At 38.4% G+C, this 115828-nt stretch overlaps 1 protein-coding gene across 3 annotated transcripts; it reads left to right on the top strand.

Annotated features, from left to right (window-relative positions):
• The first annotated feature begins 12562 nt into the window (after positions 1–12562).
• Positions 12563–111462, top strand: mast4 (microtubule associated serine/threonine kinase family member 4). 3 transcript variants are annotated; one of them, XM_014985724.2, is made up of 30 exons: positions 12563–13200; positions 33725–33878; positions 39188–39321; positions 63466–63497; positions 71590–71670; positions 82914–83002; positions 85644–85713; positions 86329–86407; positions 88773–88927; positions 89014–89089; positions 89178–89387; positions 90168–90269; positions 91334–91466; positions 92279–92340; positions 92442–92533; positions 92661–92869; positions 92963–93101; positions 93720–93852; positions 93951–94116; positions 98188–98289; positions 98821–98943; positions 100095–100204; positions 100787–100908; positions 101446–101660; positions 102390–102590; positions 102972–103198; positions 103309–103431; positions 104059–104195; positions 105679–105863; positions 105981–111462. In XM_014985724.2, the coding sequence occupies exons 1-30, from the start codon at positions 12934–12936 to the stop codon at positions 109427–109429; spliced, it is 7377 nt and encodes a 2458-aa protein (XP_014841210.2). In that variant the 5' UTR covers positions 12563–12933; the 3' UTR covers positions 109430–111462. The 3 variants fall into 3 exon arrangements, with proteins under 3 accessions (XP_014841210.2, XP_087866924.1, XP_014841213.2); XM_088010798.1 differs by lacking the exon at positions 71590–71670 and having other exon boundaries at positions 88791–88927; XM_014985727.2 differs by lacking the exon at positions 71590–71670.
• The last annotated feature ends 4366 nt before the right edge of the window (positions 111463–115828 follow it).

Raw genomic sequence — 115828 nt, 5'->3', positions numbered from 1 at the left:
TTTTTTTCTTTCTTGCTTTGATCACGCCCCGTTTTGTGCTGCTGCAGTTTGACTTTGAGGATACCTTCAGGAGTACAACTAATGTAGGTCACGGCTGCCGCTGGCATTTGTGTGTGATTCATAAATTGGTCTGCTTTAAAAGGCACCTGAATAATTTCCAGTAGTTCCATGTTTTCTCACAACATAAAAAAAAAACATTAAAAAACAAAACAAAAACAAAAACAAAACAGAAACAACCAAAAATTGGATTGAGAATTAACAGATTAACCAATCAAATGTTTGGATATTTTAAACATGAACGAATAGAAAAATACTTAAAGGTGATTATCTATAATTTAAACTTAGATTTCATTTTATTCACTTTTGTGAATATATTTGCAAATGTGGCTAAATATATGTAAAATTAATATATAAAATATTTTAATTGAATTTCTTTGTTTTAAATCATTTGGATGACATAAAATGTGTGGCTATTTTATAGTTATTCCATTTAAGGAATGACATGGATAAATAACTAGGTAATTATATAATATACAGTCATACTTCTTGTCATTGTACAATTTTCTTACTGCATTTATTATTATTATTATTATTATTATTATTATTATTATTATTATTATTATTATTACCTCAGAGTTTATGGTATTATAATTTCTATTTTTTATTTTATTTTACTATACTAAAATGGTATGGTTCCATTAACGTAAAAAAAAAAAAAAACAGGCCCACAGCATCACAGATTTTCCACCATCTCCTGAGTTACGTTTTCGCAAAAATGTAAAGCTGAACTAAAACTTAAATATTGTCATGAAATAAACTTTTTTTTATTTTTCTATCTATAATCTTCATCCAAACAGGGGACAGCACAGCAAAACATACAAAACAAGCTGCCTTCGTTTTATTTGTAAGTGCACCATCTAGTGGTGAGAAGAAGTAATGCAAAGAAATTTAGCGTTTGAAAAGTTTTTATGGAGTTTTCAGACCCAAAAGAGAGAGAGAGAGAGAGAGAGAGAGAGAGAGAGAGAGAGAGAGAGAGAGAGAGAGAGAGAGAGAGAGAGAGAGAGAGAGAGAGAGAGAGACCACTGTTTTTGGGTGTCTACTTCTTAAAATATGTGTTGATGATCACTGTATCAACAGAGGCTCAGTAGTCACTGTTGTCCCCCAAACAACTTATAAAGTTGCACATTAAATTCATTTTTTTGATGGTAAACTATCAGTCTATTCAGAAATCATCTGTTCTGTGATTGTGCTGTTGTTGGTAACAGAGCTTCACATTAATGTTTTTTAAAGCAAAACAAATTATCTTGGTTCCTTGACGGGTTTGGAAACAGAGTGGCAGAAGAAGCTGACATCACGAGAAGCAATCCATGGAATCTGAGTCACAGAGCCAAAGATCCGAGTGACATGTTTCACATTCACTGTTTAGTTTGCGAGCCTTCATCGAGCGAATAGCTTTTTTAGCCTCATAGCTCGAAGAAATCAAACCTGGGGAATATTTTAACGAGCAGGTTAGGATAGAGAAGTAGACCATGTCTGAACACATCAGGTCAGTATTCACAGGGAGAGGGAGAGAGATTTTTGTTTGTTTGTTTGTTTTTTAGGGCTCTGAAACATCTAAAACAACCAGTGGTGGAGAAAGTACTCAAAAAATTTACTTAAGTAAAAGTAAAAGTACCACATTAACATTGGTACTTAAGTGAAAGTAAAAAAGTACTGGCTTTTAAAAAATACTTAAGTATTAAAACTAAAAGTACTTGTCAAATCCATTACAATATCATTAAGTGTACCGATCGTATTTAATTTTAATAAATCAGAAATGTGCCATTTTAATGAACAATACCACAGATAAAGCATGCTTTCATTGTGCCTAGTCTCCGTACCATCGTTTAGACTAGTGATATATATATATATATATATATATATATATATATATATATATATATATATATATATATATATATATATATATATATATATATATATACATTATATATATACATATATATATATATATATACATTATATATATACATATATATATATATACACACTGCTCAAAAAAATAAAGGGAACACTCAAATAACACATCCTAGATCTGAATGAATGAAATATTCTCATTGAATACTTTGTTCTGTACAAAGTTGAATGTGCTGACAACAAAATCACACAAAAATCATCAATGGAAATCAAATTTCTTAACCAATGGAGGCCTGGATTTGGAGCCACACACAAAATTAAAGTGAAATGTTTCCTTTATTTTTTTGAGCAGTATATATATATATATATATATATATATATATATATATATATATATATATATATATATATATATCACATTTATATGTGATATATATATGTGATATATATATATAATATATATATATATCACATTTATATATATATATATATATATATATATATATATAAATGTGAACTTCACATTTTAATGGAAATAAAGCACAATGCGACTTGGATGTAACAAGTAACGCAACAGTTTTGTAGAAATGTAGTGAAGTATAAGTAAATATACTTACTGTGAAATGTAGTGGAGTAAAAGTAGAAAGTATCCATTATTAAATCTACTTAAGTAAAGTACAGATACACGAAAATTGTGCTTAAGTACAGTAACGAAGTACTTGTACATCGTTACTTCCCACCACTGAAAACAACCTACTGAACTCAGTATAACAGCAAACTGAAGAGTCTGTTTAGTCTTATTAATGGTGCAAAAAATGAACTCAATAGTGTAATAAACCTCCAATCGTACTAAAGTTAAACGCAGTTTCCTTCACTGAATTAAGGAGCTGGGCCTCCACCCAGGAGCTCATCGAGGAATTCGACCACATCCTGACAGAGAACAGGTGGATGCTCGACAGCCTTGCCAATGTTGATGGGGACTTAGTAGAAGAGTTCCTCAAGGAGGAGTTCTTCCCCTCTACTCCTCTGTTTCCGAAGCCTTCCCTTTCTCCTGTTATCCCTGCTCCTCCACAGATGGGACAATCTAACGAAGGTCCAGGGAGCTGGACCAGTGCAGTGAATAAGGAGGATTCAGAGAGCTCTGTGTCTGACAGCACGCACAAGGGAGAATCTGACGGAATCCTAGCAACAAAGAAGGAAGTGCTGGTTACCCTTGATTGGGACTCTGTAGATGACCTGCTTAGGGAGACTTCAGGCAAAGATGAAGATTCAGAGAGTTCTGACTCCATCAAGAAGTTCTTGGAAGAATTTAACGTGACCCTGCAAGAGGAGTTTGAAAACAAGGTCTGGACTTACGGGGACAATATGGAAGACCTTCCTAGGAAGGAAGTGCTCCTCCCTCCTCCTCCATCACTACTCCTTCATCTTCATCCTCCTGCTCTACCTCCAAACGTGAGCTCTGCTTTACCAGAGTTCAGTGTCGACGCTACTGTTCCGGTCAGATACAACAATGATCAAGATAATGTCTTTGGACCTTCTCCTCTGACATTTCTACCTCCAGCTCCGTCTGCCCCTCCTCCACCCTCCATCCAGGAGATGATGGAGGACGTCGACCACATCCTGGCAGAGAATGTCGGCAACGTGGTTCCCGCTGACTGGAACGTCAAGGAGGAATTTCTTCCGGGAAATGTGCTCCTTCTTCTTCCTCCTCCTCCTTCTCCTCTCATCTTTCTTGGTCCACCACAGTTCCACACTGATACTTTGGTCAGTCCGGGTGGAGCTCGAGATAACAAGCACAAACCTTCACCTCCATTATTTATGTTTTTTTTTTTTAAATCCCAATGTTTACCAAATAGTAATTAATAGTTAGTTTTTAGTTTAGTGTGAAAAATGATGACATTAAATAAAAATAACAATTCTAACACAAGGTGTGTGATCTTTGCTTGGTGCAGGAAGCTGGGTCACAGTCTGGTGGTTCTGCTTTTGGTTGTGTGGTACCAGTAGCTGCGTTTCCATTACAAATTTAGGCAAATCCTTCTCCATATTCTGCTAATGTCGAAAATAAACAATTTCGCAATTGCTGTATTTCCATGAACTGAGAAATACAATCTTATGCATGGGGTGTGCATAAGACTGATATAACACTGTCATGAAGATGAAGAAGTCTTTATGAATGTCTATGACTGTTGTCATGAAGTGTCACTTGGAAAATTATGACACTTTTAATGCAAAGTTGCTTTAAAAGTTGCATTACAAGTCCATTAAAAGTGCCAACTTTGCATTAAAAGCGTCATTATTTACCAAATAATTAAAAGAGATGCTATGTCATGTTTATGACAGTGTCATCATGTCAGTCTTATGCGCACCCTATCAAGTGTTACCAAATAAGATATTACATTAAATTCACACGTGAATGCGCTTGTTCACGCGGTAAGTCGTTAATAATCATAGTGGCGACGGATGTGAGCAGATACATGATGTATCAGGCATCAGCGGAGATGACGTCACCCCTTATAATTGGGAGCTCCGTTTTAGGGAAATTGTAGTTGGAGAGTTCATAGAGGAACTACGGATTCAACACATTCAAATGACACAATTTTTAATGAATTGTGTGATACGGGGGTGGTGGAGCTAGCAGCGCACTGTCTGAAAAAAGTTAAAATAAATAAACCATCTCATAAGCTCCTCCCACTTCCTGATGTCTTCTTCGTGGTTTTTGCCAATCGTAACATCCGGTTGTGACTCGTGTGGTATGAAAAAGTATTTCCTTTGCAGTTTTATGAAATACATCTATTTCAATACAGCAAACAAACAAAAAAAAAAAACTTATACTAGTACATTTTTTAAAAATGGAAAACATACGTTTTTTGTTTTTTTTTTTTTTCCAAATTGTCGTGTTTACATTACGATTTTTTTCTTTTCTTTTCGGAATTTCAGTTTGCGCATCTTTATGGTCAATAGAAACGTAGCTATTGTTTCTCTGATCATTCCAGAAAGTTAATCTAGAACCTGGGGGTAAAACTGAAGTCAAAACCGTCCGCAGTTATGGCCGACCGAACCGCCATAACTGCCACTTAAATATACATTCAAGATTTACAGCTGTGTGCTTAAATATGTCATCAGTAAATCAAATGAGCATTCATTTGTATAGAGCCAAATTAAATAGCAGAAAAACTAGTTTGAGTAAAAAACAAACAAACTAAAAACTGAACCTTGCTGGTTCTTCCTAATGGGGGAACCTTAAGGGCCAATTAAACCTCAGCAGCTGCATCTGTTTTCTCCCCCCTCAGATTCTGCACAGTTTACCCATAGTCCACGTACCTGAAGGTTTCAAGCTAGAACCAATTGGAGTCCTGTAAGTAATACACACATCAAGATCAACAAAACTCTGAACCTGTGGAGCTTTTGTTTTTCACACAGTCATGTTACTGTGATTCTGTGCAGGAATGGAGAAACCTTGTACGGCGTCGTTCCTCCTCCTCCTCCACTGAATGTTGGTCGAAGAAAGTCGAGCTTCAGCACACCGTCGTAACTATATATATAAATGGATTCCTTCAAGTTGTTTTCTTATCTCTTGTTGTGTCTCAGCTCATCAGGTTTCTGCGTTCTTACTTGTTTTGTTTTTTTTCTCTGCTGTATCTCACCACAGACGAGTTAGAGACCAGCGGGATGATGGCCGACCGTACGTTAAAAAGCCACCAAACGCCTTCATGCTTTTCCTGAAGGAGATTAGACCAAAGGTGGTGTCTGAGCTCAACATCAACAGAAGTGTCATGGTGAATAGATTTGTGGGAGAAATGGTGAGTCAGGCTGATCTTGAGCTTTCGGGAAATCTTTGTCCAGTTGGATAATTTAAGATCATGTTGATGTGGTTTTGTTCAGTCTTCACTGAAAAAAAAGAGAAAGGAGCTCCGACTTAAAAAAAAGTTGAGATAATTTGCATGTAATCAAATTAGACTTAATTTATTTACATTTATTTAATATGACAACTTAATAAACATAATTGCATAAATTTTATTTGATTATTTGTAGCAAATTAATTGTAATTTCTTTCCTATTGGATCTTCTGTTTTCCTTATCCAGTGCAAATTCACAACTTAACAAACAAAAATAGGAAAGTAAAACTGCCAGAAGTAATAATAATAATAATAATAATAATAATAATAATAATAATAATAATCAATCTATTGATGAAGGTGAGGAAATTCAACTTCATCCCTCATGAGCAGAGCAGAGTCTGAAACTAAATCAAATGCAGTAAAAAAATTTTGGGGAAAAACTCAAGAAACAAATACTTTAATATTCCTGGTTGTGTGTGTTGCATGAGCTGGACTGGTCAGTGTCAGTACTGACATGGTTCCGTCGTGTTTCCACAGTGGAATTCTTTGGCAGTCGAGGTGAAGGCCAGATATTTCGAGAAGGCCAGACTGGAACAAAGGCTCCACCAGCAGCAACACCCTGGTTGGTCCACCAATGATAACTATGTATGTGGAGTCTGTTCAAACATGGTCACATCACCAGCTTAATGCTGATAAAACACTGAGACCAGAATTAGATCCTTCCAACTGAAGTCTTTTACTTGTAGGGCAAGAAGAGGAAGAGGGTGAAAAATAAGACCTCAGAGCAGCAGCAGCAGCAGCAGCAGCAGTACGGCCTGTAAGCTGATTTCTGTTCATCCCTGCATGTGTTCATGCATAAAATTGTCCCACTTCTCTCACAAAAACAAATGTTTAATTCTTTTTGTTGTGATTTGAGCTTAAGACAAAAGTGCCCTTCTTTAGTTTAACTCTTCTACTCCGATACACCTAAATAAAACCCAATGCCTAGTTAGCAAGCAGGATGGTTGTTGAGTTATTGCAATAAATCTCAATCGAATAAAGTGACGTTTGCGATGTCGAAAGTGTGGAAACACTGAAACACATTTGCAAAGCAGAATGAGTAAAATATTTAAATAATCAATATTAATTATTTTAATCTTTTTTATGTAGAGAAAAAAGTTTGAAAAGTACAAAGTGCAAAAATTCTACATCTTACCAAATACTTTCTGTCTAGTTTCCAATGCAACTATCTTAGTAAAATTAGGCAAAAGTAACTAAGAAATAATTTTTATATGAGTTTCTTTTAGGTCAATAATTCCTTAATATTGATGATAAAGTACTAGTTCCACTTTTTGGCAGATCATTTCACGTATAATTAGAACTTTTTTTCATCAATATTAAGAAATTATTGACTATCACTTGTGAGTGAGTTTTGTATTATTTTAAGTAGAAAGATATTTGCAGTAGAAACTAGACCAAAAATACTTGGTGAGACTTTGTGTTTTTGCAGTGCAGATTGATTTGACTTGAATCCTTTACAGTTCAGAAAAAAAAAACTAAACTAAGTAACATTTAAAGAGTTTCACTGCTTTTTATCCATTTACACTTTTTTTTTTCAGGCCATCAGTTTGGACTGAACTAGTTGATGTTCATTTACAGGGCCGGCCCAAGGCAAATGTGGGCTGCTTGGGGCCCCCCCAAGCCACCAGGGGTCCCCCAAGAGCACCAAACCAACATGATAGACAAATATATATATATTTTAAATAACATTGAATTTTATTCATGTGTAATCATACTATTACACATGATGATGTTATTTTCAAATAGTTAAAATAAAATGGCACACGTACATTACCATGTGTCAATCTGCATTTCAAAATCCAAATGATTTATTTATTTATTTTACTTTGCTACTCCTGGAAGGTTAAAATCAAATTCCTCTAAATGTTTGAATTGGAGGTCGAGAGACAGGGATGTGTTGGGTTCTGCTCCCGACAGCACATTTCATACATGAACACCTAAAACATTTTAACACAGTTTTATTGCCAGTGTTATCTCTCTCGAACCTTATGCTCTCTCTGTCTTTAATATCCCAGACTCTCCACAAAGCCCGGTCCATTTCTCTGCTTAATCCCTCACTCCACCTCAGAGATGGCCCAAGACCATCAAGGGCCCAAAGCAGAGACTGATTCAGGGGGCCCCTCTTCTATTTAGAACAAATAAACTGTTTTGTTTCGCATTAAAAAAATAAAAAATAAAAGCCCAGTTTCATGATTTATTAAGTCAACGAAGAAGGTGAACTTGTCATAAAAGTTATTTCCCCTGCACTAGTTTGTAACAAATTGCAATTTTTCTTTTACAACTGAACCATTTTTCATTTTAAATATACAGTTCTTCATGTACAATAAAAAGTGAAATAGGATTACTGAATTTCTTTAGATTTGATATTCAGAAACCATAGGGACAAATCTTAAAGCAGGCAAATGTAACCACAAAATAAAATGAGACATGTTGCTTTTGAGACATTAAGCAGGCTTTCCATTTAATTAGGACGTTTTACCCTCCTTGTCAAAGATTTTTGTGTTTGTTTGTCTCTATTTTTTTTTTGTTTTTAAAAAAGAAGAAATTACAAAAAAGAGGGACCAGATGTTCAATGAAGACATTTTATTCATAAGAATAGTTTTAAAAATCAGACACTGATATGTTTTTCTTTGTCCAAACAAATACATATCCAAAAGGTTGCACTAGCTTAATATCAGATATGTCTGTAGCCTAGCTACTGCTTTTTTGGTGCTCAAAACTCCAACATCACTACTTTCCTACACAGGACGAATTAAGTTTGCAAAAAACAAAGAATGCAAGGCTACAGTTTGTCATCCCGTCATGTTTTGTGCAGTCATGTCCTCTAGTGGTCACTTAGTGTCTTGCTTTGTAATCAGCACCTTCAAAACACGAGGTAGTATAGATACTCTTAACTGCGATGGTGTTAAGGCCATTGTACATAGAAAAAGAATTCTGCCAAAAAAGTTAATAAATTTTTTAAATTAATGTCAGAAATAAAAAAATAAAAAAAACACAAAAAAATTTCAAAGTTTGAAAAGTCCAAAATTTGTTAGAAAAAAATCTGAAATTTTGGGATTAATCTCTGAAATTTAAAAGAAAAAAGTGAAAATTTCTGATTTTTTTTCTAGCAAATTTTGGACTTTTCAAACTCAGAAAATTCCTTGTCTTTTCTAAAAAATGTCTGAGTTTTTTGGCGGGAATTTTCTGCTCCCTTTTTTTCTATCTACAATAACCCTAGTAAGCTGTCTTAGCAAACATTGCAGAAATTCTCATTGCAGAAATTGGAACTAACAAAGTGTAAAAGTTGACATTGTACCACCTTGAATCTCTGCGTAAACCCTTGGTATTGATGGGGACTTCTTTCTTCGTTTTCAATATTCAAGGAAAACAACTTTATCGAGAAACATGACCACAGAGAGCTTCATCAACATGTCGGGCATGTTTGAACAAACCGACGCAAACACGTCATAACGGGCAAAACCAGGGACACAACCGTGTGTTTCAGAGCGGGTAAAGACAAATCTGTGGTATTACCGGTACGTCATGTTTTCTGCACCATGTCCAGGCGTTATGAGAGAAATTCTCCCTCAAGAGGCTTGTAACTTTGAGAACTGCGTTGCTTACAGTGCAACTAAAAATGTCTGAATGGCAACATTTCTGAAGGTTAGAGCCGTGAACAGGCAGACGCTTGAGAAAAACAAAGAAAACATATTGTCTTCTGAATGTAAAAGTTCAACACAAACCACATGGAGCTCTGGATGAACTCGAGCTCCAACCAATAGCTTAACGTAGAGAAATTAGCATTGCATGCGGTTCCCTCCGTGATAAAAGCACTTCTTCCTTGTGTTAGATGATGTGTCATTTTTTTTTTTTTTTTTTTTTTTGATGTAGGAAACAAAGGACTCTTTGCAAGTCGTATTTCTCTCAGAACAATGAAGTTTACTTCCAGACTCTTCCATGGAGGCCTCGGCTCTTGCAGAGAAGGTCTCTGCAGTGCATCCTGCTACTCTTAACATTTATTTTTAGCTGTGTTTTCCCTCAACCTTTGGATGAGTCGTTCGAGGCCAGGGAGCAGCGATCGATGCTCAGGGCGTAAAGTTCAATCGGGGAAATTTTGTGATGCTCAGCTCCATGAACAAGTATTTACCAGAGTACGGTTTTTATCTGGCTTTGCCTCAGATAACCTAAGTCAATAGAAAACGCAGACTTCCAATGGTGACTTCATTTATTAGTAGTAAGAAAAAAAAAACATTTGAACCAACTGATTCTGGGTGAAAACACAGACGCCCAACAGCTGTTAAATTGAGAATTTAAGTGGAATTGTGCTTTTTTTTTTTTTTTTGGTTTAGTTTCATTGGCTATATTAAAGGCTAATTACTGTCAGACTGTTTTAAAAAAAATCACTATAAACAATCATTCTGAAGTAGTCTAAAAGTCTAATAAAGGGAAAATGTAGCTTCTTTTCTTAAACTTTTGTCCATGTTTAACTCTAAAAGTCTCTAAGTTGATCATTTTATTTCTTTGAGATTTAAGTACAGAGCACTTTCATTACCTCTTACTTTGTCTTATATACTGTCCCTTCATGTTTTCCCAACTGCAGCATACTTGGATGCAATACATTTTATTGTCTTACTAATTAACTTTTTTGCGTGTCTAGTGTTGACCACATTAGTCATATTTCAATTTAAGAGAGCATTCCTACATCTGAAGTGTTTGTGCATGTGTGTGTGTGTGTGTGTGTGTTTATGTACATATGTAAATGATTTTTCAGTGAATGAGCGCTATTGTCTTTAATCTTGTATTGTCCTTGGTTTCTTTGAAACTATGTTGCATGAAAATCGCCTTAGTTGTTGCTTTGCCTGATTGAAACATTTTACTTTGAAAAAACAAAGTGAAAAACAGACAATGGCATTTGAAAGCAATACAGTTTACTTTGTAAGTAAGACAATAAATCTACTCAACTCTTGTTTTAGTTTACATTTAGCTTTACAAGCTTTCTCAAAGTTGCATAACAGAGCCTAATCCGCATCTTTAGAATTGATTTTAACACACTCTGCTTTGCATAGAAACATCTTTCACCGCTATTAAAAATGCAAACTTATTGAGATTCAGTCTCTTGTACATCAAGAAACTGAAATTCATGCCAGCCCTTCTTCACAAAGCAGCTCAAGCTCAGTGCATGTGGATTAAAGACAAATATACTCACAGATTCTCATATCTGAACTTTGACTGGGTCATTCATGTGCGTTGTTGATCAGATTGTTTTTCCTAACATTATCCAGCTTCTATTTTTTTTCTGCAGAAGAAAAAGAATCCCTACAGCATGATGTTGCTATCACATCTTAATGTGGAGGTGGTGTTGACAGAATGATTTGCAACGATAATTTTCTGTCGTACATAATTGCATCTTACATGTACGCCAAAACAACAGCAGCATCATGTTGGTCTCATCTCACCCAAACACCCACTGTGGCTGCAGGAATGGTTCAAGGGGAGTGGACAGTTTTACTATAATATTAAATTCAATTAAAACATATACAACTTGCTTTATGAAACATCAATTACAGCAGGGATCGGAAAGCATCTAACACTCCCTTAATTTGTTAAATTGTACATTATGGTAAAAGCTCATCGCCATGTTTTCCTTTACTGGTAATAAGCTTTTCATCTTCGCTTGTTTAGATAAGATAAATGAAAGGCTCTGTTGAATGTGGGCGTGTCGCCTTTAAGAGGTGAGAGGTGCAGGTCGGCATAAAGTAGCAAAGTTGACTAAATGAAAATAAATAAATATGTAAAAATTAATTTTTGACATAAATAAAAAAAATTATCTTATGATAAACAAATCAATCAAACAGCGTCTAACGGCAGTAGCAGTGTGGGATGTGGGTATAATGGTGGGTCTGCTCGTTTTCCATATCACCGCTGCGTGACTTGACTTGCAACTGTGACAGAAAGAAAGGGTACGCTGCTGTTAGGGAGGACAATAGGTGTGAAACAATGTTTTGTTGGATGCGTTGAAGTTACCCTGAACTGACAATTTTCAAGGCTGGATATAATAGATATTCATATAGTTTTCAATATTATTCATTGATATGAGCTGCATTTTAGCGGTTGTATGCAGCAATACGAGGAAAAGTAACTTTTTACTTGTCCCTAAGAAGAAATTTTCTAAGGTGATTCACGCAAATGCACTGTGGGAAAGTGTTGCTGCATTAGTGGCCGGAAGTTTGTGTCTGATTAGCTTCTGATAAGGTGCAATGGCTGCTTAGTGGCGCAGCTGGTAGCAAGGAAGTCCTGCGTTTGAATCGCTTTCTGTATGGAGTTTGGATATTCTCCCTGTCATGTGAGCATCTTTTTGTCTTGTGAAGAGCCGGCTTCCTGTCCTAGGAATACCCGAGAATATGTTTTTAAGGATTCTACAGGGCAGTTCAAAGAGGTTTTTAACAATTAAGCTACATAAATGTAAAAAGAAAATAAAAACCATTCTAAAAATTCATTTGAAACATCATTATACTCTGCCAGTGTATGTTTTCAAGAAAAAAAATAGTATGTTTCTGAAAAACTGTATTCTAAAAAGCATTCAGCTGATTCGGTTTTTCTTTGTTTCAAGGCATAAGAAAGGTCTAAGCCCTCTAAGTCATGCAAAATCCGCACGTCGCTCTCAACATCGCGTCTGCACGATACACCGGCGTGTAAATAGTGCGGACCAGTAGCATTTGGCAGGTTCGTCAGTCTCTGTGATCTGATTGGTCCACACCCGCACGCTGTGGGCATGGTTTCGTTTGAGGCAGCAGGCTGTATGTAGTTGTGAGATATGAAGGTGACAGAATGGTCTCGCGGTGCTGGGAACGTCATGAGCGTCAAAATCCAAAAGGAGGCGACCGCAACAGAGGAGGGGAGCCCAGCTGTTTGACAAGCTTTGGGGTTTGGACTGGACTGTCGTTACGTTTAATGAGCAGCACTTGAGTTACAATGTTTGCGTCGTGGCTCTGTCTTCAAGCTGAAGGAGAGAAAAGAAGTAGACTTCTCTAGCTCCTTAAAATGAACCGGACAGGTGAGCTGGGAAGTTAATTTAAAAAAAAAAGCCGCGTTTGTTGTGGCGTCACATTAGAAAAAACAACAACAACTTGACACAATGGAGCAACAGCAGCATTTCTCGGTGTCTGGAAGCGGTAGAAGTCTGTCTTCGTCTTCCTCCAGTTCAAACGTCGTGTCCGAGGGAGAAGAGACGACGCCTGGTGTGGAGATGAAAGTTTATGGCGATAATGTTGATAACGCACAAGACCCGGACCGTGGGAGCAGCAAAGCAGCTGAAGACGGTGGGAACGCAGACCGCGACAAGGAGACATCGGAGAATGATGATGATGATGATGATGATGAGCAGGAGGAGGAAGACGACATGGTAAACACACGAACTACAAGAACACGTTTTTGGGTATTTGTTTGAGTCACCCCCTTCACCCCCTAAAACAGTGACATCATCTGTTTTTTTTTCATATTTGACAGTTTTAGCCTTTTAAATACAGCAAATGTTTTTTCTTTTTCCTCGTAATGTAAATAAATGTTATAAGAGTCAGTCAACACAAGGCATAAGCAAACCATGCAGCTGCTCATCTGGTCCTCCACACCAGCAGAGGGCGCCATTTATTTTCCTTGGTGCTGATTGGCTGTAGCTCCAAGAGTGGAAATAAAAAATACTGTAGATATTAGCTTCTACAACAGTGTGTATTCGTGCATATTTTGATGTTTGGACTATTAAAATAGGTAGTTATTAGGGTTTTTAGAGGTATTTGTGGATTAACTCGTGGGTGACTGTAGACTGTAACCCTCATGAGTATCGGGGGTTTGTTGTATTGTAAACAAGAAACATTTGAACCTGCAGACTTGCTGATGTAAACATAATTTTTCTCTGAAATCAAAATATTTTCCACCTTTTTTAAATATGTTATTCCTAATGCTATCAGTGATGAAGCACCACAAATTCAGCTCCACCCATATTTTATTTATGCATGCTGTAATATTTGTAATCTTAGATTCCTAATATGCGAACATTCAAACGTGAGTGATATGCCAGCGATATTAGCCAAGTTTTGATGAATTGATTGCAGAGGCAGCAGACGCCAAACACAACCTAGCTTTTTTTTTTGTGTGTGTGTGTGTGTGTGTGTGTGTGTGTGTGTGTGTGTGTGTGTGTGTGTGTGTGTGTGTGTGTGTGTGTGTGTGTGTGTGGGTCCACTTCTGTTGGTTTTAGAAAGTCCAAATATTTGAGTGGATATTAATTATAAACCTCTTTGCGTTTAGGTTAGTCTTTCAACCCCTTTTATACACACAGAAGTAAAGTGGAGAACATCAGAGCTCGCAGAAGTCGTTAGTTTTCGCCCTGTTGTCAAAATATTTGTAAGTGTGCACCTTGCCTCTGCTGAGCTCAGACTTATCGAATTACTCTTGAAGTTGGTGAAGAACTTTAAGCTCCGATTACAATTCATCAAGTGTGCTCTTTTGCCTTCGACTGTTCTGTTATGGTGTTACTGTTCATTTCTGCTATGCAATCAGTCTGACGCTTAACAACTTAGTTCAAAATTGTGAGGTGAAAGGAAAGTGGACTGGGTTTTGAAATGTGACACAGAATCAAAGTCTGAGGGTTGTAGCTTCTGCCTGTTTCACCCTGAAGCCCCTAAATGAAATGCAGTTGAAAAGACACTGAAAATACAAAATCTTACTAAGTATTTTTGGTCTAGTTTCTAGTGCATAATGTCTTAGTACACTTGAAATAAGGCAAAACTAGATTACAAGGACCTTTTTAGCAAGATATAGGAGCTTATATTAAGTCAATAATTGACTTAAAACAAGATGGGGAAAAAATACTTGATCCTCTGGTAGATTATTTGACTTTAAACAAGACATTTCTCCCATGTTGTAAGTTAAATAAACAAATACTTTTTCATCAATGGTAAGAAATTATTGAGTCAAAACAAGCTCCCATATCAAACTGAAAAGTTAATTTTGTCTTATTTCAAGTGATCTAAGATATTTGCACTAGAAACTAGACCAAAGGTTCTTGGCAAGATTGTGTTTTTTGCACTTAGTGTAATTCAATCTCAATATACGTTCAGCTGTTCTGTGAAGGCCTCAGAGGCTTGATGAACATGAAAGGCAAAATAACACCGTGAAGACCAATCGACGCAGCGGACAGCTCAGGCTATAAAGTTGTGCCAGTAAAGCCGGTTTATGAGCACTGTTTAATCATTCAAAAAAAACAAGGTGTATGATACAGCTCAGGTGAGAAAATCTCCATAGCAATTAGTCATGCTCTTGACAAATCATATGGAGGAGTGACTAAGAGAGAGAGAAAAAGATTGCTTAAAACAATCCAGGTTAGAGTTTTGCCACAAGCCATTTAGACACGGCAAACACGTGAAAGAAGATGAGACTGATTCAAAGCCTTTTGGCCTGCATGCAAAACACTCATTTGAAAGTCAAGGCAAGTCTTGAGAATTGACGTTCACAGGAGCGGTCCACCCTTTGCTACTGAGGCATGTTGTAAATAAAAATTGTTCTGAATTTCTGCATTTAGATGAGAGAATCTGGTGGAGACGTACCAAAAAAGTACTACTTGTGGCTACAGCTGGTCATGTTTCCATAAAGTACTTCCATAGAGAGATTGATTACAAATGCACACCACGCTTACCATATTGTCTTGCACAGAAAACAAAATGTTACTTTTCTTCTACTTTGTATTGGTTTTTCACATCAACTCCTAATGAATCACATTGAAATTTTGTGGTTTTAAATATGAAGCATGTTCAGGACACAAGCAGCCCTGCCAGCGGCTGGAGTGCTAAATGTGTACCTTACACTCCCTCGCTTGCTCAAAGAATGTTAGATTATCTGAGAATAACGTGGTTAGTTAAAAAAACCCAGAGGTTATGTAACAGGAAAAGCCACAGTTCAGAAAAAAGCATGCTAAGAAGTATAGATTATTTGAAGCATGAGAGAGGAAAACAAAAAGCTGTTCCGTAGCTTTCCTGTCTTGATAAACGAAGTATCAAAAATATGAAGCATAAAATAAAGATAATCAGTGAGTTATTGAATGACAGCATGTAGCACCATTAGCAATTGTTGACCCCATTGATAAAGACGTAGGATTAGGTGAATTTTTTTATAGGTGTACCGTAATATCGTATCAAAAAATGTAAAAATCTCAACCTTTGATTTGAAGACATTTTTTTATTTGGTTATTTAATATGGATTGTTTCTGTCTATATAGATGAAAAGAATCATTTTTTGATAAAGTCTCTGATTTTGGGTTGATGTCTATAAAAAATTGTTTTCAAAACTCAATGCATGCTTTTTAAATAAAATATTCAAGATCAAGTTTCATAATCATTGACTTCCTGTTTTGTGCGATTTAAATATAGCATTACCCAGGTCTCTCTTTTGATTAGTTACACGTCAAAATGTGAAAGATAAGAGAAGGGAATGTGTGTCAGTCATGCCAGTGCAGAACCTGGGAATCCGTGGTATTGTTTGGTTGTGTTTTTCTTTTTTAACCTTTTTTTTTATTGGAACTGGACCAGTAAATAATGTAGTGATTTCTATTAGCTATTTATATACAGGCAGGTTTTTGCCTCTATAAAAGGTAAAACCTTTTACACCTTTCACATTTGATGGATATTTTTATTTGGACTACATAAAACAAACATAATACAAGATAAATATTGTTTGATTCTTTAGGAAATTTAATTGAATCATCTTGGGTTTTTTTTTTTTTGTTTTCTTCAGACATCCCAAAGAAAGATGAAAATAGCCGTCAGACAAAATCTAACCAATATTGACATCTACATTGATAATAATTGGGAATTTTTGGAGAAACCATGTGGTTCTAGTCTAGTTTTTAAAGAGAAAAGCACAGTTGTAGTAGTGCTTTCACAGGAAACAGAAAGGAGAACATGAGGAAGCTCAAATGTGAGCCTCAGCTTTTTAACTCTCCTTCCTGGATGTTTCTGCAGACTGGTCCCTCTGGCTCTAGTTTGATTCCAGGGTGTCTTTTGAAATGTCAAGCATTAGTCTGCTCTTAAAATCATACTAGCTGAAGATGATGTGACTTTGGAGTGTAGGTGTGGAGCACCATTCTACCCCCCAGCTCTTCCTTGGTGTAGTAATTGTGGATGGGAAATACAAAGTGTTGTGCAATGTGCTGTTGCTTTCGCCACACAGTTTTTGCCTCATTTTGGTTGGGTTGTCTGAAGACTCTGCAGGATTAAACAAAACGCCGTATTAAGTGTTTTAACTCAAAATGGAAAGGAATTAGCCTCTGTTTTTAGGTCTAGTGATGCTGTGTTTATGCATAATCAACTTGGCAACACCATCTTAACATTTGTTGGGTGACAGCCCTAAGTTGGTGTCATGTTTGCGAACCGTGTGTTGCCTTACTAATTTGATCCGACTGAATGACAGGTCATTATCCTAATTGGGCTGAGATATAAAAAGTCAAGAGTAAAGACGGAGTCTGATCTCATTACATTTTCCGTCAATGCGTACTAATTGGCGGAATTAAAATGTGAAATGCATGACACCAAATGTTTTCTCCACCTTCATTACGAGACACGCGTAGCTGGAGCAGAATTCCCTGAGTGCAGAGACAGATTTTACTTCTCTCTCTCTCTCTCTCTCAGCCCTTTTTGTTCAGCAAGTAGAGTTAAAAACATACAAGAATCTGTCCCAACACTGAACCCTACCCCTGTGAACTCTGTCCTTTTTCCTTTCGGCCTTTGGAGCTCCAGCTTCATCTAAAGCCAGTGACCTCACTTGTGCCGAGCTCTGAAGATGAGACGTAATTTGACCTGTCAAACTGAAGTAAGTAGCCACGCCGCGGGCTAGAACGCTGCCAGGCAGGCTGGTATTACCGCGTTAAACACCGCGTTAAACAGGGAATCCTGACCTCTGACTTTCTGAGAGCAGATGACATCACTTCTTCTTTCCGATCGGCTCGGCAGCGACTCCTTCTCCAAACTTAGAAGTGTGCAGCTCTGGCGGTTCACGGTTTTCCTCCTGCTGTGTTTGATGCCTATATTTACAGGTCTGTATGATTGCAGCTTTAGAGTTGGGTATATAAATCTGTCTGGAGTTGCGGGCAGTGAGTAAAAAAAAACCCCATCTACAGATAAACTTTGGTTTAGTTCTTTTTCAAACAAAGACGATGCAAGTTTAATTAAATGTTGCGTTTCAGTCAGAAAGCTGTCACAGAGTTGTAGGTAGTCTTGATTTTAACAGTCTATATATTTGAAAATAGGACTGTGGAAAAATAATAATTTCTCTAACAAAAATATTAACTATCTCCAAATTCTTACAGTTTATTTATTCATTTATTTGCTGGTAATTGCACAGAAAATGCACATTATACAAAAGATGATCCAAAGAGAAATATTTTCATATGGGTGCTTCAGCAGTGTGCAATGTGCAACCAGCATGTTGTATCTGTCGGTATCAACCAGAACGAGAACTGATACCAAATTTACCAAGTATTTATTCAAAACTTTAGTTTATTTAACAATAAAAATCAGTTGTATATAAAACTAGAAAAGTTGTTTTTGGCAGCAGTTGCGTTGTGTTTATATAAAAGCCTTTGAGTCATGTGTTATTTTATTTTTGCTGTATAATTTTGTGTAACATGAGACTGTGATATGTGTATATAAGATTACCATGCCTAGACCTAAAAAGAAAGTCTTTTATAATTTAAAATTCAGTTGTTGGAAATAGAAAAAGGAGCATTTCTAAGCCACAGTGAAGATGAAATACAGTTAAAAATCGGAAAGCAAACTATCATAAATAACATGAAAACAGCTTCCCCTTCTCTGTTAATCTGTAAATCATCAGATTGAGTTTATTTTGATGACAGAATGAGGTTTAGGGCTGTTTTTTGAAATACATTTATTGCCAAAGCTGTATAGGAAATCTCTAGCAGTGAGGCGTCACCTTTCTATTTATAAAACTCTAATTGGAAATGCTCCATCTTGTTTCACTTCCTGGTCAAACCAGTCCAATAACCTCTTATTGACTTTACTATAATTACACTTGGAGTCAACATATAATCTATTCTTTTTAACATGTTTACAGCATTCCTTGAGGTTTTGAGAAAATATCCCTTAGATGCCTTTGTGCAACACTTCAACTCTCTGCTAAGATCTCTCATGCCAGGCAGTCTGACTGGAAAGGAGCGCCGTGCGACTCCACCCCACTGGAGAATCCATGCTAGAATGGTCCTTCAGCTTTTAATATTGGGTTAATACCGGGCTTAACTTTTGATCCGGGAAGTGTTATGTTTGTCAGCATTACAGCCTCTTGCTTCACACCTTTATTTATGGTGGGTTTTACAGACTGCTGTATAAACAAATTTTCTTTGTCCACCTTTGATATGCTTCGTAATAACACTGCACTTCTCTGGACTTGACCAATTTGCACAGCCGCTATAAATCTGAGATATCTCGCACACCAGTCTTGACTTACCGCTTTACTAGTTACACAAGCAGCCAGTATGTTAATCATTAATTCAGCGGTCTTTTATGTCTGCTATAGATTTTATATCCCCTCATAATCAAACCACCTGTTTTCCAAACTCTCCTACTTCTCCTTGTCACGTTGGGAAGACACCTTTGGATATTTACGGTTGTTTTGTTTCATATGGATATTGCAGGAAGTTTCCCGTCACTGTGGCAAAATTATATTTCACTTTCAGAAAATCATCGAATCTCTTCGTCTATACCTGTTTTGTTTTAAAACTGGTGTATGCAAAATATGGCTCCAGAGCCAAAAAGAAGCCCAGTCTCTTTAATCCAGTCAGAAAATCTGAAGCAGAAACAAATGAACCTTAAAAATGTCATTTAATCTGCATATTGAGGGTGAATATTTAGATAAGTACGATTTACTAGGATGAGTCATCGTATTAGATTACTGTATGGTAATTTATTGAAAAGCCTTTGTGTTCAAGGAGCAGATTAAATGTTTACTAAACAATAAAGTTACTATACTAACATGTCATTGAGGAATAAGAGGGAAAAAAGCTTTTATGTTCATAAAAACTACTCACTCATCCTCTTGTACTTTGTATTCTTTCTGTCCTGAAAAGGTTTATGCAGCAGTACCCAGGTGGATTACCTCAACACAAACTGAGGAGCTTTTTCTGCACACAGGTCACATTAGTCATAAACATCTATTCCACCTTTTTAAAGAACACAGTGGAGGTGAAGTCATTGTGAAGTAGCTTTAATTGCAGACATTGTTGAAGATCGTCTTTTCAGGGAAGCTCAAAATGTTTACCTCGACTGCAACTCACAGTAGCAACCCGGAGAGAAATGATCATTTTCAGGTTATTGTTTAACTTTTGGACTTTTAGCTTCAGTTTTGTAGTTTCATTCTCCTCGGATTCTCTGTAGATTTGCTTACCTCCATAACCTCTTGTAGCGTTCACAAATGTTTACAGATAAGGATCAAAATCCATTATTGATTAGGATTTTGGAACGTATTAAATGCCTTGAAAGAAGAGTACAAGCAATACTGGTCAGTGTTCAAGCCAATGGCGAAGTTAATTTGAACTTACTAAGTATTTCTAAGTTGCATCCAATCAGCTACCATAATTTTTGTTGGCCACCAATATCGGCATCACTTGTGGATAGTTATTGTGCTGAAGTCACACCTCCATTCACCAAACTCAACTCTTTATTCTTGTGATTTATTTTTAGCTGGTTGAACGATGGATATTATTAAAATATGTCTTAGAATGCTATCGTCATTTGTAATCAGTAAGTGATTGGGTGGTAAATGTAAATATTTGTGTATTTGGTTGGACACCTTGCTGTATTCATGTCTTAAAATGTTTATTTTGTAGTAGAAAATGAAGCATTTCTTGAGTTGCCCTGTTGTTGACTGTCTGGGACTTGCTAACGCAAACATTGACACTGTCACCACCAATTTTAAATTATTTCTAAAGCTCTGAAAACATTGTGACTTACTGTTAGTTTCTAAAAGCACATAGTTTAAGATCTGCACTGCTTGTACTATTTAAAATACTATTTGTGATTTATGAAATCACTATAAAAAAAAGAGGTTTCATATTTTTATTATGTACCCAATATTCATTGGACTCATGAGCTGAATGTTTATTTTTCCAGGTTTGAATATTTGAGTTTCACTCCACAGTGACGATGAGCTCCAGCAGGTAACATAATGTCCTGGAACATTTTGGTCCTTGACATCTTAACTTTAGGTGAAGTTAAAGCCAAGGTCCCATCTGTTTACAATCTAGAAATTCATAGACGCTTACAGTTTATAATAACTAACTGAGCTGACTGTCATGATAACTAATACAATTATAAACAAATGTCAACATATCAATTTTTACCATTACTTACCATGATCTGTAGTTGATATTGACTCCAACTTAGAAAATGGCCCAATCAAGTTTCTTTCCTTTCTTTCCCTACCCCCATAACTAAATCTAAGTTGATGGTTTTCAATCCTTTTCTTTGTCTTTTTAATGTGTTTCGTCTCCAGCACCTCATATTCAAATGATTGCATTAACTCCTGGCCACCTATTCTGTTTATTACTTAATTTATTTAAGTCATGTGTGGTAGACGGATTACGCCTAAAACATGTAGGAACATGGTTCTTGAAGACCACGATGGAGAGAACCACTGGATCCTATGTGGGTCTAAACATGAGGAAATGAAGGCGAACTTGTGCAAAACCAACTGAATAGTGCAGATATATTAAGACCAAGGCAGTGAAATTCAGAAAAGATGGCATTACATTTGTTGCAAAATCATCAATCAATTTTGCTTTACTTTACATATCAGTTTACTATCTCATAATTACAATTCAGTGCTCCATGTGCTGTTGTGGTTGGGCAATTATTTGCCTATTACTCAGAAAGAAGGCTTGTTTCACTTTCAGATCCATGTGTTTAGTATATTCAGCAGAATGAGTCTCAGCGGTGCAGGCAGCCCAGCGAGACGGTGAATGTTGTTGTTGGGTCAGTACTGATATTTGAGTTGTTCTCGCATCAGTTGTGTTGCGATGATGCACATGTGCAGGACGGAGCAGTGCACTCCAGCTATGGAGATTTTCAACATGTCCAGAAATCTGTGGCAGGCTGGCGTAGTTGTTTGTTCTAGCGTTGAATGCACAGTAAGGCAATGCTGGAGTGATATTTCCCCCTAAAACTGCATATAATGAACTTACTGAAACTATGCAGCTTTATGATGGAAATAATAGTCACTGAGCAGATTGCTAACTCCTTTTTTCCTTATTATACTATTGAAAACTGACATAAATATACACAGAGCTGCTTCTTTCATGGAGTCTTGTCTTGGCTTTTGTGCATGCTCTTTGAGTGGCAATCCTCTGAGAGAGGAAAAGAGAGAGTAAAAAATGCCAAGACAGCTTTTGTTTCATTTCCTGTAGTGGATTTAACAATGACTTTGCATAACTAAACAGCCAGATGATGTTAGAATCATATGAGTAAACGGAGGCCATATTTAGTTGTACAGCGAGTTCTTTTGTGTGCTTTTTGTAAGGTAAATAAAAAGCAGCACAAGAGTGTGGGAGTTGGCTGAAAGGTCAGGGCAACTTGATGAAAGAAGGTAAAGCAGAAGTAGGAAGAAAATGCCATTGCGAAAGTGAATCTGAGGAGGCAGTTGAAACACCAAAACATGTTTTAATTTCACGCCTTAGTGCCTGCCAGCGTCTGTGTGCCAGTGTGGTCATTTATGTGGATTTTTGTTTCTTAAAGACGCCGGTGTTCAGTCGTAATTCTGTACGTAATTCTGCTGTTTCAGAAGTAGCTGAAACGTAGGAGTTAATTAAGACGGGGAACAAGACCTCAGGATAAATGTAACGGAGACCTCTTGCATCAGTAGGACTCTAGGAACATCAACCCCACATGTGTTTTTTTGTTCTTTTTTTTTTTTTTTAAAGTATTTTCAACAAAATATAACTCCTGGGGAGAAAGGCTTTTTTTTGCCAACTTCATGTCCTCACAAGGAGAACTGGATCTGGCATAAACTCTGGTCTTAATTTTTCGCTTCGAGCCACAGAACATTGCAATTTAGCTAGAAAGAAAAGGAGATAGTTTAAAAGAAAAACAGAATACTGTATTTGTTCTGTTTGAAAATGAAAAAAAAGTTCTAATTAAACAGAAATTAGTTTTTCTTGTAGGTATTTTATTTAGCTAACTAAAACAATGTTAATCCAGTCCTTGTCCATGCTTGCCTGTTGGATTGAAATATGTACTCGGGCAAATAATTTACAACCAAATTTCACCGGCAAACAAAGATGACTTCCCTAAAAGCAAAATCAATATAGATGGATGACTTTGTTCAAGCTGACCATGTGTGAGATGAGACGCTGAGATCTGCAAACAAAGCTAGCTTGAAATTTAGACGACCAGGAGGCTTTTAAAATAATCCTGAGAAGTTGTTTTGCTTTACAAAATGCCTGTATCACAAAATGAAATATTTTAAGGGCAGTTAATGCAAAATGGAAGAAATTTAGTCACTTTATTAGTAATACGTGAATGGAGACCTTGTGGTGGTCAACTATCTACTGAATTGTCTTTGTTTACTTTTTAGTTCACTACTCATTCATTATATGGCAATAATACTCTAATAATGCCTTAACCAACTACTGCTAATAAGCAGATGTGAATTCATATGAAAATACGTCTTTTTTTGTTGTTAAACTTGCAAAACACACTCTTGTGTTGATGTTGAGGCTAAACTGAATGAGTAGATAAGAAGAAAATGTGGATAATGTTTGCCAAATGTGAAAATGTCTGAATTGCAGCGCAAGTTTGTGCTTTAACTTGCAACTTTAATTCCCACAAAGCTTCAACAGGTCGTCGTAATTTAATCGCCACCTTTAACCCGCTAATCCTCTGGCTTTTCATTTCATTGTGACACACAGTAACCTTTATTTGGCTGGTACGTTTACTCTGCGAGGATCTGTTCCATGAATTTGGAAGGTCAACAGTGAAGCAGAGCATCAGTGCCTGCTTTGTGTATCAACAGTTGCTTATGGTTGACGATGTTCAGCCGTTTCCTGCGTGCTGGCTCGGCCCGCATGTTGCACCCCTAAATAAGTAGCCGCTTATTTAAGCAGGCAGGATGATAAGAAGAACATCCCGTGTCAATGTTCACTTTGAGACTAAGAGGATTAGCGCAATCTGGTTAAGGCTCTGTTCAGTCTTGCGAGGGGCTGGCTGAACACAATCTGTCATTGATTTTTGACTCTTCTTTCCCGTCTTCTGTCGAAGGGTTTCTGGTTGTAATCCCTGGTTTCTGCGCCACATTTAAAGTGATGTGCATGGCATTTGTTGGTGCCTAGATAAAATGTCCCTTGGCAGGAATTTAATTGTTCCTCGGGATTCATCCTCTACTGGAAACAAGGTAAGAGACGGTAGTTCTCTAATAATTGGGTTCAAGCGTAAACAGCGGGACTACTATATCATAAATATTGTTAGCGGTCTCGTCTAAAAATGAATCTGAAGGGGCTTGTGGAATGAAATTACTCCTATCACTTTTTACAATCAAACTTTATGATCACATGGTCATGCAGCAGCCTTGTAAACGTTATTTTAAGACTATGAGTTGATAAAAACCTTCAATCATCATCAAATATAACTTGTTCTCTGGCCTGAGACCAGTCTGCACATGATTTAAAATGCATATGTTAAGTCTCTATGGTCCCTCTGCATGGAAAAATGAAGTTAATTGACTGGACAAATGGTGCAGGGTTCAGTTCTTTCCAGTGCTGAAAATGATAAATCTCAGCATAGATGATGGTATGAAATTGAAGAAGGAAAGGACCGCTGTTTACTTAAGGTCCTGTCAACACAGGAAACTGAATTCTCAAGGGAGGGCAGAAAAAAATCCTTGTAAAACTTGGATTCTTTGCTTGTAAATTTCATTTCTTCTTCACATCCAGTGACTGTGCCATTAAGTACTCTTGGTGAGATGGGACTAAGAGATGAAATGCCAGAGTTACACACACTTGCTATGATTTTAGCTGTAAAACATTTCACTTCTGTTCTTCCTGTGATTAAACACTGGGATAGTCGAGGCTGTGAGCAGGCGAAGAGGGATTTGGTCTGGGGTGGAAATCATGGAGGGTGGAACAGGACAGATGCGAGGGGGGAAGGAGGGGATGAATGTGAACTTTTCTAGAACCTTCAAGGATGCATTACGCAATCACAGTCTTGGATGTTTTTACTTTTATCAAACCATTTTTCACAAAGAGATGCCTAGTAAAAGTAAACATGAGTTGTAATAATAAAGCCAAAAAGGGACAACTTCATGGTGGTTAGATGATGGTCTTTACTTGAGCCTGATGTATCTTATCCCAAGTTTTAATGGCATTCTTTGCATTTTATTTATTTTAGAAGAACTGACTCAGAGTCTCTTTATATTTATTGCTTTTGATTCAGTCTATAAGAAACTGTGTTGAAGAGTCTTCTACTGAAAGCATGGGAAAATGTGTCACTACAAGTGAAAAAATCAGCCAGTGAAGCTATTTAAAAAAAAAAAATCAATATTAAGGAATTATTTACTTAAAACAAGCTCTTATATCTTTCTTAGAAGATCCTGATTTTTTTTTTCTTATTTGAAGTGTACAAATATATTTCCACTAGAAACTAAAGTAAAAAATACTTTGTAAGATTTAGTGTGTTTGATCTCTGGTGTAAAATACTCATTGTCCATGATAAAAGTTGAATGATTGTTGAGAGAGGTGTTGTTGCCAAATGTGCCACAATCACTTGCTTAGTTTAAGCTACAATTATTTTTAGAGATTTGTTTTTGTATGATAATTAAAAGCCTCTTTGACCTGGAAGAAAAATAGAATTTAAAGAAATCTGTGGGGCAAACTGATTACTAACCCAATGTGTCAGGGGTAGTAAGTCTGCAAGTATCACTCATATGTTAAGTGGCTTATTCGTAGTCATCTCACTGTTTCCCTCAGTTTCAACAAATGAAAATCTGTATTTGAACAGGGCTGGGTAATTTGCATCACAATGCCTTTGACAAACTACTTTGTCCTGGTGATCAGTTCATCTTTTCAAACGCTACTCGTCTCAAACAACTGGGCATCGACTTGCTAATTAAAGCAAGAGACTCTTTCATCTGTGAAATCATCCTCAAAATGTTATGCAAACTGCCTGTAATTCAGTAGCAAATTAATTTAACACCAGCATGATGAAATCGCTTTGTATTAGTGGTAGTGAAAATGTAAACCTACAGATTTGAGACATTTTGTTACCAAGCATGTAGAGTTTTGTTTGGGGGGGAACAAATATTTTTGAAAGCTCTTCTCTAGAAATGATTCATTATTGAGAACTTGTGTTATTCTCAGAAGGAAGTGATGAGGAAACAATGGCAGGGAGAGCAAAGAGTGAATCAAGACGGCACTGACTGGAAGCAGGTGGAACCTGCCTTGATGTATGGGGTCTCTCTTCCTGTTTCACTGTAAACCTGAGAATATTGTGTCTTAGCAACCAATGAAAGTTTCTAATAACAATTTGTTCCCCTTTAAAAAGTTCCCTTCATCAATCTCCGGAAAAATGAGCAACATGTCATCGCAATGCCTTCACAGAAAGAGGCGATGTCCTGCTGAATGAGGATGTCTGAAAGTTACACATTTGCAGAACAGTTTCAAGGTTTACACATTCACTTCACGCTGTTGTATATTAAAACATTTTATTTGAAATGTCGAGTTTGCTCGTTAAAACTCCTCCTGCGTGTGTTGCTTTCATTCTTCAGCCTTGTAGTGCAGCTTTGGCAGAGATCAGATGACTGTGTCAATGCTGCAACGTTTTCATTGGCCTGATCTACTAAAGTATTAATTCCTTAGCCTTGGGAAATATTTGTTTAATCTTGTCTGTGTGGTGAAATACAGTTTTTTTTTCTTTTCTTCCAGCTCTGTCAGTTTTAGTGTTTCGTACAGAAGACGTTTCACTCCTTAGCACCCAGGCTTTTTCCCACCTTTGGGGTATTTAGTTTCTGTTATCTTGAATCTTGGCTGGTAAAATCCAAATACAGGCTTACAGTCTGTGCTTAACACTTGTTCTTCTTTCTGCAGCTTGCTGCTTTTCTGTCAAGTTTGGACTATTCACCCTTCATCTATGAAGCAATGATGACCTAAGGGACCATGCATTTTTAATGCAGTGTTGTTTTTAAACATATTTCCTGTTTTCACTAAAGATCTAGTCATCAGAACACAGTTTGTAGTGAAATTGTGTTTCTAAAATGTCCAAATATTTACAGTAAACATTTTAAATCAGTTTATGTAGCTCCAAATCATAGCAAATGTTGTCTCAGGGCACCTGATTGGATAAAAGTTTTCTATCTATGGAAACCCATCACATTGCAACCACTTTTCCTGAATGGACGTGTGGCGACAGCAGACAGTTGATCGCGTCCTGTTCCCCCTTTCTGGGGATTTGAGAAGACAGAGCAGACACTCAAATGCAGAAGAAGGAGTCAAGTAGAACTTTCTATATTACTGAAGAAGTTATTTGAACTTGATTTCTCCAGGAAAGTGTCACTGTAGAAGCAGAATGCCAGGTGAAAAATAAAGTTACAGCTGAAACGACAGCAAATGATGAAGAGTGGTCTGTATGAAGCCTAAGCCCAAAGCGCTACAGCTATACATGTAGCTAAGCATCCAAACTCGAAGATTATCAAAAGGAATGTTTTAGGCCTGCTAGTCCTAAAAGTAGAGTGTTTTCCTCAGACTAAAACTGGGAGCTGGACCACAGAAGAGGATCTTGATAATGAAAAGTTTCCACTTTAGAAACTTTCAGAACCATCAGTCTGAGATTAAATGAGTCTGTTGAAAGCATACGGTATGTTATACATGACAGAGCTTAACTATTGAGAGCTTTTCATAAGCAGGAAGAATAATTGTAAATTATATCCAGGTTTTTAACTCCGGGAGCCAAAGTAGAGAAGTTAAGGTTAAAAAATGTTCCTTCTCATGTTTTACTTTTTTTTCTTTCTTTTTCTTAATAATTCATGATTGAAATAACTGCAATAGTTCAGCCTTGAAGCAACAAATGATTTGTTTTTCTGCATCGCTATGGGACAGGATATTTCAAAATTTGGCACCAGCACAAAGGTGAAAGAAAGTCCTGCAAACATGTTTTAGTTTAGGACTGTTGATGTCCTGGTTAAAGATGACACCAAGGTAATTAGCTTTATCAGCAGAGATAATGTAATGCTAAGCAGAGTAAATGACTAACCAGTTCCAGCAGCTCAACAACTTGCTATGCTTTATTCTGATAAAAACTGTAATGACGCAATGAAAGAATAATTGGCCCAAGGACTGAACCTTGTGGTACTCCATAATTAACTGGAGTCCGTAGGTTGTTCATTAGCATGAAAAAACTGGAATACATTACAAGGTTCCAGACTGTGTTGGTGGAAAAGCCCTTTAAGTTGTGGCAGCATCATGCTGCAGTGACATTTTCTTCATGGCCGGTGAGACAGAAGATTAGAGCTGATGTGAAAATCGACAGAAATGCAGGTGAATCTGGGAAGAAAGAAGGTTGAAACTGCAAAACTCTTGAGGTTCAACTTCCAGCTGGTCAATAACCCTAAACGTACAACCAGACTTACCTTTGAATTGGTTTAAAAGGCGTAGTCATATCCAGACACAAACCCAATTGAGAATATATGGCAAGATTAGTACTTAGGTGTTGACTCAGAGGAAGTGGTGACACACCACACTACTCATATGTTTACTTACAAAAGGAAAACGGGGGGAAGTTTTTTCTCACTGATGAGTTATTTGCTGTATTGTCTTGGTCGATTTCACAGAATTTCTTTTAAACACACCGTGTTAGGATTTGGTTCCCAGAGGGAACCGAATATTGTTGAAAGTATTTGTCCATATTCCCAAACACAACTGTGTGACATGAGACTCAAACAGGATATTTTCTCATTTTTCAGTCTGCATACCGTCAGTCTGTGTTGTGCAGCTCGCCTTGTGTTTAGCGGTTTGCTCTCTGCTTTGGTAACAAAACACTGTTGATACTGTCCACTGTAAATCGGGCTCAGGGAGGAACAGAGGATACGGTGAGAGAGGGAGGAAAGGTGTTCGACGCTGCACCCGGGAGCTCCCTGTGACCCCCGCCGCAAATAGAGAGGAATGGTGGGTGAAAGGCCAGTGGCCGCTGCCAAAACTGAAACCAGCATGCTATTTGCTGTGGACACAGAAAGTGAACTGGGACTGGCTTGACTTCAGGGCTTTCCGTGTAATCAAATAGGCATTTAAAAGGCTGACACCCACTCTTAAATCAATGCAGATGTTTTGAATGGAACGATATTGCACTATTATCCTTTAATAAGAGAGTCTGCTGTGTGGCTGTGTTAGCCTCTTAAATGCTGATATGTATAGAGTGGGAAGCATGGGTTTACTGATTATCCCGGTGATTCATGGCTGGCATGAGTGGCCTGTAATTACAGTTGAGCTAATGCAGAAATCACTTGGACCCATGCAGCTTTGGCAGCCTCCGCAGATCTACTGGGCTCGCATCGTTATCATGGTTATTATGAAAAATAAAAGCAAAGATCACAAATTATACACAGTTTTATGATGATTGTGCTGCATGCTTCTTTTTTTTACTACCTATGTATAGTACTTTTGTAATAATGTCTGGTTGTATTCTCCAGTGAAGGAAAAAATTACTCCTGTTATAAGTAACAGGAGTAATTTTTCTCTATATTTCTCTATAAGTAGGTGTTTTACAGTGCTTTGCAAATTTATTCAAACGCCCCCAACTTTATTACATTTTGTCATGTTACAGCCAAAGACTCTGGTGTATTTCATTTGAATTTTCTTCACTGTAAAGTAAAACGCTCTCGATACTTGAAAATACCTCAAGCTGGTTGGATGGGAAAGCATCTCTCCAAAACATTTAATGAAAATACATTTAAGTTTGTGACTGGAACACAAAAAGATGTGGCAAAGTTCCAGGGATGCAAACATTTTTGCATAGTACTGAACAGACCTCAGATATGTGCCTCGACCACCTTTGAGATAAGAAAAAAGTCCTGGTTTTTCTTTTTTAAGCCGTAGGGTAGACGGGAAAAATAAAATTTGAAAGTAGCAGAGGAAGCTGAGACATACAGGACATCTGACTGAGAACCCCATCACCGCGTCGTCCTTGAGGTCATAGGTCGCCTTACATCATGGTTAGATTTGTACGAGTGCATTTCAGAATAACCCTTCTTGAATTTCTTGGATCAGACCAATACGGCTTATGCCCGTGTTTGTCTCGCCGCATACCTGAAAGCTGCTTACAGAGTTTGGTTGTTGTGTGTTTGCTGTGATGTTACATAAGTCTGTCGGTTCCTGGGCCCAGTTTTTTTTTTTAATAATCTGAATATGTTCGTCTTTGAACACCTGGACACTGTTGCACCACCTGCTAGCAGGATAAATCTCGGCCCCATTCCTCCAACTTTGGGTTTGCTTTTCTAGACAGGGAGGGGGAAACATTTAAATTAACTTCAACTGTGATCTGAGTTTGTTTGTGTCCGTTTTTCTTTTTTTAGAGAATTTACTAAGGAGCAAATTTGTACAGAACATTTTCACTCTGAGATCTGGGATTTTCTGCTTATTTCGTAATAACGTAGATCTTTTGGTTGTCTTGACCTAAATGTCTCACTCATAGCTCATAGCCAATAGCTTCCTGTAGCAACCAATGTAGACTTTAGACAAGCAAGAGATTTATTTTTAGCTTGGAGATCCAGGGCTGATTGAGTGAGTCACTCAAACCATTAGCAACCATAATTTTTTAAAAACATCTTGATTGTTTTGGCAACCCAATCAAAATTTGAAGCTGCAGCCCAATCTTGAAATAAAACCCAAAGTTTATTTTCTTGCTCTTCAGAAGATCTTCCTGTAGACTAATAAACATGTCTTTGTAGTTCACTGTTATTTGGTGAAACCTGTGGATAACATGTTTCTTGTACGTATGATATGCTGAATGTGATTTAAATGTACTAAGAATGCTTCTTGTAGATGCTAGAGGATGTTATCTGAGCTGTTCATCTCTGCCCCAGCGCTGGTTATCTCCTAAGAATTAAGCTGGTGGGTGTGCAGTGCTGTTTATTTCCATTTGGCTGCACTTGCTGCAGTGCAGCATCTAAGTCAGGGTGCATCACTTTAATGCAGTAGTTTTGGTAGTTGCAATTGTTGACATGCATTAAATTACATCAGGTATTTGTCTTTAAGGAATCTACACATGTGAACTTTATAGGTCAGCTCTTCTTTCATTTGAACACTGTAAAATCTTGGAGCTAATCAATGCTATACTTTGAAAATAATTAAGGAATATCAACCTTTTTAATGTCATAGAGGTATATATTTGCTGTGATGATTTTGAGATCACAGGCAGATCAAGTTGTGGTCGTCTTTTTTCCCCATTTACAGGCAAAGCAGCGCAATAGGAATGTTCTCACTTTCTTGTCATTGTTTGCTTGCAGTGGCTTTTTCATCACTGGAAATGATCAAAGTCTTACCTCTATGTTGACTAGCGTATCAGTGACCCTCATTGCACATTCTGATGTGCAAAATTTAATTCCTTTTGCTTAAAAGTTTCATTATTTTCTTGATTTTTAAGACCGAACAACAAAAATAAAATTATTTTTCTTTAAAATTCTCTTGTAGCAGATTTCTTTAAAAAAAAAAAAAAGCAAATTTGTTTCATGTAGCATTTTTGTTTTTGTTAAAAAAACAAGAGTGGTTCCTGTGGTCTAATCTCTCACCAACTAAAATGTTTCTACTAAGCGACTAAAAAGTGCAACTGTGTTGCTAAATCTTATACAGTGATTCCAATCAGTCGTATTTTGAAACACAGGCACACTGTTTATCACCTCATGAATAGCAGAAATAATAATTTCAATGATGTCAATCATTGAGGTTTGTGAACCTTTATATTATGGGATGGCTAATTATCATGCTAACTCTTTTTCCTCTAACTGGCATTAACAAAACAATATTACTCATCCCCACTGGCAAGTTGAAATGTTTGCCAATAGGAATGAGGGATGGTTGTACTTCGTGCATTGACTGACATAATGCTGCCAACAACTAAACATCCTCCTTCTTCTCCTATTAACTTTTTACTTTAACATAAAACGTACTAAATGATCATCGACAAGATGCAGTCTGCTGAATTTTCTTATGTTGAAAAGGTTTTTTTTACTGAAATATTTGATTACTTGAATCATTTGGAATGTATGTATGATTGGACTGAAATTACGTTTTGCAGTGTATTACAATTACATTTGTTGTGAATTGGCGCTGTATGAATAAATTGTTATGAATTTAATATTTTTACTTAGTTTTGATTTGTTTTTTCTATTATTTTCATATATTTTTAAGAACAAGAGAAAAAAAACAATCGGTAGGACAGAGAAAACATGTGCATACATAACCAAGAACAAAATATTTCAGTACTTGCTGAACATATGCATATTTTAAAACATTGCTCAGAGCTGATATACACTTCTTAACATCTTAAATTTAAATGTTGGTAAAAGTATATTTATTTCATAACAACCAACAAGAAAGGACACATTGTGAGCGTCTTTTGCTGTTGCTACAAAGGTTTGCTTGTATTTGTCCTAGAAGAGCTTGGATCATGAATCATCCCTTGGGGGAAGCAGAGGGCATTTCCTTCCACACACTGCTCTCACCTCTGTGTGTATCTTTGTATTCTCAGGGAGGGTCTCTTCCTCCCCAAAGCGCTTTGTTATGTTGTCTGAGCTTCATGGTGTCCTCTTCAGGGAGCACAACAGGGCTGCAATAGACAACGCTGAAGAATGGAATATGTAATCGGTTTATTCCTGTAGATGTTGATTGCTAGATGCCTCCGACAATGAGGTTTTCTGTTTTAAAATTGGATTTTGACGTAGCTGGTTTTCCATTTTTGTTATGCAAGAAAATTGCCTCTAGTTTGTATATTTTGCTTCAGAAGAGGCAATGTCACATCTCGTGTATTATTTAGCAATCACTTGTTTTAGTGATTAGCCATATTAGAATAATTAAAAAGACATTTCCCAGTGTATTGCCAAGTGGATGGTGCCTCTCAAAACAGATTTTACTGGATGATAAATTGTCCCAAAAGTTATTGTGATAAACAATGCAATTTTTGATTTGATATCATTTATATGATAATGGTATAATAATCCAAGAACGTATTCTCAAAGATCAATAAACTTCAAATTCTAACAAACTTAACACTGGAACTGGAAGATGTTTAATATATCCAAAATAAACTAAATAATCAAAACAACAAATAAAGTTAATTATGTAATCTCTGTAAACAAAACTGTATTCCAAAAAATAAATAAAAAAGTTATTGAGACCAAAGCACCAGTTGATAAATCTATAAATCTTGCAAATGAAAATGATTGACCCTGTTTTGATAACAGCCTGGTTACTATCTTAACTCTGAGGCTTCCCAGCGCTACCGATATGTCCAAACCCGGCATCTTTCATGACAAAGGTCAGCAGCTCAATCATAAAACTTGGCTTTCCCAACGTCTTGCTCTCTCTCACTACTTAGCAGCCTGAATGCACTGCATACCTTTGTCGTCATGTTATAAAAATCTTTTCTTCTTGTTTATAACTGAGGTCTTCTCAGTCTCCAAACTGAAGAGTATTCTCATCTGTCTAACCTGCAAGCTGAAATTATCCAATTCCTTCTGAATTTTCCGTAGTTGTTCCTTTGTGTTTGTTTTAATTTTTGCATCCTTGCAGACACAAAGTCTGATATTACCGTTTGAAGGTCTTCTGTGAAGGCGTCTTGGGCCCAGCTGTGTTGTGTATTCCTTCCAGTCTTATCCTGTTCTTCTTGCTTTTCCTGCAGTTGGACAACATTCTCTACCCACCTCCGAACCTCTTGAGAAAGTCCAGTATTCCTGAGCTAACCCACGGATTAAGTCCTGCTCTCAAATTCAAGAGGCATCTCAGCGAGGATGGAAGACAGCTTCGTAGAAGAAGTCTCGGCGGTGGCTTGACGGGTAATTTCTTCATCTCTGTGTTTGTTCTTTACATTTTACCACCAGATTTGATTTTAAAATAATCTAACACATGCTGTATGTAGTTCCCTCTTTCTGATTTGCCCTCGTGTTTTTATTTTACAACACTGTTATGACTCATCGCTTTGGCATACAAATGAGAAATGCATGACATATTTTGTTTTGAAAAGCACAAAGCACATGGAGGGACTGTTTGTGGATTCCTGCACAGCCCATGTTTACAGTAACTAATCCTACTAAGACAATAAGTCGGCTCCTCTGGATATTTTTTCTGCTTCCTCCTGACGGTAACCCGGCTTCACTAATCATTCCTCCTGCAGCTAAAGAATGATTTGTCATGGTTAATATCACACACAGAGAAAGATTTTACACTAATGGTAACCACATATCTGCCTACAGACCAACATGGTTGTTGGCTAATGGAAATAAATTGCTAACGGATTTCAAAACCAGTCAAAACATGTTTGACTTTAAATATGTTTGAGTAGGAAGGAGCGAGATTTAAATGACGTTTAGTGTAATTTATCAGTCGACGTTTAAATTTGACAAGTTCAGTGGATTAACAAGATTGAACGCGTTTTCAAAAAGAGGATTGACTGATCCTCCTGTGAACGGTTTTCTCTTAATCTACCGTTTTGCTCAGAATGACTTGAAGAAAATCTGTTCATATGCGCAGGCTCACTGCCCCGGGGCCTTCTCGGGTGAGGGCAGGAGAGAGCTTCCAAACTTGCCAGGCAAGTCTAGTGAGCCGCTTCAGACGGCTCACAAGTCGCTGAGTGTTTTTCCATCTACGCGAATATGAAAGTTGCCTCAGAGGGAAGTTGTGGAAAACTAAAAGACTTTTACCAGATCAAACCCTATTAAACTGAAGTGGAGGTTTATTGGTTAACATCCTGTTTATTGAGCTTAATGTGTGAATTAAATCTTTGGTACAACACCCTGTTTGATTTAGTTCTTACGCAAAGTGACGTTTCAGTATGAATAGATCGTCTCCCTCTATTTTATACATATTCAAAGGGCCACATTCAAGTTGTGAACAGGGTGGATTCAGTCTGTGGGCTGCTAATTAAATAGGCTTATTGTAAAACAAGCATTATTTAAGATTTTACCTTTTAACCGGCTGTAGCTATTATTCATTTCAGCTGCCTGCGTAATCTTTTTGGTTAATCTTTTTTTGTTTGTTTTTTAAGGGTGTGAAAGACGACAGGAAAACGGCTGCAACACGTAATTCAGAGCCAGTCAAAACTAGCAGCTCACAGGGCGAAACGATGCACGAAACCGGGTTCATAAAAACGAGCTGGGACAAGATTTTCAGCAGTATTATGGGGAAAACAAAGAGTGAACTAAATCACTAAAGAACTAAATCACTTAGTAAAGAACTAAATCAGTAAAATTTTGCTGATTTTTATTTTGTATACTTTTCTATCAGGCAACCAAAATCCTGCCATGCAAATATTTAAACGGTGACTAACTAAACTCTTCTGCTAGTGTTGTCGTCCAGTTCGATGAGGAATCTTTATTAATCAACCCTATCAACTAGGAATGGGACTTGATGAGTATTTAGCAATACAGATTCCATCATCAATATCACTTATTGATTCTCATTGTTGGGGGAAATAAATGCACTATGCACCTTAAAAAAATAAAAATTCTCCTGTAAAATGAGCATTTTAACGTAACCGTTTGCACATCTGCAGTTTTTGTACAGACAAATTTTTATGTTTTAGAAAACTGGAAAGTTAATAGAGGAAAAAAGCAAAGCCTTAGAATAGTAAGTGACTTGGTCATAGATTTGAAAAGTATAAAACTGACCTGGATTTGTACTTCTCGTATTAATATTATCCAATGTTTCTCTCTGGCCTCTTGCTGCTGAGCGGCTTTCTGGTGTGTTTGGTTCTGGTGTGTGGCTTTCATGCTCAGTTTGTGATGTCAAACTCAGTGAATGAGCTGAATGACTCCTCGGTCAGTCGGTGAGGGCGGCCGCACCACTAACAGGCTGTTCATCATGGTGGATTAGTGTGCAAGAAGGGAGCCGGCACTGACTGTGTGGACAGAAAGAAAATACAAAATCGACTGGCTGGGCTTTTGTTCTTGCATCTTTAATTTCTCCAAAGCAAGCAGAAGTTTAGCAACAAGTTTAAGAAAAGCTGGTAAAAAACAAAGACTAGACAATAATCCTGAAAAAATCCAAATACTATTTGATGTCCAATAAACTTTAAAAACTGATTTTTTTAAAAAAATCTACTTATTCAGTCTGTATTTAATCAGGAAAATGACAATTAATCTACTTTTGGTCTTGATGCACCAAGTTACAACAACCAGAATGCACAAACATATTCAGCATTTTCTTTAAAATCAACGTAGACAGTCGGATTAAAAACAACTGATCACAAGTTACATTTTTCTTCTCAAACCCAGGTTTTGGTCTTAAAAATAAATTCTCCTTTAAAACGCAAACCAGTAAATGTCTCCTTTGTTCAGTCTGCCTGTTTTGTTTGCATATTGCAGTAAATTAGAGCAACTCAGGCTCTGTGTAAAATGTGGCTTTAAAAGCCTGATTTCTGAGCTATTTAGAGAAAGCTTCACCTTGCTGATGAAAATGTTAACCTTTCAGTTAATAAAACCTGTGCAGCTTTGAATAAATGCATTAACCTTTAGTAGCTGGTCTAGAAAAAACAGGATATATAAACAAACCTGGAGCCAGTTAGTCAGTTTTAGTTGTGCAGTTAAAACATGATGAATGTCTTTCCTTCTGATCATAGACTGGATTTTTTCTGTTTTTGACTTCTGCAGCTAATTTTCACATCCAGCAGACACAACACTGAGGGCTAAGTGTAAATTAAAGAGCTGGATTATTCACTTATTCACCAGAAAGGTCAGCAAACATTAAGTAATGTTCTTCTGACTGTGTGGCGTCAAAGGAGGAAAACAACTGTTAATGTTTTTTTTTTTTTTTTTTTTTTTTACAAAAACCTAAACTGTGAGCTTTGTGACTTAATTTCCCTAAAGGTTGAAGGGAAATTAAGGCCATTTCAGTGAAATGGGAACCACCCTTAATTGACTTGTTGTGAATGGAGACACATTTTAGATAGATTTTTTGCAAGATGAAGTCTAAACGCAGTTGACTCAAAGTTGGGATCTGACATTCTCATAAATGTCTATTTTGAAATCCAGCCTGACCCATTTACCCGTAAGTGCTGATACACACCTTTCCAAGTGTTGAGTTATTTGTGATGGTTTCCGTTATGCCGGGATGTGAAGGGCCGTCGTGAGGGAAAACATTTGCCAGTAAGGAAGGAAAGGCCTCACTTTTCCCTTCTCATCCTGTCTGTTCACACTTTAATTTTCCTGGGTTTAAATCATTGATCATAGAGAGACTGAGGAAGATGAGAGAGAACAGACAATGGTTTCAGAGTTATGTTTTAGTTCATATTTTGGTGTTTTATGCTTGGCAACTTGATTTTTTCAACTCAAAAAATATATATTTTTGTTTATATTTGCCATTATTGGCATGGCATTAAAGCTTCAAGATATGATTTTCAGTCTGTCAGACTTTATCCTGGGCTAAAAGAATATTTTATCCAATGAAAACCGCAAAATACATGAACCTTCATATTTGTTACCTTTATTCTGCCTGTTAATTGCTTGCAGTTTCCAGCTGATGATTTATTCTAGTTTATTTTAATTTGAACATTTTTTTCTCTCTCTCTTTGAAAACACAACTTTTGCTGGTATCTACATCCTACGTCAAAATTTGTATGGAGCTCAAACAGTGTCCCAAAAAATTCAGCAAGGAAAAATACAGCAAAATCTCAAACGGGTTAAGCTTTTGAAGATCACCGTTAAAGACGAACAAAATCCTGCAAGACTTTGCTTCTGAATTTACTTTAAGGTTTGTTTCATTGTTACCATTGATGCTGATTATGTCTGAGTGCTGCAGATGAAGTTTAAGTTGATTTATTACCCCAAACCAGCAACCTTTTGGCCTTAAGGAAGCATTAAAATATGCATCAAATTTCAAATGCGTGGGACTTCTTTTTCCAAGTCAATATTTGATCTGCAGACATTTGAAAATATTTCCTGAGCGTTTCTGAGAAAGCTGTGGATTAAAAGTCCACCTGTAAATCAAGCCCTGCATTCAGTGATTTAATAAATCTTGTCAGCAGGACAGTGAACTTCAAACATACCTTCTGCAGCTCATCATATCACCTGATAAAAATAGATACTTGCCTCAGGCTGAATGAACTGGAGATATCCTCTTGCAGTTTAGAGCTCAGACTCCCTTCCTTTGTTTTGTTAGTTTTTTTTATTGGAGGAAAAAAACACCCAGCAGCAGCTTGTTGTTTTTTCCCTGATGGTAGAATAAATCTAAAATGTTCAGAATGATAAAAAGTATTTATGGCGACTCAGTGATTCATTGAATTATGGTGTGATTTGTTTGCAGAGGTCATTTTCAGTTTGCCATCCTTTATCTTGGTGTACTGAAGCTCAGTGATAAGAGGAGGCACTGATAATGGATGGAGTAGACTAAACAGCTTCTACTGCCATCTAGCTGCAAGACACAGAAATTGATTAAATGCTGCTTTTCAAAAAGTAACATTGAGTGAACTAATGTTTTTATTTTTTTAGGCCCATTTTCCTTCTTGGACTAGGATATCTCTATTGTGGGATTATGTAGTTTAGGTTGTGAGCTCTTAATAAGCTTACTCTCCCCTGGCCTAATTTAACCATTTTACTTCCTGTTTGCACAAAGTAATAGGGTTTATCTTAACGTGCCTAACAGGAGCTGACAGCAGGGATTTTCTCATGTCGTAGGACATCCTTTGACCTGCACTTGATAAAGGTTATTACGAAATGCAAAACTGTTGAAGGATTTCTGTCTCTTTTGCTGCAGGTGGCATTTGAAAACACAAGTCAAGTTCAAACTGCTATAAAAGGTGTATTCAGGGTTTAAACTCTCACTGTAATTTAAGACTTGTGTGGTACGAATAAACCGGTACAGAACTAAAATGTTAATCCTGGTGAATTGCTTGTTCTTTGTGGAGTTTTTTTTGTGTGCATTTCATCTGGTGGTTTCTAAAGTACAGTACTTCTCTGAGAACCATCAGGTGTCTTCCATAACACAGAGGATAAGAAAAAAAATCATATCAGGACCTCTACACAGTTTTGCAATTGACAAAAAATTACTCTGTGTCATATTTAAGTTCTCAAAGAACTGTTCAAAGAAAATCTGATGCATTAAAGCAGCCTTTCAGATGATTTATCTGCCTTTTTTAAAAATGTTTTTGCAGGAAAGTACCTGTTGCTGCCCCCCAGCCTTCACCAGACACAGACGATGCTGCAGTCATCATCCGAGACCTCTAATCTGGTCCGCATGCGATCCCTGAACCTTGGAAAGTCGGACCCGTCACTCACCTCCAGCGCGGTGAGTGATCGCTATTTCTGCTTAATATCCTGCTGGCCTTAATGTTTCGTTCAAACCAAACTCTGCTTTATTTGAGCAGATTGTGATCTCACAAACCAGCAATTGTTTATATGGAACGATTATCAAAATCTATATTTCACCAAAGCTTCCACATAAATTGCTAGTAATTATAAAACGCATGCAGTCGAATAAAAAGACATGTACCTTTTTTCCTCACTGGTCGAGGTGAAATTGGATCAAACTCTTTCTGTTTTAAGTCCTTGGTTCAAATGTATAATATGTACCCAGAATGCATTTATACAGTCTACTCATGGGATATTTCACTATTTATTTGAGAAAAGTTCTTAATAGAGTGATTTTACTCAATAAAAATAAGAAAATTATATCCAACATTTAATTAAGTGTTGCGATTTTAAGCAAGGCTCGTTGTACATGGTATCAAGTACAGTTTTTATGGTCTGTGCTTTAAATCCAGTATAGTGAGAACAGCCTCTGTGATCCCAATTTTATTTTTAGTTTTATTTATTGCTCCTAACCTGTGGCGTAATGGCCAGAAATGCTATGTTTAGTTCATGGCTTTCTCATTGACTGCACTGGTTCAAAATGTGAATTCAAGTTTATTTGCTTAGCACATTTCAGCAGCAAAGCAGTTCAGAGTGCTTCACATGAGAAAAAAAAAACAAAATGTAGTGAACAACAAAAACATTATATGCATTATAGTAGTGGAATAAAGACAGAAGTAATGAAAAGTTGTAATCAAGGCTAGAATTGATTTATATTTCACTTATTAACAAAGCAGCAGATGGATTTTTAGCCTTGATGTAAAGAAACTTCTCAGAAGTGCGACATAAAAACTGAATGCTATTCCTCCATGTTTGGTTCTGGGGATTGAAGGTAGACCAGAACCAGCAGACCAGAGCGGTTTGGAAGGTCGATACAACGAAAGCAAGTTTTTAACGTATTTTGGTGCCAAACCGTTCAGTGCTAAATATTTTAAACTGTATTTTCTGAGCTACAGGGAGCCAGTTTAAGGACTTTAAAAATGGGGTGACGTGCTTCATCTTCCTGTTTTGGGTGAGAACGTGAGCAGCAGCGTTCTCGATCAAGGCATGTCTAAAAGAAAATACTGAAGAACTCCTTCAGACATGTTACTTCAACCCTCCTTTAACCACAGGACAAAAATGACCTTCACTGTGTTCATGCTCTGCTTTGTCGTCCCACAGCGGTGCACAGTGTGCTGTCGTGATCTTATTGTCTGAGCAGTGAGATACAATCAAATTCAGAGGCCAGCCTAATGACGTTAGGCTGAGAGTCATTCCCGTGTGTGTGCTCTATATCACTTTGAGAAAAGGTTAATTTAATAAAGCATGTGAAGCTCATGTCTGTGTGTCCACACGTATGTTTGAGGCGGCTTTTAGAAGAACTGTGGGTATGACACCGAGACCCTCTGCAATGTAAGCATGAGAAAAGCCACTGCAACCTGAACTGAGAGGAAAATATTTATTTACAGAATTCATAAAAAAAACTTTATATTTGGATGTTTGCACAAACAAAACACTCATATATGTATAGGTCACTTTGATCAGGTTTATCAGTATTAAAAAAAGTTAGGTTCAGTATGTGTAAAATATTTCTGCACACATGGGGGCGCTGGTGCTTTTCCCCTTAATCCTCAGGTAGTTAAGCTCCCTTTCTTGTACCAGGCACAATATAAAGCCCCCTTGGTTATTTTGGCCCTGCTGTGTGAGTGATCACATCATTCCCTGTAACGTAATTGTCCTGCAGCTCATGCATTGATTTAATTTGGGTCTTACAGCTCGACAACCTGAGAGAATCCTTAACATCATTGACTTTGCCAGAATTGTGAGATTTGTTTTATTGTGTTTCTTGACTGATCCTCTTAGATGATGATTAATCTGACAACCACCACAGGAAGGTCGCTGCTCACCAGATAAGGACAGCTCAGCGGGAGAGATATGAGAGCCTGTGGCCAAATGCATTCTGCCTTCTCTTGCCAAGGCGAGGCTGAGACGTGATTGAAAAGTATATTGTTTTTGTTGTTGTTTTTCCATGCATGAATCAGTCGGCAGTGGTTGGTTGTTGCATTTGTTGTAAGTCATTTTAATGTTGGTAATTAAGTAAAAGCTGTAAAAATGGAAACGACTAAATGTAGGAAGGTTCATTCTCTGTTTGATTCTGTAGCAGGACTGCACTTTAGAGCTTATTTGGGTCTATACAGACTTTGTTGACACTTAGTATTGATGTGCATTTTGGGTGACGTAGTCGTGCATATTTTACCCATGTACACTCACACCTCAGATTGTTCCTCATAAGCTTATATTCCATTCCGTTTCAGAGGTGAAACGGCACACCACTACTATTTTGTATTGCACCTCTGTTTAAAGTGTAAGCAAACACATAAGGTTTTAGTTTTTTTTTTGTTTTCTTTTGTTGTAAACATAATGGAGCACAAACTGTGAGAACCTCTCAAATAGCTCACTTCCTAAACGACTCGGTTTTTCCTTGCTAATACAAATTTGAGTTGTAAGAAATTCTAGTTTCCATTGTAGCTCTGGCTGTGTTTTTAGAGTAGCTGCTCTGTTGGCCCAGTCAGACGTCTTTTGTGGCTTTTAGCAGGTTTTCTTCCAGAGTCATACTGTGCAGTACATGATGTTCTTCCTGTGTATTTCCAAAAAGGACAAATTTGTAGAGTGCATTACAATTAGTCAACAAATTCTTTCAACCTGAGCTGTAAACCTCTGCAGCTCCTCAAAAGTTAAATTTATCCTCTTTGGTGCCTCGTTGATTCATTCTTTTTCAGATGGATTGAACATGTGAAAATGTTTAAAGCTTACAGTCTTATTTTATTTCCTAACCCTGCTTCAGACTCCTACACATATTTTTGCCTGACTTTGAACACCGTGCATTGTTTGTCCAATTACACATTACTTTAAGGTGGTCTGTTTTCCACTGCTTCCCACAAAGCTTAGGAAAGATGAGTAAAACAAAAGCCACAGATGCTTCAGCTCCTTAATAGCAAAATCTTGCTGTTCCTTTCTTTTTCTAAGAGTTTTGATCATCAGTTTGAAAATGAGTTTTTCTGTTTTGGGAGGAGATGGGTTTTCTGAAAACGTATCACAACACCATCATTAACAGGGGCCCTAATTAAGCCAAGATGATGCCTGTGAATTACACTGACAGAACAGCATCTGTCATGCTGATGGTTATGAGACTCGGAAGCACAGCAATCTAGTCACTGAAAATGACTGAGTGGAGGGGCTGCCAGCACGCAGGCATGAGGTTGCCAAGTCAAACAATGCTTACAGCACATTCAGAAATGGAGCTGCACAATATATTGAACTGCAATTGTCACCGTTGTTTCAATTTTTTCAGTATAGCGGCTTGGATACGTAATTGATTGGTTTTGTGTATATACCCTGCTTGCTAGCAATATATTAGTTTCCTTCCTTAATGCCGACAACTAATTCAGATTTCTGTGGCTCTACATCTCCTAACTTTCAATCTTAAGATTTTCATCACAATTTTCAGTGACATATTTTACTAATGAAACCCTCTTCAAAAATTCATTGGAAATCCTGGTCCTAAGAGATTTATCACACCTAGACTTTAGATTTTGGGGAGTTTTGCTTAGGTTATAATGGACCATACTGATTTATTTATTTATTTATTTTAAAGGCAGTTTATTTTTCTAAATTTTTTATCATTATTTTAATGTTTTGAGAATAATAAATTTAAACCACACCAGGAACAGCGATCTAAATCTTTTCCTTTTTTTAAAAAAAAATTATCTTTGACTTGCTAAGACACACACAGCCTAAAATTTTCTTTCAATATGTTCTTCAAAGTTTTAAATTCTCCCAAGTTGACTTTCTTTTTTTTTCCTTGTCCGTCTCACTGAAAGACGAACAGAAACCATTTTCACCTTGGCTGATGATTCATTTCCATTCTTATTATTGCAGCTAAAAATGTAATTGCCTTTTCCTCATTAAAAACATCAGTTTTGGCCTTATATCGGGCAATTAACTAGTCGAGGCCCTTAAATCATCAAAGAAAAATGCTGTACAAATGGTAATTTTTTTCTTCTTATTAGTTTTATTTGGCTGCCTTGTAAAAAGGTTCCTGTTAAAGTGTGACAGGCCTCGCCCGAAGGCAAATAGCGGGTGACACGAGCTGACTTCCTGTTAAACCTCAGGGGGAGTAAGGGACATGGTGGGATCACATCATTAAAATACTTGCAGTCAAACCTCAAATGGAGGCGCAGGATTTTAAAACAAATGGTTGTTACATTCAACCATCTAAAAAAAGGAGGATATAACATGGAATATACAAGAAGTACCAAATCAGGCACCAGGAATATAAAATAAAAGGTGAAACTTGGAATTGAATGTGTTTTTCTGCCCTGTTTCCAATACCTTTTCAGCTTTCTCCTCTGCCTGCGTTGCTTTACCTTGGACCCCCGTTATTGCCTTCTCGCCTCCTCTGCGCTCCCTCATCATGCCCCTGGGTGTTCGTTGCTCTGTCACAGGCATGGCACCGGCCTCTTGACCGTGATGCTCTCTGGCAGAAAATCAATAATTCACTCCTGGCATGATATGGAGATAAGATTGTCATAATCCTGATGCCGTGCTTTTGTGGACTCTCATTTTCCCTGGTAATTGCCACTCTGTGATGTCCTTTGCTGATTTCATGGTGGTCACAGCAATTTCTTGTTGAAAAGACAAAAAAAAAAAACCTTGTGGCAACACATAAGCAAGTGTTGTCACAGTGTTAAGAAAATAAAACCAGTGGATGAAGATATTTTCTGGAGGTGTGTAAACTATCTGCAGGGCTGCTTATGATGGCGTATCGGAGCTTAAAGATCGATCTGCTTGTTTTTATTCAGCAGTTTAGGGCTTATAGTTTAGTGCTGGATGTTTTTGTACTTTGCAATGATTGATAATCAAACACAGTTTAATTTATTTTGGAGGACAAGATGTCCAGTTAGTAACTGGAAGCTCCAGAAATGAAGCGGAAGGCTTTTAGCACCAAACTATATTATATAAATGTATTTACATGCGAGACTCATTTTAAAGGAAGGAAACAGCAGCTCTAGAGTTTCCCTGTGTTGTTGGCCTGAGTTGGCTAATGAGCACCGTTCAGTCGACCAGGATGATAGAAAAGCATTTTACAGACCTCCAGGGGTTTTGAGCATTTCTGTTCCCGTTTGTTGATCTGAATGAGGAAAACAAAAATCCCACATTTTAATATTCCATGTTCTGAAAGCTGCATCCATCCAGTCCTCTGTCAGTCTGTCTATTCGTCCATCATCCACCTGTTTGACCATCAAGCTTTCTCTTTTTCTGTTTGCCCATTCATCCATCCACTCATTTACCATCTGTCAGCATAAACCCATTGGTTTGAATTGTCCATCTGCTAGTCTGTCCATCTACGTTTTTTCTGTTTGTCTTTTTCACCTTTTTCAGTAGCTCACCTTTCTTTCTCTCTCTGTCCCACAACTCGTACAGTCCAGAGTTTAGATCGGGTCTAAAAAGTCCAATCCACCCCGAGCCTGATCCAGTCCGACTCATTAACTGGAAATATAGACCTGAGCTCTAAGTAAACTCGACATATTATACTGTCGAATATAATACGTTTGTTTTTATAAACAAACATATTATAAAAAAAACAAACATTGTTTTTGTTTTTAGGTGAATTGGTCAATTGGTGTAATTTCTCCCATTTTTAGCTTTTGCTTAGCATCTTCCAGCTCCTTTTTGTCGCTTGTTGTAGCCGCAGGGTGAGTCAAGTGCAAATCTGAGATGTGTGATTGATGGGAGCGGAGCAAGCTGCGTGGGCATTGTGCAGTGTGCTGCGCTTGTTACGGCATAATGAACTCCTGAACTTTAATTTATTTCTTTCCTCAAGAGGGTAAACTACCTCCTCCTTTACTTAGAGTATAACATGTAAATTAACACAACATAAACCTGACTAGAGTCCGACTTCTTTGAAGACGGTGGAAAGATTTTAATCTTTCACAGATTTTTCTTTTTTCTTTTTTTTTTTTTGTTTTGTTTAAAGACTGGTCACCGCTTTAAACTAATGTTCATATCTTCTTTTTCATAAACTGGTGCAGAGCCTACATTATTAATTTCTCTTTTTGTTCATGCTGGCCATTATGCCCTCACATTCATCCTCACGAAAGCCATGAAGTAGATGAGGGACAAAGAAAGCTTAGGAAATATAAGATGAATGACTTTTCAAAACAGATACATCTACTCTGTCGCTGCAAGGAGTTTTATTCAGTTAGGAGAGATTTTAAGTCATTCTTGACAAACATTATGAAAAAGAAATTCTTGCTTATCACATTAAGAGATTGTAATTCGTTCATCTGCTCTGTTTCTTTCATTTTCCTCTCCCTCCCCTCTGCTGTTTGTATTTTCCAAAGTCCATGTTTGGAAATTGATGTCATACTTCCCCCAAAACACGAACACGGCAGGGTTTTTTGTTTTTTTTTTTTTACCTGTAAACATCTGCGTGGGATGTAAATGCGAAACCGTCAGAGAGTAGACGAAGTAGTTTCGCTTCGACACTCAGCCGTGCCATCTGCTCTGTTTGAGATATCATTTCCTCTCTGGTGTGATTCAAAAGTGGCACCGTTCTTTGCAGTGTGGCCGCTTCTTTAAAGCATAACGAGAGAACATGCTGGATTTCCCAAGTGGACTGATGAAGACCTAATTCATCAATTCAATGCAAACATTTACAGTTGCTACACCAGTTTATTTAAACTGAAAATAGAGAGGACCCACGTTGCAGCTATTGGTTGCTCTCGGTTACAATATTTTTGCTTGTTGTCAAGGTGGAAAGATTGGCCCTATCCATAGGGGAGGTTGGCCCTGCAGGGTTTATCATGCCTTGATTTTCTTCTTAGGCTTCTGGCTGATACAGTTTTTTACTGCTTTGTATGGAGGGAATTGACTCTTTCTCCCCTTAATGTTTCCCTCGCAGGTCGTTCCCCTCCTCTGCCTTTCTTACATCTGCAGGTCACCTTTCGGTCTGATAAGCTCAAGCAAAGCAGAGGCTGCAGGTCACTCAATCAGCACTCTCTGCATGCTTTCAGTGCCAGCTTTGACTTTACCTTTTTTTCTCTCCAAACACTGTTGAAACGACCTGAGCTGCTCAATTGGCAGGAGGAAAGGAGACCTGGATGTGTCCCTGATGTTTCCCTCCCTTTTGCCCTGATGTCTAGCCTGATGCTGGCCCAGAAACTCAAAGCAATTTTACTTTGCAATTGTTTAGTTTTTGTAATTTTGTAAACAATATTGTATTTTTTGTCAGAGACATGACACTAATGCAAAGATTCTGCTCTGAAGTTATTCAGAGCAGAATGCACGTTGCATTGCTCTAATCACTTTATTGTACAATTCAATCTATAGATCTGTCTTAGTGTTTTACTATTTGTAGATTTCATTTAACATATTATGTGCATTAATTTAATTATTAATCATTTTACATTACTAATGTGCTACATAATTAGCTGTCAAGGAGTTTTGTTCATGATGAATTCGAATAAAATTATAATGTTATTGAAAAGCCCATTTCTTTTAGAAACTATCACCAAGTGAGACACATTATATAGACAAAGTACATACAAGAATTATAAATGTTCACTTACAACTAAACAAAACATGGTACTTTAAATTAGAATATTACATCAGACCAAAGTAAAAAAAATAAAAACATTTTAGAAACAAATGTGGGTTTTACTGGAAAGTATGTTAAGTACCTACTTGTGGGTTATTTTCAAAAAGTACTTTTAATTAATCTGACAAACAAGACTCATCAGGATGTATTTTCTAATTTACTGACTGACTGCAGGGCTCTGGGATGGATAATTGTTCAGTGTTCATGTTTTTAGTTGGTAGTAAAGATAAAAAGAGGATTTGAATTTCAAACTAGTTGACGTGTATCTGATGAACGTTCAGCAAATTGGGTGGAAAAAAGGTTTGTGAATATCTGCAGTAGTTATTTGGTAAATGCACAGCAGTCATTATTACTAAATGAGTAATTGTTTTAATATTAGTGAAGTAGTAATTATGAGTATTGTAGATTTTCATGTTTGTTGGAGTCCAAAAAGACAAGACCCATCCCCTTGTCTTTCTGTAGCTAATAATCTTAATTTTGAGTCCAACGTGGATTTTTTCTAATTGTTCCTTTAAGCAGCCAGTGAGTTGGACACAGCTGTAGCTCAAGACTTGCCTGTTGAACATAACAGGATTTTTTGTTCCCCTCAGGTAATCTGGAAGGTATTGTTAAAGCTGAAAAAGTTGACTACTGTAATCCTCGTCTGAGGCCTTCAGGAGTTTATTCAAATAAACAGACCTCGGCTCTCTTATCAGCCCAGCGGCACAAATGGCCGTCGCTCCGACTGCAAAGACACTCCTCCAGCTTCCTGTCGAACACAACTGGAAATGAGAAAAGTTGATGTGGTGGTCACCTGCCAGACAACACGGCGCACCAGTTCTGGCGGCTGCTGTACTCGCTAGAAGAGAAATCATTGGAGCTTGGTGGGAGAAAGGAAGGGGCCCACTTAATATTCACAGAGCAGGAGCACGGTGAATGGAAATGAGTGAGAGGTTGGGGGTGGAGGAGGAGGCTGGGGCAATGAAAACAGAGACTGAGACAGAATGTGAAATTGCAGGATAGGACTGGAACCAGCGCACAGTGAAGCAACTTATTTTACAAGTGCTAATAACCCAGGATGGTGTGGAGATGCAGATTTACTGGGAAGGTCTGTGGCTCCTGAAAACTCAGCCTTGTGGAGCTGCAGCAGGGCATGAAATTGTTGGAAATTGACACTGGATATGTGGTTATGTATGTGTATATAACAGGTTATGCTGGTTGATTCCATTATGGCAATATGGCAATGCCTCAGGGTTGGGTGACTGGGAATACTGGACGCACGTCCTGTGTACAGACTGGTCTCCATTTTGAAATGTGAGCACAGTTATTAGATAAAGTTGAATTAATTTACAGTTTTGACGATTCGTTTTATTATTATTATTATTATTATTATTATTATAGAATCTATCATTCTAAGATCTAATTAAATCTGAATAACTCAAACAAAAGTGAAGTTTTGCCCGTTTTAGGTGAATATTTGTTATTGGGCAACTGTTGCTGTGCAGACCAATTATGTTGGTAAGTGAACAAATACTTTTCCATGACACTTCTTTTAAATAAGTTATTGAAGTAAAATAACTCCATTTACAATTCGATCATTGATTTAACTTATGGAGTCAGTCAGTTTCTTCATAAATCCCTGATAAAACCTTTAAAAATCTCTTTAGATTATTATTCTCTTGCTCTTTAATGTCCTTTTCAGTGGTTGGTCGGGTTTCAGCCTTTCTCTCCGTAACCATGCACTTACTGTGTCGCACTTCTTGGTACTCCAGGTGGGCTGCAGTTCTTGGATATAACAGCGCTGAGAAATAATAGGTCTTTTTTTCCCCCTAAACAGCTTTCTGCAACCCTTTTAACTATTTATAACAAATGGAATAATGTTTCCAATTTCACCCCTCAATTTCTTAGTCGTTTTAAAAATGCTGCATTTGACCTTTTACAATTTGACGTTCTATTCAGGTAAATCTTTTGTGCTTGCGTTGCTATAAGGCATTTATCTCTTTGAGCCACACCAACCTTCATTAGACACTCAGCGGCCGGTTTAAGTATTCCTAATGTGTTCCTGGTTGAATCTTTTTGCCTTCAGAAATTTCTTGACTCTTCCTTCATGTAGATGCAAAGCAGGATGGATCCGAGCTTTAGTTCATTCTGAATACTGAATCTGAAATTATCAGGCAACCTTTTCAAAATCTCAAGATTGCAGGTGTTTCTAATAGTGGAGAAACGGCCTCACGCTGCAAGAAAACAGATGATTTATCGAGTTCTTGGCAAGCTTTGCTGTTGGGAGGATCCTGTAAGGTGTGATTGTTGAAATTTTTTAGGTGAAGTCCACGGTTTTCTCAGAACTCTCTACTGCAGCTTTAAATCTCGTCCCTCTGTTTGGTTCTCGAGTTTGGCTTGAACCACAGCCAGTCGTCTTTACCACATCTAAATGCATCAAGTTGCTGATGCGTGATGCAACAATCCTCCGTTTGTGTTAATCAACTGAACATGTATACCTTATAAAGTCACTGCTTCAATCCAATTAGCTGTCAAATCTACACACCTGGGAATTAGAAAATCTGAACAAAATTAAAGTGGTCCAGATTACTCGCCTCATGCTTGCGAGCTTCCATTTTATTTTTACAGCAAGTGCAAAAGCCAAACTGTTTTCCACTGGAAGCACAAGACAGCACTTCTTTCTCTGCCCTTTTCCCTTCACTTTTAATGCCTTCTCTAATGTCAGCCATCGTGTTCCTGTCACGGGCCTAACCTTCAGGTGTGCTCTCACGGCGGTTCAATGTGACTGCAGTAAGGACGGGGGCCGCTGCAGACAGGATGCCACGCTCGCTCTTCAGTCTGGAGCAGAAACAATGCTGGGGAAGGATATCCTTTCATTGTCATGGTCATCAGGGGTGACTAAAAAAGTGTGGCTGGTGGCAGAAATGAGTCTTGGGGCTTCCCCCTCCACCACTGCACCTCCTATTCATCCCCTTCCTCTTACCATGCTAAATTAGAACTGCCTATCTTCTCTCTCTCTCTCTGCCTCTCTGTGTCTCTCTCTTTCTCTCTTCCTGGCTTCATGTCTGTCCTCTTTCATTCCTGAAGTTACAGAGGAAAGGAACAAGAGGAGGTGTCAGCTGACTGAGCCGCTCCAATCAGATAACTTCAGACGGAGGTGTTTAGCAGCTGCTAAAATCAGATTTAGCCCGAGGAAGGGAAGGGGAGGGGAGGAGAGGAGAGAGGGAGGGAGGGAGCAGGAGGTTGGAGCGAGGCAGCGCGGTGTGGATATGCACCGGTAGGGAAGCATGTTGAGTCGGGGATCCGTGCCATGGACGAGTCGAGCATTCTGAGGAGGCGAGGGCTACAGGTAGGACGTAAAACAGCTGTATCGATCCGCAGCGGCTTCTCCTTTCATCGCGGCACAGTTCAGACTTTTCCTCAGTATCAATACTCCACAGTTGCAGCACTGCGTGTGTGTCCTGCATGTGAGACAGTCTGCTGGAAGAGCTGAGCATAGCGCCGCTGACTCTTGACAATGTGCGATGCTCTCTACTCTTTGTCAGCATTTTTAAATAAAAGTTCAGACAGCCGCAGATTGACTTTCAGATAAAAGATGGAATTGTTTCTCACGTTTAATTGGTGCTAGCTGTTGGCGGGTTACGGGTGATGGGGGTGTGGGGCTCCCATTCATGTAGCAAGATCGATTACAGTGTCTTGTGAGGATGCCTTTCTTGTGCTTTATTGACTTTTTATGATAATTGATGATAATTGAGTGCAGAGTGAGGCTTTTGCCCTGCTGTCAGTAATCCTGATGAAGATGTGAGCTGAGTTTAAGGCAGCTCTCAGAGAGAGAGAGAGAGGAACAACTAAATTATTGCCGCTATCAATCTACAAAACAAATTACATGAAAGTGGAGAGAGCGGACAGGATGTCCTGAAATACCAATTGGCTTTTATTGTACAGCAAGTATCCCTATTATTTTTAATCAGAACCCCATCAGACATTAATCATTTTGTTCAGCCTAGTCTTCAATCTCTGGCTGCTGCAGCATAAACTGGACTTGATTTTATAATTTTGCTTACCCTACTCGGGGCCACGCACAGAGAGACGAACACGTTTTAAGGGGACGTCCGTTTAAAATTCAGCTCAAACGACTGCATGTGTTTGGAATCACAAACTCCCAATGAGCCGCTCTTTCTCGCCTGCATGCTGACTGATAAATTTAACAAGTTCAACTTCAGGGTTTTTTTCCCCTCCTTGTTCAGACAGGAAGGCATTCATTTTCTTAGTTTCAGTGTCAGAGCGTTGCTCTGAATATTAATTTTTCTAAAAAATGCTGATATTTAATGTATTCCCTTTGAGAGCACCTTTTTATGGGAATGAAACACTTTTTTTTTTTTCTTTACATTTTACAAGCTGCTACATGGTAATTTTGTGTACATTCTCTCTCCCTGTCTTCGCCTTTTCCCATGCAGCACTTCTCCGCGTTTCCTAACCTGCATCAGTTGGAGCAAAAACAGCGGGTGTGTTCCTGTGGTCAGGCAGCTGCCACGCTCTGACTTTTACATTCACCATGAAACGCGGAAGTTAGTTTGCCAGTCAAATGAACGCAGCCGGTTCAGTGACGCAGTTTTCCATTCATTCCTAGACAGGCGAGGGATGACTGCACTGCTAACAGACCTTGTTTATGTCGAGCAGATTACGAGGACGGATCTATTTACAGTAACGGAGGGTTCACTCGGTGCCGCTTCAGGAGGAAACAACCAAACAGCAGAAGTCAATTTTTTCCGCCAAACCTTCCTCCTGTACTGCTTTCACATAATGATGTTAAGATTTAAAGTTGGTCAAAGCATTATGTTATGATTTTGCAACTTCTGTGGTTTCAGAATAGATCTGCATCTCCTGCCATTTTTTATTCCCATTTCAGTCTTTTTCTATTGTATTCTATGTTCATACTGAAGTAGTATGAACATTTTTACTTTCAAGCTGTTTGCATTTATGGTGAAAGAACGTCATTACTAATATTTAGTTAAAATAGTTTTTGTTTTTTTTGAGAAAATAAAGAACTGAAGACTGATGATCTTGTGATCAATCAAGGACTTGTTTAAATGGTTGCTCTGAGTCTTTGACCAAATTTAACTTTTGATTCCTGTTGTGATTTGTCACTGCAACCATAGTGCTAACCTTTAAACAGTCTGACATCATTTAAAAAAAATCTTTACCATTTTTTATTGTATTTTTCTATATAAAACTTTTAAGCAATGTAAATACTTGACATCCTGCCCAGTGTCATTCACAGAGAGAGACAGAGACTGTATTGGCTGCGGCTCCCAGTTTATCTTTGTCCTGCTCAGTATTAGTGTATGCAGAGGAAAGTTGATTTGTTTGTATGTTTTCTCAATACAAATTCAATATTTCATTAGTCAAATTATCAATAAATTGATGGAGCAAGACGTGAATTTGATCCAGAACACAACGGTTTGTGTTGAATCTGATAAGTTTAGAAACAAATGATAGAACCTGGCCTCTTTTAGCTGTGTTGTTGTTTGGGTGCTATTTAAAGCTGCTTTCTTAATGTAGTTTAAGAAACCATAATAAGCTGTGTTACAGCAGCTCAGACTGGGACAAAATTCAAAATGTCTTTATTCCTAACAGTCTCGTTTAAAGTGACTTCGGTCTAAAAAGAAATCTTGATCAGGATGTTCCTACTGTGAATTTTTTTAAAAAGCTTACTGTAGCTTAGATTAATAAATAAAAGTCCAACAATGCAATAGATGAACATTAAACTGCTATTGCCGTTTATTTTCCTGTTGTTAAATGGGGAATGTGAGATTTATTCACTACAAATAATTATTTCTAGGCTTTACCACCTTGTTCTTAAACAGAAGTTCTTGCTTTATAAAACTGCAATTAAAATTTGGCATAAAAATATTTTCTGTCATAAATATTTAAAAGGTAAACTAGATAAATTTATTGAAATCTGAAGGACGTAGAAATTTTTTTTTCAAATATGTCTTGTTTTCTTAAAAAAAAAAAAAAAGCCTCAGGTCGTATTAAGATCCAAAAGGATCTCAGATTTGGACTCATTATTGTGTCATCACAAAATATGGTGTTTAGTTGTTTTTCTGTAAGCACATTCATAAAGAACATTAATAATTGTCTGACTTAACTGATCCTTAAAACATTAAACCTTTAGCTTTGCTCTGCTATTTCCAATATTTTCCCATAGTGCCTGTTTTTGCGACACAGTTAGGCATTTCACAAATGTTTTAGGGTTTATGTACCAAAAAGCTTCCATGCATACGCTTTGTCTTAATTATGAAGCTCCAACAAGCAGCTCCTGCTTTATTTTACTTTATTCTCAGCATCAATCAAACACAGTCTCATTAAAGAAGAAAGTATTTCAGATTAGAGCTACTGCACAGCCTCTCCAAGAGCAGCTTGAGAAAGAACAACTGTGTGACAGAACGTGATACCATAACAACAATCTTTTTACCTTCAAATTTTTATATCTTTATGTAAATTTGTTCATATACACATATTAAAATGGTGTATTCACATGAGAGTGAAAGCTGTGACATTTTGTCTTCTGACAAAAGACAAACTTCTGGCAAAGAAAAGGACAAACGGAGAGGTCAGTGGAAGGAAATGGCTCTCTTTAGTTTGAAGAGGAGCAGCTTTCCTGCTGAAGTGCTTGTGTGATAAGCGGCGACTTTCTACCAGGATGAGCAACATTTCATAGTACGGCTGTGAAAGGGGTCAGAATAACATGGATTTTATTTGTTTTTATTAAACAAAACTAATCATGAATGTCGTGTCTAAGGAAACACAAAGCTACAGATTCTCACAAAGCCAAATGAATTTTGGAATTAAATCAATGACTAAAGGCATGCTCCCTTTTTATGCTCGTGTGAATTAAAAAGACAGTTCCCTTTCATGTTCCAGAAGATGTTTCTTCTGATTAAAATTGCATGAAGAAACGTATAGATGCTCTCAGATGAGGGTTAAAGTTGTGTACAACAGCACCCTCTGGTGATGATGTCAGGAACTGCCTCCCTTGTCTGGCCTAATTTACTTTTGGAAAGAGTCTTGATCTGATCTGCCCAGAATCTTTTGACTTGTGTGTCCACTGCTCGTATTTTTTACATCTGAAAAGTCAAGCATGGAGCCAAGTCTTTGTCTCTTTTTATTTTCTTTTGGTCTTTTCTACAGATCTAGAGATGAGTTAACACAAATTGGTTACTGAACACGAGCGCAAACGTTTAATCTGTAAGAATTTTAATGAACTTGTTAGTGTCTTTATTGCCGTATCAGTGTCTGCTTTTGGCCCGACTTAACATGTGTGGGTTCTGTGCATTAGCTCATGTTCAAGCTAAGTGTTTATAGATGTCTTTTAGTTGTTCTCTTCCCCGTTCCTCTTTCATCTCCAGCTGCTCACACCGGCTGTCATCTGAATTAGTGCATCACTTCTCTCGTTAGTATTTTGTCCCATCAAACGTTCAGCCAACCAGCCGCAGTGAGCACTTAAAAACACAAATGCCTCTTTCTGCTAAAGTAAAACGAATTCCCTCAGTTTTTATCAGCACAACCTCATTGGCAAGGAGAATTTTATCATAAAGTGTGCTAGCCTTCAAGTTCACACATATTTAACAAATGGTGAATAAAATGAAGCTCTTTATGCTGTATTGTCGTTATGTCTCTGTGTTTGAGATTTTGGAGAGCTGTGGAAAAATGTATTTTTTCTTTTGACATTGGTCCACAGTGTTTATTCTGTTTCTGCCAAAAACAAATCTTAACATTTGGAAAACAACTTAACAGTTTGACTAATTATTCAGTGTTTGAGTCACACATTGAGTACTGAGGTCTGTCTGCTTCAACTCAGGCCCACACATGATTTTTTTAATATCTAAATTAAGACCTTGATCACTGAATTTAAATATGTAATTCATAAAAAAATATTCCTTCTTATTATGTTATTAATGTTATGCATCATATACTTTAGTAACGGCTGATTTGACAGGCAAACCTATTGGGGGGAGGGGAGAATTTTCTAAACTTGCGCTTTCCAACTCTAAATCTATAAAATTACATTTTAATATATATAAAAAAGCGTTTCAGATGTGCACTTTGACAGTAAAGCCAGAAGCGTCATCCACGTTTGGTTTTGAAAACTTCACATCATCTTTATTTTTTTAGGTAGTGAAAACAATTTGGATTATTCATTTGCGAAGGGCAGGTTTAGGACGTCACATTCTTCAACAATTGGATTCGTTATCCATTGACTCTTTGCTAAATTTGACTATTTGTGGAACATTTTTCTTCATTATTCTGTTTATTTTTCTTCATTATTCTGTTTATAAATTACTCCACACCATGCGGGGTCAGTCAGTCCCATAACCTGCCAAAACCTGTGTTTTTTTATGGCCAATTACTTAATCTTAAAATTAATTGAAAAACTGAAAATTTGAGGACGCTGTGTCGACCGGATGGTAATTGTTGGATGCTTCAATGATGAGCAATCAATGCAAGAGTAAAAAAGTTGCACCAGTTGAGGGATGAGAAACCATGTCGTATAAATGTAAGAGCTGACTTCATGAGCAGATTGTCTGTCTGTGGGCTTCTGTCTGCTTTATACCGAGTTATCAGCTGGTTGCACAAAAATCAATATCCTTCACTCTGAAGGGAAAATAAGTTCAGGCAGGCAGTTCATGTTGTCACTGATGTTGATAAAACTGGGTTTAGATCATTTGCTGTTTTTCAGCGTCATTTGGGGAAATCATGCAGCTTTAAATCAGTCGATTCTGGCAAGTCATGCAGAGAATCCACTTTAGCTTTTCTCATTAACCTTCACTTCAAATAAGCATCAGGTATGTGATATTCAATAAGCTTTTAGATAATGTTGATTAAATTAAGGGGTAATTTACTCTATTTTATTTAAATCTTCAACCCTGTGAATGCATTCTTAACTAAATACCTCTTTTCATAGAATGAATGCAAATGTTAAAATAAGGTAAATAAAACTTCAAATAAAAAAAACTTATTTTTTGTTCATCAGATAACAGAAAATGGATCAAGTTGTTAAAGTGTAGACAGTAAAAAATAGATAATTTTTCAAATGTTAAAAAATAAAGTAGTGTTAGGTGAGAAACAGAAGGTAACCACTACAGTTGAAACAAGTAATTGGATTCATCAAGATTAATTGATTATTGGGCCAGTAATATTTCACTGGAAAATATAGATTCCAAAAAAATGTAATTTGCTGCAAGAACAGCATATTCAGAGCAGTAAGTGAGCCAAAACTGTAAATAAGTGTATATATTTTGTAAATTAAGATAAAAAAAAAAACGTTTTAAAATATGTTTTACCACAGTTTTAGCTTCAGGTAGTTCACATTTTGTAAAAATCTAATTCTTCTATTAAGCATCTTTTTCTATCAAATGATTAATTGCTTAATGGAATAATTAGTCAGTTAATCTAAAAAAAAGATCATTAAAAAATCTCTATTGTTACATTTATTCAATAAAATGTTATTTAAAAGAAGGACTTTATTTACTTGCATCTATTAATGTATTTCTAATATTGTAAAAATAACAAAATTTAAATGGTTAAATGAAACATCCAATAAGTTTTTCATTTAACTTTAACTTTTCAATCTAATTAATCAATTAGTCATCTGAATAATCAATACGGAAAATATTTGTTAGTTTTAACCATGTAAAAGGAAACCATTTGTCTGCTTGAGGTCCGAGTCGCTCATCAGAGGAAAAAGGCTGGAGTGCGTCCGAATCGAGCCGTTTAACAATGCGAGGCGTCCCAGTGGGCCTTGTGGAACAGGTGCATCATCCGTTTGCTTTTGTTGCAGCCCATTTGCTGTATTTATGATCCGTCAATGAGCATAGCGGTGAGTGTATGTTGTGGGGGGAGAGCCTCCCGTCTCCTCCGTCCTCCTCAGAGCCTTTAGATTCAGAATATCGTTCAAGATGTTTTTCTGGGATGTCTCTCCAAGTCTCAGCCCAGACGACAGATGAGATGAGAAATCAAGAGGCACCAAGAGGAGTGGAGAATAATGACTTCATATTCCTCTAAATTCCCTCATGTCGTACTCTAAGATATTCCAACACGGCTTAATTTCATGCAGCTACATCATTAGGTTTTTAATCAATGCTACATGAGCCTGGAGTATTGTAATGTTGTGTTAGAATGTGGTTTGGAGCTTAAGTAAAGGTGCTTTCTGTATTTTATTGCAATAGATAATAGACAAAACAACGAAACACAAAATGCAGCAGGAGAGTGAAATCGATACTTTTGTTGTCGTTTCAGCTGCAAGGCGTTTGGGTGATACATACACAACCAGAGACAAAATATTTTAGGCTTTTTTTCATTTTCTCAGTTGGGTTTAGCTTTTGATTTGGCCTGTGGCTCTGAGTCGTGACTGTGTCTGCCCTCGTTGGGAATAAGAGGGAGAAAAACCAATGAAAATGTAACGTACGTACGAGACAGGTGGGATAGCGGCTAGCATCGCTGCCTCTCGGCTCCAGCTGCTCCGGGTAGTTTACATAATGATCCTGTGTTTGTTTCTTCGCCGACCGCCAGTTGTCCTAAAATACTGAATATTTCAAACTCAGCCTCACTTTAAAAATAACGTGTAGCCTAAGGTGCCATCATCAACCATCAAATGATGGTTTCCAATCAGCATGTATGCTGCTTACAATTTATTAAGTAACTAATTGTTTTGGAGCGATGCCTCCTAGTTGTTATGAGCCATAATTTCAAATAAATAAAACAAAGTGGAGAGGGGATTGGCCATCCACACCCCGCCTGTCATTTAAGGTGGAGATATGATGAGAATGGGGATTTCCTCTCCTGTCATCTGCAAACAAAGTAAAACACACTTTTGATCTTGAGCTCCAGAATCCAAAAGAAATCAAGTGGAATTATTAATGAAGCATTACTTGTAGCCTTTTACAGCAGCACCGCTTTGATGTGGAGCCTTGGCGATGAAATGTTGTTGCTGCAAGGCATTCATTGACATTTACCCTGTGGAACAAAACACTCTTTTAGGTTAACAGTGGAACGGTTGTTGTCTAATACAGATTACCAGAAAGACCGGTGATTGAGCGCGCCCGAGTGCTGTCATTACCGCCTGATATTTTCAGATATGAAAGGTTGTCACGCAATTATTCACATTTTTTTCTGGCTTTTTGATGGCTCGGCAAAACATGGCGAATCACGAAATGTAAAAGAAATATTTATGTTGCGCGTCCTGTTGATTTTAAAGACGACTCGAAGCTGTCGGATCTTGAATTTTAAAATTAATGACCCTTGCAGTTTTCTTATTGTTTCATATCTAGTAGGTATGTTGGATTTTGAAATGAAAATACAAAAGTTTTCTGTTTAATTAAAATATATTCAACATTAGGGAGGAAAAAAATGACCGTCAAGTGTTGAATTCATGCAACAGAGAATTGAAATGATACAAATAAGGTGACCACAAAGCAGCTGATTAGCAGCTTGCTGTTCCATTGTTTTTGGTCTCAGATTTTTCAGACAGAAACTTTCACACAAAAAGAGCCAAAACAAGTTTTTTAACGTGCCCCCTGGCGAGCTAAGAGCCAGTTTCTATGGTAACAATCACTGCCACTTTCTCACAAGTGTAACCAAATGACAAATGGAAGAAAAGGTAACTGAAGGAGTTTTGTTGAAGAGAAAATGACACTTAATGCAAAAAACGTGCAACGCAGCAGTCACCTTGGTTTATAGAGGGGGAAAAGACTTCAATCAGGTTTTAAATTTGAATTAACACAAAATGGAAAACTAAATGGCATAGAAATGCTCTTATTTCTATCATTTAAAGCAGAGAAACGACACACATTCCCATTGCTGCTGGGTGAATGTAAAATAGAGGCTTCCTAGGTTTTCTAGATCCAGACAAGGACCAAAGAGCTGGAGGGTTTTTCTATGTGCAGGAACCTTCAAACATCTTAGATGAAGGCATTTCTGATTCTCTAGATACATTTTTCCTTTCTCATCTCTCTATGTGGAAAGGCTACAGCTTCAGGGTAAAGACAATTTTATTCACCGCCAGGAAAACACACCGTTTGTCAGGAGAACCCATAAGCCAGTAAACACAGCGTCATAACAGCGCTTTCAGAAACATCCACAGCAGCACACAGTTTAAAAGGTCAGAGTGAGGGATGTAATACTGCACCAGTTCGACAATAACCTGTCCATAGAGTGGATCTGCTCTACAGAAGGAAGAAATGAGCTTACGCAGGTTGACTGCTGTGGAGATTTTTCATGGTAAAATTCTGGTCTCGGATAAAAAATTAAAAAAAAAACCTGAAAGATGGAGGAAGAAAACATTCAGCAAAATAAAATCAAACTAAATGATATTGACCTTTTAAGAATGTTGAGGTTTGCACGCCCGAAGTTTTCCAACAGAGACCACAGTGGCTCAGAAAATAGGATTTGTTGCTGTAAGAGGCGAGCTTGACTTTTTACTCACTTTGCGGTTGTGTTGTTGGACGACACTTGATCTGCTTTGCTTGCTGGTGGTGGTCAGAGGTTCTGGTGGCATCGATTAATTCTACCCTGGGGCGGACTTCTGTCAGGATACCCCAGGGCATCTGTGGTTACAGTGTAGCTCACCACCCTCAGTGTGCAAATAGGTGAAAGACTCATTGTAGCGTAAAGCGCTTTTGAGTTCTCTGACTTGATAAAGTACAGGCCTTTTACCTCACCTTATATTTAGTGGTAGCAGTATAACAACAAGGTCTCTTAGGGTTTTGTGATAACCACCACCAAGAACCACTGAAGGAAAAAACATGAAAGCCACTGACGAAAAAAGGAGCGCAACTTCCTTTTTCGTAAAATATTTAAAAAATGAAGTAGCGTCAAATTTAAGCTGATGTAGACTTTCTCTTCTGGTCTAAAAGACCACGAGCCATTTCTCTTGCTCATGCCATATATACTCATTTGTTTTGGCTGTATTTAGCCAGAATGCCCTGCAATGTAGTCCACTTCCTGGTTGTGGAGTGATCTCTGGTTTGCTTGGTGTTCACATATGGATTCGAACCGTGCTGGAGTTCACTTCACCGAACCGAGACCTCGGTTTTTAGGCTTTTTTGGTTGTCAGAGTTCGATGGCCCACCTCCTCAAACAAACCCTGCAAATAAGCTTGAATTTGATTAAAGTGGACTGAACAGGTGTGAATGCACCCTTAAAATAAAAATAAATGTTTTCCCACTTTTTGTTGCTTTTAAATGTGAAAGCAACAAACTGCTTCAACAAGCTGCTTAGATTTTTAGTGACACCTTATTGTTTGTGAAATCAGCTCCCAATGTTCCAATTAACTACAAGCCCTTGCTTTATCTAAAGCTATTTTAGGCTAAGCTAATGTTTGAATTTTGAGGAAAAAGCATATTTCGTACAGCAGAGCAGCAACTGGTGTCTCTCTTCACAGTGAAGCCAAGCGAATCTCACACAGCTCTAATGAAGAAGTCGGGTGACGATTGTGTTTTCCTACCTAGAGATGAGCAACAGCCATGTGATTTCATGCTGCACAGCTTGCGAGTTGTTGTTGAAGTGATCAGTTCCCTGTGCAGGCGATCGCCTCCATCGCATTGTTAAAAACACCTGCTTATCTTCAAGGTTTGAGGTTTTTTAAATAAAGATTCTTAGCTGATCTATAATTTATTTCTTACGTTGCTATGTTGGGTTGTTCTTGCTGAACAACGTCAAATGTGAAAATCAATTCAACAAACGGCAAGCTTTAAAAGAAAAGACATTTCAAGAACAAGATCAGTAATTTCCCTCTGGACTTTAATATTTGCTTAATTTAAAGTAGAGCTGCATTGTTGTGAAAGTAGTTAGTTTCTGAAAGCTCAAAGTTTTGCTATGCATAAACTTAAAACCATTTGGATAAATGCATCTATCTAGTTCTTACATTTGCCAAGTGGAAGCTTGTCTTTTCACAAGCTTTGCTTATTCTAAAAATTGTAAAAAAAAAAAAAATAAATAAATAAATAAAAACTCTGGAATTATTACAGAATGTCTCTAACCTTCTGTAAATATTTTCCTCGCACATTATTTTCACAGTAACGCATATATTTATACCACATAACAGCCACTCTGGTCTGGACTGCTGTGATTGAACTACATCTCTCAAGGCGTCTTCTGCATATCAGTAAGTTGCCCTTGGTCTTATCCAGGAAGCAGTAGGAGTCAGACGTTAGGTCCTAGTTGATGCCAGAGGGAGATCGCTGTTTTTGCTGACTGTACAAACGGCATCATGTCCTACAACGTTCAAGACAAAGGAGCCGGCTCATCTCAGTCTGTTGATGGGAAAACCAGTGTACACTGATCTAATCAGTGGCGTTTGTTGTCTCCCAGGTAAACGGCTCCAGACGTTGGGTATTTGTTTCTCCAAAGAAGGCACAGAGAGGTGCTGTGGCAGCAGAAACTCTTCATTCACTGCTAAATCCTGCTGTAACTAGGCAGACGTGTGCAGTCTGGAGGGACTCTATAGATCAACATATGGCTCGAGTGACTGTCTCCTCGTGACTCATGTCGTCTTTGACGTGCTGGAATGCTAACAGATGCTGTAGCAGCCGCAGTATCATTAGCGGTGTAATGCGGTTTACGTATTTGTCGTCTGGCATCCTAAAGAAATATGTTCTGTGATGCACTTTAATGACTTTACTCTGTCCAGCTGAAAATCACCTGTGTTTTGGCTGAATAGGTTGCAGGTACCAAACCCAACACTACTGCGACTCTGAGAAACAGGATGTCTTTTTCTTTCACTTTCCGCCTGATTTGTTTTTTTTCATATCCAAATGTAATTTGAAGAACAGACAAATTAAGAACTGAGTTTAAAATGACCTCATGGTGCTTTCTCTTGATCACTCACATGGTCTAAACTAATTACACATTTAGCACAGTGACATTTTAGCCAAATCCTGAAATCCTTTTGCTGAAAGAAAGTTCCCAGCTGGGCTGAGATTTCTCTTTATAGATCTAGATTGGTCTCTGAAGTCGTTTTTAATAATGACCATTCGTAATGAGAATAGGCATGGCCTAGTATTTTATAACATAGAGTATTAATACCACTTTAACAGCACTTAGACATATAGAAGTTGCTCTTAGTACAGAAAATAGACGGCGTCTCTTGAAACACAGGATTTTGGTTCTTAGTTACAGAATCTAACATCTGTTGTTAAATGGATGCATTGGCTTAAGCAAACTCAGCAATCATCTGAAGCAATTTTCTGCTAAACATATTTAATGTATAATTTCTTGTTATCCAAATAGTTTGTCTAACGTGTCGAGCAGCTGGCTTGCAGTCGTCTGCTTATCAGAGACTCGCAGCTTGTCGAGTTTTAACATTATCTTTGAGTGTATTTCTAAACGGTGTAATTTGTCTTTTAATGAGTGAGGTAAAAATAAAGCAGCCTTCTTTCAGCCAGCTGGCTGACAGTGCACCAGCAGAGGTTCGTATAGGCAGAAAACATTACTGCACGCTCCAAATAGCTCAGAAAACCCAAACTTGAAATTTATTTAGTGATGCATGATTGAAATGAAAAAACAGCAGCAATTTGAATATTCAACTCCAATATCTAAGGTCAGGGCATTACAGATTTATTAAGGAATACAAATGAGTTTGGTTTCTGATACCAGCTAAAAAACATTTTTCGGACGTTGTTCCATTTAGCATTTTATTTCTCCTGATGAATAACTCGTACTTTACTAAGTTTAAGAAAAACAACTCACTAGAGCTTTAGTTGCCACCGTTGGTTAATAGTATTACACTTTTATGCAACAAGCTTGTGAGAAAGGGTAATCTCTGCAGAACAAGGAGAGCATTGTTGGTTCCTGATCTGCTTTCGACCCGATCTTGTGATTCTGCAGCTGCAGACCAATCTCTGTGGTTTGAAAAGCTGCATGAATTCAAACATGTCTCCTAATTTTGCAGGTTGAACCACTGGCACATATCTGACCACTTATCTGACAAACACACTCCAGATTTAAACTAAGTGGGATTGTTTATTATGTGAACATGTAAGAACAATAATGTTTCTTCAGCTGTTGCATTAAGGATCAAACGGGTTCATACACAGATGGAGGCAGAGTAAATACTGTTCCCAGTTTCCTGGGTGTGAAACGGTGAAGCTGTTTCTGCAACAAAAAGATGGAGTTCAAAACAAACTCAGCCTTAAATTCACTTGATTTTCTACAATTTGACTGTCATTCCATCTTGAAGGAGTTTCCCATTAGCATTTTTAAACTTATTGAGCTGAACTTTAATAATCAACATTTTCAAAGTAGATTATGAAAAACAAAGCCTTCTGGATATGCTTTAGGGTTCGATAAATGGGGGTGTCCTTTTATTGCACTTATTCTTTACAGTCTTTTAATCCACATACAGACAAAAAAAACTAAGTTTTGATTCATTTACTTATGCATCATCTTTCTTTGTGTCTGCAGAAGGAGCTGAGTCTTCCCAGAAGAGGCAGTTTGTAAGTACCATTATGTTATGAGCTGCTTGGGCATGTGCACTCCTTTTCATTTCCCCTGTTTGACTCATAAATATCATGGAACTGTGAAAGAAATAACATAATCTCACAAAACACTAGCATTGTGTCAGTTTTTATAATACAACCAAATAAAAAAGCAGTCCAATCCAGCTTGATGAAGGGAAGTCTTGTGAATATTGTGGTGGTTTATAGGTCAGTTCACTGCTAGGCACCATAAAAGCAGATGAATTTGCTTTTATGTGTAGCTTATTGGAAAGCTTGCTACAGTCTCTCACTAGAATTCAGGAGATCCACAATATATCTGCAAGTTGAATTTAAAGCTCAACAAAATAGCGAAGTATTGGATTGCGCTCATTTCTATTTATTCTGGTTTACTTGGTGTAGTGAACTGATACACATTTTAAATTTCCACATATTTATTTATTTTTACTTATAACCACAAAAACGTTAGTATTATTTATTTAGAGTTTATGTGCCTGACTTACACAAAATACTAAACAACTGTAAGGTGGACATGTTTTAAAATTTATTTTACAAATAAAAATTTGAAAGCAAGTAAAAATGTGTAACTCGCCTGGAATTGATCTAAGAATGTTTATTTCTGATACTCAGCAGCTATTTTCTTTCACATTCACAATATTTTTGTGTAATGTTATTAGCTTAGCAATACAAAGTAAATACCTTCTTTTTATTAATATTATTTATTGCTGTGATCAGCCTTATTAACCTATTAGTCATTTCTACCTTGTCACAGATCTTCTTGATAAAATGAAGTTTTCTCCTGTTATCAATAAAAAGAGCTTTACAACTTTATTTTATATAGTCTCAACTGTACACCTGCTCATATCCAGCTGATTTATGATCCGTCATTTCTTTGGCACTTTAAAAGCCAAAATAAACTAAAAGTAATGAATGTAAACCAAAGTGCAAAAACTGTCAAAAGTTACTTCTTTTTTTCTCTCTCTGTGAGCAAAACACAGTTTTTAAGACATAAAAACATGACGGAGATCAACTTGCACCTTGATCAATTTAGCTACATTTTATAACTGAACTTATTGTTGATTGATCCTTTATGCTCTTGCTGCAACCTCAGCAGCTCTGATGGAGGTGACCCTCCACTACTTGCTGCAGTGAAAACACCAACTGCACTCATTTATATTTAGAGCGCCGGAGCCTAAAGTGACCTTGGTAACCATAGCAATAAATGCAAGACAACCATGATGAGACGAATCTGATGACTGGCAAAAATGACTGCCTCGTTGTCTAAAAATCTGGCAGCTTTTTTCGCATCACAGTAGAAGTGACTGTTGTGATGTCAGTGTTTTAGTCGTGGGTAAAAACATCTTAGATATGATACGAGTAAAGAACAAAATGCTCTTCTTCTCTCCTAACCTTAAAGGAAACCCTGTCTGTTTAAATAAAATCGTTACCTGATTCTCTGAGCTCTCTGAGGTTTTACTGTGATAGAGTGCCATCTATTGAAAATTTGATGCCATTAACGTGATGAGCCGTGCCGCCGTGTCTTTAATTGTCTTTAGTCTTCAGTTGTCTTTCAGTTTTCATCACTACTCCATTTTCCATCGCCACATGAGGGAAGGCTGGTGCATTTGGAGTTTGTTTGCAACACATGTTTCACTGGTTGACAGATTACTATTAATAGTTTGAACTTTCATGCTGGCTTTAAGTCCAACAACTCAATCTGTTTGTTGACTATCAGTTCTGATCTCATTTCCTGTCATCAGCACTAACATTACGCTGGTCAAACTCGGGGCTTACTCTCTTCCCCACCAACACATTCCCATGTAACTGGATCTTAAAGACGACCTGCTCACTGTGGATGATCTTACATCCAGTTTAACAGATGCAGTCAGCTGAGCTTCATCAACCTGATCTCTGCAGATGATGTCGTACTCGGTTGGTTTTAATAACCTGCATTGACTTCCACTGTTTTGTTGTTGTAGTTGACAGAAAATGCTGTTGAAATCACGGTCTGCTCTGTCCTATTGCTACTTATTTTCCTGACGAATTAATATGTATTATCCTGAATGCTTTAGCTTCAGTTGTTTCATTAGTTATTTTCTTAAAAACAAACTGCAGTGCTCCTTTCACACCAGTAGTATCTCATTGTCAGGGAAAAGTTTTATTGAGTGGTCAAAACTCAGCCTTATCTGTTTATTGTGACTGTACGTTGTTTAAAAATTAAACCATTGGTTTTACAATAAGCTGTTTCTCATATGGTTTAAAGTTTTCTTTATATGGTCAGGTGCCTTTTAAAATGTTTTACTTTAGTATCGGCTCGCTTTGTGAAACCTATGAAAATATCTTGATAAAGTTGGAGTACTAGTTATCAAACTTTACTATTTCAATAGAGGATATCCACTTCTACGAGTGAGTCATCAGAGGTTTTATGAATCACATTAATTAAATCTTATTAATGAAATTCAGCTGAGTCATCGTCCTTCATGTCTATCTTCATCAGAAGCAGTGAGTTATAACATAAAATAAATTTATTTTATAATCCCATTTGATTCAAACTACTGTACTTCGTCATTTTTCAGGATTTTTAAAGGTGATCGGTGTTTTAGTTGTAATTCTGCTGGTCAACAAGGAAGGCCTCAACTTTTGTTTAGTTTAATGACTCTGTTAAACTGGTGAAATCCTTTGACACCTTTTGCTGCAGTTGTATCTATGGATTGTGTTTTCTTGTGATTTGTCATTACGGACTAATTGATAATCAATCATCCTAAAGTTCTTCTTGTTTTGAACCTGTTAAGTTTACACCTGGTTCTCCAAAGAGCCTTGAACTCAGTGATTTAGCAGCTGCCAACAGCATTCACAGCCATATTTCAAGTTAGCCAGCCCTGATGATCACATTTTTGGCCAGTGTTTGTGTAAAGTAAGTAATGTTGTTGCACTGATTTGCACAAATGGAGGCAGAAGATTAATTATCAGTACAGCTGCACAATAAATTAAACACACTCTCCAACTGAAGATTAAAATCTTAAGATATCTGATGGCATCATTAACTTCCTTGGTTTGTTGAGGATTAATCTGTTGCTTCTTTTGGACTTTTGAAATTGCTCTGACACAGGAAGCACCTGTCATAGACAAAGGCAGGGACCGAGTATAACTGCAGGACTTTCAGACTATAAAAAGTCTGGTCCGGTATTATTTTATCAGCAATATAACCTGGAAGAGATGATCAGCAGCTCAGGGGATTTAAGTTCTCAGAATTATTGCACTGTGGAAAGTTTGGGCTAATTTTCCAGAGTCTGAAGTTGTGTTCACACCAGCCCTGTTTAGTCCTCTTTAATTGAACTTGGATTTGTTCCAAAAATGTGACCTCTGTTGTGCTTGAAATGCGAATGCAAGCAGACTGGAGACCTCACCAAAAGCAGGAAACAAGCTATAGACTGTATGAGAGCTTTAATTTCACATGACATGAATCATGGTTTTCTGCCAAAGACAACAGACAGATTTTACAAACGCTAAAATCTATGAGACTCCATTTTCATTTACATTTTGTGAAGAAGGAAGTTGTTCTCTCTGTCGTAGGTTTTTGTGTTGTTGCCTCATATATTTTTTGGTGCAGCGCCCCACACAGGTTGGGAGTGAAAAGGCTTTTCAAAGGGTTTTGTTAGTTTCACCTGGAAGCAAACGACACCAGCTGAAAATGTAGCAAATGTTGCGATTTTGGTCCCCAATTGAACTAAATCTATCGGGCCATCAGGTGTGAAAACACTATAACGCTTCAGGTTTACATTTGAGTATGAACAAAATTGACAACTTGGTGTTGTGTTGGTAAAAGTCTTGCATTAATTCATAGTTTTAGTTTTCTTTCATGTAATTGGATGTGTGGCAGTTAAATTTCAATAATTTTGAACAGCAAACAGGGATAATAAAACTTTTAAGTTTAAGTTGATCTAGCAAACCAAGGTTTGCTAGATCTGTTCAGCTAGATAGGAACTGAATATTTAGTGCGTAAGCAATCTTATGCTCTGGTTACTGTTTACAGCTTATTGTCTTTTATACAATTGAAAAGTCAGAAGGTCAAAGTTCTTCAGGTTTAGTTTCTTTTCCATTATTGCATTATTTTTACCTCAGCTTTCTGTTACACTTTCTGGAAATTACTAATTATAAACTGGACAAAGGGGAGAAATAAATCTATAACGACCTCCTCCTTTTGTCGTTCAGCATTTCGTACGTCAGCATGCTTATCTGCCTCTGAGTCATTGATGCAATTTAACCCATTTGGGTCTTAATGTTCCTGTTGCTGCTTTACAACAATAGATCAGTAAGGTTGATTTTGAAATCACTGACATTGGTTTATGAGCAGCTCACTTTAACCTTCTGCATGTATATCATGGTTTTTCCAATATTAAAAAAAAAGTGATTTGGAAAACTCATTCCAGATTCACATGTAACTGTGAATCTGCATGTTTTGATTCTACAGATCCAGATTTCTGAGGTGTTTGCTGAGTTGGTCGGGTAGCGAAGTCCCAGATCTGGCCCAGATTACAGCGCAGCTGCTCTTAGAAATGTCTTGTTCCTGCTTAAGTTAATTTATTAAATTATTTTGGTTTAATATTCTACTTTGCTACTGTTTATTTAAGAGTATAATCTGTAAAAAACTGTGGAAAAAACCATTCAAAAATCTCTCAAGTTTTTTCCCCTCCCCAACGGATTATTTAGGGTTTTTTTTATATTTTCAGAAATGAAAACAGGAGATCACTACTTCAGTTTTTTTATGGTTTGATTTCTCCAATCAAGTTTTTCTGTAATACATTTCTGCCACAAATCATAATGCTGTGCATCATAAAAACACAGAAATACAAATGATAAAAAACACAACACTGTAAATCATTAGATTTTGTCAAGTGGCATCGTTGCACATCAAAATTTGTGCCTCATTAATTTTCTACTATTAAAGAAAGATTTCTGTAACTTCTGCACATCTGAACAGAACAGCTACCAATCATGTTTGTTCATCTACTTATTGTTTAGGTGAAACGATTCATTTGAAGAAATCTGAAAGAAAAGAATCTGAGCTGATTTAGGACATTAAGAGTTTTGAAATATCACAATGTACACTCTCATAAATTTCATTTTATTTTTTTACCTTTTTGTTTTAGTTTTTCCCAAGTTTGTTTTTGTTTGTGCCGTTGCCTGTCCCCCTCGCCCCTCATGCGGACGCTGACTCGTTAGCGGTGCGCCGTGTTGTCTCTGTCGGAGATGACATCATCCCTGTGGTTGTGGCAACATTGTGTTGTGCACTGCGTGCCTCATGTTAGCGGCTGTCAAGGTGACTGCACGTAGCAGCACTTCAGTGTATTGCATGAATTTCTGCCATGGAGCACACCACCAGCTGGTGGGGGTGGAAGGGGGGTCAGTGGTATTAAGGAACAGGGGGCGTGTATTAGGGGAGGGAAGAAGGGGGTATTGTCCTGCCTCCATGCCTTTCTCTGCCATATGAGGATCTCATTTGACAGCTTCAAGGTGGAACATGGAAAGACCAAAACAAGGATTGTAGTCCCCCTCCCTTCTTCTCGGGGGGAAGAGGAAACCAATCGGTCTCATTGCACTGTGGTGGCTGGGTTTGTCTCTTTGTCGGTGCAGTGGGGGGGTGGGGGGGTAGTGGGAGCTGGCAGCAGGCAGACAGCGTGAATTCATATCATGACCACAATAGAGCAAACGAGCACAGTTCAGCCATGAAAGCCCAGCGGGAGAGACTGAGAATTCCTGGGCTGACGTTGGAGTGAGTATTTTCTTTCCTCTTATTCAAGGCAACTCCTATTTGTAGCTTCATGTGTCTCTGTGTCAGATTTGTTGCTGTCTTTTCACTGTTGCCTTCTGCTCTAGGCTGTGTTAGCATTAGCAGCATCTGCAGCAGGAAGTCTAATGTCAAATCCTCCCCACCTAGGCAACAGCAGCCTGCCTGCGTATCCGAGTCTGCATGCGTGTTTCTGCAGTTTGAGGTTTTCATGCGTGTATTTCGTGGACAAAATAACATAAAGGAGTGGCTTAATTCGCAGGCGTGAGTGATGACAAAATAACGCACATGTTAGGGGAAAAAAAACATGCCTGGATGTGATCAATAAGGTGGGAAGCGGTGAATTACTGAAGACTGTGTGTTTACATTGGCAGCTTTATCACAGACTGTGCCGTTTTGCACGATTCAATACATGTTTTATTTGGGTCACCGAGGCATTTGTCATGGTTCTCCGTACTTAAGGGTTTAAATTTTGCAGCTGAGCCAATTGGATTGCTGAATGACGTTATTTCTATGCAGATTTTTGGGCCGATACTAAAGTAACTCAATCATTAAACAAAATGTTCTAACCCACTTCTTTTTCCTATAGACAATGAGAACTGGCAAACACATTCTTACCTTTGTGTCTAAGCAAATTGTGCTCACTGAACATCATCCTTTTATTAATTTATTGCGGTGTTGCCATGGTAGTATTTGATTTTTTTTTTTTTTTGTCAACAAACCACACTGAGGGACCAAAACTAACAATATTCCTTTTCTGACACGCATCATCTGCCTTAGTATATTTGTGAATACTGAAAATATAAAAAACGGTTCATTAACAATAATAGAGATCCACCAATCAGAATTTGTGATCAATTTCTCATCTCCATGTTTTTAAGCTTTGACCAACTGATGGCTTTTAATTGATTCAAATGATTCTTTAAGAGCTAAAATAGGATCTAACAAGAACAACACAGATACTCATTCTAGCCTTCCTGTTGTAGAGATTTAATTTTATTTAGGTTTAGAGCGCAGGCGATGTCAGATGTATATCGTTACATTCCCAGAAAGCTTCCAGCATTCCCAAATCCAACATGCTCCAGGATGGATTAAAGTTTAAACTTTAAATTATTTTAAAAAAGCAACTTTCTCATACCTTCCTGGTATCCACTGAATGCTGCATTTTCTCTTGGTCTGTTGCAGCCTGAATGGAGCACAGAAATGTCTCAACATGTCAGAGAAAATAATTCTCACTTAAAATGTGTCTTGCATTTCTGCGCTTCCTCTGATTTTATTTTAAATGGCTTCCTAATGCCAAAAATGTCAAACATTGAGTTTCTTCCTTCACTAACAACATCTACACTGAAGAGTGTTGTTGAATGCACAGTTTGATGGAGCTTAGGTTTAACTTTTTTTCTTTTTAATTTCTGATCATCACTCGGAGCAAATCAAGCTGAACGCAGCAAACGTCTCGGTGGATCTGTAACAGTAATATTTTAAAATTGTCCTCTAGTTGTTAGTCATTTTTTAATCACAATTATATCTTTTAAAAGAAATGGAAAAGCTGCACTTGTAAGGGACTATTTTTATTTTTAGGTATGTTGACTGTTCAAGCAAGATGATGTTCTGTTGACTCAAGATAAACACAGAGGAAAATGCCTGGCATGTTGGTCTAACATGTCACCGCGTTCAATAAAATCACTGACAATGAGAGGTCTCCTTAGCATCGCACTAAAATCGTTATGAAAATTCTCAAATTATTCCCTAAATTAAGTAATTTATTATCATGTTACTGTTGGCTTATTTTTCTGGTTTGCTTTGGGCTCTTTCCACATTTTACTATTTGATGAATGGAAGCCACTGCAGTAAAAGTAACTCACCTTTGCTCTGCAGTGCTGCTGGCAGTCCAGCCGAAGCAGAGATTAAACATATGACCTCGCACGGTAAAAGGTAAAAGCTTTCCTTGTGATCGCAGAAGCAGGAACAACTCTGCTTGCAACCTCCTCGTCAACCTTTGGTAAATTTCTAACTCCTTTTTATGACCGTTCGCCTTTTTAACAGGTGCTCTTTATTGCCTGCTGTCATTTTAGTCTGGCACAGCCCACAGGCTCAATGTCAACCAAACACTGCAGAAACCAGACAAATGCCTTGGGAACCTGCTCCTCAAACACAATTAGATTGGTCTGACAGGGATCATTTACTGATGCTGCCGTCTTCATTTTTGCTCATGTCAGAGCTGCGCGGTGGCGGCGGTTTGTGGCGGTCTGACTGTCCTGTATGTGATAAAGGACATCTATTCACTGCACTCCATTTAACTTACAGCCTCACTCCCCGAAGCTTGAGCCCCACTCCCACTAGCCCCTGCAGTCCGTGCAGCCCACTGCACGCCTTTCATTTCTGGAGGTAAGCAACAGTTGTTCAACCGTGGATGTCTTGTGGGGTTTTTTTTTTTTGTTTGTTTGTTTGGTTGCCAATTTTCTTTTTTCTAACGTGAAGCAGAATCTTCAGTTTGCCCTCTAAAACGTCAAGCCCCATTAAAATGCCGTAAGAGGACACGGAGCTTCTGTAATGTTGATAAGGCCACCAACCCCCCGCCTACCCTCATCATGCCCTGTTCTGTTCTGACGTTTTGCTTCTCTTTCATGTGCTAAGTAGGATTTGGGGCATTAGCAATGCATCAAAGTGAAGAATGGATCCAATCCTGGACTGATTCATTTTGGAATGAAAAGTCCTGCAAATAATGGAAGCTAATGATGGCTAAATGTGTACATTTACCACTTAGTTATGGACTAGTTTGTAGATACTACCTGACCTTGTGTCTTATATATTTCTTTATTTTGTAATATGGATCTACATAAAGCTTCTTCTTTGATTTCAGGTTTTCTAGACTAAAAGGCAATATGTACTCTTGGACAACCCCCTTTTTTTCTATTCTATATTTAAATATATTTTTTATAATTTAAGTCAAACTTAAACAAAATGAATAAGAACAATCAGCAGTTCATACTGTTTTACCAGTGTTACAAATCCTGTTTATTTTTGGATGAAATGATATATTCATTGTAAGTAACATGGCGTTTACATTTGACCAATATTTAGAGAAAAATAAGAGTGGTGCACTGATAAATCGACGCAGATTTCTTGAATTGCGGGTGATCTATGATCGGCTGATACTTGCATGTGAAACCGATCTCATCTGCCTCTGCAAAGGTGTGAAAATCGACCAATCTGAATCAGCAGGTCAAGCTTTGAAATATCAGTGATCGATTAGAAAACTGCAATTGGTGCATCTCTAATCCCCATCCTTTGTTTTCTCCATCAGTGATTTCAAGAACATTTCTTGAATACAATTAAATTAATCAGATGGAGTTCAGATATTCCTGTTCAGGTTGAGTCCATGTCCTTGCTAGTTTTGGTAACCATCAGACCAGTAATGGAAACTCCACCCAAAATGATTGGATTTTTGTTGAGCATCTTTCCCTCTCCTCTTATTGCCACTTGGTAAATATTCTGTGCTTGAACTTGCTCCTTTTGCAACAAATCTCTCTGACATTTCAAGTTCATATCATTTGATGCTAAATATTTGCTGACAGTTAAATGTTTGAAATGAAACTTGCAGCATGTTTGGGTCTTTTTTTTCTTCCTCTCCATCTCATTCAACAGACTTGCTTGTTTTTGAGAATTTGCAGCATCAATGAATAGAATGAGACACCCACCCAACTCGCTCTTGTTCTCCTCTTGTGCTGTGCAGCTTTCACAGACAGTCAAGTGAAGCAGGCGGTAAAATGAGTCAGCTGCATACAACAGCACTGAGCTGGTTTTTTTCTTCTTTTTTTTCTAAATGCAGTGTTTCCTGTGTGATCAAATGCAAGATTTGATTTCATCTAATACACCAGTGCAAATATTGAATGTCATCATATAATGAAAAGCCCAATTTAATACGGTTAGGAATATCATTTTAGAAACATAAGCAGCGGCTCTTTGCACTGAGAGAAAATAATGGTTTCACTGGTGAACCAAAGCAGGTCATAAGCTCCCAGGCAGGTGTTCAACAAATTACTTCCTGTTTTACCTAATAATCGTAAGCCAAGGTTGTCACACACACGTTATTAGGTTAGGGTGGCAATGTTTGCAGCATATTATTGTTAGTAGAAAGCAAACATAAAGGACCTGGATGTAGAGCAGAACATGCAGAGAACATGGTAATGTGAAGAAGCACTGATTCAATATCTGTATCGGTCCCAATACTGAAAATAATTCTATATTGGGTATTGGTGACAATGTCCCTGATCCATGAGCAGATCTATTCAGTCTAATTCTACGCTGTGTTCCCTGAGTGACGAGACCTTTCATTATTTATTTTACATTATATATAGAGTTTCCTAAAGTGAAATAGGCAACTCAGAAGTGCGTAAGCGCAGCAGAGGGACAGCTTATGGTAAACACAAGGTCACATCATTCACCCTCTGTATTAAAGCAGAAACAGCTTGGACAAGCGCCACGCCGTACGCAGGCTGTGTACGACTGAAGGAAAATATTTGGAAACACAACAAACTGCATGTTTTAATCATAGCATTATAAATCGGGAAGCTAAGAAAGATTTCCACTCCTATATAGGACAATAAACAATAAATTTACATGATAAATTAAAACGAGTTCGGTTTCCATTTGCATCACTTATCGTTTTCCTCTTGGGTGACAAAAGTCTTCAGTCTGGTGCTTTGGTCTCAACCAGCTTATGTTTTGTAGGACATTTTTGTTTACAGATTCTTCATGGTTCATTTTATTTGTTGTTTCTGTTGGTTTATTATGGATATTTTAAAATTTCCCTTTCCAGTTTTAAATGTTAGTTAGAATTTAAAGTTTATTGATCTTTGAGAATATGTTCTTGCATTATTATGCCAATATCATGATATTACTAGAAAATGGTCTCAAAACATTATTTATTGCGATAACTTTTGGGAAAATTTATCATCCAGCAAAATTTGTTCCTGTGCCAAGCCCAGTCCTGTTATGTCAATTTAGAAAAGAAAACTCATCATATTGAAACACACAAACTTCAACTCAACTGTAAACTTTGTGCCACAAGATGGAAATAGATTTATTATTGTCTTTTTATTCAGTGTTTTTTTAATGTAGCATTATTTGAGTCTGTCCTGATGAGGGTTTTTTTATGTTTATCCTCGTCGTCTCCAACATTTGGCTGCAACAACAACAAAAAAAAAAAAACTGCTCGAGTCTTAACAATCAAAGCAAGCAAAGTCAAACTGCAAGTTAGCACCAATAAATGTTAACAAAACACAACTGTAAAAACTCGCTCATGGGAAGGGAAGCTCTCTAAACTCATTTGTCAGACGTTAACAGTCTCGGTGTGTAAAAAAAAAAAAAAAAAAAAAGTAAATGCGCGTTTTGTTTGTTTGACTGAGTTTTCCACTCCGCGGCTCTCGTGCCGCTGTGTGCAGGTTTGACTTTGAACCGTCTGAACTGTCATTTCTTATGTGGAGCAGCGAAACGGAGCAGAGCCATAATTAGAGTGAAGGCTGTCACATCAGCCTGCAGGGAGACCGGCCGACCCTCTCAGAGAGAACGCGCTCGCAAACTCCAGCTTTTTCGCTGTCGAAAGCGACCTCTGATGACACTTTATTACAGAAGAGAGGCACAGGGAAGTGGGACCAGTGGTTATGTGCCAGTCATACTGGTGTGTTTTCCTTTGTCGGTTTTGCTCTGCCTGTCTCGCTCAGCTGTTTTCCCCTTCCTGGCAGAGCACTTGGCAAGTGATTAGAGTCATCTACAACAACCTGAGTGTCCTCCGGTCCTACTGTGCACATCATTTTACTGTCCTCTACTGCTGTAATATAAGTTAACAAGCCTGACGACATAAAAATATGAACTGTCTAGAAATATAAGCATTTCCAAGCACCTGGCTGCAGATTTGTTATCGTACTTTGCTCCATTCATATATTGTCCTCCTTCTATAAAACTTGTTAAAACCTCTAGATGTGGCACTCGATTTAGCATCCTTTACAAACCAATACTTAACCTCTAAATTTAAGTTTTAGTGTCAACAGAGCAGAAATCGTGTCTTAGTTGGGTTGGAAATAGAAGTCCTATGACATCCAAAAACATTAACACCCTTTACTGATTGGTAAATAAGCATTGCAATATTTACCAATTTTATCTTGTTTTTCTTAACCATGCAGCTGATTTATATGACATTGAGCAAATAAATTAGGGATTGATTTGTGTAATTTTCTGTCTATTAAATCATTTTTTATGTTTGTCGTTAATGTTTAATGGCAGAGGTGTCAGGCATGCTGAATAAAGAAACAAGTGAGCATGTTACAGGTTGTTCAGAGATGAACAATTTGAGTCTCAGTTTTATTTTATTTTGTTTCTTACTTGACTTTTTTTCAATTAAAATGGTTGCATTTTATATTTGATAAGTTCTTACAAATTATTTATAATGAGTGATTCTGAGAGTAAAATTTATTCTGATTTGAAATCGACCTCTGGTTGCCGTAGCCAAAGATCAGTCGCTCATCCAAATTCAACACAGAAATTAAATGTTAATTATTAATTCAGCAGTCAACCTCCTAATCAAATATTGTTAAAATGAATCCTCACTTTTTATTTACCGTAGTAGACAAACTTACAAAACTGTTTGGACTATAATATTCTTAATAGTTTTTATACATCAAGATGTTTTCTTTATTAAACAAATCTACATCTGTCTTTACGTCTTTAAGTCGCTCTGTAGTTTTTAAAAGTCAAACAGGAAATGAGTCATGGGACAAAGGTGATTTAGTTAAGGCGAGGCTCTCGTCAAATAAATAAGCCATAACTCTCTTGAGGAAGGAACAGTCAAAGATTTATTTATTTTTTATTTTGTTTTTCAGCAGTTGGTAAAAAAAAATCGTTCAATTTTTACACACCTCACGCTGGAAACTCTGACCCACCGGACCTGTGTAATCTTTGAAAGCAGCAAGAGCGCGGCAGCATGTGTTGATGATGCAGTCCTCCTCCCTCCCTCCGTTCCCCAGGATGTGAAGTGGTATATGCCTGTTACATGATATGAAGCATGTTGAGCGAAGGGAGCAGGACAAGCGTTTGGCGTGCTGCAGAACAGCTGCCGTGAGACGGGTTGAGTCGGCCGGTGTTGGGTGTCGCGTCCCTGCCGCAGCGGAGGTTGTCAACACCTGACCTGGATCGCGCGCTCTCTGTGCCTTCCTTTGATCCAGTCCCCGGATTACTTTTTTTTTTTCCTTTTGTTGTTTGAGGACAACGCGCCCTCGGCGACAGTAGCGTTTAATGCCGCAGCTGGCTGCAGATGTGTCCCTACAGAGGAAGTTTGGACCTTGCCAGCAGTGCTCCGGGGGTCATAACCTCCTAAACCCCGGCAGCCGTCGCTTCTCATCAGGACCTCAGAAGCCCCCTTTGCATCTCCCCCTCTGGCATGACGCGGACACAATGTCCGACTCCAGTCCGTGGACGGTGCTGTCCAACTTTAACATGCCACATTTCTTCAGCGGAGCCCGTCTGCGTCGATCCCAAAGGTATCGTTCGAAATGAAGCTGCTGCACTTTTCAGCGCCGTTGTGTCACTTGTGTAAATTTCTTAGCTGAACAAACAGATTAGTCATTAAACTGTAATCATGATTTAGTTCCCAGACCTTCTCTTCTTGAACTAGAAGACGGGTGTTTCCTTCTTGCCTGTTGTGTATTATTTGCTTTGTGAGCCAAATGGCAATTGGATGTTTGTCGTTCTGACACGCTTTTCACACACAGGATGTGTACTTTCCTATGTACCATCCCAGTTAAATAACAGTGGATAAGTGAAGATGCTGATCCTGTGTGTGTTCATGGAAGTCACGGTTTGCATTCACAACTGAAATAGTTGACTCAGAGTTCGCCTGTGAGAAATTGTCTGGTTTTTATTGAAGACAGCCAACTTGGGCTTGGTCTTGTGAACCGTTTTTGATGTTGCAGCTTAAAGAATTACACTTTTTCTGGAAAATAAACTTAGCTGAAACTTCATACTTCACCAGCTAAGCCCCTTGATCTCTGTTAGCTGTATATTGCTGGGACCACAGTATTGGTGAAAGTCTATATAATCATATTTGTTTTTAATCCCTTTCCTGACCTCTTTTTTTTTTTTTTGCTGCAGAACAGCTTAAAATGAAAAACTGACCATTTTTTTCTCAGCCGAAAACAATAATCCATGTGTGTCGATGATGCGTTACTGTACATGTTGCTTAATATATATGTAAAATATGACTATAACATGACAGAGGTTTCAGTATTTTTAGAATTCTTTTCCAATTTTTAACTTTTAATATCACATTGAACTCTGTCTTTGCTAAGTCTAAATAAATAGGAAGTAAGTAGCATTCTTTAATCAGTGGAGGTGTATAAAAATGATAAATAAATTCTCACAAGAACAAAAACAATACCATCTGATTTCAGCTCGAGGAAAACAATAAAAGTGTTGCTGTGCTTTAATCGCCTTACCTTTCATCTGTTTTTTTTATTCTATTAATAGATCTGCATGTGTCATATGTTTGACTTTGAATCTAGGTTTGTCAGCTCATCGCAGCAATTCATTTCACCCCACAGTGGCAGCTCACCTGACAGCTGTGACGACAGAGCTCCGCTCACAGAACTGAAAAAGATTAATCGTGGCTTCTTGTTGACATGGGTCAGGCTACGGATGTCGGCAATCTGAATGCAGAGCTTTGGGAATTAAGAGTTTGATCTATTTTTTGCCGCTTCTTGCGGCCCGAATACGCAGCCGGGCCGACGTCTAAGAAATTGCTCCTGACAGATTCAGATTACTTTGTGGACGCAAGGTAAAAATAAACTGATTTGGTTCAGAAAGTAACTGTCATAAAGACGCTCAGAAGGTATTTTTAGTCACTGAATAAAGAGTTTGCGGTCTTTTTGGAGTGAAACAAAGATTTTTAATGAAGCACAGCATTCACATCAGTTAGCATGTCTCCAGAAACACTGGCCTACTTTCTCTCTATCATCCTCCAGCCCTTAAAGCTTCACTAAACCAACACGATTATCCCCGTTTATCTGCAGAGGTAATGCTGCTAAAGCTCAGCTACCAAGAATCAGATGTAAGGAAGACGACTTGATTTTTTTCCATAAAGTAATCCAGTAGCAGCCAGTTTAGTGAATACTCATGAAGTACTCGGCTTCAGTAGTAACAGTGGGGGGCGCTTCCTATGCTGAGATGATAGTGAAGGAATGAAAGCTTGATTAGGAAGCAGTGGAGTAGCATTAATCCACAGTGAGAGCTTATGAGCAGATCTCATCATATTTGATCATTTTTGAACACATATGGACTATCCACTCGCTCTGTCGTGATAAAGATTTCTGCTGTTTCTATTCTGCTAGCCCATGTTAAAATGCATCACTTGCTCAATAGAAAATGTTTAGAAACATGGTTTGACTTTTTACCCTGACAAGGAGCTGCTCATGATGATTTTTATGGTTGATGGATTTTTTTTTTGTTATATATGTTATCATCTAACAAGAAATTCTTAATCATGAAGTGGGAAAATAAAAACTATTTTCAAAGCTTTTCACAGATGAAAATCTGAAAGTTTGGCCCGCATTTGAATTGAGTCGATTTGAATGGAACTTTTTCATGTAAATCAGAAAAAAGCTCAAATTTTATCTAAGCAGCATCATCAGCTCTCCTTCTAGCTTGCTTGATGTCCGGCCAGTCTTTGGCCCACCTGAGCTGCAGATCTCCGCTGCTCATCCTCTGACCGTGTCTTGGTAGTATCACACTGTTTCCACTTTCAAATGATTGATTAAACATTAATCTGTGAGTTTGGGATTAACGTTTTATCACATAACCCGGCTTTGAACTTCTCTATAACTTTTTCCCTGACTTTTTTCTGTATCCCTCTCAGTCATCATGGTGCTTTTTTCTCTCAAATGTCCTCTAATAAACCTTTAAAACCTTCACAGAACAGCCAGATCCTTACCGAGAAGAAAGACTTTATGTTACAAATAATTGACTTTTGAAGGCACAATGTTTCACTGCATTTATGTTAGTACATCAGAGCACAACAGGTTGAAAATAAATACATTGCCAACCTTCAGTTTGTAACTAAATTAATCCAAGTTATTTTTCCCCCTTAATCCCATTGGTTCAAAAATCACAGATTACAGGGACATCAGATGATAAACTTTCCTTATACGAAAATGGTGTCAATGTGAAAAATCATGACATTGTCCCGCTTTAAGACTAAAATAATATTCTAATTGACAACATAAATACTTGAAGATAGCCATAAAAATCCCACATTTAGTACGACTCTCACTGTATAAATGCATTTTGCATTTAAGATAAAAAAACATTTTTTCTTCGACTGTAAATACATGGAACTCCTCAAGTTCTAGGAAAATACTTGTAATTGGTAACTTTTGCTGTTCAATTATTGATTGGTTAATCAAAAGATAGTCAATAAATCAAATCTACGTTGTATTAATGCTACGTCAAGCAGAAAGGCCTGAAAAGAAATATTAAATTATTTTTCATTCATTTTAAAACCTACAAAATAGAACTTAAGTGTTTAAATGAAAAACCTGCAGAACGTGCCCCCTTTTTTTATCCCGCTGCTCGATTAATCATCAAAATAATTGATAGATTACTCAGTCGCTAAAATAAACATTAGCTGCAGCTCTAATCTGAATACTGTGACTGTTTCCTTGAAAATCCCAAGAAAGCAGGACGTCATTTAAAAGCGTGACGCCATCTTTGTGGCTTCTGACTGACATTGATGCTCTGCAGTGCCTGTACCTGTAGGTCCTGCTCTGCAGCACTGTCAACAGAGACATGAGGACTGCCAGCTCATGTGTTTGAGCGTCTTTGCAGTAGCCTATGTGAATTAGATTGTTTTTTATCACTGCTGCAGCGCACAGGCAGGAGGCCTGCACCACTGACTGACTGCTGTTCGTCCCTTCCTCTGTCTTTTTCTGCAACATAAATTATTCTTGTGTTTCTCTAATTGTATTAAATGGATAAATCTGTACTTTCTTTTTTTTTTTTTTTTTTTTTTTGCTCTTTATGAAAAATACATACATCGTAATTTTTAGCCCCTGGTAAAATACCAAGCAGATTTAATGGGGGATTTGTAGCATGCAGATTATTATTGAATAACGTTTTAGTGAACTCTGCTGAAGACGGTTTAGGTCTCCGAGGGGCTTATGTAACAGTGCATCATTGATTTTAAGTCCATGACCTTGAAGGGAATGCGTTTCTCTTCAGGGTCTTTGTAGTTCCGCCGTCCGTCTCTAATCTGAAACCGGGAACCGTCATGCTAACCAGAAGCCACTTGTACATTGAAGTAATTCATTTTTTTTCTGTCAAGGTTAAAAAGTGGGTTTCATTTATGAGTCACACGTTGTGGATCACGGTGGCTCCCTGTGAGTCACTGTTCTGGAATAGCAGGACCAGTAAATATAAAAGTAGGAATGCTCTGCACATGCCGTCTTCTTTTTTTCTTATTTGTTTGTTTTTGTTTTGTGGGGAATAAACCGGAACGTTGTGTCACTTGTACATTTTTTTTTATTTTATTTTATCTCTGGTTACTTGAGGACTGTTATGAGAGCGTAACGGGTTTTCATTTTGTTTTAAATAACCATTAGAAGAAATTATTTGTGTTCGAATTGGGACATTTTTTTAATTTTCTGCATTTAGCAATCCTATACAATGAAATCAAGGTTATTGAACTTTAAATATTGCACAGCCTTATATTTCTTTAGTAGAAGGGACTCAAAAGCAAGCTGATAATATTAATAGACAATATCCTCCATTTTCTATAGGAAGGGAATGCAGAAGCATTCAATATAATGTTGTAAATTTAACTCAATTAAGTGAAATTTATAGTTAGAAGTGGACATTGAATCTGCTTTCCAATCGTAATAGTCCTTGGATAATATTCCTGAAATTAAGCTTATGGTTTAATTATAAAACACAAAGCTTTATTTTGAAAGGAGCTTTATCTTCAAATATCAACAGTTGATCCAGTCTTTAAAATGTTTTAGTAGATTTGATCATATGTAGGGATTTTCCATCAGGTTGCAGCAAGAGCCAGTTCTGAACTGGTTCTGTAAATGAACCAGTTTGCTTTTCCATCACTTCCATCATCTGCTTATTTATTTGTTTGAGCTTCCCACACTTTTATTATTTTTTTTATAATTGTATATTTTTTAATTATTTACCCAGGATAAAATCCAATTGAGATCTAAATCCTGCGTTTTAAGCGAGGCTTCGGCAATAGGCAGCAACAAAAATGTAACATGAAAAAGTTACACATTTAGAGGGAAACATCAAGCTATGTGCATTATTGAGTTAACCTCAAGAACTTTTACTTTGGCGGTAAAACCACTGTAGCTGTAGCTACTTAAAGGATAAGGGAGAAGGTCAAACAATTCCTTCTTCTCCAGTTCAGTTTGAGCAAAAGTAAAAGAAAGAAGCATGCAAAAAATACAAGAGTCAACATTTCTCAGTGCAATTGCAGTACAGATAGAGGCTGTCAGAAGTCTAAGTAAATAAAAGTTAACCAATGAGCCAGAACAGGCTGCCTCATTGACTATATTCACATCCCATCGGCGAATATAAATCACAAAGTGTGCTGACATTTTGCAGCTTGTAATGAAGAGTTGAGCATCCTAAGACATCGCAAAGAAGCAATCGTAACACAATAACCCAACACAAGTTTTAGTAACAAGCCACTTTTTAGCAGTTTGATAAACACAACTTATTTCTAAAATAAATAAAAACCTCAAAATAAGTTGTGTGAATAATCATAGTGCATGGAGGCAATTTGGCTGAACTAATATTATTTACCCTCATACTCCTGCAAACATGTGAGATAATATCAGCACCTTACCTGGTTCAAACAACTAGTGGTGCTTAAGTCCAAATCGGATGATCTCTATGAAGGCGTGTTAATGCCACTGTGGATAGAAAAAGGAGCTAATTTCTGCCAAAAAATTATCCCAAATTTTCTAGGAAAAAAGGACATTTCTAGGTTTGAAAAGTCAAAAAATTTGCTATGAAAACTTTCTAAAAGTGGAAAAAAATTCCTTGAATTTCTAATATTAATCTACAGGGTTTTTTATTTTTTTTATTTTTATTTTTTTTAGAAAATGTTCAAACTAAGAAATTTCCAAAGTTTTTTCCCTAGAAAATTTCTGAGATTGTCAAAATTTCAGAGTAGAGCAAATGTTTTTTTTTCCCTTGTAGATCCCTGATACACACTAGTTCCCTAATATTAAAATAAAGTGCATTAAAATGGTATAATAACACTGTGTTATTCCGATGCTAATCCAACACTTTATTATTTTATTTGTGGCATTTTCAACAGATTTTTCTGTTTTATTCAGCTGATCAAAAATTATACTGGCGTTTTAAACATGGAGGTCAGAGCATTTTGAACTCTGGATTCATTAGCTGTAAAACTCAAACTGAGCTCCAAGGTGTCACAAAACCTTTTTCTAAGTATTAGTTGATTAATTTTTATTCAGTTTCCCACAAGATACTGGATTTCTACCTTAATTTAACTTTTTATATTATCTCTAATGTATGTTTTCCTTCCTTAAAATGAGTCTCTGTGGTTGTTGCAGCTGTCGCACGAGCAACAGAAAGAGCCTGATTGGAAGCGGTCAGTCGTCGGGTTTACCGCGACCCCACTCTCCGCTCTCTTCTCTCACAGGTGAGTTCATGTCCATCACATGTTCGTGTCGCCTAATGTAGAACCTGTTGTCATCATTGTCAGGTTGTACACAGAGGGGGCCTTTACTGCACTGCAACAGGAAAAACCTGCAAAAAGGACAATGAAAATGAAAAGCTCTTTATTTTTGCAAAACGTACAAGTACAGATGACACAGGAGCTCTCATGCCCTGTTTGTAATTACCAGCAGAGGAATATGCAGTAAGAAAATACAATAATCACACCGACTATCACTGGGTGATCCTGCTGTGGGATGATAAAAGGATTGACGGCGTGAAGCATCAGGTTGCATTGTGGCGTTTTTTTCTGGTCAGACTTTGGTTAGGTCATCCAGCGCTGGGGCTGAGAATTTAACGGTGCAACAAATCAAAAACGCCATGATTGTTTTTGGGTGAGGAAGCGGCGGCCTGCAGGGAGGAAATGCACAGGACCAGAGGGAGGGAGACCTCATTTACCACAGGGCGTTTTATTTCCTGCCATTGCTTAGCGAACACAGCGCTGCAGCTTCAAGTGTTTAGTCTGCATCGTGACCTGATGAAGGAGCCCAGATTTTAAGATGGATTCCGGCTCTGAAAGCCCCGGTGCTTTTACTAACGAATGCGCACAGCTCTGGGATGACGTGACGCTGTGGCTGAGGCGTAATATTTATATCAAAGGTAAGAAGAGCAACTTTTCTAGGCTGCCATTTATATTGAGGCATGTAATCGTCTCTGAGCCATCTTCCATGTAAAAGCTTTTCTAGTCATGAATTCCTCAGAAATTATCTGTTCTGTTTGAAAAAGGTTAATCTTCTTTATAGCAGAAAAAGGAAATTGGTCACCTAATTATGTGGCCAAACCTGTGTAATATATTTGATTAATTCTAAATATGTGAAGGTTGTTACAACGCAACGTCAACTCAAATTACTGCTTTGTTGGATAGCAAAGCTATATGAAAGGAGAATTGTGAGAGGAACTTGTTTTAGTCCACTTCAGCCGTCAACATTTAAACTTCATGAAAGCCGATGCAAAAATGACATTTGATCTTTGATAAAACACAATACTGTGGTGCAACTTGACCCAGTTTTTCTAAAAGAAGAGCTTTATCCATGGCAGAGACAATGCACCTCTACTGCCCTGACTATTTGACTTTAATACCTTAGATATCTATAATTGTCCATACAAAAATGTATGGTAAAGCTTGACGACAAAAATACAATTGATTGAGAAACATGGCAGGGAGGGTAAAACAGTAATCAAAACTGCAAGTTATGCACAGAGCGTCTATGTCAGTTTCTATGTTTTGTTTTCCTCTTCTTTAAGGTACATGAGGTAAATTTCAGGGTCCAGGATTGCAGACTACCTGAATGGTGTTTAGCTTTTAAATGGAACATATTGCTCTTAGTTTAATATGTTTTAAGTGTTGGGTACGTCTGCCTGTGTATGCGCTGCTCATAACCCTCTCCCTTGCTCTCTGAGAGGATATATATATATATATATATATATATATATATATATATATATATATATATATACTCTGCTGAATCATAACATTCATGTTCAAAATCCTACCATTTTGTTCTATTTCTACGCATTATGTTTGTGCACATGATGTCCTATTTAAATCCGTATTTAGTGCAGTTTTTTTTTCTTCAAAGAAATAAAACGCTTTCTCATAAGCTTGTTTTGAACTGTTTTTATCTCCATATCACAGCAGTCAACAGGCTTTTAGGTCTTCGGGGTTCACATTTATCATTCAATTCACCATCTTTAAGAATATAAATTAAATCAGACCAGTTAAGCAATTGTTTTAGAGCTTACCCAGTGCTTTCACAAGAAATTGAAGATAATTATATCTTCCCTCAAAGGGGGATCTTGGGAGAATGGTTTTAGTAAATCCCACAGTTAATAGCTTTGAAAAGTAGCACAAAAAGACACATGAATAGAGAGCTGGTGCTATTACAAACCAAGTGCTGGTGCAATCTGAAAATGTGAAAAACAATGAACCTTCTTTGAATGAGCTTTTGTTGATTTTTAGTACTTGAAGAACAACCAGTGATTGTGTTGCATTCCCTTGATCTTTAGCCAGATTTCCAACTCTCAGAAACCGAGTGCACTACAATATGAAGTACTGTAAGGTATCAGGGCAGCTGCTGTTGAACAGGGTTTTGTTACGTTAAAGCAAAGCGATAATGGAGATTATTCCAGCTAGCATCACTAAAAACAACAGACGCCGTGAGTTTTCCCTGGAGTCGAGATTAAATCGATTTCCAAAAGTCTGCCAAGATTTCTAAATGTAGCATGTTCCAAAGCAGATGGAAATAAAAAGCTCTAAAAGATAAAAATGAGCAACTTTTCTGAACCCCACTGGCTATTTGGTAATTATCACTATCTTTCAGAATATAAATTATAAACATATTCTTGCATATATGCTCCATCTCAATTAGTTTTGAAAATGTCACTGTCGCCAGAAATGTCTTAGTTTGAAAATGGAAAAAGTAAATTCACTGTTGCTTGATATATATTTATTTTATGGTTTTGTGTTACTGATCTGTTTTATTTCTAATTGGAAAAAAAAATCTAGTGTTTAAGTTTTCAGCCTGCAGGTTGTTTCATCTCCTCTTTCTGTGTTTCTGTTCATACAGGAACAAGTCCACAAGACAGCCCAAGAAATTTCTCCCCCAGTGCCTCTGCTCATTTCTCTTTTGCACGAAGGTAAAGAGAACCGAGATACGGTCATATATTTCAAAAATTAATCCAGGTCTGTAGCCGTTTCGTTGAGACTCATGAGTGTTTTCTGTGCGAGCTCGTGTATAAAGTATTCAACTTTTCTATATTTATATTTTCAAAAATGGCATCCATCATGAGTCCTGTAATTTTGTATTTTTTTTTATTATAATCCACAGTCATTGCCACAGAGCAGACAGGTAACTTGAAGCTAGGCTTTCACTTCTAAATGGAAAATAAAACATTAACCCCACATTTGTCTGGAGTTCCTCCCTGCTTCATAAGTCTCACTTTAACACTGCAGTTTTACTCATTGAGCCATCTACATTTAATTCTACATTTATTTACTTGTCGGGTTTTTTTTATTATGTCTGCGAATTAACTAGTAGATTTCATAAAAAAAAAAAAAAAAGCATCTGTTTTAAAATCCATCTCCAACTTCGTCGACCGTTCAGGTTTTAGAAGTTTTCCCATGTTTTGGTTACAAACATGGGAGCGTCTTGTTTGAACCCAAGCATGTCGAGTTTGTCTGTTAAAGGTCAAAGGTCTTCTGTGTTAACGGTTGGGACACTCCTCAGCGTTTTTGTTGCTGTTTTGCGACAGGACCGATGGCCGCCGTTGGTCCCTGGCCTCCCTGCCGTCCTCTGGATATGGAACCAACACGCCCAGCTCCACCATCTCTGTAAGCATCAGGCGCCTGTAATTCACACAACAGCAACAAACTAAAAATGAAACTGACTGGTGGATTTTCAGTTTTAAAGCCCTCCCGTGTTAATAATTTGTAGAAACAACTTTTGTATTTTAGATTTCTATTGGCTTTTCATGTCACAGACTTGAAATTTCTGCCCATGCTTCTTTGCATAATAACTCAATCTCTGTCAGATTACATTAAGAGCATCGACTGGCCGCAGATTCTCGATTGGATTTAGGTCTGGAATAGGCAGAAATACTGTATCTTTGTCTAAAGTGGCCATAGGTGGCAATGAGATAATGGAGCAACTTCTCCTCCAGTGTTTATGATCCATCAAACATCAGTTTATGTTTTTACTTCTTCTTCATTTAACTCAAACCAATCTAAGTATACTCCCTCAGTCAGACAAATTCACAAAGGTGTTAATTCTCACTTTCTTTTTTAAACTACTATCCAAGCATTACATTTTAGAAATAATGGCTGCATTTTAGTCCGACCCTCCTTTGCCTCTGAGCTGGTTGGATTCAACGCACATAAACACCGTCCAATTTGGGGAAAACAAAGTTTGTTCACCTGCGCTAGCTCTCTTCAGGTGTATGGTTTACAGCAGGGGTGTCCAAAGTGGGTCCTGGTGGGCCGGCATCCTGCATGTTTTAGTTCTCTCCCTGGCTTAACACACCTGGATCAAATGATGGCTCATTAGAAGGCCTGAGAAGAACATTGACCTGCTGAAAAGGTTACTACCACCAGGGAGAGAACAAAAATGTGCAGGATGCCGGCCCTCGAGGACCCACTTTGGGCACCCCTGGTTTACAGCAATGCATGTTAGAGTAAAATAAACAATCTGAACCAGTTTAAGTGTTACTACAATGCCGCATGTCTCTCTTATTCTCTATAAATCGGATTTAGAAAACCTAAAGTACATTTGTAGGCTCAATGCTCCTCAGATTCTGCTTTTTCTTTAAATTACAGAATCTGAGAAACAGTTTAATCCAGCCTTTAGCTCGTTGAATGGCCTTAATGGTCACCATGAACCGACTCTTACAGGTTTTCCATTTGAGATTTCTCGTATCTGTGTTCCTCGACCTTTATGTTGGTCACTAATGTTCTCTAACAAACCTCAAAAGCCTTCACAAGACAATTCGTTGCTTGGGGATGTTACAGTAAACATCTGTCACCATTTAAAACCGTTCTTGGTTTCTCATTGATCTCGTCACAATGCAAAATAATTACTGTGTCTTTGTGTACCTGATAGACCTCATTATGTCAAATCATAATAAACTGGCTTGATGCAACAAAATTTGGTATCAATACTTTTTTTTTTCTTCAAAATAGTTCCACTATCCTTTACTTTAACTCTTTTAAATTATATATTTTTAACCATTTCTACCACTTTTAGGAAGCATGTTAAAATATGTGAACGCGCTTTAACATACACTTCTATTTACTCTGTCATACCAAGATCTTTTGGTTCTAGTTCTACATTAGATCAGATTTTTATCCAGCTGAGAATAAATTGTGCCTGAAGACAAAACAATTTGTTTCTCTAATCAATGAAATGAAATATTAACAGTTAACATAATCTACTTTAAAGACCCATTGATTCACTCTGAGCAGTAGAACAATGGAAACCAGCTGGAATGTCAAACATCACATTAATAATTAAAGCACTGCATTCATTTTTTAATGTCGGCTTTATTAACATAAAGCGTGATCAGCCAGCAGTCGTCAACATCTTAAAGGAAAAGTTGCGGGTTTGTATGTTCTATATGAAACAGCTCAATCATATTCAGAAAAAAAAATAAATTATAAAAGTGTAAATGTTTATTTTCCCTAAACAAAATGCTAAGATCATTCTGGAACATATTACCTGGGGTTTTTTTAAATAGTTTTTGAACTTGAATCTTTTTAATAAAAAAAAAAAAAAAAAAGAAAAAGTTAAACATTTTCTTTGAAAAATGATGCACTTTGGTTTTCTTGATAGTTTATAATACTAATTTCTAGGTAATTTTTGAGAAATTTGCTCATTTTCCACTTTTTAAGTGCTCCATGGTTGAGAACAATATCAAACTCAAAACTTATATTTCAAATTCAAAAAAGGCTCAAGTTGCTTACAATAATAGTCAAATTAAGGTAATTTATTATTGTTTGAAGACTGTTCAGCCTCCCACAGAGGCAGTAATATTTACAATACAGACCTTAGAAAACTATTGATTTCATTTTTTAAAAAAAAGCCAGATTAGTAACAAACACGGCAGTTCAGTATTTTTCATCATTATTACAGGGAAAAACAACACCATCTCTTTATTTTTTTCTTTTCCTTTTCATGTTGAATATATATTTGTTTCATTTTCAGTCATCCTGTTCATCACAGGAGAAGCTGCACCAGCTGCCCTTCCAGCCTACGCCTGATGAACTGTACCTCCTCTCCAAGCACTTCTGCACCGAGAGCATCTCCGGGGACGAATGCCGCAGAGCGACGGCCATGCGACCCCGCTCACGCAGTCTCAGGTACCCCAGTCATCTTTACACCACTGAAACTTTTCATAGTCTGCACTGAAAACCCGCCCTACAATAACCGCATCACGCATTTTCAGCCCTGGAAGATCTCCATCCTGTTACGACCATGAGATCATCATGATGAACCACGTCTACAAGGAGCGGTTCCCTAAGGTGAGTGGACCCCCGCCAGTAGCCGCGCTCTCAGCTGAAGATCTTCCACTTCAACTGAAAGATGCTCCGCAACCTCCTCACGTTACAGGCCACCGCTCAGATGGAGGAAAAGATTCAGGAAATCATCCGCAGCAACTCCCCGGAGAGCGTCCTCCCTCTGGCAGATGGCGTGCTTGGCTTCGCCCACCACCAGATAATTGAACTGGCGCGGGACTGTCTGGAAAAGAGCCGGCTCGGTCTCATCACGTCCAGCTACTTCTGCGAACTCACTGACAAACTGGAGAAACTTGTTCAAGAGGTAGGGTGCTTTTTAAAAAATGTGAAGTTTTCAGAAAACTCTATTAGGGTGCATTCACTCCATCCCTGTTTAGTCGGGTTTCATCAAACTCTAGTGAGTTTGACTAGAAAGTCCGGTTCGCTTGGAGAGGTGTGAGTGCAACTGAACCCTGATGCAGACCAAAGGAGCAAATCCTGACCCGCCTTAAAACCTAGGTCTGGGTTCGGTTGAAGTGAACTCTGGGGCAATTTGAGTCCATATAAATGAAAAACTTATATGCAGACTGCTCCAAAAGCAGGACACAGACTATAGAGAAGGGCATTCTGGGTAAACACCACCAGTACAAACCCGCTAGTGGGAGAAATGGCTCATGATGTTTTATCAAAGGCAAAAGAGAAAACCAATAGCTGCTAAAATTTGACTCTACTTTTTTTTAACCTTTCATGAAGGAGGAAGTTGCGCTCAGTGTCTTCTTCAGTGGTTTTTGAGTTGTTTCCTTCAGTGGTTCTTGGTGCAGCGCCACCACAGGCGAGGAGGGGAACAGGTTTTTTTTAAACAGTTTGCTGAAAATGTAACAAATGTTGCAATTTTGATCCCCAAAATGTGAATTTCTACACCCTTCATTTTTCATTTTACTCCTGTTTTATACTGACAGCAAAGTTACAGCTAAATAAAAAAGGACAAAGTGTATACTTGAAGAGTATCTCTCCATTTTTTACAGAGTTTTACCAAAGCGTCTCTGATTTATGTGATGTGCAGCATATGCATGTGACGGTTCTTATCCTGTTGGTTGCTCTGCAGTCCACAGAGAGGTCAGAAAGTGAGGAGGTTGACTTCATCAGAGAGCTGGCAAAGAAGATCCTCATTGTGATAGCTCGGCCTGCTCGGCTGCTGGAATGTCTGGTACGTAAACAACTTCTGATATGCAAACTTCCCCAGGCTTCAGCATTTTTCTTAGTATCTGTCTTACATTTACATTTTTCAAACAAAAATTGAAAAGCTATTGTTTTTTAATAGAAAACTAGGAGCAGCATGCAGCACCTTCCTCAATTAGACACTCCTTGTGTGTAAAGCTGTGTAAATAACTTTTTTTTTGCTATTACTGCAGTAGCCTAATCTCCTGCTTAAAACCTTTATTTTATTAGTGGTAAAAGAAGGAGGCAAGAAATAAAGTACAAACAATTGTTTTGACTTAACTGTCTCTATAAATGAAGCTAATTTTAAATGTATATTTTACTGTCTTATGTCATCAATGTGTTGAAGAACTTTTAATAGGTAGTCCCTGACTTCCTGTTTTTTTTTTTGTTTGTTTTGTTTTTTAAGAATGAATCTGATAAGACTTAAAAGCCCCTTTATTTTTACCACTTTTCAAAATGGGAAAGACAAGGGAACATGTTATTTAAGTAAGATAAATGTATATTAATCTTAATAAATCAGGAGAACAGCTGTTTGATGAAATTTGCCTATATCTGGAACCAAAACAACCACAACAACCACTGCTCACACACAGCAAGCAGTTTGGAAATAAAACATATTGAGCACTTACTTTACCCTATTTTTTTCTACATTAGTACGATTTTGACCCACTTTACATAAATTGACATCATTTTGAAATAAGGCATTTCAGTGTGCTGACAATTACACAGTGTTCATACATCCAGCTCAGTATTTTTAGATGCATCTCTCCTGTTTTTAAAAGTGCAAAAGATAAATAATACATTTGGAATCCAAGCTGTTCAATACATTGAATGACTCTAACTTCACTTCATGTTCACACCTGATTTATATTTTTTAGCCTCGTCTTTGAGGCACTGTGCATAATTTAAGGGGTTTTTTAATGATGAAATATTTAATTATTGTTGAATATTTTAATAATTAGCAAAACAAGAAAGTTGCGTAATGTATCCTTCCAGCTCCCCGGCGTACTCTATAGGCTTTACACTGAAGTTGGGTCTCTGTGTTTCCAGGAATTTGACCCAGAGGAGTTTTACCACCTTCTGGAAGCAGCTGAAGGACATGCTAAAGAAGGCCAAGGCATCAAAACGGACATCCCTCGTTACATCATCAGCCAGTTGGGACTCACACGAGATCCTCTAGAGGGTACCGGATGTTTCATCATCATCATCAGCGCTAACATAATCTAATACAAAAAGACTCATTAGAGCTGTTAAATATGAAATGTGTGTTGTTCTTATCCTGTAGGATTGTTGTTCCTGCTGAATTATGGCTCTAAATGAATGAATCAATTGAAGACTTATTTTTTCTTGAAGTACGCGAAAACCAAACGGACCATTTGCCTAATGGCCTTCTGTCTCTGCATATTCAGTAACCAACAGCATTCATTATGACTAATTAGAAAAGAATGGCCTCCCCACAGAGCCACACAAGCTGGCACATCAGCCAGACTACTTTACCCCGCCGAACGTCTCCTGTGTTTGGTTCAAACGCCACCTCAGGTGCTTACAGTGAACTCTTGGGAGGGACAGATGTTAAATAGCAGTGGAAATGTGTTTACCGGCTCTCTGGGGAGCTCACATGGCGGTTCACGTTGTTGCACGCAAACAAAACCAAAACACGCACGACAGTATCTAACTGGCATTTGTTCCAGAGTGGTGATTTTCAAAATGGCCATCAGACGTGTGTTTATGTTGCCAGATCTGATTTCTGCTCCATTTATTTTAAATTCCAGTTATCTTGGAGTCAGCAGCTCAAAGCTATTTAGCCAATAAACTCTTAAGTTTGGATTTTTTTTGTGTGTTTTAAATGTGCTGATTTCTTGGCATTTAAGTTTTTCTTAAATGCCTTACATACACTTGCATGTATTCTTAACTTTAAATAGCTGCCTGAATTAAACTTTTAGTGTTTTTCTACTACTTTTCTTTTATACTAAATCAGCGTTTTATTCTTCATAGAAATTGCACAGCTGACCAGTAGTGACAGCGGCATTGCAGAAACTCCAGAAACAGACGACTCCGTACGTTTTAAGAAATATAATACTTTATATTTTTTAACTATTCATAGTGTAGTTTTTTTTTTTTTTTTTTACTATTTTTTTCTTTACCTTCTTGTCCTCAGTCTCAGAGTCTCAGCACTGTCTTGCGTTCCCGACGGAAACCCTGCGAATTGGACTTTGAGATGATAAAACTCATCAGCAACGGTGCTTATGGGTAAGAAAATATAAAACTAATAGGTTACAGGAAAATATTATTTTTTCCAATAATTTCTCATCAACTGAAAATGAACCATTTTGAAAGCTTTTTCTGCTCCTTACTGTTGCACCGTTTTACTCCACAGAGCTGTTTATTTAGTTCGGCACAAGGAAACCAAGCAGAGGTTCGCCATGAAGAAAATCAACAAGCAGAATCTGATGTTGCGGAATCAGATACAGCAGGCCTTTGTGGAGAGAGACATCCTCACCTTTGCCGAGAATCCCTTTGTTGTCTCCATGTACTGCTCCTTTGAGACACGGCGGCACCTGTGCATGGTGATGGAGTATGTCGAAGGTCAGCTGCGGCCGAGTTCAAAGCCTTCTGTTTTCCTTCTATTGCATGTTTATATTCATTGATTTTTTATTTATTATTTTTTTCCCCTCTCAGGAGGAGATTGCGCCACCCTGTTGAAAAACATGGGTCCCCTGCCGGTGGATATGGCCAGGATGTACTTTGCAGAAACCGTTCTTGCTCTGGAATATCTTCACAACTACGGCATCGTCCACAGGGATCTGAAACCTGACAAGTGAGAACTTGATGTATTAAGCCAGAGATGGAACTGAAGCAAATATTGTGCAGTTCATTTGAACTGTGTGGACAAACTCCTTACTGTTTTCTCGCTTTCTCTTTCACACTTTAAACAGTTGGGTAGCTTTGTGGCCAGACGATGTAAGGAGGGCCATAGAAATAATTTTTGCGAGCCAGATTTGGCTCGTGGGCCTCGAGTTTGACTCGTGCTCTAAAAGCTTTTCTCCCAGGACTGACCTAATTTTGTCTCCATCCATCTTCTCATCCAATCCCTGCTGCAGAAAAGCATTCCCAAAACATGATGCTGCCAACATTTTCCTTCTATTTCATAACAGTGTCATACTTTATGTTGGTCTATCAAATTATATGCCAAACAACTACATGTATGTTTTTGTTTCATCATTGCAAAATCTGAAAACGTTCAAGATGTACAAAAAGTTTTGCATGCACTATTTATGTATTGATTTAACTCAATTAAACTGAAATGTTAAGATTATAACTCTCACACGCTTAAAGATGTACAGGTTGGATATGTCTCCTTCTAGTTAGACATATCAATCATCACTTTCCAGTTTTAATTACATTTTTTTTTCTATCTTCCTTCACATTCTCTCAGTCTACTGGTGACGTCGATGGGCCACATCAAACTGACCGACTTTGGCCTCTCTAAAGTTGGCCTGATGAACATGACCACCAACCTGTATGAGGGACACATAGAGAAAGATGCCAGGGAGTTCTCAGACAAGCAGGTGAATGTCTCTCAACTCTCTGTCCTCTCCGGTTCGATCACGTATCGTTGCACAGATCGTTGAGGTGTGGATTTCTTTGTGCGTCTTGTTGTTTGCAGGTGTGTGGAACCCCGGAGTACATCGCTCCAGAAGTCATCCTGAGGCAAGGCTACGGGAAGCCGGTGGACTGGTGGGCCATGGGCATCATCCTCTACGAGTTCCTTGTGGGCTGCGTGCCATTTTTTGGAGACACACCAGAGGATTTGTTTGGACAGGTCATAAGTGGTCAGTGTTACCAAAGTATTTTTTTTTTTCTGTTTAATATTTAATTGGTTTTGATTACCAGGCATCTGTAGAGTTTAGTCAGCTATTTGATTTAAGTCTGTTCAAACAAGGATTTATGTAAATTTCAAAATAAAAGCCTGGACAGAAGACGGGAGCAGGTTTTGGGGTCAAATGCTTCCAGGAATACAACTGTGATTATTGCAGTCTTTTCTTTTTCACACAAATTTATCCTCAGTCCTTAATAATGCTGTCAGTAATGAAGTTCAGTTGATTTTTTTTTCTACCATTACATTTTATTGTTGAGGAAATCCTTTTCCATTTTAGACAATATTCTGTAACTGAAAGTAGAAAAAAATTATCCCTGCCTTTTGTTGATTTTGTCTTATAAATCATCTCCTTGTACAATTTAAAGATTTTTTTTTGCAACCTGGTAGTTAAACAAATTTGATAAATTGAGTTTTGGTATGTTGATTTCTTTTATTATTCCCTGTTTTGTATATCTCTGTCTACTAGTACAGATCTTAATTGAACAAAATTCAAATTATTATTTTTTTTTACCTTTAAACCAGTGAATAATGCTTAAGTCTTTCCTTTAAAACAGGGTTTTACTAATATTTTTTAAAAAAATGAATGTCCCTGAAGTCTTTAGCGTCTTGTATCAGTTAGCTGGCATGATTAGGTCACTGTGCTTATTCTCTGTTCAGCATAATTCTGAGTTTTGCCAAAGGCAGCAAACATTTCGAAATCCATAATCTTCCCTGACAGATGTTGAAGGCTCAAAGTGATGAAACTGCAACTTTGCTGTTCAGCCTCCCTTTTATCTGCTGAAAGCTTCACTCTCTCCCATCTGACTGTAGCCTGTGTGGATATGAAACCAATCTAGACATGTTGTAGAAAATACCTTTATTTTGAACGGCAAGTTATTCCAAATCGAGAGAAAAGAAATCCCAAAAATCGCATTTCGACAGACACCAGAGCAGCTCGATACTCTCTCCAAGTCTTGCAATCCTATTGTTGTCCACATCATGCACGACACTGACTGAAGCTGGGACCCAGTCAAAGGGAAAATCTAACAAACAAGTGTAGTCGATGCTCCACAGGCCCGGCCTCATCCCAGAACAAAACTCTGTTCAGTCTGAGCATATTTGCATGCAGCTGTTGGGGTTTAGCTCTAAGCACCGGCATGGCGACATGAAGCCTCGGAGGTCTGGTTATGCTTCTGCCAACAACTCAAAGCTGTTCATGTTGCATGCATACATGAGGTTTTGGCTGATTTATTTTCATACATTAAAGAATTACTCACATTACATACATGTCCTCAAAATATCCCATCTTTGCATTACATTTATCAGTTAAGAGACGAGTATTTTAGCAGTGAACGCTTATTTTATTACATTCAAAATCAAAGTGGAAGACACTCTTTCTGAAGCAGGAGCTGCTTTGCTCAGAGATGAATCTTTATCCATAGTGACTTGGAATCTCCCCAATCTGATATTAATGTCGGAAATCGGTCCGATATGAGTATCGGATTATTTCGACCTGCATCTAAAATCTCTGAAATAAATACACTGATAGGAGCACTCTGCCCCAGCATTTCTGTCCAGCAGCGCTTGTGTCCCACACACACAGACTCACTGGTTAACAATAAATGAGTCAGCTGTCCTCATACCAATTGTTGACTATTGTTCTCTGTTTATGTAATATCACTTGATCAAGCCTTTTCTAACATTGCACACTACAAAATAAGTCATTAAAGTGTGTATGATTCGTGCTGATAACGTATCGGGTCAATATCGGTAGGCCTGTCACAATAACAAATTTTGCTTGATGGTAAATAGTCCTGGAAGTTGTCGTGATTAATGATATTGTTGTTTCAAGACCATTTTCAAGTAATATAATAGTAATGGCATAATAATGCAAGAACACATTCTCAAAGATCAATTAACTTTAAATGCTAATGAACATTTAACACCGGAGGTGGAAGACATTTTAAATATAAAAAATAAATAAACAAATCAGAAACAACAAATAAAAATAATGACCAAATCTCTGTAAACAAAAAGAAAGGACTAGTTGAGACCAAACCACCAGATGGAAGATTTTTATCATCCAGTTTCTGGAAGAAAGAGAGAAAAGAGAAAAACAATAAATCATGCAAATGGAAATTATTTCGTGTTTTTTTTTTTTTTTTTTTTTTTTAAACATGCGATTGATTTATTGTGACAAGCCTAATTATCAGTATCAATCAATATTCAAAGATGCAATATCAGTATCGTATCGGAAGTGAAAACGTTGCATCGGGACACCCCCAGTAGTGACCGCATTCATTTTGTTGATTTTACTGAAGGCTGACATTCCTCCGGTGGCTTGTACAAAAACAGACACCGCACAGTGACTCTCGTTTCGTCTGGAGACCGCATGTCAAGTATAAACATTATGATTCATCTTCCTGAAAACATGAGGTGTTGTCAGCGCTGCAGTTTCCAGCGAATCGCGTCGCTGTATGTTCAGCCGCTGGATAGCCGCCATCGTGTGGGATGTGGAAATGAATGGCACGCCATAACGGATTTGGTTTGCTCTCAATCAAACGACACGCCAAGCCTCTGAGGGTAACTGTTAATTAAAGAGGCCTGAATATTCTCCACCGTGGCCTCAGGATGCACATACATATTCATAGCCTGTGTCCAGATTTGATTAAAATGCCGCTTAAAGTCGACAATCGGCGTGACATAGGCGGGGCTTTAAACATCTGTTCTCCACTTGTGAGACTTTTCACAGAAAATTAGAGCATGCAGAGATTTGTTCATTTTAATCCCTGCAATTCATTAAAAGGTTAAGTTGAATTTCCTGGTTGTGTCTCGAAAGGAGCTCTTGAAATTGAAAAGTTATGAATGTAAGGTGTAGCTTAGTTGTTTAGAGGAGAAAAAACCAAAAATCCAGCTTTTTGACTGATATGCCAGCCTGACATTCCAGGTGGTTTTTCAAACAGAACCATCTGGAAAGTTGTCAGTGCAGACACGGAGCAGTAAAGCACGACAACGAGAGACAGGCTGTCAATAAGAGCTGCCGCTGTTCACAACAGCAACGCCTGAAATGTGACTGCATCCTGTCGCAGGTCGCACTTATATCCAAACCGATGTCTCAAATTCAGAGATGGAGGAAAAAATGCAGAAATCAACAGAACTGCACATCATTATAGACGACATCCCAACTTTATTGAGTTTCAGGTAAAAGTTCGACCTGCATGTTATTGCACAAAAATAACATTGTGATAAGATTTCTGATTGTCTTTAGAGATGATTTGGCCTCGATTAACATTTTGACATTGTTGAATTCTGTACTAAATGACTAGGGAATGACTTCTAAATAATATCAGCATTTACGGCAACATAAATCATACAATATACCGACTGACTAACTTCTGAATGCAGTTGGCCGCAGTGGATTTTGTTTAAGGGTATCAGAGTAAAGAGGGCTCATTACAAATAAAAATTGCGCTCATTAGATGTGCATTTCTTCAGACATCTAGAAAAGTCCAGATCCCGTTTAGGGCTGCACCGATTTTCAGTTTTCAGACTGATCGCCAAATTTTAATTTTTTTTTTTTAAAAACATGACCTGCCTGTTTCAATTTTGACCGATTACAATTATCATGTTTTTTTCTTTAATAACCAACACTTTCTGCTACAAGGTCACGACACACCTCCGATATACCAATCTTATGTTATTGTAAACTATTGTACAATACTCATGAAATAATACAAAGTTGATTTAACTGCACATGAGATGGTTCCTGTAGTAATTTTCTGACTTATTGATGGTAGATGAGATCGATTTCACCTGTACGTATCGGCTGATCAGCAATTGATCAGTGCACCCCTAATCCAGTTACTCAAAATTCTCAAAATTTTATGAATACTTTTGCAAGGCATTATATATGGGCTCCTACCCTGGTTGAATATTGACTTTGAGATGGAAAAAGTCAGTTTTCCATTTAAAATGCATATAAAAGCAAATTAATATGCTCCTTGTTTCAGGTGGTATTCTAACCAATTCTATGCACTGTTTGCAGATGAGATCAACTGGCCTGACGGTGAGGATGCTCCACCTCCTGACTCTCAGGAGCTCATCACCCTGCTGCTGAGACAGAACCCTCTGGAGAGGATGGGAGCAGGTGAGAAACACTTTGACGCCTGCAGAACCGGTTCTCGTTTTCCACCTTGGCGCGGTTCGGTTCGTCGCTCTTAGCTGCAGGCTGAGGTCAGCTTACAGCAGAGTACTTTGTCCCGTGACCGGACCTGAACTCTTCCCGCTCTGATCAATTGCAATTATTTCCTCGCTAGTGGATGAATCCAATTCCATGCATGGTCAGGCAGGTACTATGAGAATCTGCGGATTGTAAAAGCGACCACGACGCGACGGAAAGCCTTTTGTCATTTAGAGGACCAAATGTCTGCTGCTGTTGCGCTGAAAGGTCACAGGCAGGAAGTCCTCCAGCAGAATTTACGGTCGTCACATCGGTTTGTCCTGCAGCCACGAGGGTGAAAAAGGAAACGCAGCGTTAGCGGTCCTTCACCTCTTGTGTTAAACTGAAGTGTTAGGGATTTTTTTCTCATGCTCTTCGTTTTATTTTTCTTCTTTAGGGTAGGGTTAGGGTCTTCTTTTCACTTTGTTCCTATAAAACTTGTGTTGATCCCACCAACAGGAGGAGCATTGGAAGTGAAGCAACATCAGTTTTTCCACAACCTGGACTGGAACGGCCTGCTGAGACAGAAGGCTGAGTTCATCCCTCAGCTGGAGTCTGAAGACGACACCAGCTACTTCGACAGTGAGTCAAAATGGAAAACATGAGCAGACTTCGTGTGCTAAGGCAGCATTAAATAAAGCAGCTCTTATAAAGATTTTTTATAAAGCATGCGAGTTTTATAAAAAAAAACTTGCATGCTTTTTAAAATAATTTATCAAGAAACTTGCATGTTTGTTTTATAAGCTTACATGTGTTTTCCATCTAAAAAAAAATCATGTTTTTTTCTTGAGTTTTTCTTTTTACATATAAAAACAAGATTTTTTTAAAAGCTTAGAAAAGAAAAACGTTCCATTTGTAATATTTTTGCCACATTACAATCTCTGAATTCAATCTATTTTATTGGCATTTTATCTAATATATCAACATAAAAAAGTACAATATTTTAAAGTGAAGGTAAAAGAAAACCTGCTTCTAATTTTTTCCAACTACAAATCTAAAAAAAAAAAAAGAAGCGAGAGAGTTTAACCAAATGTACTTTTGGACATCTCGCAAAGCTCTGTTCAGTCCTTCATCTGAAAATGCAAAGTTGCCATTAAAAAAATTCTCCTCTGCCCAAAGGGAGTCCAAAAACAAAACATGTGGCTGCATAATATTTCTGCACAACACCCTAAAGATAACTTAAACAGGTCCACATGACGTTGGCAGCATCATGCTGTGGAGTTGCTTATTGTAGTCGAAATCGTAATATTTAGATCCAGGAAGCTAAATACATGTCGGTACTGGTAGAAAACATGAATTTGAGGCTGGAGCATCAATACTTTGCTTACTCACAATTACAGTCCTAAAAAAGCTTGTTATATCTCAATGATGGCTTTTTATTTAGTGAAGTTACCGATTTGATTGAAGCTCCACAAGTCCAAAAGTCTGCAGTTTCACTTTTCTTTATTTCTCATCCATTTTAAGAAAAGTCGTGAAGATTTCTTGGTAGAAAATGCTGAACGGGAGCTGGAGAAATAGAGATTTAAGAGCACAACCCGAGCCAAGGCCAACCTTTGTTTTGCTCTGCTGTCTGTCTCTCTGCTTAGCGTCTGAAAACGAGGCTTTGTGGCTGACAGAAATCAAAACTGCTGCTCTCTACCCAAGTTCTTTCCTTGGCAAATAAATGACCCGTAAGAAAGGAAAAACAAACTGTGGAGAAAAAGAATTAAGCTTAAAACCTCCCTCCTTTTCAGCTCGCTCCGAGAGGTATCACCACCTGGAGACGGAGGAAGACGACACAAACGATGAAGACTTCAACGTGGAGCTGCGGCAGTTCTCCTCCTGCTCTCACAGATTCTCTAAGGTGCCTCTTTAATCTCTGATCTTTGCGTTGCTCTGGTCTCACGCCGGCAACGTAAATGAGCCGATATCCTCATCTGTCCCATCGTTCCTTTTTGGGGTTTCACAGAAATCTTCACCTAAAAATCCTGCTTTCATTCCTGCTTGTTCTCTACTGACCCCCCCACCCCCACCCCCACCACCACCACCACCTCCCCGTTGTATTGAACATTTATTTCATACATTCGCTGCGTAGATTTTCTGCTTGTAAGTCAGACCTGTTTTCCTAGTAGTGTGCGAACGGCACACAGTCCAGTCCCTCATGCTGGGAGTCGTGCTGCATTGCAGTAAGCACTCCTCTCACATCAAAACAAAAACATTACAGCGAGTCTCAAAAAGCAGCGCAGCGTCTCAGAGGAATCGCTCTGAATGGTTTCACCTCAGCTGCACATTTGTCAGATGCGATAAGCTCTGCGTAACACAAACAATTACACCTTTGTTTGTTTAATCCTAAAGATTGTTGTACTTTTTGATGCATTTCGTTGTAGATTTTTTAATTCTTTTTGCCTGAGAGTAATGAAGTGAACTGTTTGTTTGTTACCGTCAGGTCTACAGTAGCTTGGATTTATCCCGAGGACATCTGGAGGAGAAGGGAGAGACGGAGGAGAAGAAGAGCGAGAGCCCGCTCACTGTGGACTCCCTAAGCTGGACGCCAGACTTTGCTGAAATGTAGGCGTATTTCCATCTGCGCAGAAGGAGTTTAAACAGATAAACACCACCTGACTGACTGCATCAGCGCATCTTTAAAAAGTCTTATCTTAAAAATCAAGTTGACCTTTTAATATGTTAATCACAGGTCTTAAATTTTGTCTGGACATGACAAAATGGACTTTTCTGTCGGGCAAAAGTTTGAGTCACACTCAGACATCTACACTGTGTTTTATTATCAGGTTAAACTAAAGACATGATAATAAAATAATAAAAACATTTATTATGTCCATAATTAAACCTACTGTTAACTCAATGCTAACATACCCATGCTAGCTAGCTATCTAGCTTGCTAGCTAACCTTTTTTGCGCCAGTCATTGCTGGACTAGGTTCGTACATTTCTAAGGAGATACAGGTCTTAAATCCCTCTCATAATGGTCTTAAAAACGTCTTTGAAAGTCTTAAATTTGAGTTTGTGAAGCCTGCAGAATTCCTGTAAACAATTTTCTCCAGCGTTGTTTGATTAGCTCATAAGGGTCCGTTGTCCTTTTATCCAGGCCCTCGCTGTCCCACTCAACCGACACGGACAGTACCAACCAGGTCCCCCGACCCGCTTTGCTCCCAAAGTTCGCCATCTCTGCTGAGAGCGAAGGGGACGACACCTCGGGCCTCAGCGACCCCAGCAAGGTCTCCTTCTCCATCGGAGAGCTGCCACAAGACGAGCCTGATGCCGTCACGCCCGGCAGCACTCACAGCGGAGCCACGCTGTCTGGTACGAGTTAACGCCGCCGCGCAGAAACATGACATCTGACTTTGGTTTTCTGATAAAATAAAGGTTTCAGCATTGGGGCTTGTTCTTTTTATTATTTTACTTGATTAGTTTGAGATACTTTCTGATTAATTTGTATCATTGATCAGGAAAGTAGATAAAATAAGGCAAGTTTTTTTTCTTTAGGATAGTTTAATAGATCTGCTTATTAAATTATTAGAGAACTGAACGATTAAAGCAACATATCCTAGCGAATTTAGAAAACAAGATTTTCCAAATGATGGCAACATTTGCAAAAGTCCAGCATGTTCAACGACGGAGGTAGAAAACTGAAAAAGATCAAATGGAGCAGGCTTGATGTACCAAGTTCCCTTTTGTTTTTTGTTTTTTATCTCTTTGCTTCCTCCAACCTTATTGATGCTAAAACCAGTCCAGTGGTTGACGATTGCTTTCACAATGGTGGTTAAACTAATTAATAATGATTCATCATTTCAGCTGTAGATCCTTAACTCCTTAGTAATTGAGTCAATCTGTTTTTATTCTTATAGATTATTGAGTCTCATACTATTAAAGCATGAAAAAGATATTCATCTTTTCTCTCTCTCAACAAGAGCAGGAGCAACTTTGATTTAACCACCCCGACAATAAATGTCGATTTTTTTCCTCATCCAAATACTACTTTAGTAGCAACCTCCTTAATGTCTTTGTCTGCAAACCGTTTGCACTATTTAGGAAGCTTCTCTGAGCACCTGGACCAGTTGACGCCCAGAAGTGAGGAGGTAAAAGTCCCTGACAGCTCCAGCCAGGCCCCCACAGATCAGGCGCCTCCGACGCCCTCCCTGCGACCAGAAGCCGCCGCAGAGAAGACCAGACCTTTGTCCAGAGTTCCCAAGTCCGTCTCAACCGGAGCCCTCTCCCTAATGATCCCTGCTGGTAAGTCACAGAGACGGTGCACAATCAAATACTGGTTTCCACTGCAAAGACACATTTCTCACAGTGAGCTCTTAGCTATAACGTATCATATCAGAGCCGAGCGCCTCGGAGAAAGCTCTTTATAGATCTGTGCAGAATTGGCCCAGCTTGACATCTGCTGCGAGATCCATTTTCCAGACCGACTGTGAGCAGACAGGCGAGTCCAAGCCAATAATGAACAGAATTCACAGTTAGGCCTGCGGGGGCAAGAGATCCTTGCTGCCGGGAGAGAAAATCCCATTAGCCTCATCGCGTCAGCTCCAGTACCAACTCCAGGCCTGGTTTAGGTCCGATTGATTAAATAAGAGAAGCCTCTCAGGTGGTGGTTGTTTATTTTCCCAGATATCTTTGGGGCGTCTCCACTCGCCAGCCCTCTGTCTCCATACTCCCTCTCCTCGGACCCGTCCTCCAGAGACTCGTCTCCCAGCAGAGACTCGTCTCTCTGCACCACAAACCCACGGCAGCCCATCATTATCCACAGCTCCGGGAAGAAGTTTGGCTTCACGCTGAGGGCAATCAGGGTGTACGCCTGCGACAGCGACATGTACACAGTCTATCACATGGTCTGGGTAAGGAACGTTGCATGCTACAGACTTTTTAAGCTGGCGTTCTGTTAAAACAAACAAATAGTTTTGAGATGAAAACATGGTTGTTTTGACTATTTCTGGTTGTTTTTCAGAACGTAGAAGATGCTGGACCGGCACATAAAGCAGGACTCAAAGCTGGAGACCTGATTACTCACGTGAATGGAGAACCAGTTCATGGTCTGGTCCACACAGAAGTGGTGGAGCTCCTGCTGAAGGTAACCAACACTGTGCCTTTAAACTGGGGCTGTACCATTACATGCTGGGTTTGTGCTCAGTTTACTTTAATCCATGAATCAGCTGAAAACCATCTGAATGAAAGTAATAAAAACTCCAGTTGTTTTGCATTAACTGTTTCTGCAGGAGAATAAGCAGCTTCCCTTCAACCTCAATTTAAAAACACAGAAACAAAATAAAGAAAAAACTGAAAAGTGTGGTGTGCTTATTTTTTGTTTGTTCTAGTCTCCTTGAACCAACACACCTTTCATTTCACTCAACTATTATCTCACCTTTAACTATTATCTGGTCATATTTTCATTAATTTATTAAGTTGGAATCAGATGATGATGATGATGAAGATGATGATAATAATACACTTATTTTTATTGACCTTTACAATAACCTCTAAGCTAAATAAAGTTATTTATGGTGGTATAACATAGTACAATAAAGTCAAAATATAATACAAAAATGTCACACTATATGTTGAAAATATGTCTTGGGTCTTGATTTGATCTGAACTTTGACTAGGCCATTCTGACATATTCATATTCTATCTACTATGGTTATATAAATTAAATATTTTTAAGCACATCTTACTCACATGAATTTTGTTTCTCTTTCAGAGTGGAAGCAAAGTGGCGATCTCTACCACTCCCTTTGAAAACACGTCAATAAAAACAGGTCCAGCCAGGAGAAACAGCTACAGGAGCAAGATGGTGAGGTGTGGAAAGAAGCCCAAAAAGGAGAAGACACCAGAAAGGTAAATAATTTATATAAAACTGGACATATTTTATTTTTCTCTATATTGGGAATCTTATTAACTGTTTCTACCTTGAGAGTGTAGATGCAATAAAAGGTGAGTGGATGTTGCTTTTGCTTAAGATGAGGAATCAGAATCCTGCTGTTTCCCCAGTAATTGTCCTTCAGGAAGCTGCTCCTTGATTTCTTCTTTTTTATTATTATTAATCCTTTATTTATCCAGCAAAATCTCTTAGACTCATTCTCATTTACAACAGACACCTGTTACATATATCAATAACAAATAACATAAAACTGATTATACAATCTGCTTACCATGTCTTAAAACCCAAACCACCAATTTTCATTGATAGAAGTGCCTACAGACATATTTTCAATCTTTTTATTTCAATTTTGAACTCCCCCTGGCATTCAAGAATTTAACATAAGCATCGTGTATGAACCATGTTCAGACATTGGAAGTGTACAAAAATTGTTGGTGTTTAGTTGCATTGTCAAAATGTTTCCAGGTCTACAAAACTTTTTCTTAACTTCAGTGGAAAACATCCAGAGGTTGTGGACTGCTTTGGTAAAAGTAATAACATAGAATGAAGTTTAGTTTCAAGCCTTAAAAGATTTGACGAGCTCAACAAAATTAGTTGGTATTTTTTCCTCACTGTTTTTATTGAGCAAAATCTATTTGACAGAACCATGTTTAATGTATCTGGATTTAAATTAATTTCTGGGTTTAATATTTATTCACTGTGGATTCTAAAGACTGTTTATTTACTTAGGGCAGTTCCCGTTCCAGGCTTTTTGAATGAAATGCTTACAAGGCCTTCACAGCTGCAGGTTTTTGAAGCTCTATTCATTTAGTAGATGAATGTGGTTCCTCCATTGTTTACATAGTAGCAATTTCCATCTGTGAATATTAACTTTCAAGTGTTGCTGTAGATTCTCAGTCGAATTTCGAGTCCGTACACATGAAAATGCTTTGATATTAACCATTTTATTTCAGCTTAGTCATTCGCCTGCCAGAAGGGAAACCTCGCCCAAGTCTTAATTCTTTTTTTTTTACATTCTACTTTTCTTAAAGGATTACTCTGTATTTACTGAAACTCCACCCATCTACACACGATATCTGACCAGCTGCCTTTGATGTTGTACCATACCCTGAAAGAAGTTGATTTTATGTTGTGTTATTACAGTGAATTCAAATGTACAGCATACTTTTTCAGATTTTTGTAAAAAATGTCAAGTCTTGTCATTTTTTTCCAACTTATTATACACTACTTTGAATTGATTCAGCAAATTGAAATTCTAATTTTAATTAACACTGTTGATTCCTGCTCATAGCTGTTTTTGTGTTGACTTCTATAAAGTAGAATGATACTGAGGGTCTAAATATATATTACTGACCCATCTGCTTTTATGAAGCATCCTCATGAAGTTTTCATAAGAAAGATGCGTTATTCTTAGTTTTTGTTTCGTTTTTGTTTTTTCAGGCGCCGCTCCCTTTTCAAACGTTTCGCCATGCAGCCTTCTCCTTTGCTCCACACGAGCCGCAGTTTCTCCTCCCTGAACCACTCTCTGTCGTCCGGCGAGAGTCTGCCCGGCTCCCCCACCCACAGCCTCTCCCCTCGCTCCCCCACCGCCGCCCTCCGAACTGCACCGGATTTCACCCAGTCAGGTGGTCTCAACTTGAAAAAAAAAAAAAAAAAGTTGATCTCAACTTTTGACAAACACATGACCTGCTTGCGGCTTTCGTTTACTGATGCGTACCTTGACTTGTGCTTGTGAATTTCAGGTGGCAACTCCTCCCAGAGCAGCTCTCCCAGCTCCAGCGCTCCGAACTCCCCTGCCGGCTCCGGCCACATCCGTCCCAGCACGTTGTACGGCCTCGGCCCCAAGCTGCCGAGTCAGCGGCTCCGACAGGGGCGTCGAAAATCTGCCGGCAGCATCCCCCTCTCTCCTTTGGCCCGTACGCCTTCACCCACTCCGCAGCCAACGTCTCCCCAGCGCTCGCCCTCTCCGCTACTGAGCGGACATCCTGTAGCAATTTCAAAGGCGGCACAACCTTTCCCGGCCAAAATACACTCTCCTCCCACAATCGTCCGCCATATTGCTTGCCCTAAAAATGCAGAGCCTCCTCGCTCACCCCTGCTGAAGCGCGTTCAGTCCGAGGAGAAGTTGTCCCCGTCCTACGTGGGAGAGAAGAAGCACCTTTGTACCAGAAAACACAGCTTGGAAGTCACCCAGGAGGAGGTTCAGGACGAGGAGGTGAGAGCTTCTGAACGAGATCACACTACCCTGCAGAGCGTGGATGAAACGGCTAGCGAGCCGCTGCCCGTCAATCGCCTGCGGCCCGTTGAGCAAGGCTGCTTAAAGAGGCCCGTTGGTCGTAAGGTAGGCCGACAGGAGTCTTTGGAGGAGCTTGACAAGGAGAAACTGAAATTCAAGATGGTGGTTAAAAGGCAGGACTGGTCAGAGAGGAGGGAATCTCTGCAGAAGCAAGATGCTCTGCTTGAATCTGACTCATTGCCTCCATGTGGCGATGAGAAGGATGAAAGTTTCCTTTTTCCAAACCAGAGCAAACCCCAGAGCAGCCCAGAGTCTGGTCTGGAGATCAAAGCTGTAAGCACAACGCTTAAAGATGTCCTCTACAAAAAACTCTCCACACGGGTCTCTGAGGGCTTTGCCGAAGCATCCGGTGCCAGCTGTGAAGGCGAAGGAAGCACTCGGTCATCTCCCTGCACTCCCCATGTGGAGCGGCAGCTCACGCGCCAGGGGAAAGACGCAGCGAAGCCCGACAGACTGGACTTCAAAGCTCCAAGCATAGATTTCACCAGGAAGAGGCTGTCGTTTGAAGACAGAGAGGACTGCTTGTGTCGGCTGTCGTCCGGCCTCCACGAGAACCTTCATTTTGGCTCCATGAGGTCCAAGAGCCTCCAGCTGGACACGGTCGTGTCTCATGACCACATGAAGGGCAGCGTTCACTCAAATCCCGAAGGTCTAGCCCCCAAGCTTTATTCGGGGAGGGAAGGGAGCGCTGTGGAGAAACTCCAGCTCATTTCCTCTGCCGAGTCTGCGCTGAGGAAGACTTCATCAGAGTACAAACTCGAGGGACGTCACGTCTCCTCACTTAAGCCCCTGGAGGGGACTCTGGACATTGCTCTGCTTTCAGGGCCGAGGTTTTCCAAAACCGAGAGCTGCCTGTCCAAAATTGCAGACCACACAAGCGACACTCTCTCTCTGAGTCCATCGGTACGCCTCAAAAGTCCAACTGATAGACAGATCACCGTCCCCCAACTGAAGGCTGATAAGGTGAAAACCTCTCTGACCTGCTTGCCAAGTAATGAAGTTGTTTCGCCTGTAACCAGTGGAGTTGTCTCCAAAGAGCAGCCGAATACTGCAGCAGCAGACGTTAAAATTGCTTCAATCGTTGACAAGACACAAGACAGACACAGAGACTCATTAAAGCCTTCAGGAGTCAAACAAGATGGCCGTGCCGGTGTAAAGGCCTCATCTTCTTTAGTTCATGACCTCAGAGGCCCCAGACACACCTCCCACTTCTCCTCCAGCGGGAAAACACCCTCTATACGGGAAGTGAGCAATGAAGATCAGGAGGACGAAGCGGAGCAAGAGGAAGTTTCGCCAAATACCGCATCACCAAATCAAAACGGGTCAGAAACTGTGTCATCTTTGAGTTCAGCGAGGCTAGAGGTAAACAGCACAACTCCTTCACATGTTGAGGTGGCTGGTAATGAAAGGCCACGAAGGCAGAGCACAAACTGTGGTTTGGATACGGGTCAGCATCAGAGTGCTGAGAAACCAATATCCGCTGTTAGCTCGGGGCAAGTACAGAACGTCCTCGCTCCTGAGCTCACTCCAGAGAATGTGCTTTCTAAACAGCAACCACTCAACATCTGCTCCTCAGACGCACAGGCAAGAGTTCCTGTCACAACATCAGCAATATCTTCCGAGTGTGATAATAAATCCAACTGTTTAAATCCTGAAGTCACCTGCGGAACATCTGCTGACGCGGCGCTGCCTAGCAGAGGAACGAACGTAGCGAGCTCTGAAATCAATACGGGCGCCTCCAAAACGGAGCAAATCACAAACACTTCCTTCAATCTTGCTACAAAAGAGAACATAAATGTGGACAGAAAAACTAACTCCGCACCTGCTGATGACTCACAGGACATGTTCCTGAAGAAACAACTTCCTACAATCTCGTCAAAGAACTCTGTGTGTTTGAAAGATGTTGGGCAATCCTCTAAACACTGTCCAGCTGAAAAAGCACAGCACAAACCATCGGATTCAGAGTTCAAGAAGGGAGCAAAGGAAAGCACTGCGGTCCAGCCTGCGAAACTCAAAGTTTCACCTACAAATGAAAATGCTTCGAGTCCTAAAGGTAAATCGAGGCCTGAACCCCTAACTGAAGGTTTTGCATCTGTGAAGGATTCAAATCCACCTGAAGTAAAGTCTCACATTACAACTCCTCCAATCCCAAGCACAAAACACCCTAAGGAATCTGGAGGCAACACTACAAATGTTCAAGCAACTAAGGACATTAAACGTGGAGAGGTTTCATTGTCCGTCAGGTGTGGCACGAAGCTGGAAGAACCACCTCAGCCAACACAGTCACCCAAGCAAAAGGTGACCCAACCCAACGGTTCTTTTACCATAAAAGACAGCCCAGACACAAAGCCAAAACCCCTGCCTCCTAAAACTGCATCGTCAACTCCTCTCATCAAACAAAATCTGGATGCAAAACCAAAAGATCGTTCACCCAAAAGCCAACCTCACCCTGATTCTAAACCAAAAGATCGAATCTTGCCTCTCCCTTCACTTCAGCAGCCGTCAGAGGTTAGCCCTCCTCCCAACCCTCCACCGGTGCTGCCAAAGCCTGCAGTGAAAAAGGACACGTGCTTGCCGAGCCAAGGAGACGCCTTAGACAAAGTCAAGTGTGAGCCTGTGGTCAAGGGGTCTAAGGACGCGCTCAAACAAGACGGTCACAAGCCTCCGGACGCCCAAAACACAACCCCCCTTGACAAGCAGCTCTCGTCCGGCCGGAAGGAGCAGGCGGACAGGAAGAAAAAAGACGCTGTTCTAGAGGTCACGTCTGCGCAGAAAACCACAAAAAGGGACTCATCCCGGGTTTCTCCCTCTACGCTCAAAGAGACTTCAGATAAGGATGGTAGCAGGTGCAAGCAGCAGAAGGATTTACCCCGTAACTCCAGTAACAAGAAGTAAAAACACAAAGCAAGTTCAAATGATTTGTCAGCATCATCATGCCTTCTTTTTTTTTTTTCTTTTTTTTGGGAGGGGCGGGAGGGATTTACTTGAGGACCGGCCAAGCTGTTACATGCCGATTCAGGTGTTGACATCTCTTAATTTGCTGATGACATTGGTGTTTTTCTCTCAAGTCAAATGAATGTGTGAAGGTTTGTTTGTTTTCCTCACCAAAGGCTTTGTGCAATCAGTACGTCAGAGGCTGTAATGTGATGAAGAGTCAGTGCCATAAAAGATTTCGAATTGCACTTTTACTTGTGGACTCGGAGGACCCGATGCCGAGGTCTTTTTAATGCAGTAGACCACATGATTTTACTAAGCAGTTTAGCTACCGGTGTTTTTTTCTGTTTTGTTTTGTTTTTTGTTTTGTTCCTGCCTGGTATGATCCGCTTGATTCAAGTTTGTCGATCAGCGGGTGCTTGTTCACCTAAAACATTAAAATACAGAATCATGTTCTGGTTCATAGTGAAGGGGCCTTAGACATGTGGGGAAATAAAATCTTATTTGCTTAATAAGCAAATAAGGAGTTGCTTATTCACATTCCTTTGACATCTGTACATATATAGTTCTGATTTTTATGCAATATGGTGTAAATAATATACTGTAAAACAGGAGGGGTGGGGGGGGGAACATGGGCTTACAATGATTGTATTATATGTAAAGATTTTGCCGTGTCATGTTTGTATTGCTCGACATGAAGACGTTCTGCTCTGTGGTCTGAAGTCTCATCCTCTCTGACGTCTGCCGTGTTTCAAAACTGACTTGAAGAGGGACAAAGTTTGAGGAGCTAAACTGGGCTATTTCTTTTAAATGTAGCATTATAAATAAATATAAATATATATTAAACTGTGAGGGCTATCAGCGTTTCCTAAGAATGTCTCTATCGTTCGTTTGGCGTGTTTGCAGGCTAACTTGCAGTTTTGAAGAATGCTAAGCGATTGTTAATTTGAAGGAGTAAACGAGCGCTTGTGTTGATTTAAATCCTTCAGGGGTTTTCATGTCGAGGACTTTTGCTCGACCACACGAGGAATGTGCCATCTGAAAGGGTCGGTGTTCAACTGTTTCGCTGTCGGGGTGTCTGTGCTGTCTTCGGTCAACCTTTAGCTTCACCTTAACGTGGTAAAAGAGTGTTAGCATTAGTTTATGTCCATGGCGCGCAAAACTACTCTGTACCACACCTACAGGCTGTCATGTATCCTTATTCACTCTTTGATTATTAATGCCGTTAAATTACAAACCCTGTACGGCAAACTGAAATTAGCTTAGGACATTATTCTTAGCAGTATATACTGATTTGTTGTTCTTTTTTTATCTCTACCACTCATATAAAACCTATAAATTTACCTTGACACAAAGCATATCTAAATGTTCCACACCGTCTCCAGTAATTATTAATTGACTATAGGGATGTTATCGTGAGCCAATCGGATGTTTTCCTCGCATTAGATATCGTAAAGCTGTTGTAAGAAGCTGCACCTTAAATGTTTGATCACCGAGTCGATTATAAATTAGGAGCTAAAAGTAGAGCCGACACCTCGTTTTCATTTCCCCGTCTCCCCGTCTATGTTCTCAAGGCGACAGACGTCTAAAAGCACATTCAGTGTTTGTTTACAAAGCCTCATGGATGTATATTTTGTATATTGTTAATTTGCCAAATCTGTATTCTGTGTCTCAGATGATGTTGCTGATAGCCATGTGAGACCTTTGCTCCCCTGCCAGCAGGATATTCGTTTGTGCGGTAATCAGTGTTCTTTATGCGTCCAGTTCTTCTCGTCTGCTTGTCCCTTCAGGTCCCTTAGTTTCTCTGTGCAACACTGGTATTAGGTGAACTCGCTCTCTATGGTTTGTCTTTTAGAAAATGTGCAATAAAAGTGTTTTGCGTTTTTGTATTTTGCCCAAGAAAAGCTCTATGGATGTCATAGATGTTGTATATTAACAGATATTTATACTTCTAATGTTCCGTAATACTGAAAATAAAATGAGATTCTAAATGATCCGTTTTGTCTCCATTTGGTTTTCTTATAGGTGCCTATTTCTGTAAAGACGCATGTTTTGCTTACATTTCTGTGAAACTTGAGTGAAAATGCAAAGTTGACACTTATCCAAGATGCATTAAATGTCCTCAGTATGAGTTTAGAAAGTTGTTCCCTTAGCAGCGCAAAGGAAGTATCTTTGTTTTGATCACAGAAACATCCAACGAAAAGCTGAATTTAATAGTCCACTTTAATTCAGGGCTAGACAGGTGACCTAAAAGGTGGAGGAGAGCAAAAAAAATCATTTTTGAAGACTAATTTTCTGAGTCTAACAAAAAGAAATTATTTTGAGTTGAAAGTTGACTTGAATCTTATGTTTTGGAGTCATTTGTAAGTATAAAAATCTACATTAAAATGTTTTTATTTTATTTTTTATTGCTTTTTCTTGCCCCTCATGAAACATGTTTTTGATTCAGAGCATAACATTTTTATCTAATATGAAATATATTTCAACAACCAGTAGAGTGAAGTTTTTTTGGGGTTTTTTTTGCGTAGGGCAAGTAAAAAAAATATTTTCTGTTATGGTGTGTAAGGCTTTTTTTTCTTCAGCCAACATGCAAAAAAAGATTTAAACAAACAAAAAAAACATCTCTGGAGATTTTTCCAAGTATTGTTTTTGTGTGTGTGTGTACTTCGGCCTCAAAGGGAAAAAGAAAAAAATATTTTCTCTCATTTTAGTGTTTTTTTCTTCTCATCCAAAACACAAGAAGAAACTTGGTCTTATCCCAAGACTTCTTTTTTCTTTCCTAATCGACCCATGACAGGTAATTTGTAAAGACAACTTTGTCCTCTTTTTTTTTTTTTTTTTTGGCAGCACACTTTTTATTTTACACCCTAACTGAATAAAAAGAGAAGTTTCAGTCTAATTTAAAGTCACGCAGTGGTTTACATTTCAGCTCTATATGAACCAATAGTTCAGTTTGGGATACATGACACATATGTCATGTATCCCAGCAAGTGTGGGCTGCATGTATCCCAGCAGCCCACACTTCCTGTTTCAACCAGGGGATTTATTTCATCCAACAACTGTACCGAAGCGTTTAAATCCTATAAATCTGCAATAAATAAAATGGGTCAAACGATACTGCAGTACCAGTAGGGGGCAGTATCTTTCTACTCCTGTGCCAGGGCGGGATAAGTTAAAGTAGGTCTCCTGTTATGCAACATGTGCAGAGAGAAGCTGCAGGGAAAATGAAGTCTTATAACGCAGCATATTTCCAGCAGCTTCCTTCACTCATTTCTCAAACTGTATGCAGCACAATAAAATGATATTAAGTCCCACAATCCTATGTTTTATGTCAAATGTAATATTTTATAACTGAGAGTAAGTTTATCTTATTGAGCCTTACTCGGGGGGAGAGGGAGGATAAGAAAAAAATATGTATATCATATGATGTCACCATTATACCCACACTTCCATCACAAAGCAGTTTGCCTCCCTCAGCATTGTCCTCGCTTCTGTTGTCATCCCCGTTGCGGCCTTCTGTCTTCGGAGGAGCGCCGTCAAGTAAATCAAAGTTAGCCTTGTTCATGTGCTGATTGCAGAGAACGTCTCCCCTGCTTCCCCACAACACTTACAGAAAGCAAAGCGAACGTTGTTCTGTCCTCATCAGAAGGACTTCTTTCTCCAGCGGCCATCTTTTATTCTCCTAAATCTGCAAAAGCAGCCTCGGATCTCCACGTCACGTTTCATCTCTCCGTGGGGCCTCGCTGCCACTTTAGAGGAATGAAATGATAAATTATTCAATTGATGGTCATCATAAGCCTGAACCAGCGAGTGGAAGGTTTCTGATACGGTTTCCGAAAGCGGATCGATACTGATAATGTGACCTCACAGCGTGGGTTGGTATTGATACAGTGGGGTGTGAAGGGGGGGGGGGATATTCAAGTCTGTTTGCACACAGAATCAGATGCATCATAAAGGAACGGTAAGGAAGTCTGGTGGTAAAAGCTTGTAGCGTTCAGCATTACTTACTCTGATGTGAGCACACTGCCACAGATAAATCCCACCACTGTAACTCTGCTTTATGCTCTCACTGTAAGGAGGACTCTCTTTTGCCTATGCTTGCAATATGCAAAAGAGATCGCAGTAGGAAAAATAGGGCAAAAATCCACTTTTCATAAAAACATGTCCCGGTGCATCTCCGTCAGCTTTGCTTTATCTAGAGACTGGAATGTTCCACATTCTTTTGCAAAAAAACGACTCAATCCGAGTTGGATTTAGTTGGAAGACTTTCCAAATATTTTCCCAGATGTTCTATTATGTTCACAGCTGGATACTGAGTGAACACACCTGACAGACGTTGTCAACGTCCCGCTGCGTTGTTTAATGTGAGCACACAAAACGCAGAAACCAGAACTCGGTGTAGTGATCTTGCCCCCCCAACCCCCAAACGCTGAGTGTTTACATGTAGTTCACTGTTTACACAGGTTAGCTGGGTTAGATTAGGACGCGCCCTCCGACCAGAACACAAGATTCCCAGCCACACCTAATGCCTTTTGGTACTTTTGTGCTTTGCCATCTTAACCACAAGCATGCAGCAAATGGTGAGATGAAAAAACCTTGAGGTGTTAGTGGTAAGCGTACAAAAATTGTGACGCATCATTGGATTCTCTCAGACCACAAGAACAGTTCTTAGAGTCGTTCCATCTATCTGAGGCCGTTTCTGTTCTTAACTTTGGCTGCACCGCAGAAACTGATTGGTCGACCAGATGAGGTCAAAACCTAGAGCTTCTTGGTTTTTTGTTGGAAGACATTAACAAAACGGTGTTTTATACCAGTCCACAAAGCCATTATTCCAAACAGAAAAATCATTTTTTTAAAGTTTGAAAATGGACATAGAGACACATTTTATTTTTGGAGACTCTGAAGTACAGCGGGAGGTGACTTTGCTGCAGGAAGAATTGGTGATCTTCACGAAATATGAGGGAACAACATTATGTGGAAATACTGAAGCGATAAAGTCGAACCTTGAGCTCGAATGGACGTTTTAAATGGAAAATGAGCCCAAACTGATATGCTTAATGAGAACAATGTGGAAGTTTTGGACTGGTCATCTCACATTTCTGATCTTAGTTCGGCTAAAAACCAAACATGAGCAAGGGAGCCTTTAGACCTGACCCGGTTAAACCAGTTCTATTTGGAGGAATGAGTCAAAATCGTATCAAACTGGATTAAGAAACTTAAGAAATAATAACCAAAAACATTTTGATGTTTCAACTGTACATATTAAAATCATTCAGTAAAAAGTGTACATTTTTCAGTATATATTATACTATTACATTTTTTTTTAATTTTTTGCTTAATATTGATGTGGCTTCCAAAACAAGTAAAGTTGTTTACTTTACGCCCCCTACTGGTGTGGAGGTCTGCTGCGTACTTTGCTTGCGCGTTGGGCTGGGTTTGTATGTAGTCCCAACTGAATGTAGAGATTTTAATAACAAACTCATGTGAAGGTGGTACAAAGGTGAAAGTTCATAAAGTCAGCCAACTTCTGCCTCTACGGGATAACATGTTTTGACAGTGCTCCTAATTAACAGTTTGGATCTGTTGTTGGATATAAGTTAAAAAGGAAGAGGGGAAAAAAAGTCGCAGCATTCGCAAACTTTTTCCCCTCTCAATGCAACTAAAGAACAGTGAGGTGGGGTGAAAAAGGCGAGTGAGAATCGTACAAACAGAGACAGTGAAAACAGCGGTGGGAAGACTCCCTGTTCCCGTGCGCCCCTCCTGCAATCGGAGACGCGCAGATAAATCCACTCTGGCCTGTATTAACTTTGCTGCTGGAATTTGTTTGAGTACATTCTGTGACTTGGGGAGAAGCCAAAATCTCCAGCCCTGCTCTCATATCTCATGTTGCAAGCGATGGCTGCCGGCCGAGCGCGAGCCCACAGCCACTGGGCTCGTCGTGCGCGCGGGGGGGAAAGGAGGAGATGGTGGAAGAGGAGGGCCGCGCTTTCTATAGGAGTTTGTCGGCTCTCGCACTCGAAAAATAATGAATAAAAATTATAATGTACTTCCGTTTGAGGAACTGCAGCGCTGCTTTTGCAGTTCCAGAGCCCCATTTGCATTTCAACAGGTCATATGCTTCAGTTTCTGCCGCATGAATTCCACTCTCCTGACTCCGCTCATTAAAGGCTCGTGCGGTCCTGGAGATTTAATGTACGTTTTTCAGGAACGTGGTAAACATCCTTTATGATTACGCAATAAAACTCTTCTGCATGTCCTGTGCCCAGCCTGCATGTCATGCGATCTGTGTTTGTGTACTTTCTGAAACATATTTCGGTTTGTTGATCCAGTCCTTTTGTGCATGGCAGTGCAGTTTAAACA

Source organism: Poecilia mexicana, unplaced genomic scaffold (assembly GCF_051168715.1).
Source record: "Poecilia mexicana isolate PSO_F unplaced genomic scaffold, ASM5116871v1 scaffold_12, whole genome shotgun sequence".
NCBI classification, from domain to species: domain Eukaryota; kingdom Metazoa; phylum Chordata; class Actinopteri; order Cyprinodontiformes; family Poeciliidae; genus Poecilia; species Poecilia mexicana.
Note: the sequence above shows the minus strand (reverse complement) of the source record. Positions and strands in the feature narration are given on the sequence as shown.

Bases quoted from the DNA above. Each gene is read 5' to 3' on its own strand.
- mast4 (XM_014985724.2), top strand. From the start codon at position 12,934: ATGGAGCAACAGCAGCATTTCTCGGTGTCTGGAAGCGGTAGAAGTCTG. The intron at 13,201-33,724 runs GTAAACACACGA...CTTTTCCTGCAG, and splicing joins AGGAGGAGGAAGACGACATG to TTGGACAACATTCTCTACCC. The intron at 92,341-92,441 runs GTACGTTTTAAG...TCTTGTCCTCAG, and splicing joins CTCCAGAAACAGACGACTCC to TCTCAGAGTCTCAGCACTGT.